Source organism: Phocoena phocoena, chromosome 15 (assembly GCF_963924675.1).
Source record: "Phocoena phocoena chromosome 15, mPhoPho1.1, whole genome shotgun sequence".
In the NCBI taxonomy this organism is placed as follows: Eukaryota; Metazoa; Chordata; class Mammalia; order Artiodactyla; family Phocoenidae; genus Phocoena; species Phocoena phocoena.
Genome location: NC_089233.1, coordinates 75458717 through 75569253, shown reverse-complemented (window position 1 = coordinate 75569253; position 110537 = coordinate 75458717). Strand labels below are relative to the sequence as shown.

General features: G+C 43.0%; 1 protein-coding gene and 1 non-coding gene across 5 annotated transcripts; both read right to left on the bottom strand.

Moving 5' to 3' along the window:
* Positions 1 to 8559: 8559 nt before the first annotated feature.
* ARFGEF2 (ADP ribosylation factor guanine nucleotide exchange factor 2) lies at positions 8560 to 108580 on the bottom strand. 4 transcript variants are annotated; one of them, XM_065892491.1, is made up of 40 exons: positions 108460 to 108580; positions 94050 to 94080; positions 93265 to 93388; positions 85985 to 86131; positions 84864 to 85043; positions 84272 to 84506; positions 77493 to 77519; positions 72776 to 72844; positions 70997 to 71148; positions 67222 to 67352; positions 65795 to 66029; positions 65066 to 65165; positions 64209 to 64348; positions 62827 to 62935; positions 61938 to 62121; positions 60062 to 60173; positions 59277 to 59482; positions 56824 to 56908; positions 56549 to 56720; positions 55424 to 55575; positions 54225 to 54353; positions 53034 to 53192; positions 49202 to 49349; positions 47966 to 48065; positions 45725 to 45765; positions 45453 to 45622; positions 42723 to 42874; positions 34464 to 34636; positions 32084 to 32244; positions 29718 to 29848; positions 29439 to 29568; positions 26215 to 26350; positions 25223 to 25361; positions 25060 to 25114; positions 23539 to 23653; positions 20515 to 20645; positions 16547 to 16715; positions 14793 to 14931; positions 12806 to 12923; positions 12074 to 12250 (listed from the first exon to the last, which is right to left on the bottom strand). In XM_065892491.1, the coding sequence occupies exons 1-40, from the start codon at positions 108578 to 108580 to the stop codon at positions 12074 to 12076; spliced, it is 5385 nt and encodes a 1794-aa protein (XP_065748563.1). The 4 variants fall into 4 exon arrangements, with proteins under 4 accessions (XP_065748565.1, XP_065748563.1, XP_065748564.1 ...); XM_065892492.1 differs by lacking the exon at positions 77493 to 77519 and adding an exon at positions 75712 to 75732; XM_065892493.1 differs by lacking the exon at positions 77493 to 77519 and having other exon boundaries at positions 8560 to 12250.
* On the bottom strand, positions 15627 to 15699 carry TRNAR-UCU (transfer RNA arginine (anticodon UCU)). The gene has a single exon. It is a non-coding gene; the product is annotated as a tRNA-Arg (tRNA).
* Positions 108581 to 110537: the final 1957 nt, after the last annotated feature.

The following is a 110537-nucleotide window of genomic DNA, read 5'->3' as shown; positions in this document are numbered from 1 at the left end:
ACACATGGTAGAAAACTCACATGGTACAAACAGCTTTTGGCCTTTCACTAATCAGGACATTAGCTGTAGATAATATATTGAATATTTAAGCCCTTTATGTTCTTATTTTTTAAATGTTCTTTATCTGATGTTCTCTGAGAGGCGTGTGAGTCTCCCATCGTGGTTCTGGCTTTGTCATTGTTAAAGGGGTACTTCAGTCAGCTTTTGATTTATAGTTTGAAGCTGTTAGGTGGATAAAGGGTTCCTGCCCTTTCTTCCTGATGAAGCCTACCATTTGATAATGTGAAATATTCCTCTTTGGCCCTTTCAGAGCTTTCCTCTTCCAATTCTTGTCTGGTATCAGTACGGTTGGACCTACTTTCTTTCTGTTAACAATTTCCTGGCTCTTCCCCTCCCCATTTTGTTGAGATATAATTTTTTTAAATAAATGTATTCATTAATTTATTTTTGGCTGTGTTGGGTCTTCGTTGCTGCGCGCGGGCTTTCTCTAGTTGCTGCGAGCAGGAGCTACTCTTCGTTGCGGTGCACAGGCTTCTCATTGCGGTGGCTTTTCTTGTTGCGGAGCACAGGCTCTAGGCATGTGGGCTCAGTAGTTGTGGCTCGCAGGCTCTAGAGCACCAGCTCAGTAGTTGTGGCGCACGGGCTTAGTTGCTCCGTGGCATGCAGGTCTTCCTGGACCAGGTCTCAAACCCGTGTCCCCTGCATTAGCAGGCGGATTCTTAACTACTGCGCCACCAGGGAAGTCCTTGAGATACAACTGACATATCTTTCAGCATCCCTTTATTGCCAGAATTCTTTCATCCTTTTGTATCATGCTAGTTAAGTACATGGATTTGAGCCAGACTACCGAGGTTAAGACCCCAATGCCATCTGTGTGACACTGGGCAAGTTACTTATAACTTGGTTGCCTAATCTCTAAAATCCGGGTAATAATACTATTTTGCCTCAGGGTGGTAGTGAGGATCAAAGAGCCAAAATATATGAAGCCCACAAAAGGGCACCGGGGAAACAGCGCCCAACAGTGTTAGCTGTTATGACCATTTGTTATGACCGGTGGGAGTGTATTCTTGATGCCCTCCCATTGTCCCCAGTCCTCTGTTTTCCCAGGTGTGCTACTTTAGAGCTGGGCAAGCCTTCGGACCTTGGCCACTGTGCCTTAGAGGACTCCACGCTGGCCCTCCTCCAGCCACTCCCTGCCCACAGGCCAGGGGTCCACAGGCCAAGTGGGTTCCCTTCCGTGCTCACCCGAACCTGTGCCACCCCCTTTCAGACCACATTCCAGTCGTGCAGGACCCGGGAAGTCCCCACCCTCAGGCCCTGAGCTCTCTTCCAGGGTCTCTGGAAATCTCTTGCCTGGGTTACTTCTGAGAGCAAATACACAGCTGGCGTGAGCGTCTCTAAGCTGGAAGTGTGACTGGGGAGCAGCGTGTTCGCAGCTTTTTTAAAAAGTAAATTTATTTATTTTTGGCTGTGTTGGGTCTTCGTTACTGCACGTGGGCTTTCTCTAGTTGCGGCGAGCGGGGGCTACTCCTCCTTGTGGAGCACGGGCTCTAGGCGCACGGGCCTAGCTGCTCCGTGGCATGTAGGATCTTCCCGGACCAGGGCTCGAACCTGTGTCCCCTGCACTGGCAGGAGGATTCTTAACCACTGTGCCACTAGGGAAGCCCCTGCAGCGGGTTTGGACAGAGCTGGATATCCACACACACATTCAAAGCCCTGTGGTGCAAGTTGAGGCTTGAGGGGGGAGGAGAAAGGGTGCAGGACAAAGGCCAATTCTCCCCCCACTGCTCTGTTCTGGCATGGGGAACTCTGGGGAGCCTGAGAATTCAACTTTTGAACCTGGACTTGCAGGTATTACAAAGGTATTTATCAAGGAAGGAGGTTAGGGTCTGTTTTATTCGAAAGCTTATACCTTGACATATAACTTTGAAATATGTAGACTTAACTGCATGAGCCCACGGTTGTATTTCTGCCCCACAGCCAGCAGATGTCAGTAGCGGGCTGTGCTCTCTGCCCTCTGGAGCCAGTGCCACAATGATCTATCAATACATCCATCTGTCTGCTCTCCAGCACATTAAATAGCCCTTCCCTTGTGGGAGATCCCTCCTTAGGGAGGGACTGAAGGGAGCATCAATGATGCAGTGGAGGGAATTCCCTGGGAGTCCAGTAGTTAGGACTCTGAGCTTTCACTGCCAAGGGCCCGGGGTTTGATCTCTGGTCAGGGAACTAGGATCCCGCAAGCCACATGGCCCCCCGCCCCCTCCCCAAAAAAAGGTGTAGTGGAGGAGAGGGATGGGGACAGGAGGTGACGGCTCTCACAAGCACTGATAAGTGGTGTGCAGCAGTGGTTAAGAGGCAGGCTCTAGAGCCAGACTGCAGGGCATCAAATCTAGCTGTGTGGCCTTAGGCAAGTTCCTTGAACTCTCTGAGCCCCATGTTAAAAAATGGGGTGTGATGGGAATTCCCTGGCGGCCCAGTGGTTTGATCCCTGGTTGGGGAACTAAGATCCCACAAGCTGCACAGCCAAAAAAAAAAAAAAAAAAATGGGGTGTGATTATGGTAGCTATCTTATGTCCTTATGGAGTGGTTGTGAGGATTAAAGGGGATAATATATGCAGAACAAATGCCTTGCACATTAAAAATCCAGTAAATGATCACTATTTGATCACTGCTCTGGTGCTATCACAGAAATGGAAAAAAAAAAAAAAGGCTGAACAATGGCTGAAATGGCAAAGAGCATATCAAATGATCAACAGGGAAGACTAACAGAAGAAATGAAGTTCTCTTTCTCACCTCCTTTGGTGGAGAGAAAGGGGGAAGTGAGGCCGGCAAGAATCCAGGGAGTGTGGAGTTTCAAACTGGAGCCCTTTGGGCACCTTTGGAGTTGAGGACTGAGCATCTTCCTGAATGCTCTCAGGGGAAGCAGGTACCTAGTGCTAATTTCCACCATGGCAGGTATAGAGGGCAAGTGGGGTCTTTGGGTGGCAGCTTCCTCTTCAAGCTGAGCAAGGCAAATGGAGAGTGGAATTGCCAGCAACTCAAGAAAGCACAGGAAATTACCAAATTCCCCTGGGTTTGTGAACTGTCCCATGATCACCCTAGAACTTCCACTTAAAAAAAAAAAAAAATCCCTGGGCTTCCCTGGTGGCGCAGTGGTTAATCTGCCTACCAATGCAGGGGACACGGGTTCAAGCTCTGGTCCGGGAAGATCCCACATGCCGCGGAGCAACTAAGCCCGTGCGCCACATCTACTGAGCCTGCACTCTAGAGCCCGTGAGCCACAACTACTGAGCCCGTGTGCCACAACTACTGAAGCCTGTGCACCTAGAGCCCATGCTCCGCAACAAGAGAAGCCACTGCAATGAGAAGCCCACGCACCACAATGAAGAGTAGCCCCCGCTCACCGCAACTAGAGAAAGCCCGTGCGCAGCAACGAAGACCCAACACAGCCAAAAATAAATAAATTAAAAATAAATAAAAGAACTAAAAAAACATTTAAAAAATCCCTACATTCTTTAACCAAAAATTCACTGAATTTTATATCTGGTACTGTGTTCTGGTTGGTGAGACTGTCACAAACAAAACAGCCCTGGTTCCTGTCCCCACTCCATTCCCCCATTTCAGTGGGGGGAGACATATCAAACAGATCATTACAGATGGAGGTGAGCTCTGAGGAGGACACCAAGAAGGCACAAGGAGTTAGTGTTCCGGTTGAACCCAGGAGGAGGAACTAGCCATGAAGCAATCTAGAGAAAGCGCATTCCAGGCAGAGGAACAGCATGGGCAAAGGCCCTGAGGCAGGAGCAAGTGTGGGACTCTAAAGAAGTCACGAATTCGTGCCTTTTTTAAAAAATTGGAGTATAGTTGATTTACAATGTTGTTAGTTTCAGGTGTATAGCAAAGTGATTCAGATATCTATACCTATAAATATCTATATAAATATCTTTTTCACGTTCTTTTCCATTATCGGTTATTACAAGATCTTGAATGTAGTCCCCTGTGTTATACAGTAGGTCCTTATTGTTTATCTGTTTTACATATAGTAGTGTATATCTGTTAATCCCAAACTCCTAAATTATCCCTTCCTCCCCACCTTTCCCCTTTGATAACCGTAAGTTTGTTTTCTATGTCTGTGAGTCTATTTCTCTATTGTAAATAAGTTCATTTGTATAATTTTTTTTAGATTCCACATACAAGCGATATCATATATTTGCCTTTTTCTGTGTGACTTACTTCACTTGGTATGATAATCTCTAAGTTCATCCATGTTGCTGCAAATGGCATTATTTCATTCCTTTTTATGGCTAATATTCCTATACACACACACACACACACACACACACACACACCCCACGTCTTCTTTATCCATTCATCTGTTGATAGACACTTAGGTTGCTTCCGTGTCTTGGCTATTGTAAATAGGGCTGCTGTGAACATTGGGGGTGCATGTATCTTTTTGAATTAGAGGTTTTGTCTTTTCTGGATATATGCCCAGGAGTGGGATTGCTGGATCACATAGTAACTCTGTTTTAAGTTTTTTAAGGAACCCCCATACTGTTCTCCATAGTGGCTGCACCAATTTACATTCCTACCAACAACATAAGAGGGTTCCCTTTTCTCCACACCCTCTTCAGCATTCACAAATTGGTGACATTTAAGGTGTGTATTAAAGTGGAAAAATGAAGGCACAAACCACAAGCGCTTACTGGCCCAACCTCGGCATCTGCTCGCTTCCTCTTACATCTTCTCTGCCAGTCACCGTTCCTTTCCTCGACTTCTGAATGTCTGTGCTAGTCTGGAAAGGCTCTGAGGGTATAGCCCTACCAAGGTAGTGTAAGAAATCGGATAATGATTGTTTCTAACTCAGGTGTTTGTAATATCCAAGCAGTTAAACTTACAAACAGAGGCCTTGGAACATCAGCTCCTCAGAGACCAGGACTGTGCTCTGCTGGACGCCCTGCTGGGTTTCCCATCTCATCCACCACATCAACCGGCGCAGTGAGATGCAGTGTGGTTGGTGTGTGTGTACTCTGAAGACAGAGTCTGGGTCAGAATCCCAGCTCTGCCACTTTCCAACGGTGTGATTTCCCCCCCTCGGTGGGCCTCTTGGGCCTCAGTGTCTTCATCTAATGCCGCGACCTTCATCATATGGTTGTGGTGAGGTTTAAAGGACTTCCTGTAGGCAAAGCACTTAGTAAGGTGTCTGGAGTGCTGTAAACATCAATAAATGTTAATGATGTTGGGATTTCCCTGGTGGCGCAGTGGTTAAGAAGAATCCACCCGCCAATGCAGGGGACACGGGTTCGAGCCCTGGTCCAGGAAGATCCCACATGCCGCGGAGCAACTATGCCCGTGCGCCACAGCTACTGAGCCTGCGCTCTAGAGCCCGTGAGCCACAACTACTGAGCCTGCGTGTCACAGCTACTGAAGCCTGTGTACCTAGAGCCCATGCTCCGCAACAAGAGAAGCCACTGCAATGAGAAGCCTGTGCACCGCAACGAAGAGCAGCCCCCGCTCGCCGCAACTAGAGAAAGCCCGCGCGCAACAACAGAGACCCAACGACCCAACGCAGCCGAAAATAAGTAAATAAATTAAAAAATGATGTTAATTAACATCATTAATGTTAATGAATGAATGACATTGATAGCCTGCTCAGTGCTAATACCCCGAAAGGGCAGAAAGTTAGCACAAATCCTTCTACACAAAGAGTTCTTCCTTTTTTGGATTTCCTTCTCACTTAGGTCACCACAGAGCACTGAGTAGAGTTCCTGTGCTATACAGCAGGTTCTCATTAGTTATCTATTTTACACATAGTATCAATAGTGTATATACGTCAATCCCAATCTCCCAATTCATCCCACCACCCCACTTTCCCCCTCGGTATCCATGTTTGTTCTCTACATCTGTGTCTCTATTTCTGCTTTGTAAATAAGATTGTCTATGCCAATTTTTTCAGATTCCACATATATGCATTAATATACGATATTTGTTTTTCTCTTTCTGACTTACTTCACACTGTATATGACAGTCTCTAGGTCCCTCCATGTCTCTACAAATGACCCAATTTCGTTCCTTTTTATGGCTGAGTAATATTCCATTGTATATATGTACCACATCTTTATCCATTCCTCTGTTGATGGGCATTTAGGTTGCTTCCACATCCTGGCTACTGTAAATAGTGCTGCAATGAACACTGGGGTGCACGTGTCTTTTTGAATTACGGTTTTCTCGGGGTATACGCCCAGGAGTGGGATTGTAGGTAGAGCTGATCCCCTTTGCTGTACAGTATAAACACAATATTGTGAAGCAACTATACTCCAAAAAAAAAAAAAAAGATATGAAAAGAACAGAACAAAAGAATTCTTCCTTCCAGCTTCCATGATCTGACCACTGGCCTCTCCTACAGCATGGTGCTTGGCTCTTCTCAGAAACCCATGCACTCTGGAGAAAGAAATCAATATGCCATTATTTAAGCTCAAATTCACTCAAGCTAAGGAGTTTATTAGAACATATGGGTATTTCTTGGACATAAATCAAGATAAATTCTTAAGGCAAATCTGAACTAGGTTAAAGGAGACGAGGCTATACAAGCTTCATGTAAAGACTGGGAGTCTCTGGGAAAGATGAAAATTGACTATTATATAAAATTATCCTCTGAGGCTCAATCGTCAGTTGAGTACCAGATAAGGTTGGCTTGTGTCTAGAAATAGGCATTTTAAAAAATACTGAAATCGTTTTTGCCGGAAGCCTTGGGGAGTCCCCGTCCCTGTCCCTCCTCCTCTCGCTGTGGGCATGCAGCTGCATTTACTGAGCTGGACGCTCCTAAGATGTGATACAAATCACTAACCCAAGGACAACTTAGATTTCTTAAACTGGACAACAGGCACGTTACACAGGTTTGCAAAAATTCCGGGGAACCACTCTGGTCCTCTGAAAAAGGAAACGTACTTTTTGCCTAAAATGTGTTCCAGTCTGTTGACAGGGTACAAATGCAGAATAATGCTAAAATTACCTTTCAAAATGCTTAGGGGGGGGTGGGATGAATTGGGAGATTGGGACTGACACACATACACTACTATGCATAAAACAGATAACTAATGAGAACCTACTGTATAGCACAGGGAACTCTACTCAATGCTCTGTGGTAACCTAAATGGGAAGGAAATCTAAAAAAGAGTGGATATATGTGTACGTATGACCGATTCACTTTGCTGTACAGTAGAAACTAACAGAACATTGTAACGCAACTATACTCCAATAAAAATTAATTTAAAAAAAGCTTAAATAAGTAGCACTTGAAGTAAGGTGGAGCTGGCCCTTCCCTAACCAGTGACCTCAGCATGCCCTCCGTAGGGGCGAGCAGAAGAGACTTTTTTTTTAAACAGGAAGGCCGAAGAAAGCTGAAAGTATCTGCCACAAAGGGACTTTTAGGTCCTGTAACACATGCTGAAGGAGCCCTGTTACTCAGAAGAAAGAAGTCACTTTAGTTCAGGGTGTTTCAACCTTGGCACTACTGACATTGGGGCTGGGTTATTCCTTGTGGAGCGGGGGGTCAGGCTGTTTGTTAGCCTCTACTCACTAGATGCCAGTAGCACAGCCACTCCCACCCCGTTGTGACAACCAAACATGTCTTCAGACCTTGCCAAGTGTCCCCCGTGTTCCCTGGGGGCAGAACTGAAAACCACTGGTTGGCAGCACGTTGAAAACCACTGCTCTAGATAAAACTCAGGCACTATCTGCTCTGAAGAGATAAAGACACTTCAGAAAACTTTTCCGAAAGAAAGCACTGTCCCTTTGTTCTTCCCTGGAAGCACCTGAAATGTGGCACCAGAGAGAGATGTTTTATACCAGTGAATTAATAAAGACGACCATGCATTAGTCAATTTCACCAGTGGATTTTTTTTTTTTTTTTTTTTCTGGCCGTGCTGTGTGGCACGTGGAATCTTAGTTCCCCTACTAGAGATCGAACGCATGCCCCCTGCAGTGGAAGCGTGGAGTCCTAAACACTGGATCGCCAGGAAATTCCCAGCAGTGGATTATTTTAAATATAATCATGATTTACAACTTTACATATTTCAGAAGGAGTGGATTCTGCGCTTGGAGGCAGGAAAGGCAAGGTTAGAGCTCACTGTCTTCCTAGGCCAGCTCCCCGTGTGAACCTCAGAATCGTGTCCGGCTCAGTGCCCACTTGGCTTACCTGTGAGTCTTCCTCTGCGATCTCGCCTTCAGTGCCAGCAGGAGGAGATGTCTGTCTTTCTTGGGAACTAACCCACTGGTCAAACTAATTAATGAGATAAAGAAGAATCTTCTCATGACCTCATAACTGGATATTCTTCCCTTTCACAGGGGGGAGGAAAGTGAATGAAGGGAATTTTACTTAAAAAAATTAAAACCCACAATTAATATTCTCCCATTAATAATTATAATAGTTAAACATAAAGACCAAATTTGACCACCAATACCTGCCACAAGAACAAAATAACCCAAAACTTGATATACGTTATCAAGTTTGATATAAATAATGGCTTGATATACATTAATTACTACATTAAAAGCAGCTTTACTTTTTAAAACTTTATTGATTTACCACCTGATTAAAGCATGGGATATTTATTTTAACAGTATTATACATAATATTTTTACATAGAAAACTTTACATAGCATTTCGTATTATATAATTCTGCTTATTCTTTCAAAAATGTATACATCCATTGGGCAAGGAATGCTTTTCATTAAATTACCAATATTAAATGCACTTAATCATCGTGTATAGATTAAACAAAAGAAGCTATTAACTAACTTTTAGGCATTTTTAAGGAGGTAAAACATACATTTGCACATAAAGAAATATTTGATGCAAATATGCAGATAAAATTTTTTAAAAATTAGAACACTGAGAAAAACTACACTTTTGATGAGTGTCTTTTTTTGAGAGCAAGGATTTCCATATATAGTCATTCTTTTAAATATTCAGCTTTGGTTTCTTTGTTTCCCAAACTACAAAGCTGCCAATAGCAAAACTCCAAGATTTCACATGAGTTCAAGCTATATCTACTTTAACACAAATACTAAAACAGAATTCAGAAAATGCAGTATTAAGGATCCAGCTTCTATTTAAATCAATACCCATTTGCATCATAACAACAAACGTCTGAATGAGATGGCCATACTTGCATTTGTCAGCAGGTTCCTTTAATAACTATAAAGACTACTAAATGTATAGCCATAATCACAAAAGAATGACGAGAAAGTTTAGGGTTTTTTTTTTTTTTTTGCATTTTGTACAAAAGTCACCTCTCAGAGGAAAATGTTGTTTCCAGATATTATTATACAATTTCCACTATGTGTGTTCTTTGCTTGCATGTGAGGAATAACAGGGAAAAGGTGTATCTGAGGTGTAAAGATGCGTATTAGAAATAAAATTTCCCATCCACCGTTTGTTGTTAAGATGCCAGAGCTGGTGATCTCCCTAAAGGACAACGAAGAGAAACAAAACTGCTCAAAGCAGCAGTACTGTAACAAACGAAAACTTCTCCAGAGACGCAGCACAAGGAACCAACACTTAGAGCCGAGAAAGAAAGCAGGCCTTGGAAGTGTGTCGCTCTTCTCCACAACCCTGCGAACGAACGGCCCCTGGCCCACTGCTGCAGGGTCACCACACCCCTTTCACTGGTGTGTGAGTGGCACAAGCCACGTTCACCGTGAGCTACAATAGATTCATCACAAAAGAGAACTTACGTTGAATGACTTACTACTGAAGTAAGGGATTTCCTCTGTACCGACAAGAAAAATCACCCTAAATGGTTTTACATCCAGTCTCTAAAAGGTCTATACTGGTACAATTCAAATGCCTTATTCAGAACATAGAATCTTTTAAAAAACACAGCTGAAAAGATATTCAAACCTGAATGTTTCGGGAAGTGACAAAACGTGCTTACACATTTCCTACTCTGCGAGAGGGGGCAAAAATGAAAGAGAAGGCAGGAACACATGGGCGAAGTCTTGCAGTCACATTCAGTGAAGGAAACGTCACATGAGAACCTCAAAAGGAAAGGAAAAATCTCCACCTAGGGACGCAGCTGGACAGAAAATGTAAGTATGAACAAACCCGCATGCTCCACATTTATACCTTTAGTGCAAATGTCAATGGAGACAGCTGACTTGCGGAGGCTGTGACCACCACAGTACCAGCGAGGACGTCTCAGCGTGTGGGGTCCATGCTTCAGGGTAAAGATGTAACGGATTCCAGGACCAGGATGTCAAACGTGCTAACCTTTTCCATTCACGGTAAAATATTTAGCAGGTCCTTTCCTGCTAAATTCCGTAGCCCCTCTTCTCTCATGTATGTAAATAATGTAAAAACCTAAACCTGCTCTTTTTTTTCTTTGGTAGAGAAATTAAAACACTTTTGAGGAAAGAAGAAAGTAGACAGAGTACTACTGCTGGCCAAAACCAAACATTGCTCAAGGCCGTTAGAACACAAAAAATGTAAGAAATCGGCCTCTTAGTAAACAAAAGCACCAGAAATCCTTCTCTCTAAAGAAAAACTATCTGATTGTTTAGATAGGTTCCCAACTTACTAACTTCTAAGGCACCAGAGATGACATCAATACAACCCAATTTACAGGACTACAGGGCGTAGGGAGCAGTCTCCACGCGTTAATAACTCTGCAACGCTTCTAACGCTGAGTGCTGCTCTCGGTGAGCAGGGGATGAGAGGGCAGAGATGAAGCCTGTGTTCTTTCTCACTGACTCAGAATAAGATTCAGCTCCCAAATCTACTGCTTGCAGGCCTCGGGCTGTACTCCTAGACCGCCAGCTTCTACACAGGCTGCACAGAGTTCAGTTCTCCTGCAGCTGAGAGTACTGCACCGTCATTACCGTGATAGGGACCCAGAATCTAACCCTTCCAAAGAACTCAGCTCCTTGGTTCAAATTAATGGAAGCACTGAACACAGGCCACCTCCTGCCAAGGTCATCAGCTGTGCTGGCCCACAACAGCACAGGTCTGCTCGGGTTCAACCCATGACACGTGGCTGGGGGAGGCTCACAGGAGCCACCCTTCTCACGCAGAGCCCCCAGCCCCTCTCTCTGGAGGGACCTTGAGTGGGGACTGTGCCCAAGCAGGGACACTAGCCACTGGTACACTCACTATCCCGAGGTACAAAGAAAAGGGTTACTTAGATATAAGTTCATTCTCTTAAATTACTACTTCACTTTTGTTACTGCTTCATATATTAGATGGACAATGTATTCTGGAAATTTTAATACCCCTCCACAAATACTTACTTCATTGAAGACTAATCATCTTCATTCAATTGTTGACTTTTTCCTATAGACTTTTTCTCCCCCAGTTACTAAAACAGGGAGAGCCAGGAGGCACTACATTTGTTTTTTAAAACTTGCAAGCTCTTAATTCTAACTTAATTACTAAACTCTGCCTTCAATCAAATCCTCAGTAATATCTTTTTTGTCAAATGCTTTAAAAATCACCCAGACGTTAACAAATGAAACAGAAAAAACCAAAAAACCCAACCCTTTTCCCCCTACCTTTCCCCAAACTAATATAACTACAGTTGACTCACAACTGACAAAAACACTCAAACTTCTCTAGCACACTCAAACAACAAAAGATCCCAGCATATTTTAGGTGGCACTTAGCCGTTACAAGAAATTTTATTAACATACTCTCTAATAATCACGAACCTATACAGCTATGCTCAGTATCTTCAAGGAGAGCGACTTCCTCTGACAGAACATCTACAGCCAATCGTGGGACTTTGCTTGAGAATGACGGCAAGTGCAATGACAGATGTGACAGGCAGTTCAATCGGTAAAGTGGAATGACAGAGATGAGACAGACTCCCCACCTACTGTGTTAACTGGGTGCGCAACTGTTTAGGGAAACACCACAACGCCTCAGTCGGGGACTCTGATGGAACCATCTTTATCCAGGCCACGCTGAGCTCCAGGATGCCGACTTTCTATGGTCTGACCCTTCCCGAGATGTGCCAGGCAGAGGCGGCGTGGTGACAGTGCTGCAGACCTGCAGCAGTGGCCCGAGGGGCCAGGGCTACCATACTGGTGATGGGGTCCCTGGTACCTGGGATGGCTCTTCTGGAATCCATATCTTATACACAACACCTATCCTTAGGAAGAACTTCCGCAGAACTGCCCGGAGCTCAGGAATCAGGTCAAACTGCATAATTTCACACAAGTAGGGGTAGTACATTGAAGCATGTGCTTTAAACTTGAGGTGGGAGAAACAGAGAGAGAGAAAATTAGACATGGAACTATTTTTTGGCACTAGTTTTTCCAAAGTATTCATCTCACCCTGGAACTTCTTGCAAATAATATTGGTGTTTTTTCTGGCTATTAGAAAGTAGGTGCAAAAAATTTGTAAATTAAAACTTCTTTTAATTATATTTAACTCCTAACACAAACTATTTGGGGACAACCTTGCTACCAAAGTCAACTTTCATTTTAGTAAATCAAGTTTCCAGTTCTAAACCAGTGTTTCACAATCTCAACCCTCCCTTCCAACAAAGCCACACTGAAAATCACGGTAGCTGTTTAACAGCAACCTGCCTGGCTTCAACTTCAGCCTTTCTCCACTGAGGCTCTTTGAGAGAAAAAGCCCCAATAACCCCAGGCGCCCATTGTTTGTAATTAATTAACTTCTCTCCGATGCATCTAGAATGGTGCTAGTTATGTAACCATCCTTGGACGAATGAGCAAAGTAGTTACTTCAAAGTCTCAATGAAAAGCCAACCCAAATCCCTGTGGAGACATTACTTGTTTATACCTTTTCATCATTTATTTTGAGGGTTTTTGTTAGAAGTAACAACAGGAGACTTGTCCACGCCTCCCGATGGCTTTCAGAGTTCACCGTGATGAAATAGGCCAGCGCCTCGCTGCACACACTAGAAGAATCAGAGGGGGGTTGCGGGGGGCGATGTCAAATAAAAGAGGAACATCTCACATTTCACTGGAGTGAAGAACTCTTTATTCTTTTATTATTCATTTATTTTTAAAAAATCTTTTGGCTGCGCTGTGCAGCATGTGGGATCTTAGTTCCCCAACCAGGGACTGATCCCATGGCCCCTGCTGGAAGCATGGAGTCTTAACCATTGGACCGTCAGGGAATTCCCAAGCACTCTTTATTCTTGCAGTGAGTATTTAGTGAGCACCTGCTCTGGCTGTGCCATCTTGAACAAATCCCTGAGCCTCAGTTTGCTCAGCTGTAAAATGGGAATAAATAACTGTACCAAACTCAAGGGGCTGCTGTGAAGATGAAACGAAGCAAGTACATTAAACGTTAGTCCAGCGCAGGCCTGGCACGTGGCTCAATCAGGGTTTGCAGCACAATCAGCACAAGAGCCTGTTACCCACAGTTAACCATGAACTGTCTTTCTTTTCCCACATCGCACACAACGGCTATTTTAAAAACATGTTGTGTTAAAAACATTTATGTATCTCCTTTAGAGAAACTTTATGAGACTATATAGGTAGTTCTCTTTTGGGCTTGATGTAAATTGAAATGAGCTGCTGATGTCCTCTTTAATTAATTCATTTTTCAGTTTATGACTTGTCATATATTCTCATTGCAAGATGACTGAAAAGTGCAAAAATTATAGGAGAAAAAAATTCCCATAATTCCGTCATCCTAAGAGACACATAACAATATTCTAGAATAGGAAATATTCCAGTTTTTTGTCTGTGATTTTTAAAAAACATTACTGAAAAACCACAAGTATATATGGTTTTACATCCTGCTTTTTTGTGGTGAAACTTGTATTATGAGCATGTTCCCACATCAAGGAAAATTATTTTTTAAAAACTTCATTTAAAAAAAAGTTTTATATTTTGGGGGCCACGCTGTGCAGCTTGTGGGATCTCAGTTCCCTGATCAGGGATTGAACCTGGGCCACGGCAGTGAAAGCCCGGAATCCTAACCACTAGGCCACCAGGCAACTCCCCAAAACTTCATTTTTAAAGGCTGCATAATATTCTATCATAGGATATACCACAATGTAGTTATCCATTCCACAGCTGAGCTGCTTTAAGTGTTTTCTCTTTATAAGTAAGCCTGCAATGAATGTTCTGTGTGGGAATCCTGATTCCCTAACAGTGGATTACTGAGTCAAAGAAAGAGACTGAACCCTTTAAGGCTCTTGATATATATATAATGCCCCCTGATTTCCAGAAATTGGAGAGTGAGTGTCTTTATCTCGTGTTTGCCAGCACTGCATGTTAATGTTTTCAAATCTTAAAGGAGCAAAAGGGGGCTTAGACACAGCATCTTGCTCACAGTTGCCCAAGAAACTGGGTGGCAAAGATCTAGTTCTTTGCAGGGGGCTCTCTCAACGCCATCCACTGCTGGCCCACTGCTGCATTTCCACACAAAGTAAGTACATCCTGGTACCCACACGATTCTTACATGTTCCTCTTGGGAAGAAGGAATAGTGGGATGTTAGAGCTGACAGTGCTCTAAAGAGGACCCAGTCAGGACTTCAATCCAGGCTGGATGACTCTGAGCTCAGAGCACTTTTCCCTGCCTATGTTTCTGTGCTTTAAATAACGTTGAATGGAAGAAATGAGGCCCTGCCCTCTTCAGGGCATTAAGAAAAGTGAAATAGAAGAACCAGATAGGATGAAAAAACAAGAAGGAAAACAGTTGGTGAGGGTGTCAGCATATAGGTATTTTTCTCCTACTCTTTCAAATCACAGTATTGTTATGAAGCATCTGTGTATTACAGGTAAGAAATTTAATCAGAAATCATTCTTCTTACGTTAAAAGTCGCTGCTGTATTTCTTCCCAGGAATCCCTGCGGTTCTCATCGACATACATTCGAAACAGGATCCTCAAACAACAGGCCAGGCTGCTGGTTTCTTGTTTTAGAAGGTTGGGTTTAGACTTGCCCTTAAAACCTGGAGATCAGATATAGTCGTATAAATAGTGCACACTTCCAGGGTAATGCTGAGAAATCACGTCGGAAACTAATTGAGTTACTTTAGGAAATACGGAAAGATCTCACATTTTTAATACGGCTCAACTGTGATACCAGACGAGGCAGCCCTGACATCTCATCCTCCCCACAAGATACACTTCGCTCAACACCCTGAGCTGTTCTCCATTTAGACCCTGCTCACTGGCTGGTGAAGCCATTCATTTCATCTTCTCAAGTGTAGCAGCTTTTAAGAATTCTAGAATGTCTCTGACTTGCTAGATTTTTTTCACAAACCACATATAAGAACATGTCTTGTTTCTGTTTTGAGAACCAACATGATAATTATTTTATTTTTCTAGCCTTCCAAATTAGACCCTCCATTAGAGCATTTTATCATTTGAAAAAAGGACCACTGCCCTCGATGAAAACTGCACAGCAGCTCCTGAAATAGCTCCTCAGTGTGTCTCTGTCATCTCTTCTCCCCCTGCCAATCCATCCCACACACATCAGCCAGAACAATCTTCCATAAGTATTCTTTCCTCTGTATCTCATCCCTGAAGAACAGTTTTCTTAAACAAAGCAATACCAATCTGCCACAGAGATGTGTAAACCACTCTTATAAGCAAAATCTTCTTTTTTTTTTTTGGCCCTGCCACGCAGCATGTGGGATCTTAGTTCCCCGACCAGGAATCGAGCCTGTGCCCCCTGCAGCAGAAGCGCAGAGCCCTAACCACTGGGCCACCAGGGATGTCCCTAAGCAAAATCTTATTATAGGCAAAGACATAAAATACCTCGTTTAAAGCTATAGAGAAAAATGACATTTAAAAATTACGGATTAAAACAGGCATTTGGGAGGAAAATTCAAGTAATTGGTAACAATACAAGAATTATATAAAGTATCACTTTTGTACACAGTTCACAAAATGAGACTCCTACCATCACCCCTGCACATACATGTGTGTCTACACGCACACACATATCACTCACTTCCAGGACTTATATATTTATTTGTACAGGTGGGAGAGAAAACCCCTAAAAGCCTCAAAAAAATGTATGAATGCTTTTGTTGCTCCTAGATGACCACACTTTTTATATCATCATACTTAACTTTACATACATTTATTTAGGCTGCGCCGGGTCTTAGTTGAGGCACGTGGAATCTTTTAGTTGTGGCATGCGGGCTTCTTAGTTGTGGCATGCAGACTCTTAGCTGCAGCATGCATGTGGGATCTAGTTGCCCAACCAGGGATTGAACCCGGGCCCCCTGCATTGGGAGTGCGGAGGCTTAGCCACTGGACCACCAGGGAAGTCCCTAACTGTACAATCTTAACCTAATGTAAAATTTCTTGCCCTTGCTAGATCAATTAAACTCTCCCAATTCATTTTTCCATCAAATACTTACTGAGAGTCTCCCGTGTGCCAGACAATATTCCTGGTACTAGGATGAAATGTCCCTTCTCTCTCCCTCAAGCATGAAATATCTGGTAAGTTATTCCAGCTGTGTGTACCATGCCAGGAATTTTCCAAAGGCTTTAATGTTTTAGGACAGTGACCAGTGTGACCACCTGTCCCATCTGCCGTGCTTCCTCCCTTACCTGCTCGCCATAGGACAGTCCGTTGCTCGTAATTGGAGTTGAAGGCCTTTGAGAATGAATGGGATTCCTGCAAGCAGTCTAAGAGCTTGAAGAGGTGCTGGGAAGACATGCACTTATACATGCCCTGGTCCTCTGTCTCTATATGGATATCTGCATCCAGCGTGTCTTGCTACAGAGGGGAGGATAAGAGAGCTAAGTAAAGAAGATGGAACGGTTTTGCACACTGTGGTATCAGACAGAGATCATCATAACTCTCCAGAAGTCCTCCTCTCTGTAAGGTACACTTCATTCCTCAATACCCGGAAATGTTTTCCATTTAGACTCTGCTCACTGGCTGGTGAAAGAATATGCCGAGCTCTTGCATGACGGCAGGCTTCGCTGGCCAGAGTTTCAGTTTTGTCAGTACTGCCTTCATTGCATGAACAGGAGTGTGTACTTCTCCAATTATTTCACTACAGGATTGCACTGTCCTCTTTTTATTTTATAAAGAAATTGGAAAATGAGAAAATCAAACTGTAGTGCACGTGATAGAAGGTGTGAGTCTCAAAACATACTCACTGAAAGAAAGAAATTGTTAAGCAAAGCCCAAGTGGCATCTTTAGCCTCATCAGGTGATTAATGAACTTTAATAAGATTGACAACTGTGTTTTCAAATGTGAAGGGAAAAACCATAGAAATAGGTATGGAATGCTAGAAATTTTTATTGAACATGTTGCCTAAAATAATTAGGGATTATTAGACATAATTAAGGATTTTTTTTTTTTTTTGTGGTACACGGGCCTCTCACTGCTGTGGCCTCTCCCGTTGCGGAAGACAGGTTTCGGACACGCAGGCTCAGCAGCCATGGCTCACGGGCCCAGCCGCTCTGCGGCGTGTGGGATCCTCCTGGACCGGGGCACGAACCCGTGTCCCCTGCATCGGCAGGCGGACTCTCAACCACTGCGCCACCAGGGAAGCCCCCATAATTAAGGATTTTAAATTTGTTGAGCCCTCTAGGAATAGACCACAACCCTCCCTAGAAGCCAGAGGTTACAAAAGGGCAGAGTTTGCAATACTCCCTAAATTGATCTATAAATTCAATGTAAGCCTTATCAAAATTCCATCTGACATCTTTGCAGGAATTGACAAGCTGATCCTAAAATTCATATGGAGATGTAAATGACATGGAATAGCCAAAACAGTCTTGAAAAAAGAAGCACAAAGTTGGAAGACTCATACTTCCCTATTTCAAAACTTACTACAAAACTACAGTAATCAAGACAGTGTGGTACTGGCATAGAGAGAGACATATATATCAGTGGAACAGTACTGAGAATCCAGAAATAAATCCTCATATTTATGGTCAAGAGATTTCCAACATGGCTATCAGAACAATTCAGTGGGGGAAAAACAGTCTTTACATCAAATGGTGCTGGGATAATTAAACATCTACATGCAAAAGAATGAAGGCAGACCCCCTATCTCCCATCATATACATAAATAAACTCAAAAATGGATCAAAGACCTAAATATAAGAGCTAAAATTATGAAACTCTTAAAAGAAAATGTAGGCCTAAATCTCTGTGACCTTGAATTAGGCAATGCTTTCTTAGAAATAACTTTAAAAGTACAAGTAACTAAAGAAAAAATAGTAACTTGGACTTTATCAACATTAAAAACTTTTGTGCTTCAAAGGACACCATCAAGAAATTGAAAAGACAATGTAGAAAATGGGAGAAAATAGGTCAAATCATATATCTATCTGATAAGAGACTAATAACTAGAATATATAAAAACTCTTGGGCTTCCCTGGTGGCGCAGTGGTTGAGTCCGCCTGCCGATGCAGGGGACGCGGGTTTGTGCCCTGGTCCAGGAGGATCCTACATGCCACAGGGCGGCTGGGCCCATGAGCCATGGCCGCTGAGCCTGCGCGTCCGGAGCCTGTGCTCCGCAACGGGAGAGGCCACAGCAGTGAGAGGCCCGCGTACCACAAAAAAAACCAAAAAACAAAAAACAAAACTCTTACAATTCAATGATAGAAAGATAAATAACCCAACTTAAAACTGGGCAAAGGATTTGAATAGACATTTCTCCAAAGATATACAAATGGCCAACAAGCACAAAAGATGCTCTACATCATTAGTCATTAGGGAAATGGGAATCAAAACCACAAAGAGATATTACTTCACACACACTGGGATGGTTATAATTAAAAAAAAAAAGACAATAACAACCATTGGTGAGGATGTGAAGAAACTGGAACCTTCATACATTGCTGATGGGAACATAAAATAGTCTAGCTGCTCTGGAAAACAGTCTGGCAATTCCTCAAAAAAGGTAAACACTGAGTTACCATATGACCCAGCAATTCCACTCCTAGGTATATACTCAAGAGAATTAAAAACTTATGTGCACATTAAAATTTGTATAAAAATGTTCACTGCAGCGTTATTCATAATAGCCAGACAATGGACACAACCTAAATGTCCATCAACTGATGAATGGATAAACAAAATGTGGTACAGCCATACAATGGAATATTATTCAGCCATATATAAAAATGAAGTACTGATACATGCCACAATACGGATGAACCTGGAAAACATTAAGCTAAGAGGTCAGGCACAAAAGCTCACATATTATATGATTCCAGTAATATGAAATATCGGAATCAGACAAGTCCATAGAGACAGAAAATAGATTAATGGTTGCTAGGGCTGGGGCAAGGAGGGAGTGGGGAGTGACACTGATGGTTAGGGCGTTCCCTTTTGCAGTGGTAAAAATATTCTGGTGCAGACATAGAGAATGGACTTGAGGACATGGGGAGCGGGAAGGGTAAGCTGAGACGAAGTGAGAGAGTGGCATGGACATATATACACTACCAAATGTAAAACAGATAGCTAGTGGGAATCAGCCGCATAGCAAAGGGAGATCAGCTCAGTGCTTTCTGACCACCTAGAGGGGTGGGATACGGAGGGTGGGAGGGAGACGCAAGAGGGAGGGGATATGGGGATATACGTATATACGTATACGTACAGCTGATTCATTTTGTTATACAGCAGCAACTAACACAACAATGTAAAGCAATTATACTCTAATAAAGATGTTAAAAAAAATTCTGGAATTAGACAGTGGGGATATTTGCACAACTCTGTGAATATATTAAAGCCACTGAGTTGTATACTTAAAAAATAAAACCAAAACCCATAAAAGGACAGCCTTTGTGCTGGATCTGGCCAACAGATGTATTTTGTTGACCAATAATTATAGTATTTAATTAACAGAAGATGCCCTATATGAGAAAAATCTTGATTTCTGACTCCTCTTGAAAAACTGGAAGACCATCCCAGCTTGACCCACCTGACAGCAACTTGCCCCTGGAGCTGGAGGTGGCTGGGCTCTGGCGGGCCTCAAGCTCGGTGGTTCCCATTGTCCCACCCAGCCTGCCGCCCGCACTCACAGCATCTCCCAGCCCCTGAAGCACTTAAGTTTGCAACCCATGGTGTAAAGTTACTGTCCAACTTCTGGACACCAAATACTGTTTCCAAGCAAACCGTATATATAAAAGGTTGCACACAGAAAACAAAAAAGTGCACTTCCTGAAGGAAAAATTGGTACCTTTATCCACATATTTTCCCTCTCAGTGATTCATGGTTACTGTATATTAATTATAAGGAATAGTCCCTGTGATTAATAACACATTTTTTTTTGAAACACCAAGGTGGGGGGTGGAGTCTGAGTGGTAGTATGCCAGTAAACTGGCTCTCCGTGAGGGTGGGGGGAGAAAATGCCTGATTTTTAGCGTTCGGTGATTTCAGTGGTGTAAATACTCCCATCGTGGCCAATTTTAAGTTGCTAGTACCCGTCACTGGATGTGGGCCTGGGAGGGATGAGCATGCTGGGCTCTTGCAAGCCAGTCTCACCAGGCTCCAGCACACCACTGCTCTGAACAACCTCCCCTCAGATGCCCTCCTTCAGGCCACTCTCACCTGGGCAGCAACCATGTGCTCTGCATCTTCCTTTTTGCTCGTTGCAGGGTAGAACACGATGTTGTCAATGGTCTGTATCAATTCCAACTGGACCACGCACTTGATGAGGAGGCTGGCAAACAGTTTCTGATCTATATTAGATGATAAAGATTAACCCTAATAATGATTCAGCCAGTACTGAATTCACTGAGCTCTGACTATGTGCCAGGCATGGTTCTTGATGCTGTGGCATAAACAGTGAATAAGCTGGACAAAAATCCCTGCTCCCATGGCAGAGACAGACAGTAAACAAGCTACTTAAGTTAAGATGTAGTACGTTAAACAATGAGGACATCAGGCAGGGATGGGGATATGGTAGGGATGGTGTCAAGGTGGGGATGCAAGTTTAAACAAGCTGGTCAGGAAAGGTTCTCTCTGAAAATGAGCTCCCTGAGCAAAGACCTGAAGACAGGGAGGGAGTCAGCGATGCAGGTCCCATGTCCTCTGGCACGTTTTTCTGCTGCCTGAAGGGTCACTCCTACAGACCAGCTCTGGACTGTGTTCTATCCACAGGAGGCTACAGGTTCCTGCGGTAGCCGGGAGCCGAATCAGTCTTGAGGGGCGGGGTTGGGGGGAGGGGAGGAGGGTGCAGCTTATTTAAGCTCTTAGTTCCTGGATCACTTTCTGTCCGCCCCGGAGGTAGTAGCCGCTTCCCACATTTTCCGCTTCCATACCCCTCAGTTTTCTCTTACTTCTTTCAGTGGCTAGCCCTCTTTGACTAGTTAACAATTCTTTTTTTTTTTTTTAATTTTTTAAAATTTATTTTTTTTAATTTTCTTTTTTTTTTCTTAACAATTCTTTATGTAGAATTTTCTCTGTTCAAATTATCAGTGTGGTTTCTGCCTACTGATTAGACTCTGACTAATGTCTCATCTTCTCAATCCCTGGGCTCAGGGATAGCCCATGTCTGCCACTTACAAAGTTGGCTGATTTGACTACAGTAAAAGTAGAGCTTCCTTTTCAACTTGTTAAAGAATCAGAATGTTGAAACTATTAAATAAACATTAAATAAAAACAAGGAGTTGGGTCATCTTCAAGCTTTTGAAAGCGACTGTGAAATTATATATATGCATATAAAAATTCTCCATGCAGAATTAGTTTGTTTTTTTTTTTGGCCACACCGTAGGGCATGTGAGATCTTAGTTCCCCGACCAGGGGCTGAACCCATGGCCCCTGCAGTGGAAAGTTAGAGTCTTAACCATTGGACCACCAGGAAGTCCCCAGAATTAGTTTTAACTGAGAAAGTATACAGTGGAATTGCAACAGATTTACATTTAACATATGCCAATTCAATGACACCATCTTGGACCAAAAAGAAAAAAAACAATACAAGTGGTGTAAGAGATTCTGCCTGCTGCTCTATTCACTGAGCTCATGCCCAGAAGGGAGGCTGAGATGGGAGCCTGGGAGAAACAAAGCACTGTTCCTTGGAGGAATGGCAGGGGTCTCAAGCCCCAGGCATCTCTTAGAGCATAAACATCTTGCTGCACTCAGTGGCTCCATTTAAAGAAATGTCCACTTGCCCCTCCCACACAAGCCAACCCCTTTATCTGGGGCTGATGAGGAAACAGCTTCTCTCCCTCGACACTGGAGAGACACTGGCTATGCTGCAGACACAGAGGAGTAGCCCGTCAGTCTCCAACATGGCACCTCCTGAATGGATTCCATATTTTTTGTGCCTTCAAAAGATAACAGTGACCACACGGGGCTTTGTCTAATGTGCTGCTTCAGAAGTTTAATGTCAGTGTGAACACCTACAAACTGGCATGTTGAGAAGAGGCTGAAACTGCTATGAAGAAAAATAATGGGGACCACAACTTTAAGAAGACCGGACTACAATACCTGAGAAGTTCCAATTTCTCAGTCAGCCAAAAGGGTCTGAATCCCGACTCTACTACATATTGGCAAGTCGTGTCATCTAAGGCCCAGTTCACTCAAATGTAAAACAGTACCGCCTCAAAGGGCAAGCATAAGGATCACGTGAGGGCACACACATGGGACACACAGTGCTGTGCCTGGCTGAGAGCAACTGTGAAACCTATTTGTTTAAATGACAGACGGGGAAACACACCATAAGCAACATTAAGAGAGAAATTAGTAAAAGTAATTTGAAACTCATATCCAGAAAAGGGATATCTAAGACATGAAGAGCCCCCCCACCCAAACCAATAAAAGACAACAATCAATACAAAATGAACAAAGATTATGGATAGCTCATAGAAATTGTTCTTAAACACATGAAAAACTGCTCAATTTCACTCATAATTAGAAAACTGCAAATTAAAACTCCTCAAAAGATACCAAATATCACCTATGCATTCCCAGAGATCACGTAAATAGGTACAACCTTAATAGGCAGCAGTGTGGAATTATCTATCAAAATAGCAAATGCACTTTCTCTTTTAACCTAGCAATCTTTTTTTCTGGGAATTTACCACACAGATAAACTCACAAATAACACATGTATTAGGTGATTCAATGCAGTACTGTTTATAACAGAAAAAGACTGGGAATAACAGAAATGTCCAGGTAGGAACCGAATTAAGCAAATAATAGCACATCTACAACCTGGGGCAATGTACACAATTGTACAAAAGAGTGTGAAAGCACTTCAGGTACTGATTTTGAATGATCTATAAGCTATATTAAGTGAAAAAAGAATAATGCACAGTATTCTATAATTTGTATAAAAGGAGTGGAGAATTCATATATAAACATAGATACATATTGTATGCTTGTGTATGTGAATATGCATTTGCTTGCATATGAGCAAAATGTCTCTAGAAAGGTATATAAGAAACTGGTGACATTGGCTGCCATGAAGAAAGGGACAGGCAGACTGAGGCCCAGGGGTGAAGAAAGGCTTATATCCTGTTTACCTTTCTGCACCTTCTGAATATTTGAATCATGTAAACATGTTACCTATTTAAAATAAATAAATAAATAAATAAATAAATACAAAAACAATAAAGAAAGTGGTCTTACTTGCATATGGTCTAGCTTTCCAGCTGTCATCGGTCGGGTTAGAGAGTTGGCTCTGGCCTCTCTCAGAGGCATTTTTATCTATGCTGCTTAAAGACTGGCGGTCCAGATCCACATCCTAGAAGTAAACCGGAGAGAAACACAACATTCATTTCTCGGTCCACAATTCAGTACCTGGGCAGAGATGAGCCTGTTTTAACACTGCTGGCCTGACTTGAATCTGTGTCTTGCTCAGCTTGAAGTATAGAAGTAGCACTTCTCAGAGGCTACATGGGAAAGATTACAAATTTCAATTACTTCTCCCTCCCTTTAAAATTTCACATTTTCTGATTCCAACTTAGACGGCATTTCTCTACATACTATGAGTTCATGATGAGTGTGACAAATTTTTAATGAGCTCAAGTTCAAAAATAAACGAGCACGGTAGCTAGGCTTTTTTTTTTTTTTTTTTTAAGTTGACAGTAGAAAGTTAAAAAGCAGAGAATGTTTATATAATGTGCTTCATTTTTAAGTTGCTACATCCCAAATGCCTTTTAAAATCTAATGGCTTTATAGGTACTTGGAAATAGAAGCTAATTAGACAAACCCCCTTGTAAACCAAAGTATTTTAAAGTGACACTTGAATTAGAACTCTTTTATGGGGCCTTACACAAAAAAATAAAAACTACTATTTCGGGCTTCCCTGGTGGCGCAGTGGTTGAGAGTCCGCCTGCCAATGCAGGGGACACGGGTTCGTGCCCCGGTCCGGGAAGATCCCACATGCCACGGAGTGGCTGGGCCCGTGAGCCATGGCCGCTGAGCGTTCGCGTCCAGAGCCTGTGCTCCGCAACGGGAGAGGCCAAAACAGTGAGAGGCCCGCGTACCACAAAAAACAAAAAAAACACTACTATTTCATTGGTGGAGAGGCAAGTGCTCCTTACGTAGGAGGGCAATAAATAAGGATAATGACACCAAAGCAATCTTTGTAACAGTGAAACACCAGAACTGACGAAAGTGTCCAACAAGGGAAAATTCGTTAAATAAATTACAATAATGTGCAGCCACTGAAGAAGCTGTTCTCAGAGAATATTTAAGAATATGGAGGGACTTCTCTGGGGGTCCAGTGGTAAAGATGCCACACTTCCAATGCAGTGGGCGTGGGTTCAAACCCTGGTCAGGGAACTAAGCTCCCACATGTCACGCAGAGAGCCCCCCAAAAACAGGAACATAGAAAAATGCCCACAGTGGTGTTAAGTAACACATTATGTACAAAGTGAGCCCAAATTGCAAGCATGTGGGTTGTGTGTGCTCAGTCACATAAATAAGAAAACTAGAAGTGTTTTGTGGTTTTTATTGAGTGAAGTGACTTATTTCCTTAATACTTTTCTGTACTTTCTAAAAAATATTTTAATGAACATACATAGTGTTTAGCTCTTATAACCTTTTCTACTCACTTCCCATCAGAAAAGCACAAACCCTTTGGGCTGCTTAATTTTTTACTATAATATGTGATCAGAGAAAAGACAACTGAAAAAAAAATCCTACCAAATGTTTTTCTGATGGATCTTCCTCCATTCCTACAGGTCTCCACGTCAGCAAACTAAAGAGAATGCAAGAGAAGGAAATCAATCAATGTGAAGGGCAACCTGGAGCTTTAAAATAACCACTGAAAGTAGAAATAAACAGCAGTAATCACATTAACACTTACACATGTGGGATGGTTGTTTTGAAAATATCCAACATACAATTACATGTTTTGTCCCAGACGTCAGAACTGAATTTCTCTCCATTGGATATTACTAAGTTTTCTAAGCAATTTGTACCTGATCGAGCCAATTGCTCATTATCTGCAAAATAAAACATCTATCATTAAACTGCAAATGCTGTTTTGATTCCAACCTGATTGCTGATACTTCCTATCGTGAGGTAGAGACAATGCAACTGTTTGGGCTGGTTGGCTTCTAATTAATGAAGCATTGGTACGGACGGTAAAATTTTAAGTAGGCTATAAAGAGGCAGAATTAGTTATCATGCTATATTGCTAGGGATGGAAAAAGGTCAACATTTTGCTACTTAACTAACTGGCTCCTTGTTCGAGAAATGGTAAAGTAAGACAGAAAATATTAGACCGGTGTTTCTGAAAACTTAGTCACTCAAACATTACGTTTCCAATTTTTGCTGTTTATCAACTGTTTTATCAGTTACTTGAAAACTGAGCACTCTTCGAAAAACTTAGCTAAATTAAACCTTGTCCTAAGCCAAATTTATCTATGGGATCCAGGTCTAATGTGCTACGTGGGTATTTTTCGTAATACATACTAAAATAAACACGTAAGTACTCAAAACCAAAAACGTCCATTGATGAAGCTGTTGATCTTGAGTCTCACAGTACAGTTAAAAAACATTTTATTTTAGAAAATTTCAAACATACACAAAAGTAGAAAGAATAGTAATATACAAAGGTACATCTTTTGAGATTTAAAATTTACTATATCCCACCTTAAAAGAAATGCTTTATAAACTGACTTGGTGGAGAGACTGTTTTTATTTTCTAATTAAATTTTAAAAATACACATTTTCACCAATTAAATTATACATTGCACTCCTTGGCATTACATCCATGCTTTTATATACTGAAAAAATTAATCTCTCGTTAAGGACTATGTCAAGAAAAATGATGCCTAACCACAAAAAGAGTACCTTGTTTTACACACCACTGCAACTGGGCAAATACATCAGAGAGAAGAACTTCATTCAGAGCTTCATAGAACTGGGTAAATACATCACAAATCGCATAAAGTGCATGATTGCAAGTTGTTGTCATCCACTCAGATTTCTGGAAAAACAATTAAAAGATAATGTTTAAAAGCCACTCTCCCTGCGGTGAGATGGGCATTCTCACATATTATTGGCAAAATGTTCTGAAAAGCAATTCAGCACTAGGTAGCAACTGTCTTAAAATGTTCACATCCACTGATGCGATAACATTACTTCCAGTAATGGACCCTGAAGAAATAATCAAAGATCTGTGGCTGAAGGTTTATGAATAAAGATGTTTACCAACACTGGTATTTATATACTGTAAACACAGACATAAACTAATGCTCAGTAATGTGGCAATTAAACTGAGTACATCCATATGACAGAATATTAAGTCATTCAGTGATACTTGCAAAAAATTTTTATTATGCTATATATTCACACCTTACACCAAAAATTTAAATACTAAAAATGATGTTAGATAGACATTTTTCCACAGAAGACATACAAATGGCCAACAGACAAGGTGCTCAAAATCATTAATTATCAGAGAAATACAAATCAAAACCACAATGAGATATCACCTCATGCCTATTAGAATGGTCATCATCAAAAAGACAAGAGATAACAAATGCTGGGGAGAATGTGGAGAAAAGGGAACCCTTGTGCACTGTTGGTGGGAATGTAATTTGGTGTAGCCACTGTGGAAAACAATATGGAGGTCCCTCAAAAAATTAAAAATAGAACTACCATATGATCCAGCAAATTCTACTTCTGGGTATATGCCTAAAGGAAACAAAAACACTATGTTGAAGAAATATATGCAACCCCCTGTTTGCAGCATCATTATTTACAATAGCTGAGACATGGCAACAACCTAAGTGTCCATCAACAGATGAACGGATATAGAAAATGTGATATATATATATATATACACACACACACACACACATAATGGAATACTATTCAGCCATAAAAAAGAAAGTCCTGCCATTTGCAATAACATGGATGGAACGTGAGGGCATTACACTAAGTGAGATAAGTCAAAGACAAAGACTGTATGATCTCACTTATATGTGGAATCTAAAAATAACCCCCAAAACCCAAAGAACAAAAAATAAAAAACACCCAAAACCAAACTCAGAAAAAGAGATCAGATTTGTGGTTCGGGATGGGGATGGGGAACTGGATGAAGGGGGTTAAAAGGTCCAACTTCCAGTAATAAGATAAATAAGTCCTGGGGATGTAATGTATAACATGATGACTATAGTTAACACTGCCGGATGGTATACCTGAGAGTTGCTAGGAGAGTAGATCCTAAACATTCTTATCACAAGGAAAAAGAAGTTTTTTTCTCTTTTCCTTTCTATCTACATGATAATGGATGTTAACTCAACTGACTGTGGTAATCATTTCACAATACGTGTCAATTGAGCCATTTTGCTGTATCCCTCAAACTTATACAGTGCTTTATGCCAATTATATCTCAGAAAGCTGAAAATAAAAAAAAATAAAAATGTCATGAAATTACCAAAGGAAATATATAGAGATATTTATAAATTAAGGAAAAGGGAAAGGTTGCTAAGCATGATTTCTAAAGTGGAAACTATAAAGTAAAAAACTAATAGATTGTGTTACTTAAAAGCTAAAATTTTCCAAAACAAAAAAGAAAACCAAGTGGGCAAAATCATCTGCAATTTATGTAAGGATATGCTATATTATTTTTATACTAAAAAACTCATAAATCAATAGGAAAAAAGAGAGTAAGTCAATAGATGGGCTAAGGATATGAAAAGGCAATTTGTGAAAGAAGAAATGTGATGATCAGTGACATGAAGGAAAACAGAACCTCGCTAGCAGTTAAAAAACTTTTAAATGTTTTACTCTTGGTCTATCAAGTTGATGATTAAATAAACTAAAATATGAAGAGCTGGAGTGGGTGTGGAGTAACACGAACTCTCCTGCATTGCTGACAGCAGTGTAAACGACTACATATGTATTTGGTCAACTCAGAAGTATGTATCAAAAGCCTCAGTAACATGTATGCCCCAAATCTGACAGTCAGCCACTTGCCCTAAACAAATAAAGAAATAAGTACAAATGTAGCTGGAAAAAATATTCATTTTAGTGCCATTTAAAGACAGAAAAACGGCAAAGAATTTTCCATGGACTATGGAACATCCACAACTAGGAATGTTTTGCAGTCCTTAAAAACATTGTAGAAGAAAAGTTACAGCTGTGGAAAAAATACTTATGTATTAAGTTAAAAAGTATGTGAGGTGGGATTCCATTTTTGTCAAAAGAAAAAAGGTATGAGATATACAAACACACAAGAACTATCTGACGGGGTAACAGTGGATACCAGTGGAAGACTGAAACTGTGGGTGTTTAAATTTTTTTCTTTGTTTTCCTGTTTTATAAGAAAGAAAACTTTACTTTAAAGTAAGATTAGAAAACTGTACGTATACTATAACCTCAACCACATCTGAACCATGTAGAAGACTGAGGGAAGTTTGCCATAGCATTAAGTCTAATTTCGGAATGGTAAAATTATGAATTTTCTGTATATTCCTAATATTCTTTATTAAGCATATGGTACTTTTATACCAGGGGGAGGGAGGAAACATTGTTCCTAAAAGAATGTAAAAATGTTGCATTCCCATCTAAAAATCTTGGGATAGAACATCCTTTCCTGACCCCCTTGTCCCTAGGGGAGAAATAACAAAGACTCCCAGATGTATCAAACATTCTTTAAAAAAAAGGCCTAATATTTGCCAGCTGTAACCTCATTAAAAATCCTTTTAATGGATTTTTAAAGGGACAAGAGATGTTCCACATTTTACCAACTGTTCAGAAGTCGACATGAAGCAAGTAAGTAAGAGGACCAGTGGGGTGCCTGCGTGTCCAACGCCTGAGGGCCAAGTAGGCAGATGGTGGTGACTTATTTCCCCTCACTCTTCCCCAGATGGGGAGAGTTTCTTAGCACTACTCGATACTGGTAGAAGAAGGCCAGGAAGGATGTTTCCATTTTCAAAACAGACCCGAAATGGCTCAGTATTTAAGACTTCCGTGTGCCGTGGATGACGATGCAACACCAGACGCAGACAAAGGCCGGAGGGGCTCTTCTCCCATCTCCCCAGGGCAGTGCTTTAGTCATCACCCACCTCCGACTGCTGCTCGGGGAGTTTCATATTGTCAAAAATCCTGAACACGATTCTGAACAGGTCCTGCCACCAGTGCTTTTCAAAGGTATGGCCATAGCTCTTCATGATCTCGAACATGACCGTGAGCCCTCTGGAGGAAAGAAAGCCAGCATGGAAGAGGGAACGGGTGGGGTAAGAGGACAGCAGAGAAGACAGTGGGAGAGCCTGGGGCCGGGGGAGCAGGGGCTGGAGGCTCATTCCGTGACGGAAGGAAGGGGCACCACCCTAGGTCACGGTTACCTTGTCCGTACATCTAGCTTGCATCTGTTAATGATGCAGGAGAGCTCGAAGAGGATGGGGAACCAGCCTCGGACCCAGACTCTGTCGCCAGTAGCCACGTTCATGTCGTCGCTTGTGTATTCTTGCAGCACCTACAGTGAGAATCACCTCTCAGAGACAGACTAAGCAAGTGAAAGGAAGGGACTGAAACAGAACTACACGAAGATTAAAGCCCTGCACATTTTCCTCTCCTGAAAATACCCATTCAGCAAGGGTCTGATGGGCAATCCTGAGGAGACAGAGACAAGCCCGTTCCAAGGGCACATGAGCAGTTTTCCCCCTATGAACCTTTGGAACTTAGTGGGCTTTAGAATAAGTTGAGTGGGGCTGACCACAAGAGTCCTGGGGGCAGGAGGTGGTACATTAAGAAAAGCAATAAAGGTCAAATGGTGATAGCAAAGTGTCCAGGATGATTCAATATCTTAGGTCTTTCTGGAAAGTTAGTGTAACACGTATTACTTAAAATAATAGTGGGGGCTTCCCTGGTGGCGCAGTGGTTGAGAGTCCGCCTGCCGATGCAGGAGACACGGGTTCGTGCGCCGGTCCGGGAAGATCCCACATGCCGCGGAGCGGCTAAGCCCGTGTGCCACGACTACTGAGCCTGCGCGCCTGGAGCCCGCGTGCCACGATCGCTGAGGCCCGTGTGCCTAGAGCCTGTGCTCGGGAACGAGAGGGGCCACAGCAATGAGAGGCCCGCGCACCTCAACGAAGAGTAGCCCCCCCCACCCCGCTCACTGCAACTAGAGAAAGCCCGTGCGCGGCATAGAAGACCCAGTGCAGCCAAAAAAAAATAATAGTGGCAGCAGCTACTATTTACTAAATGCTTGCTATGGGTCAGGGACTGTGACGGTGCATTACATGGATTAACAATTCTCACAACAATTCCATGAAGCAGGAAGAAATAATGGTCCCATTATACAGATGAGTTAACTGAGGCACTAAGAGATTAAGTAAGCCGCCCAAGGTCATGCAGCTGGGAGCTGGCAATCTAGCTAAGTAGGAAGCCCTACTTTCTGCCCTATCTCTGGGATCTTGAGCCCTCTGTTCCTTAACCACTCTTGAAGTAGTATTGTCTGTGGTAACGGAATTTCTTTAACCTACCCTGGTTATTTAACATTAGGCAATTTCTCTCTCTGCTTTGGTTAACTCCCCTGTACAACGGGGATATAATTACCCATCTCGTAGGCCTGATGTGGGATTAAACAAATCTACACACACAAAATGCCTAGAATGTTGCCTGACATGTAGTGAGTACTCAATCAACAGCAGCTCTCATTATCATCACATCTTAATGAACCATTGTAGGGACCAGACATTATCATCTGAGGGGTTTACACTTCTGTAAAGAATGCTTAAGAAGAGATCTATACAGGCCATCAGTTTAGTTGTATTCATTTCCACCCAATTTCAGTGTTTTGAGACAGTCAGCTGAACCAAACAGGACTCTATTTTTTAAAGGTTTTTTTTTTTTTTTTGATGTGGACCATTTTTAAAGTCTTTATTGCATTTGTCACAATATTGCTTCCGTTTTATGTTTTGGATTTTTGACCGCGAGGCATGTGGGATCTTAGCTCCCCGACCAGGGACTGAACCTGCACACCCTGTACTAGAAGGTGAAGTGTCAACCACTGGACCGCCAGGGAAGTCCCAAGCAGGCCTCTTCAGAAAGGTGAGACGTAACAGAAAAACACTAAACATTTTTGGAAGTAAACAAAAGGTCATCTTTTTTTTTTTTTCTTTTTTTTTGTGGTACACAGGCCTCTCACTGTTGCGCCCTCTCCCGTTTCAGAGCACAGGCTCCGGACGTGCAGGCTCAGCGGCCATGGCTCACGGGCCCAGCTGCTCCGCGGCATGTGGGATCTTCCCGGACCGGGGCACGAACCCATGTCCCCTGCATCGGCAGGCGGACTCTCAACCACTGCGCCACCAGGGAAGCCCAAAAGGTCATCTTTAAACGTGATTTCTCAACCACATCACAGTGGTATAATGTCATTTCTTAAAAGAGAGGTTTGTTTTCTTTCAAATAGAAATGTCTTGCTTCTTCAGCTTTGCCAAAATTCATAGCTAAACTACTATTATCATCTACTAAAACAATCTGTAGAATACCATATAAAAGTTCAGTGTGAATAAAGTAACTTCATACGTACAAAATAACATAAAAGGTATAACCCCTGTAATGGCAGCATTCTGAAATAAACATCTAGTTTAGGGGAAACATGCGTTTCTAAAAGAGTAGCTGGAAAGGTCTTTGCCAGGAGCAAGGGGTTTTTGCCTACAACTCCTTTCCCCCCTCACAGGCCAAATGAGTGAAGAGAGGAAAACCGTACCCGTGGCCTCTCAGAGACATATTTCCCACAGAAGCGGATGAGCCGGATGGCTTCCATGCTAGTGTCCGGGAAAGCAGCATTGCAGGCAAACTCTGATAAGCACTTCACAGCATCCTGAAAGGAATCGATGGCTGCAGGGAAATGATGCTGGAAAATGGTTGCTGGGGAAACAAAGGCACATTTTTTATAAGCCCGGGTTTCAGAAATGGGGATTAAACACACACACACATACATATACCAGAGATGATTACTTTTGTGAAAATCTAAGGAAAGCATGTCAGTGTCTCTGGAAGACAGGGTTTCCTATTAAATTATTCAGGAATGAATGCATTGAGTACAGCTTGGGCTAAACTACACTGGTTCCTGAGCTCACGCAATGATGTAAAGGCCTAAACAGTCACTGATTCAACAAACATTTGTTGAGTGCTGACTACATGCAAAGCGTGGTTGTGGGCCCTGGGCACACAGAGGTAACCAAATTTCCTGCCTTTGCTCCAATGGGCAATAATCACCTAAATCTGTAGGTATGTAAAATCATCTCAGCTGGGGTAAGTGCTGAGTAAGGGGACAGAAGATAGAAAAGGCTGGTGGTGAGGGAAGGGGGACTCTGTGAAGAGGTCCTTTCTGAGAAGCGGCCCTAAGGAAGTGAGAGGACAGCCAAGAGAAAACCAAGTTTCACCAGGATGCCAAGGTGTCCGTTTTAGGATGGAGCTTGCATAACCATATAAGATATAAACGTGGATGTGTGTGTGAGGTTGGCCCAGAGGGTCTGCCTGACAGAAGCTAAGCACTGAGCAAAGCTCTGGCCCCAGTTCTGGGATTCTGAGCATGTCCCTTAATTCCCCAGCTGTCTCTACCCTAAGACCACACTTCATGCTACCTCACTGGAGCCTTATGAAGACAAAGTGAGATAAAGAAAGTCAGTGAGCTAAAGGTGACAGGCAATTCAGAAACGGAAGGTTTTCAAAACCCTACAAACACCACCTAAGAGAAGAATACGAGGGGCGAGAAGTTTACAAAAAGTCAAACGACCTCAAAAAATCAAAGCTGACCCACTGCTTTACAATTTCCACAAAAACCAAGACAAGTAAACATCTTGTGACGTGATGACAGGCAGGACCAGGGACCTGTGGTCAGTGCACAGTGGAGGGACACTGCACCAGCTCCGGGCTGGACTGCCAGGTGTCAATCTTCCACCACCTCCCAGCTGCATGACCTCAGACAAGTCGTCCTACTTTACTTTTCTGTGCCTGTTTTCCTCTTCAGTAAAATAGGGGGAAATAATGGTATCCACATCAGTGGGTTCAACCAACCCCAGATCGAAAATATTCGGGAAAAAAAAACTGCAGCAAGTTCCAAAAAGCAAAGCTTGAATTTGCTGTGCACCGGCAACTATTTACATAGCCTTACGTTGTGTTTATGAGTAATCTAGACGTGATTTAAAGTATACAGGAGGATGTGTGTAGATTATATCCATTTCATCTTAGGGACTTGAGCATCTGTGGATTTTGGTACCCGAGGTGTGTCCTGGAACCAGTCTCTCACAGATATGAAGGGATGACTGTAGTCAGTTCTTGTTACTCATGGTACCTGTGCTCTACAAAGTCGCTGTGAACAATGAATTAGCAAATACTGAACCATCTCCTAGGGGAAAAAGGGGTTAGGTTCCTGCAAGGCTCTGGTTACAATACTTTCATCAACCTATTAACACACAACCTTGTTTTACGTGTGTTTCTGTTTAACTTATTTAATATATTTTGTTGATTCATTAACATTACACTCATGGCCAACAGCTCTATAACTCATGCCTGAACGGAGCTAACCTAAAACATGTTATTTTTCTCCATAAAGTACACCACAGTCTCCCTTAGGAACACCGGCCAGCACTTCAGCACTGGGCTATGGACTGGTTTAAATGGCAAAGTTTAACTAAGACAAAGATGCCAAAAACGTGGCAGTAAGTTTTTACCACAGAAAGGCTACCTGTTTATTTACAGTAAGAGACCTGAAACACGAAGGCCTTGTTCAACCTCAGCTGGGAATGTGTGCCTTGGGTGACAAGCGTTTTGCTGCTCTGCATGCACATGTCAGCAAATGACCACAAAAGGGCCAGGAATGTTGGTTTGGGGATTACATATAAACTTTAGCAAGTAGGTGAACTCACAAATGTGCAACCTGCAAATAATGAGGGTCGACTGTGTTTCCTTCCTAGGGTTGTTGAGCACATGTCAAGAGCCCAGCACACCACCAGGCACGTTAGCACATCACAGTGTAGCTAAACAAGCAAGCCACTCTTGGGAGTAAAACAGATGGGAAAGAAATGATCACCCTTCTAGACTTGCATGTGGGACATTAGTCAGGAGGGAACAGAGACACTTACTGACGATGTGGCCTGTGGTCTGGAAGGCCAGCTCCACGATGTTCCCGTCGTGATCTGAGGCGGCCTGGTGGAACACGGCGAAGATGTTCTTCCAGCCTGAGCGGATGTTGGCCGCCTGGGAGTTCACCATCTGGGTGATGCAGCGGATCACCATGTCCCGGATGGTTGGAGACCTGAGGAAAGAATGGGGCAGCCCATGTCATCTGTACTTTGGACGGTGGGAAGATAAATGAATACAGCTCATTGTTTAGAAGCAGCACTTTAAAAAAACATTTTTTAAAGCATGTCATAATCTACATTCATTAAAAAAAATTAGAGGCAACAAAAAGAAAAAATAGTAAGACAGTCAACATGTCAGTTAGTTGCCTACCCAGCAGTCATCTTCCCACCTCCTTAATAAGTCTGATTTCATCTGGGCAGCAACATGCCAGACCTCAGGGAACTGCTCATAAATAAGACAATATGACAATCTTATGTGCCAGGACCTCAATCTCCCAGCCTCCCTTGCAGCTAGGGGAGGTACATGACCTGTTCTAACTAATCAGATGTAAGAGAAAATCTATGGGTATGGGAGGGGAGGGATTCCTAGGAAGGTTCTGCTTTTGTCTTAAAAGGAATACACTTGGGGGCTTCCCTGGTGGCGCAGTGGTTGAGAGTCCGCCTGCCGAAGCAGGGGACACGGGTTCATGCCCTGGTCCGGGAAGATCCCACATGCCGCGGAGCGGCTGGGCCTGTGAGCCATGGCCGCTGAGCCCGCGCGTCCGGAGCCTGTGCTCTGCAACGGGAGAGGCCATGACAGTGAGAGGCCCGCGTACTGCAAAAAAAAAAAAAAAAAGGAACACACTTGGTAGGCTCTGCCCCTTTTCCTCTTGTTCCCATTCTGATGGTGGGCTCTGCCTCTTTTAATCACTCCCACTGTGAACACGGCATGATGCCTGGAGCTAAAGTCTCTGTCCAGCAATCATGAAACAGTAAGCTCAAGGAAGAAAAGCACCCTGTTTATGGCCAAACAAAGGGACAGAAAGAACCTGGGTCCTTGGTTACAATTTGGGCTATGGAACCAAAGTTGGGACTGCCTGCTTCTGACTTGTTAAGTAAACAATACATAGACTTGTGGTTTAAGCCACTGTTGGTCAATTTTTCTGGCCCCAAACATTTAGACTAATATACTCATAATTTTGCCACCCAGAGATAACGATTCCTAAATTCTTAATGCATATCTTCTTAGGTTTTTCGGCAGAGATATTTGTGGATGGCAAACACATACACTTGGATGGGAGCATACATATATAACTTAAGATGAATAAATTTAATTATTACAAAATAGAACATGAAGACAGAAAAAATGGTCCATTTTCTGAAGCAGCTGCAAGGTTCAACATGGTGTGACCTGGATATTTACAACAGATTAGCACATATGTCCTTCAGACATATATGATTATGGGGTGAACACTATTATCTCACAAATAGCAAGAAGCAAGGCAACACAAACCTAATGCTTCTATCGCACTAGCTCTGAAAGTCATTAGAGTGGTTTTAGGAGAAGAGACTTGTCTTGCAAATTTCATCTGGCTTAGGATAACATTCATGCTTGTCTGCTGGACCTATACTAACTGATAATAGGAAAGGTTGCTTAGAGAAGACAAGGAGAAAGTTAAAAATTAGCTGAAAGTCCACGAAGAAAATTTGCCACCTGCAGATAATGGAGGACTGACTACATACCTAGGTGACTTTAACACATAATACCAATGAATTCACAGTTTTCTCTCCCGGGATAAAAAAACAACTTGTTGGCAAGAACTATACATATTTATTAAAATCTTTTTTGCTTGACTGTTAAAAGTAATAAATGATGACAATAAATGTTCTAGAAGATGTAGGGAAAAACATAAAGAAAAAGATTCTTTTATATGATGCTATGGCATTTCATATGGAGAGATATACTATATCACAACCTTTATTATTACACTGACTGCCCAATTCTATAACCTGCTCTTTTCACTAAGCGACTAAGCATTTCTCATAAACTTTCTTTTTTTAACTGAATTTTATAATTTTATTTATTTTTTTTACAGCAAGTTCTTATTAGTTATCCATTTTATACATATTAGTGTATATATGTCAATCCCAATCTCCCAATTCATCCCACCACCACCACCACTTTAGCCCCTTGGTGTCCATACGTTTGTTCTCTACATCTGTGTCTCTATTTCTGCCCTGCAAACCAGTTCATCTGTACCATTTTTCTAGGTTCCACATGTATGTGTTAATATATGATATCTTTCTCTTTCTGACTTACTTCACTCTGTCTGACAGTCTCTAGATCCATCCACATCTCTACAAATGACCCAAATTGGTTCCTTTTTATGGCTGAGTAATATTCCATTGTATATATGTACCACATCTTTATCCATTCGTCTATCAATGGGCATTGAGGTTGCTTCCATGACCTGGCTATTGTAAATAGTGCTGCAAAGAACACCGGAGTGCATGTGTCTTTTTGAATTATGGTTTTCTCTGGGTATATTGCCCAACAGTGGGATTGCTGGATCATATGGTAATTCTATTTTTAGTTTTTTAAGGAACCTCCATACTGTTCTCCATAGTGTATCAATTTATATTCCCACCAACAGTGGGAATATATGTAACATGTAACAGTGCAAGAGGGTTCCCTTTTCTCCACACCCTCTCCAGCATTTGTTGTTCGCAGATTTTCTGATGATGCCCATTCTAACTGGTGTGAGGTGATACCTCATTGTAGTTTTGATTTGCACTTCTCTAATAATTAGCGATGTTGAGCAGCTTTTCATGTGCTTCTTGACCATCTGTATGTCTTCTTTGGAGAAATGTCTATTTAGGTCTTCTGCCCATTTTTGGATTGGGTTGTTTGTTTTTTAATATTGACCTGCATGAGCTGTTTATGTATTTTGGAGATTAATCCTTTGTCCATTAGTTCATTTGCAAATATCTTCTCCCATTCTGAGGTCTGTCTTTTCGTCTTGCTTGTAGTTTCCTTTGCTTTGCAAAACCTTTTAAATTTCGTTAGGTCCCACTTGTTCACTTTTCTTTTTATTTCCATTACTCTAGGAGGTGGATCAAAAAAGACCTTGCTGTGATTTATGTCAAAGAGTGTTCTTCCTATGTTTTCCTCTAAGAGTTATATAGTGTCTGGTCTTACATTTAGGTCTCTAATCCACTTTGAGTTTATTTTTGTGTATGGTGCTAGGGAGTGTTCTAATTTCATTCTTTTACATGTAGCTGTCCAGTTTTCCCAGCACCATTTATTGAGGAGACTGTCTTTTCTCCATTGTATATCCTTGCTTCCTGTGTCATAGATTAGTTGGCCATAGGTGTGTGGGTTTATCTCTGGGCTTTCTATCCTGTCCCATGGATCTATATTTCTGTTTTTGTGCCAGTACCATATTGTCTTGATTGCTGTAGCTTTGTAGTATAGTCTGAAGTCAGGGAGTCTGATTCCTCCAGCTTCCTTTTTCTCCCTCAAGACTGCTTTGGCGATTTGGGACCTTTTGTGTCTCCATACAAACTTTAAGATCTTTTGTTATAGTTCTGTAAAAAATGCCATCGGTAACTTGATAGGGATTGCATTGAATCTGTAGATTGCTTTGGGTAGTATAGTCATCTTCACAATATTGATTCTTCCAGTCTAAGAATATGGTATATCTCTCCATCTGTTAGTATCATTTTTAATTTCTTTCATCAGTGTCTTATAGTTTTTTTCATACAGGTCTTTTGTTTCCCTAGGTAGGTTTATTTCTAGGTGTTTTATTCTTTTTGTTGCAATGGTAAATGGGAGCGTTTCCCTAATTTCTCTTTCAGATTTTTCATCATTAGTGTAGAGGAATGCAAGAGATTTCTGTGCATTAATTTTGTATCCTGCTACTTTACCAAATTCATTGATTAGCTCTAGTAGTTTTCTGGTGGCATCTTTAGGATTCTCTATGTATAGTATCATATCATCTCAAATAGTGACAGTTTTACTTCTACTTTTCCAATCTGTATTATTTTTCTTTCTTTTTCTTCTCTGATTGCCGTGGCTAGGACTTCCAAAACTATGTTGAGTAATAGTGGCAAGAGTGGACATCCTTGTCTTGCTCCTGATGTTAGAGGAAATACTTTCAGTTTTTCACCATTGAGAATGATGTTTGCTGTGGGTTTGTCATATATGGCCTTTATTATGTTGAGGTAGGTTCCCTCTATGCCTACTTTCTGGAGAGTTTTTATCATAAATGGGTGTTGAATTTTGTCAAAAGCTTTTTCTGAATCTATTGAGATGATCATATGGCTTTTCTTCTTCAGTTTGTTAATATGGTGTATCACATTGATTGATTTGCGTACGTTGAAGAATCCTTGCATCCCTGGGATAAATCCCACTGGATCGTGGTGTATGATCCTTTTAATGTGTTGTTGGATTCTGTTTGCTAGTATTTTGTTGAGGATTTTTGCATCTATATTCATTAGTGATATTGGTCTGTAATTTTCTTTTTTTTTGAAGTATCTTTGTCTGGTTTTGGTATCAGGGTGATGGTGGCCTCACAGAATGAGTTTGGGAGTGTTCCTTCCTCTGCCAATTTTTTGGCAGAGTTTGAGAAGGATGGGTGTTAGCTCTTCTCTAAATGTTTGATAGAATTCACCTGTGAAGCCATCCGGTCCTGGACTTTTGTTTGTTGGAAGACTTTTAATCACAGTTTCAATTTCATTACTTGTGATTGGTCTGTTCATGTTTTCTATTTCTTCCTGGTTCAGTCTTGGAAGGTTATACCTTTCTAAGAATTTGTCCATTTCTTCCAGGTTGTCCATTTTATTGGCATAGAGTTGCTTGTAGTAGTCTCTTAGTCTCTTAGAAATACAAATGCTTTGTATTTCTGCAGTGTCTGTTGTAACTTCTCCGTTTTCATTTCTAATTTTACTGATTTGAGTCCTCTCCCTCTTTTTCTTGATGAGTCTAGCTAATGGTTTATCAATTTTATCTTCTCAAAGAACCAGCCTTTAGTTTTATTGATCTTTGCTAATGTTTTCTTTGTTTCTATTTATTTCTGCTCTGATCTTTATGATTTCTTTCCTTCTACTAACTTTGGGTTTTGTTTGTTCTTCTTTCTCTAATTGCTTTAGGTGTAAGGTTAGATTGTTTGAGATTTTTCTTGTTTCTTGAGGTAGGCTTGTATGGCTATAAACTTCCCTCTTGAAACTGCTTTTGCTGCATCCCATAGGTTTTGGATCGTCGTGTTTACATTGTAATTTGTCTCTAGGTATTTTTTGATTTCCTCTTTGATTTCTTCAGTGATCTCTTGGTTATTTAGTAACGTATTGTTTAGCCTCCATGTGTTTGTGTTCTTTACATTTCTTTCCCTGTAATTGACTTCTAATCTCATAGTGTTGTGGTCAGAAAAGATGCTTGATGTGATTTCAATTTTCTTAAATTTCCTGAGGCTTGATTTGTGACCCAAGATGTGATCTATCCAGGAGAAAGTTCCGTGAGCACTTGAGAAGAATGTGTAACCTGCTGTTTTTGGATGAGATGTCCTATAAATATCAATTAAATCTATCTGGTCTATTGTGTCATTTAAACCTTCTATTTCCTTATTAATTTTCTGTTTGGATGATCTGTCCATTGGTGTGAGGTGTTAAAAGTCCCCCACTATTATTGTGTTACTGTTGATTTCCTCTTTTATAGCTATTAGCCATTGCCTTATGTATTGAGGTGATCCTAGGTTGGGTGCATATATAATTGTTATATCTTCTTCTTGGATTGATCCCTTGATCATCATGTAGTGTCCTTCCTTGTCTCTTGTAACATTCTTTATTTTAAAGTCTATTTTATCTGATATGAGTATTGCTACTCCAGCTTTCTTCTGATTTCCATTTGCATGGGATATCTTTTTCCATCCCCTCACTGTGAGTCTGTATGTGTCCCTAGGTCTGAAGTGGGTCTCTTGTAGACAGCATATATATGGGTCTTGTTTTTGTATCCATTCAGCAAGCCTGTGTCTTTTGGTTGGAGCACTTAATCAATTCACGTTTAAGATAATTATCAATAGGTATGTTCCTATGACCATTTTCTTAATTGTTTTGGGTTTGTTTTTGTAAGTTCTTTTCTTCTCTTGTGTTTCCCATTTAGAGAAGTTCCTTTAGCATTTGTTGTAGAGCTGGTTTGGTGGTGCTGAATTCTCTTAGCTTTTGCTTGTCTGTAAAGCTTTTGATTTCTCCATCAAATCTGAATGAGATCCTTGCCAGGTAGAGTAATCTTGGTTATAGGTTCTTTCCTTTCATCACTTTAAATATGTCATGCCACTCCCTTCTGGCTTGTAGAGTTTCTGCTGAGAAATCAGCTGTTAACCTTATGGGAGCTCCCTTGTATGTTATTTGTCACTTTTCCCTTGCTGCTTTCAATAATTTTTGTCTTTAATTTTTGCCATTTTGATTACTGCGTGTCTCGGTGTGTTTCTCCTTGGGTTTATCCTGTATGGGACTCTCTGTGCTTCCTGGACTTGGGTAGCTATTTCCTTTCCCATGTTACGAAAGTTTTCGACTATAATCTCTTCAAATATTTTCTCGGGTCCTTTCTCTCTCTCTTCTCCTTCTGGGACCCCTATAATGCGAATGTTGTTGCATTTAATGTTGTCCCAGAGGTCTCTTAGGCTGTCTTCGTTTCTTTTCATTCTTTTTACTTTATTCTGTTCCACAGCAGTGAATTCCACCATTCTGTCTTCTGGGTCACTTATCCGTTCTTCTGCCTCAGTTACTCTGCTATTGATTCCTTCTAGTGTATTTTTCATTTCAGTTATTGTATTGTTCATTTCTGTTTGTTTGTTCTTTAATTCTTCTAGGTCTTTGTTAAACATTTCTTGCATCTTCTCAAATCTTTGCCTCCATTCGTTTTCCAAAGCCCTGGATCATCTTCACTATCATTATTCTGCATTCTTTTTCTGGAACGTTTCTTATCTCCACTTCATTTAGTTGCTTTTCTGTGGTTTTATCTTGTTCCTTCATCTGGTACATAGCCCTCTGACTTTTCATCATGTCTATCTTTCTGTGAATGTGGCTTTTGTTCCACAGGCTGCAGGGTTGTAGTTCTTGCTTCTGCTGTCTGCCCCCTGGTGGATGAGGCTATCCAAGAGGCTTGTGCAAGTTTCCTGATGGGAGGGACTGGTGGTGGGTAGAGCTGGCTGTTGCTCTGGTGGGCAGAGCTCAGTAAAACTTTAATCCGCTTGTCTGCTGATGGGTGGGGCTGGGTCCCCTCCCTGTTGGTTGTTTGGCCTGAGGCGACCCAACACTGGAGCCTACCAGGGCTCTTTGGTGGGGCTGGTAGTGGACTCTGGGATGGCTCATGCCAAGGATTACTTCCCAGAACTTCTGCTACCAGTGTCCTTGTCCTCACGGTGAGACACAGCCACCTCCTGCCTCTGCAGGAGACCCTCCAACACCAGCAGGTAGGTCTGGTTCAGTCTCTTATGGGGTCACTGCTCCTTGCCCTGGGTCCTGATGTGCACACTACTTTGTGTGTGCCCTCCAAGAGTGGAGTCTCTGTTTCCCCCAGTCCTGTCCAAGTCCTGCAATGAAATCCCGCTAGCCTTCAAAGTCTGATTCTCTAGGAATTCCTCCTCCTGCTGCCAGACCCCCAGGTTGGGAAGCCTGACGTGGCGCTCAGAACCTTCACTCCAGTGGGTGGACTTCTGTGGTGTAAGTGTTCTCCAGTTTGTGAGTCACGCACCCAGCAGTTATGGGATTTGATTTTATTGTGATAGCGCCCCTTCTACTGTCTCGTTGTGGCTTCTCCTTTGTCTTTGGATGTGGGGTATCTTTTTTGGTGAGTTCCAGTGTCTTCCTGTCGATGACTGTTTAGCAGTTAGTTGTGATTCCGGTGCTCTCGCAAGAGGGAGTGACAGCATGTCCTTCTACTCCGCCACCTTGAACCAATCTGGGTCACACAGTTCTTGACCCTGTGTGAGGCTGCTTTGGCAGTGGCTCTTTCTCTGAACTCCCTCAGCACCCAGACCCCCGGTAAGGATGCCTGACGTACTTCTACTAGCTGCAGTTGTATGATCTGCCCTTCTGGGAAAGGTTACACACAGATCTTAGTGTGATTTACTTAGAGATAATAGGTGTGAATCAAAGTCCGCTCATTTTATTTGCTTCCGCCAAACAAGACAGGAAAAAACGAATCGTGTGGTTAGTGCTAAGAGACCTTTTTAGACCCCCAGCAGAGATTTGACTAAGGGTCTTCCAGAATAATGTACATACCTGTTTTTCTTCATGATATGCTCAAAGGGCCTCAGAAAATCTTTCTGGAAACGGAAGTTGGCTAATTCTCCCTTCTCAAGAAACTTCATGGAGAGCTGCCTTAACGAGTCAACAGCAAAGATAGCCACATCCTCATTGGGGTTACAGCCAACCTGAGCAGGAACACGAGGTGAGGTGAAATAGGCACAGTGGAACAACTGTGGATATGGGGTTCTGAACCTCAAACATGGACAGCCTGCCTTCAAAACAAATGCTCTGGGAAAACACACCTCAGGAGGAAGAAAAGGTATTTCTTGGCATGAGCTGGACAGTTTTAAGGTTAATGATGAAACACATTTAATTAAACATGCTTTCAAAATATGCTCACTTTGTGTCTCTGTGTCACATTTTGATAATTCTTGCGATATTTCAAACTTTTTCATTATTATTATATCTGCTATGGTGATCTGTGATCAGTGTTCTTTGATGTTACTATTTGCAAAAAGATTACAACCTACTGAAAGCTCAGGTGATGGTTCACGTTTTTTAGCAATAAACTATTTTAAAATTAAGGTATGTATATCTTTTTTTGGTTGTTGCACACTTAATAGACTACAGTATGGTGTAAACATAACTTTTTTATGCACTGCGAAACCAAAAAAATTGTGAGACTTGCTTTACTGCAATATTTGCTTTATTGCTTTGGTCTGGAACTGAACCCGCCATATCTCTGAGGTTGGCCTGTATACTGAATGGATAAAAAATAATTAGCTTTGGGGAGGGTCTGGTTGAGGGGTGCTGATGGCCAAAGGTGTTTTTAGCTGTAATTTTTTTTAAGTGTTCGTGTAATGTTGATGTAATTAGAGACTAATAAGAATATTATTCCCTGGCTCAAAATCCATGGCTGCTTCAGGAATACACACCACGCTTACTATGCAGCTTTGTACACCCCAGGACATATTTGTGCCCTAGTTTAGAAGAAGAGAAACATGTGACTGTCCCAATGACTGTCCTAGAATCCTGAGAGCTCTACTCGGCCATTTACTTCTTCAAATCCACAGGATTTTCATGTGCTCTGGCTCCCAGGGGGAAGCAGAACATCCTCCTGATGTGGTGGAAAGAATGATGAGTCCCAGAGTGAGCAACTGAGTTTTCCACAACTTTGTGCTTAACGGCACTGATGAGATGGAGTGGACCTCATTTGTAATGAGGTTGACAACCACGACGTGTCTAATTACTACCCGCCAGCCTAGATCCGAAGCTTGTCATAGGCTTGGACAAGAACACAAGGTGCAGTCATGGTAATGGTTCACATTTTTTCTCTCAAACAAGTTCATATCAGTGATGTCCACTAAGAATCTATTTACCCACAATAATGGGAAAGATGGTTGCTGAGCTGACTGCTTACTTTAGACGACAGTGTTACCACTCACTCAACAAACAGTTGCTCTGGGGCATCTGCAGGCTCTCATGGCCACCTCCTCACTGAGGGTTCAGAAAGGTCACCTCCGGAGAGGCCTGACACACTGCACTGCCTGACCCTTTACCATCAGTTATTTCATCATAAGATCCAAGTGAGCCCCAGGAGGGCAGGGACCTCATCTGTCTACTACCTGGTACAAGGCACTCGGACAGTTTGTTAAACAGATGGTGTGCTGAGAGGTACCTTACTTAGAGCTGATAAGAAAGCAAAGTAAACAAAAAACTCTGATTAGCTGATGGACCAAGTTAGAAGCAAGACTACATGTGACAACCCCACTTTCAGTGGGGTTCCCCAGCTGCCCAGAAAAGCCAACACTACCCAACTCTTCCCAGTTCACATTTAGTGACATCACACTGCTAACCTTCCATCGATCATGGGGTGGTGTTCCCACCACAGAAATCAGCAGACGCTACAAATCATTTACCAGCACTCTACTGCTTGTTCTATATCCCAACGACAGATTACTTCTTCTTATGGTTTTCTCCTATTCAATGTAGAGAGGGCATTTCTCTTTTGGAGAAACTGTCTTTTATTAACACTATTTTTAAGCATCTCTATTACAACTCTTTATCTCCAGGCCTGAGAAAATTTTTTTGAAATCATGAAATGTGTTTTGGTAGCAAACAGTGTTGTTAAGCTGTTAGTTTTCCCCTAAAAAGCAAATGACATTACAGATACAGACATTCATATACATAAAATATATTCTGATTTCATTTGTTCAATTTACACGTGCATGTGCCTATGTGTATATAACGAAACCTCGAGCGGAGAAAAATCTGGTTTTCTCGCCACAGTTTTCAGTTTTAGAACACAGAAGTCTCTGGCTTGTTTCTGATTTAAATAAATGTTAGTTTCCTCAACAAAGGTTTTAGAAGAGTGGTGGCAAAGGAAGCCAGAATACAAGAAGTGGTGACATTTAGAGTGAAACTATTGATATAAAGAACATAACTTAATCTTTGGTCATTCAGAAGGTGTTCAGGATTTCACAATGCTTTCAAACACCAATGTCTGTCCAGTGACTATAATGATTTTTGTGGTGTGAGCCTACCTCCTAAATATGGGATATTAAAGTATTTTAGATACAAATGGATTTTTAATTCATTCTCCATGAGCTCTATCAATATGTAGGTATGCTACGAGCCGTTCTCCACTCCACAGGGAATGCGAATTATACGCATCTACACACTCAATCATTTCTGTTTTGAAGTTAGTTGCCTGCCTTTTATTTGGGCATTGATGGAGTGGGGTTTTTGAATTTGAAGAGTTACCTTATTGAAGTGATCTCCAATCACATGCCATATTCGGGACCACTGTAGTCGGATCCGATTCATGTTGTAGTAAGATATCTCCACAATCTTCTGCAAGCTGAACATGCGGGGGTGATGGGGGGAAGCCAGCTCATCCATGGACACGGCACACAGCCAGCGGACAAAGTCAACTACAGGCCAGACCCAACAACACACGCGAGGCATCATTAGTAATGGCCAGACAGTTATGATAGGAGGCTTCTGTAGTTGTCACAGGTGAGTCAAATACATACCTATTGCATTTCCATCCAGTCTGGTAGAGCCAGTAAAAATTCTAGGAAGAAAATTCCAGACATAATAAAATAAAAATTAGACTTGGAAGCTGCAGCTTCAATTTCAAACACTCAGGAAAGACAGAAAGGAAACATTTCAGGTGTGGCACTTCCACTAACATAAACAATGAGGCATCAGAGGAACAGAACTGGTCAGTGAGCTGAGCTGAGAGCTGAAATGCTTATACTGATAGGAAGAGAAGGTGACACAACAAAAGGATGGGGGAGAGTCAAGATATGATAGCATGGAATGTCACGACAGTGGGAATGGCAGACTGAGGACCTTTAAAAAGCTGCTCCTCCATAAGAGCAACCAAAAAAACTGGCAAAAATTTAACAAAATCAACTTTTTCAGACCTGAACTCTGGAAACTACCAAAGGCTTGTAAAAATGTTCCTTCAAGAAAAATGGCTGAATCTTTAGACAGCATAGAATTGGATCATGTTTGTTTTAATTCATCCTGCCAATCTCACTTTAGAGTCAAAGACACAAATAGGTTGAAAGTAAAAGTATGAAAGAAGACACAGCATGCAAACAATAACCAAAAGAGAACAAGAGTAGCTGCACTGATATCAGACGATGTAGACTTAAGACTAAAATCAGTAGTAAAGACAAAGAACATTTTATAATGATAAAAAGTTTAATCTGTCAAGAAAACCTAACTATTATAAACATATATGCATCTAACAACAGAGCCCCAAAATCATGAGGCAAAAAACACAGAATTAAACAGGAGAAATAGACAATTCAACAATGTCCAGAATCGGCAAACCTACACAAGCAGAAAGTATATCAAGTATATCAGTGGTTACAGGAACGGCGGGAGAGGAAATGGGGAGCGACTGTGATAAACGCAGGGCTTCGTTATGGGGGTGATGAAAATGCTCTGAAATTAGGTAGTGGTAATGGTTGCACAACTCTGAATATACTAAAAACCACTGAATTGTACATTTTAAAAAGAGTAAATCTTACGGTGTACAAATTGTATCTCAACTTAAAACAATTTAACAGCACACAAAAAGGTGCTGGGCAAGTTACTATTTGCACTATCTGGCTAAGGCAGAAAAACAGGAAAGAAATGTGCGGTTAATGGCACAACAAACATTTTGTTGTATTAGCCTAAACCTAAGGGGAAAAGTAGGGAAAACTCATCAAAAGTACATTACAGACAATATCCCTGTTGGAGAGAAGCAGAAAAGCAACAAGAGCAAGGTGATCAAAATATGCTGATGAAGAGTTTAAAATACTAGGGGGCTTCCCTGGTGGCGCAGTGGTTGAGAATCTGCCTGCCAATGCAGGGGACACGGGTTCGAGCCCTGGTCTGGGAAGATTCCCACATGCCGCGGAGCAACTAGGCCCGTGAGCCACAACTACTGAGCCTGCGCGTCTGGAGCCTGTGCTCCGCAACGGGAGAGGCCGCGACAGTGAGAGGCCCGCGCACCGTGATGAAGAGTGGCCCCCGCTCGCTGCAACTGGAGAGAGCCCTCACACAGAAACGAAGACCCAACACAGCCAAAAATAAATTAATTAATTTAAAAAAAAAAAAAAAAAAACTAGGAAAACTGTTCTGAGAGCAATATAAATTATGTCATAAATTCTATACTGCTATCATTTCAGAATTATCTATATTTAATGTACATGATTAATCAATGGTAATTTTCAGAGGTTTGTTGATTTTAAGAAAATTCCTATTTTAAGCCCTCATATAGAATGAATATCTTCAAATGGGAATACCTGTATTTCTCCTGGATGTTTAGGTCAAGTTTTAAGTGAACAGAAATAGTGGGAAGGTTTTGAGGAAAAAGAAATGGAAATGTCAACTTGGCCAACTCTCACTCATGGGTAGGCTTTAAATCCGAAACTCTTCTTGAAATTTTTTAAAAAGTAATTTCTACACTAAGGAAACAAGGTGATTTAAAACACTAGCACAAGGAAAAACTCTTGTTTTTGACATAATTTGGTCACAGTTATAATTTTAAAAAAGGTTATGATACAACTCAAGATCAAAATCCAAACGAATGTGAAGGTAATCAGTAGTTGTGGATCACGTGTGCCACTTTTAATCTCTCCTAGTTTGAGTAATCTAGAACTGACAATACTTAACAACAGTCAAACAAATTAGTGGTCATTCATACCCAGTAAATATACAGAAGATGCCAAGCCACTGGGTAGTCCAGCTTCACTGGAGAAGAAAATCATTACCTGTCTACAGCTACGACCACACTCTGTGAGCTGGTCTCACCGACCGATTCCTGGAAGCTGGCCATCTGTCTTTTGTCCACTCCACCACTCACCAAATTACCTGAAACACAATGCACAAAATCAACGGTGTTTCCAAAACAGTGAAGTATTTAGAACAAAGAATCCTGTGATATCCAATATGCACAGACAAGGAACATAAGTGAGAATGGTTTGCAGGCAAAACAAACAAACAACCCCCCAATGATGACAGAATAAAATTAAACTCAGGTTATGGCATCTGGCATTCAGAATACATTCTTATTAGAGGCTCCCTGGCTTGTACCATTCATCTCCCTTTCTTAAGCGTCTTTTACATTTTTATAATATTAAATGTCTCTTTTTATGAAAACAAATTCAAATTGATCAGTACTAACTCAGAGCTCCTAGAACATGTAATGGTTTCCACATGCAGAAGGTCTGGAGAGCTCTCTAGGATTTCACTCCAGTCACCCTCATATACACCCCAAGGAGTAGGTGCTATTACCCCTCCCCCATTTTCAGAGTCTGTGCTTTTATACTGTACTACTGTATGTGGGACCTAGGAAGCTTGCTCTCCGCATCAAATGGCCTGGGTTTGAAACCTACCTCTGCCACTTCCTCATAATGTCACCTTGTTCAAGTCACTTCACCCTTTGTACCTCACTTGCCTCATTTACAAAATGGGGATGATAACAGCCCCAATTTCACTGAGTTGTTACAAGGTTTAAATGAATTAAAATATATAAACTGAGTGCTTAGAATGTGGCCTGGCACGTTTGTTTACCCTTTTTACTATTAGTATTGTTATATCACGGACAAGAGAGTCTCTCAGTTCAATGTATCGCCAGAAATAATTCTACTTTGATAAGAACATCAGTTAACAAAAGATGAACATGGAAGAGAGGTTGAATCTACCTTTGAAAATCTAGAGATACACACACCCACTCCTCGAATACCAGATGGCTTTCCCTCCAACATACTTATATGTATAGAAAAACGTAATGCACCCTGCTGATGCTGATAAAATAGGCATTTACTCGACAGTTTAATCACAATTTAGAGAGCTGAGGCAGCACTTCCGCTTCCATCAACAAACATACTGTCAGCTGGCACGTAAGGAAGAGACGATCTACGGGACAGTCCTGATGAGACAAGAAGGGTTTCGTGCCGGTTAACTGGTGAGTCCGTGACGGCTCGCCGGGGGGCCTGGTATCTTACCGAGGCCAAGGCCCATGAACTCTTCTCCCGACAACGTGTGGCCCTTCAGGCTCCCTTCTCTTTCACGCCCGGACCCAGACAGGTAGCGTGTCTTGACACCGGTTCCTATCAGCTGAGCGAGCTCCAGCTGGCTGATGCATTTCAAGATCTGATGAAAAGAAGGTGTGAAAAGATGAGTTCCCATTTCATTGGCTGTAAAGGGCACTATCATCTTAAATTAGCCATTAGAGAGTTCTCTGAAACAAGCAGCTTATCAGGTGAGAATAAAATCTGAGGGTCTCAGACTGGCTTCCCTAGTTCCAGCTAGGCAACCCTCTGAGTGTGGGTCTGGAAGACAGACTTCACTATTTTTTTTCTTATCTTTTTTTTTTTTTTTTTTTTTTTTTGCAGTATGTGGGCCTCTCACTGATGTGGCCTCTCCCGTTGCGGAGCACAGGCTCTGGACACGCAGGCCTAGCGGCCATGGCTCATGGGCCCAGCCGCTCCGTGGCATGTGGGATCTTCCTGGACCGGGGCACGAACTCGTGTCCCCTGCATCGGCAGGCGGACTCTCAGCTACTGTGCCACCAGGGAAGCCCTTTTTTTCTTTTTTTAACTATTAAAAAGGGAAAGAGAAAAAAAAAAAGGGAAAGAGAAAACAAGTAAAAGAAAAACTGGTACAGTAGAGTTATGCTACACAGATGTTTAGTTATGCAAATTTAATAAATGCTCAATAAAGGAAGAAAAAGCATTTGACTGGAGCAGGGGATTTCATCCACCATGCCACTCAGTAAGTGCACCATGTAGTCTGACTCAGCCACCCCCCATCTCCCTCCCACTCGACCCCTCAGATACACAACACACCAGCCTCCCCAGCCTCCCTGCTGCTCCTTTACCTCGACACGTCTGGCCCTACCCCAAAGCCTTTGCACTCTCTGTTCCTTATGCTTGAACGTGTTCCTTACACTCCTCCCCATGGCTCACCCTTTAGATTCCCAGCTCGGACATGTGTTCCTCAGACAGACCTCCCTCGACCGCCCTGAGATCACACACCCTCCCCTGGCCACGCATATTTTTTTTCCTTAGCACTTACTACTTTTTGGCATTATGCCAGATATTTGTTTGTTCTCTGTCTTAAGAGCCAACAGGGCATTAACTCTGTCTTGTTCACTGCTGAATCCCCAGCACTTAAAATAGTTGGTGATTATTATTTGGTTTATCAAATAGATGAGAATGTGCCCTGGAATGGTCTCCCAGCCCTAAGGGGTGGTGCAGGTGCTTGACAACGCGTCCCTGCGCACGGGCCGTCTCTCACCTGGAGCTTACCCGAAGAAACAGAGATTTGTTTCAACTTCTACTGGAGCAAAAACCAGCTACTTAAAACTTACTGAGGGACGACGGCACGTAGACCTCTAGGTAAACCCTTCCTAAGGAATTTCCATGGGGACTTCTGACTAAAGCTGAGTTTTGCTTTTCATGGTAACCTTACAATCCAATCCCAGAGTATGGGACTCCATTATACCACTGAGCACTGCTGAGTATTTTCACTTATAAACGGCCTTCCCCTTGACTGAGAAAGGTACTTAATTTGGCCAGAGCGCGCCAAGCCCTGACTGTTCCACATGGCATAATACTGTTAAATTTTTACTAGTAAACTGCTAGTGTCCTCCCTTTTCCAGAAGCTGGAATCTCAAGTATGTCAATAACACTTGTGGCCGAGGACTTACTGATTCCAACCTGATTTCTCAAGGTTTCTGCATATCGAGTAGGTGGCTGATTCATTTTTAACATTTCCAGATGCTGCTATATACTTGGCAACTGGCAGGAACCCCACCTTCACCATATCTCTCAGGTTAAAAAAAAAGAAAGTTCTAAGAGAGAAAGCAGCTATTTATTGATTCACTAGGTATCATGACTCCTCAGAAAACAGGAAGTTATTTCTTAAAAAAGCACACAACTCAAAACAACACCACTGCCCCCCCCATCTTTTCTCATATGGAATGCTCCAGAGTGGTGACCGAGAAAGCAAACATTCGGTGAAAAGGGACTGAGGTATGTGCCATGATGATGATGACCATGACAGCTAATATCTACTGAGTTCTTACTACTTGCCAAATGCAGTTGTAAGCCCTTTTCCACGTTAACCCCCTTTTTTTCTCAGAACAACCCTATGAAGGTTGTAGAGAGGAGGAAGATGAGGCTCAAAGACTAAGCAACTTGCTATGTCATACAGGCAGGAAAAGGATGATACCCAGACTGGATGCCAGCGTCTGGCTCTAGGCCTTCCCCCTGAACCGCATGATCCCCATGGCAGGAGGAGGCTGACAGCAATTTTCTTTCTAGGTCATCGCAGTCCCCACCACTCTCCATGCCCTCACCTCTACTCTTTCACAGTTTTCTCTCTAAAACAAAAAGTAATACGTACAGACAGTAGAGAAATTAGAAAACTTCAGGAAAATAAATCGCCTCTATAATGCTATCACACAGATAGGATGTTAACATTCCTGTTTATCTTTTCAAATCCATTTTCTGTGTACGTCTGGCATGAAGGACGAAGCCTCACAAAGTTTATAACGATTTCTCAATTTAATATACTGTGATCACCTTCCCACAGTATTAGACAGTGTTTAATAACATCTTTACCTTTTTCTCTGAAGTCTCTTTCAATCCACAGGCCTGCCCCCGCCTCACCCCCCAACCATCTACTATTTTCCATGCAATGTATTTGTTGAAGAACGTGGTCACTGGCTCTGAGGCTCTGTCATATCCTAGAGTTTGCATGCTGCATTCTCATGATACCATTTATTGTGTTCCTCTGTCCCCTACATTTCCTTTAAACTGACAGTGGAGGCTTGAATTGACTCAGGTTGAAGTTTTGGGCAAAAACATTTCTTAGGAGGTATTGTGTGCTTCCATCAGGGAGCATGTCATGCCCGGCTGTCTCTCCCTTCAGCAACGTTATTTTATTTTGTTTCGTTTGGTTTTATTTTTTTTTTAAGATGTTTTTGATGTGGACCATTTTTAAAGTCTTTCTTGAATTTGTTACAATATTACTTCTGTTTTATGTTCTGGATTTTTGGCCACAAGGCACGTGGGATCTTAGCTCCCTGACCAGGGATCGAACCTGCACCCCCTGCATTGGAAGGCGCAGTCTTAACCACTGGGCCGCCATGGAAGTCCCTCAGCAACATTATTTTAAATGGCCACACAGCATTCTAAGGAGTGGTGCAGCACACTTTTTAAAAAAAAGAGCAATCTCTCATTGTTGGGACACCTAGGCTGTTTCTAACTTAATTTTTCCCTTGAATGACTAAAATTTCGATGAACAACCTTTCAAACACCTGTTTGTGCACATGGATAATTATATCCTTACGTGAAACTCTTAGAATACGGTTTAGTTAAACAAAAACGTGAAACCACTGGCAATTTCCCTAATGGCTCACTGTAGATGCTGACCATCTCTTTTCTCATACACTTAGGAGAAATCGGGCTCCTTGGCTTTGTCTTAAATCTACTCCCTGGTGGTAAGAGCTCTCAGGAGGTACCTAAGGACTTGGGAAAAGTGGGAAGGAAGCTGCCACACCAGAGGTGCTCTCCGCGTGGACACCGGCCACCGGGGACAGGAGCACCTTGTGAGGTGGCGCATCTGAGGCATCTCACCCACCACGCCCCAGGGAGTCTGACTTTTCTGATACATGATGTATTTGAGGAATGAGACCAAACCCAGTTAAAGTTAGGCTTGACTTCAAGAAAAATGGAATCGACCAAAGAGAGACTGGCTCTGAATCAAAGGACAGCTGGGATTCATCCTCACTAAGAAAAGGCAACCCCAGGCTTTCAAAGAAACACACACCTCGTGCCAGGAATTCCCGAGGTAGTTGCCGTCCGTGTGAGCCACCGTGATGAGCGTCTTTATGGTGTCGATGTTCTTCTGCTTCATCTCTGTGATGCTGGAGCTGGCCGTCAGCAGGGAGAAGCGCGCAAGAGCCTGAACGTAGGCATCTCGTTCCAGCTGTAAGGGAAGCCGAGAGGGAACGCTGAGATCCCGCCCTGAGCAACACCGTTTTCACACTGAAGGGACTGAGCACTGGATCCTCTGCCCCTTCCGTACACACGTCGACAGGCTTTACATACATTAACACACCACTTACTCCACACTGCTATCCTCCCGCTACCTGAACAGCCCATCTCATGTTTGAGAACTAGTCTCTCCTTTGCAGCCAACCTCAAACTGATGTTCACGTTCCATTCCCTTCGGAGGGAGTAGGGGAGGAATCTGCTGAATGCTAAGATTGTTACATAAATTCTAATTTCTACAACAATCCTGCAAGGTAGGTCTATTTTCTCAAGTTTACAAATGAGGAAATAAAGGGTGTCTTAGGGAGAAGTTAGCTAGACCAATGCTAGAGAAGCAGCAGAGCTGAGGTTTGAAACCCAGATTGTCTGGTGTCAAAGCCCGGGGTCTTGGTACAAAAGAAAATGTCTAACTGTAAGATAAATGGGAACAGACGACTGAGTTTTTCAACATAAATGGGTGCCAATTCTTAGTGATTTAGCAAATGATACATGGGACTGACAACTTTCTGGTTTCCTAACATTCTGAGAACTGTATTTTGCTTATTTGAGTTTTTCAAGATTCAAAAGATTTACAGACATATTCATTGTGCTTTGAACTATTTATTTCCCTCAGAGAAGACCTGGAAATAAGGGAAATTAAAATAATAAGCTGATTTTAAAAGGAAAAACAATATTTTAAGCACCAGGGCAGGCAGTTAGCCAGATGGATAGAAAGGCTGTTTTGTCAAATCCAATTAAGTAGCTTGGACCCCACCTATCTTCAAAGAAGGTTTTAGTCCAAATCTCCAATTTTTTCCCCTAATGAGGCTGTTGCCAGCACAAATCTGTGGGCTTCCTCTTGGTGGGCATGAGCACAGAGTTTGTTGAGATGTTTTTGGCTAATTGGAAATGTCTGATAGTTTCTAAATTTTTCCAAATCTGAAAGAAAATGGCCCACCAGTATCTCTGGAGCTGTGTTTATACCCACCTGCATTCCAAAGATGCAGGCAATCCGGATCGCACATCGGATGCCTTCCAAACACAGAGAGGCCACTTCAGTGTCATCACAGTTCTGCAGTCCGATGCTGTAGGCTGCCAACAGTGGCGTCCACACCAGCTACCAAGGAAGGAAGTTTTCAATAACGTCTAGAATCTCAGTGTGGAAGAGCACTTAGAGGCCACACTGTTAGTTATGAGCACAGCCAGGATGCCGAGTTCACTGCTACTTTGATTCATTCACAAAGTAAAATAATTTTTCCTAAACTGTGGTCAAAGCTGTCACTACAGATATGCCATTTACTAAACGTACAGTTCTAAAGGAAGGATGGCAAACATGCGGCTAGTGTGCCACCACCATATCTATCTGTGCTCATGACAGACATCACTGATCAATCAGAGATCCCACTCCCTGCTGAGTCTAATCAGGGCTCGAGAATCCTTTACACAGTGCAGGAGGCATCCATCACTAATCAGAGGCCGGCATGCAAGGTGAAATCTATAAGCAACTTGTGTTCTACAAACTTTGTTTATTGAAAGCTTCCTAATTCAAATTATTTAGACCTTACTTTTCCTCCAAGTTTCTTGTGAATTCCCTGAAAATAAAAGCTCACAAAAATCTAGAACTGGTCAACTAACAAGATATTAACAGTTACTATAAAAACATCTTAGAGAAAAACATGAGTGCTATGTATTTAGAAAGTGTACCTTTTCTAGACATTTAAAAAAGAGACCTTAGAATATTGTCTTTTACTTCTACATAATTTCATCTGATAAACTAACCCTGAGGCCACTGAGATGAGATGTCACAATAAAACTGTCTCTTATGCCTGAATAATTATTAATTCATTCAATCCCCCCGGCAGCCCTGTAGCACTCTGCATTTGTCTCCATTTCACAGACGATCAACAGACAGAGGCTGAATAACCTCACCATGGTCACAGAGCGACGAAGTGGCAAAAGCAGGGTTTAAACCACACGTTCTGATGGCAGAGCCCATGCTGACGTAACCCTAGCATCATCACAGGGCTTCTAGGAAGGACTTGCTTTAGTTGCTGTCCAGAAAGACACACCCAGGCTTGGCCTTTTCCTCTCCCCAATCTCTCCACCATCATAAACTCGCTGGTGAGCTTCTGGCTGGTCAGCTCTAGAATCAGGCTTAGCTGTGTCCTAACTTCTCAGGCTACTCACTTTGAACATTGGCCGGACGTGGTCCAGGTGAGTGGCACTCGTAAATGGGGCTTTGGCGTGGCTCACAGCCTCCATCAGGGCTTTGGCTGTTTTAGCCATTTGCTCCATCTCCAAATTGTATAGTAGCCGTCGCTGCTTTTCACTAGCGACACCTACGAAGAAATAAGAGAATAATAGCAGCTAACATTCACTAAGCGCTTGCTATGCGCCAGGCTCTGTTTCAAAAGATTTACAACAATTAACTCACAAACACTCATGAGGACCACTACATGAGCCTGTTACAAGTATTATCGCCATTTTACTGATAGGAAATGAGGCACAAAGACATTAAGTGACTTGCCCAGGGTCACACAACTAATAAGCAGTAGAGCTGGGACTTGAATCCAGGCAGCATGGCTCTAGAGCCCGTGCTCTAAACCAGCGGTCCCCAACCTTTTTGGCACCAGGGCGGGTTTCGTGGAAGACAATTTTTCTACGGACCTGGGGGGAGGGGATGATTTCGGGATGACTCAAGTGCATTACATTATTGTGCACTTTATTATTATTATATTGTAATATATAATGAAATAATTATACAACTCACCACAATGCTGACAGGAGGTGGAGCTCAGGCGGTAATGCGAGCGACGGGGAGCAGCTGTAAATGCAGATGGAGCTTCACTCGCTCGCCCGCCGTTCACCTCCTGCTGTGCGGCCTAGTTCCTACCAGGCTGCGGACTGCTACCAGTCTGTGGCCCGGGGGCTGGGGACCCCTGCTCTAAACCATACACACTGCTGCCTCTCAAATAAAGAAACCGGTAGCTTCACAGGGGTGTTAACTCAGAGAATTCTAATCAAGGTTGGCACAATCACCACTGGTATTACAGCAGAGTTTTAAGGAACATTTTGGGGGAATAATTTAGCTCTCAGATTATTTTAAATTCCCTCTTGTAACTAATTACAAATCTAGCAAGAAGATAAGTGATATTATGAAAGCGCCAACATAATCATAATAACTAATTTAATCATATTTCTTATTTAGATAGCTAGATATGCAAATTAAATCTATCACCAGGGAACTTAATCATGCATTCTGATACACTCGAAAATTGGAATTAATAGAAATAATTTGCCATTAGACCTTACTCTGCTTAGTAGATTTGGTTGCAATCGTGTGTTCTTTTGTTTCTTTCATTGCAATTTTCTTGCCTTCTATTTCTTCATAGATGCTTGAGAGATATTCTTCAGGCAGATCTTTACTATCATTGATACCCCGATTCATTTTAATATACTGCTCTTTTGTCATTTTATTTTTTACCTGAAATTTAAAAAAATTAAGAACCCATTTAGAAGACAGCCAATGGCCCAAATAAAGCTCCTTATTTAGCCACTATAGTATATGTATCATTAAAATATTTTACCTGAGGGCTGTGCAGGTCTGTAGTTAGCATAATAATTGAATATGCTAGGACATATGCAGTGTCAGCACTAGCAAATAGAGTCTGCCTGAAAAAAAAAACGATTCCAGATGTGAGAACATACACAGAGACGACGCTGGAAGGGTACAGTGCTCAAGGAGATGTGCTTCTCTCAGAGCAGGCCAACTGCTCTTCAGGATGCTTTCATCATCACTGAATGATAACTAATGATCCAGAGTGTAGAAAAAGCTAGTTAAGAATACGTGTCAGATTTAGACTTCTTTGAATAGAGCAGTTTCAAGTCGATTTCTTAAAAAGATCCTTAAGGAGCCTCCAGGGCCAGGGACGAGGGTGAGGCAAGCGAGGCCCTCCCCTACTCCCAGGTGCCGACCCGACAGCACATGACTCTGAGCGAGGCCCTTTACAGTCTGCCCCTTTAGTGCTTCGCTTGCCTCACCTTGGTCCTGTTCCTGAGAATATCTACTGTGTGCTAGGCACTAGGTGGAAAGATAACTAAAACTCCTGTCCAGTTATTAGCCATTTAAAGTTTACATTATGCGGGCTTCCCTGGTGGCACAGTGGTTGAGAGTCCGCCTGCCGATGCAGGGGACACGGGTTCGTGCCCTGGTCCGGGAAGATCCCACATGCCGTGGAGCGGCTGGGCCCATGAGCCATGGCCGCTGAGCCTGCACTCCGCAACGGGAGAGGCCACAACACTGAGAGGCCCACGTACCGCAAAAAAAAAACAAAAAAAAAACAAGGTTTACATTATGCACTATAATATTTAACAGCAGAAATACGAAGAAAAATATTTGTTTCTTTAATAAACAATATGCTGGTGAAGTCTGACTTTTTTCGCCTTAGGCAAGAGAAGAAAGACAAATACTTGGGGATGTACAGCCTTGTAATATGTGAGGCTAAAGAAAAACTTGTCTATCCAAACTGCGCCCAACAGGAGAAGGAGAAGTTCTGAAGAACACAGTAAAAGGTCTACATTCTAACGTGACATTTAATTGGGTCACATATTTACCGACTAGGGGACAGAGACCAAGGTCTCTAGGTCCACATAAGAGATATGTTTAAAGTAAATAACATCTAATTGTGTCTTCACAGAAAATTCTAATACCTATTTGGTTAAAACGACCAGAGGCTGCCTTTTCTGACCAGGTCATCTCATGGGGACAGCCTGGAGGATTGGGACCAATTAATATGAAAACCAAGCTGACTTAAGAGGCAAAACTGTTCTCAAAATGTTTCCACTGAAAATTTTCCACTTCATGTTCACAGTATATTCAGACATTCTTAACTTCATGTTCAGAGGAAAGAGCATGAGCTTTCTTGAGTCAGACAAATTCATATTCAATCTGCTACTTTCTAGCTGATTAATTTTTGGACAGGTTGCTATCTCAGAGCCTGTTTCCTCACTTATAAAACAAGGATACTACCTCCCAGGCTTACCGTTAATTAAGATGAAATGCATGTAAAACTCACGGCATGGCTGGCACACAGGAGGTGTTTAATAAAGGTTAGCTCTCCTTTCAATTTCCATTTCCTATGCAAAAATGAACTACCTATCAAAAAAGGCCCCAAGGGACTTCCCTGGTGGTGCAGTGGTTAAGAATCCGCCTGCCAATGCAGGGGACAGAGGTTCAAGCCCTGGTCTGGGAAAGATCCTACATGCCACGGAGCAAATAAGCCTGTGCACCACAACTACTGAGCCTGTGTTCTAGAGCCTGTGAGCCACAACTAGTGAGCCCACATGCCACAACTAATGAAGCCCACGTGCCTAGAGTCCGTGCTCCGCAACCAGAGAAGCCTCTGCAATGAGAAGCCTGCGCACCACAACGAATAGTAGCCCTCGCTCGCCGCAACTAGAGAAAGCCCGCGCGCAGCAACGAAGACCCAACACAGTCAAAAATAAATAAAATAATAATTTAAAAAATTGAACTGTAGGGAAAATAAACTCTTTTAAAAATAAAAGAATTTAAAAAATGTTTTTAAATTAAAAAAAAAATAGTTAAAAAAAAAGGCCCCAAGATGAAATCATGTACTTAGGTGGGGTCTTATTAGTTACGGAGCCATTTCAGTAACCTGCTCATCAGTATGTAATCAAAGAAAAACTAAAATTCTTCAGATCTACCCCATATATTAAGTCAGGGAGCTGTTCCTGATTAGGAAAGAGATGCCTGAGTGCCTCTTCTCAACCCACAGAACTGCTCTTTTGTCATAATTAAGAGTGTGGGCTCTAGCTGTGTAGTCTTGGGCAAGTTACTTAGCCTCTCTGGTCCTCAACCTCCTGTAGAGGGGACATGAACAGTCGAGGTGAGGTCTTAACGTGAGACACAGTGAACAGAAACTTTAATAGCTTGGCGCAGATTAAACCCCAACCACGCTAAGACTGGTGCTCTGAGGAAGGCAAAAAGAGAGCGCAGAAGGGACTTAAACATGGTGCTCACCCCTGGTTGCACTCTATGTATCTTGCAGCAAACTTCTCCATTAACCGATCAATCTTCTGAGCTTCCCCAGGTAGGCGGAAACCTTCTAGAAACGTCCGCAGGGCTGAGACAAACTCCTTTTCACAGAAGTCAAGTTGGTCCACATAGGCATACATCACCTCCTTGTTGAACTTCATGCTTTCTCCCAGAAAATCACCTACTTGGGTCTGAAACATACACACTCACTCATACCTACAAATTGTCAATTATGAACACCCAGTGAAAGACACTTCAGTCAAAGGCGGGGGTGGGGGTGGGGGTGGGGCCCGAATGCCCCAGCTCTGAACACCCAGAATGGGTTGAACTGCTAGAAAAGTTAGGCGACTCCCTGAGCCTGCCCACCCACCCAACCATTCCAGGTTCAGACTGTCCCGCCACGAAGGAAGAGGGGGAAGCACAGGAGACTGAAAAGTGGAGGAATGATGGGGCACACTCAGGAGGGAGGTGAGCTGCCAACGAGCACCCAGAACAATTTCTAGCAGCCAAGTGACACTTTTAGCTCTGACACTGTCCCACCAAATACACAACCACCTGTCAGGATGCTGGTTTATTCCCTTTAAAGAACTTTTTGCAACACTGCCCAAAGGGATAAATAGAACTTTTTGCAACACTGGCCAACCCTGCTGTAAGCAGGGGCGTGGACAGTAGCACTGCACTCAGGGTCGGCCAGTCTCTAGGTTAAAGCCAGAAAGGTCTCAGAATCACCCGAAAGAACCCACATGCACGTACCCAGCCCCCAGTCTTACAGAATCGAGGCGCTCCTCCTGGTGCAGGAATTGGGCAATGTCTTCAACTGATGTTCCCAGCATGCCCTGCTCCTGGAGATACTGGATCCCTCTCTTGGGTTTCTTGTTGAACCTTTTTCAAGAGATGGGACACAGGCTGCTTATTTCAAACTCTGGAGGATAGAAAAAAGCTAGCATTTGAGGCAAATTACAGTAACACCACGAACTGTGTGTGTCCTGGTAGTTTTTCTCAATTCCACTTTTAATTTTTGACCAGGCTTTAACAGAATCTGCTGGTTGTCACTCAATATCCATTGTCCTCTTCTCCAACAATAATAAAACCTAGATGTTTAGCTGGGCACACAACTATCTGGGATAAGAACTACATTCCCCTGCCTCGCTTAGACAAAGTACGGCCATGTGATAAAGTTCTGGCCAGTGAGAGGGGAGCAGAAGTGGTGTGGATACTTCTAGGAAGGATCCTTAAACAAAGCTGACTTGGCAGGGAGGTGTACATTTTTTGCTCTTTCCCCTTCTTCCCCAGAATATATGAGTGATGACTGGAGCTCCAGCAGTCCTCTTAAACCACGAGGCAACACTGAAGATGAAAACTGTATTCAAGATGGTGAAGCAGAAAGATAAAAGGAGCCTGGGTCTCTGACGTCCATAAGAGCCACTGCAACTGTCCTAGCCTGTCCCCTTTGGGATTTTCTTTAATGGTGCTTAAGCACTGTTACTTCTGGATTTTCTGTTAAAGGCAGGTAAACTTAACTGACGTATAAATTCAACTTGTTATTTACCAGGCCATGCATTGGGGAATGATCTTCATGTATAAGCACAAACTGTGGCAAGGACTGTGAGGACAGGCTATGACTATGGCGCAGGGACAGAGACTACCTCCGGACTGTTCAGAGAGTGTGGCTACAGGGGGCCTCTTTCAGGAAGAGATGCTTTGCCAAGCCCGAAGAATGAAAAAGATCCAAGAATATTCTAAGCAGAAGGTGCAATAGTGCAAAAAGCTTGAGGTGTTCAAGGGACTGAAACGCCCCTTGTGACCCAGGAGTACTGAACGGGGATGAGGTCAGTGAGGGAGGCTGGAGGCTGGATCGCGCTGTGGGGAGGAAATGGGAAACCTGCAATGACTGTAGGCAGGGAGTGACAAGACCTGATTTAAGTTTTTAAAAGATTCCTTTAGCTGCTGTGGGAGAACAGACTGGGGGGGATGCAGGGATGGTGAGAGTGGAAATGAGGAGATCAACATTTTAATTAATAAATGAGTATTATAACATCAACTTTTAAAATAAATTGAGTTTACAAAACTAATCATTCAAAAGTTGGATAGGATGTGAGATTGTGTGTATATGTACTTTTGTGTATAAAAAACTGAAAAGAAACATTATGATTTACCAGTGATTGTATTAATGATGATGTGGTTATATGGAAGAATGTCCTTATTTTTCAACTATGTACAGCTGAAATATTATGATGGCTACAAAGTACTTTCAAATGGTTCAGGAAAAAAATACACAGATAACACTAATATGGCAAAAGTTAATTTTTCTGTATCTTGAAACTTTCCACAATACACAGTTAGAAAAAAGTGTTACCAATGGTGATTTCCTCTAGGTAGTAATTGTATGAGTGATTTTAACATTCTTGCTTTATGCTTTTCTGTATTTTCTAAACTGGTTTGACTTTTTTAATTAGGGGGGTAAAAAAGACCAGGCATCAACCACACAAAGCTATTAAATTTCTCTCTCACACACACTCACTCTCAGCCCAGCCTGATCGGGCCTGGGCACAGGTGCCAGCACTGGTCTCTGGAAACAGGCATTTTGTCTTGAGGAGTCAGTGCCAGGTTCCCAAGAGATTCAGCTAGAGCGACAGCCACACTCACAGGTCAATGCCGTGTTCAATCATCTCCTTTTGTTGCTTGATGACCTCAAACTGTTCCGGATCATCCTGGACGGCCGTCTGAGTCCCCGAGGACACCGTGGACTCCATGGATGTCACGCTGCTCCGTCTCGCCATGTCAAGGCCTTTCCCGTCCCCCATTTCCTGATCCGTGGGCCTCTCCTGACCTGCGATGACATAAAAGCAAAGGAAACCAAATAAACAGATGGGACAGAGACACGGCTGAGGTGAGGTCTGCCTCTGCAGTTCCCTTTCCCAGACCTGTAACAATAAAGTTTGTACTGTAAGGGTCATGAGCACCTTGATATCACTCAGTTACTTTACTTAACAACTTGTTTGTGGAACTTGATAAGCTAATGCTAAAATTCACATGAAAGAATAGAAGTACAAAACCAGTCAAGACACTTAAGGAACAACGAACAGAAAGACCTGTCCTAGCAGGTATCAAAACTCACTGCTAAGAACTCTAGGCATTTGAAAGGTGTGGTACTGGTGCAAGAACAGGCAAATCAATAGAACAGAATATTCAGAAACAGACTTACGCACACAGGAGAATTTGGTATATCAGAAACCAAATCAGTGGTGCTTCAAATCAGTGAGGGAAGAAGAGACCACTAAAAAAATGTTGGAATAACTGGCTCCCCTTTTGGAAAAATGGAGTTCGAGCACAACTCACACTATTCCCCCCCAAATTCCAGATGGATGAGAAAACAGAACATTTAAAATACTTCACCTAGTTTGCAAATGAAAGTGTTTTGCTAACTCTAAGACACCTATATCAGGATAGCTTCTCCCGATGACGTGAGCAGCCTATTGTGCGTGGTGGGGGTGAGGGCTGGATGGGGAGGTTGTTTGCAGCAAGGGTCTCTCACCGAGGCTGGCCTGGTGGTTGGGATTCACATACAGGTCTTTGCTCCACTCCACCATGCACTTGAGGATGGACACGAGGCACTCCAGGCCTTTCTTCCTCAGACTGAGCTCCTAAAGGACGAAAGTGACACGACACAGAGACTCAGCAGATAAATTAAGTGCCGACATCTAGAGGGCTCCGGGAATCCTGAGACGACACGAGATAAGCACTGACATTCGGTGCTATGAACCCAAGGAAAAGCTAACAGGTGACATAAATATTGACGGCTCATTGCAAAAACCATGAACATCTTTAAAGGTGTTCATTACAAACTCCCCAGCAGCAAAAATATGGGATGTGTGCATTCCTAAAACAGAGTATTATCTGGATTTTTTAAAAGAAAGTTCTCATTCATTGCTTGTTTAAATTAAACAAAACACTTAAAAATAGCATTTAAAAAAATAAATAAATAAGAGGGTCTTAACTATTGACCCTGAAAAAAGAGAAAAGAATCTTTTCCAGCAGATGAATGATTGTGGACATACCATTATCCCCTAAACACCCACAAAAGCATTCCATTTTAAGGCTTATTCTGCAAGTAAATAAAAATACCGTTTTTTTTTCTTTTAAGTAGCATTTCTTAAAAGTTGAATGCAAGATGTAAATGTCTTAAAAAATGTTGCAGTTCCCTGGTGGTCTAGTGGTTAGGACTCTGGGCTTTCACTGCCAGGGCCCAGGTTTAATCCCTGATCGGGGGAACATCCCACAAGACACGCAGCCAAAAAAAAAGCAAATATTTTAGACTCAAAACAGCATCTAAAATAGTATGGATCTCTCTCTGTGAATTTAATGACAACTATGGACCTTCATCTAGGAAAAATGCCCATACACCAAAATTCTATCTATAATTCCAGGTGGCTCACAGACCTTCTGACCAGTTTCTTCAGAGACTTCAGGTTAAGAATACTATTCTCTTTGTAGGCACTCTAATAATGAGGGAATCTAATATGAAGAAATCTCCTTTGCCTTTACTGGAGTCTGGGATCCTGTTTTCACGTGATCTATGGAAAGGTGACAGAGTGAACTCGCCTCTACAGGTCTCAGCTCAAGTGTCACCTTCTCAGGGAGACTACCCTGAAGCCCCATTAAAAATGGCACCACCCTCACCTCCAACATCCCTTCTCTATCGTCCCTGCTTTATTTTTCTCTGCGGCTTACTTCTTCATTGTTTGCTTTCAAGTGTTGGGACCACAGCAATCGTGCACATGGATGTGCGTGTCTGTGCTTTTTTCACTGCTGTATCCCCAGCACCAAGGACAGTGCCTGGCACACAGTGACTCTCGAAAAATGTTTACTGAAATGAATGAACTTTAAATTATAAACGAGTGTTCTCAGTGTTTGTACCTGCAGAGGTGTCATTCCCAGCTCGTGTCCACTTCTTCCCTGAGCGATTTTGGATAAATCGTTTACGAGGCGCTCAAAAATGTTAGCAGCATTTAAATCACAGTCGTAGTTGACATAAATATCTACAACACACTGGGCATCTTGGAAAATAACACATGGATATTAGAAATTCTGACTGAACACAGACAGCAGTTACGTTATCTTATTAAATGAGATCCCTTGGTCAAAAACTTTTCCCAGTGAATTACTAACTCAGGCTGGACACACCTCACTCTGGAAATGCATGTTGGAAGGACCAGGAGCATGGAAGGCCCTCTTTCTAGGCCTGCCCTGGTACTAACTGAAATCTTAGGCAGCTGCTTCCACCTCTCTACAGCTCACTTTCCTCATCAAAAAAAGGGACAACTGCCCGATCCAATTCTTAAAGTTGTGTAACTTTTATGCAGTTACTCAGATAACAAATAGATGCTCGGTTTATAGCTACACAATTGTACAGTGTAAGGGAAATCCACATTTACCTTAGCATCCAATCAAGGGTTGGCAGCACCAAGACCCAGGACCCTGTGACTTACAAACCACGTTCAGCTTGTAGGTAGGGTGACAAGTGTCCTGGTTTTCCAGGATTACGGGGTTTCCCAGGACGTGGGACTTTCCATGCTAGAAGCAGAAAGTCCTGGGCAAACCAGTCTGAGTTGGCCATTAGGCTAGCAGTAGCCTTTAAGGTAATGATTTCCTCAGCACTTCATTAAAACTCTAAAAGGAGGAGTTAAAGGTCTTAATCTGGACTTTGGAGAATGAAAGCATCAGAAGTGTTTCTGGGCAAGTCAAATAGATGAGCACCCTCAGGGTGAAAATACCTGCACAGATCCTTGTCAGGGTCTGAATGACCATCCACCTGTGCTCAAAAGAACTTGTTGATGTTTCTAAAATGTTCAGGAAAATCTCTTTGAAAAAGACCTATACGACAAGAAGAAGATAAAGGAGGATACCAATTAATAATTTAAATTAGGGCTCAAAACCCCCAAAGCCTTTGAAGAACAGGCAGAGCCTATGAGTGAAGCAGCCCAGGCAGGAGAAGAGGTGAGGCACACACACTGCTGACCAGCACCGGAACCCTGGGTGGGAAGAGCTAATAGGGTAGGACCACAGTGAACCGAGAACATGGCCCCATCAGAGGGAGCAGCTGCTCCTGAGACACCACCAAGAGCTGCTACGTGGAAATGCAGGACCGGGGCTGTGGTTTTCTGAGAGAAATCACAAATCTGGATGTTCATGGAGAATCTGATTTCTCAATTTGGAAACTAATTCAAGTTATCCCAAACAACTTATAGGCACATGTTTGGGGACTGAGCCCAACACACAGACCATATGATTTAAACCTTCGGTTAAAATGAAAGGTATACAAGATTTGGGGGCAGTAACTTTTTATGAAAAGGTGTTCTCTTGCTCAAAAAATTCTTCTTTGGGGTACTAGCAAGTAGACTGTGTAACTCTAGCTCCTGGTGACTATGCGGCCAGCAGTTAACGCATTATGCAAAAGTGTCATCAAACTTAAAAAAAAAGAAAAGTCAATTTGGAGTCCTTACCTCTATCTGCATCTTCAAGTGCATTTTAAAGTTTGAAAGAAGAGTAAGAAAAATGGCAAGAGAGAGCTCAAAGACATCAGGCACTGAGGAGACGCCGTTTTTGGACAACGCCACGCAGAGATACTGCTTGATTGCATTGATGAACATCTCGTGAGTCCTGAAGACCGGGCCAGCGTTCTGCAACACGGAGAGGAGGAGCTGCAGGGAAACCACCTTGGAGCGCAGCTCGTGGGATCTGGCGAAGGAAATGGAAAACAAGGACAGAGCTGAAAGGTGAAATTTTAGAAAGCATGTTTCTTGAGAAGGTCTCACTCCTCTACCAGTGGAGCAGGATTTTCTGAGAAGCCAGGGAGTTGAGAATTGGCAACAGCACCTAAATGTCAAGAGAATGAGGGCAGATGGCATGAGGTGAGTTCTCACAGAACCTGCAGGCCCTGGGAGAACGAGAGCTGCCAACTCTCTGTCATAAAGCACAGAACCGAGCAGGAGCAAAATAAGTGCACACTGACTCTGGAAAGGTGGTTCTGCAACTAATCTAATAGAACCAATTACTTCACATCCAGCATGTGAGACGAAAACGTCTGTCCCGCTCTACCTTTAGAGACAAGGAGAACAGTGCTCTTCATCCATCTGCCTCATGCTCCCCATCCCGGCCCACAAGGGATGGAAAGAATGGGAAACTTTCATGAGTCTTTTCCCTAACAGTCACCACATTCTTAACAGAAGAGTGAGGATTATTATTAGTGACTAATAATAATGATAATAATAATAGTAACTATAAAACTCTCATCAAGTACTAGGCCCTATGCTTGGGATGTCATTCTATCATTTCACATCATTGATCCTGCGAGGTGATTTTCCGTGTTCCCATTTCTCAGATGAGGTTTAGTAGCTCATACGGCCATGAAGTTGGACTCAAGTAAGCCAGGGCTGAACACAGCTCCCCGTGGCTCCAAAATTTCTGCTTTGACACTCCACAGCACTACCATCCTTGTGGTACATCCTTGACTCTAAAGGTTTGGCTTCTCTGAGTTGAATCTGGGGCTTAAATCTGTATCCACAAAGAAGAAGTTTCCAATCAGGGTAAGAAATTAAGGTTTGTATGCATCCTGATGGTGGACCCCCAGATCAGCAGATTAATTCATTAGTCAGTAAAAAGAAGATGAATGTTCAATACAATGATTATTTTTAGCATGTAAACCAAGGAAAGGAAAATTGGGCACAATAATCATGGTTGGTGGGAACACAGAGACAATTCATGATGAAAGGACAAGGGGACCTGCATGAGCCTGAAAAAGTTGTAAAACCATCCCGTAAATTCCTGAATTTACACCAACCAGGGGACAAGGCCCTGGGGTTTCTTGGAGCCCCCAAGATCCTTCTGGGTCATTTGGGTTATAGACGGCCAAGAACTGCTGTCTGCTCACTTTGGATCTGGGGGACCTTCGCCCAGGGGTTTCATGGACAGCTTGCAAAGGGAGCGAAACACCAGGAAGGCGTCCTTCTGCAGAATGTGCGAGAACCTGGCGGCCACTGGATGTCCTTGTGCATCTGATTCCTAAGATTAGAACAAAGATGAGAAAAATCAAAGGGTCCAAACCAAAGGGTAACTCTTCAAAAATAAGAAATGTAATTATCTCATGAAAATTTAAATTATTGGGTGGGCCAAAAAGTGCCTTCGGTTTTTTTAAGTAAAAATAAAAGACACATTTTTCATTTTCACCAAGAACTTTATTGAACAACGTATCCACTCTTTTGTTCCACTACCTTCTGCCATTTTTCAGGCAACTTCATGATTCCATCTTCCCAAAACTTTTTATCTTTTTGAGCAAAGAACTGTTCCAGGTGCCTTTCACAGTCTTCCAGGGAATTGAAATTTTTTCCATTAAGAGAATTTTGTAAAGACCGAAATAAATGGAAATCCAAAGGAGCAATGTCTAGTGAATACAGTGGATGAATCAGAACTTCCCAGCCAAGCTGTAACAGTTTTTGCCTGGTCATCAAAGAAACATGCGGTCTTCGGTTATCCTGATGGAAGATTACGTTTTCTGTTGACTAATTCTGGATGCTTTTTCTTGACAGCCGCTTTCAGTTGGTCTAATTGGGAGCAGTACTTGTTGGAATTAATCATCTGGTTTTCCGGAAGAAGCTCATAATAGAGGACTCCCTTCCAATCCCACCATATACACAACATCACCTTCCTTGGATGAAGACTGGCCTTTGGTGTGGTTGGTGGTGGTTCATTTCGTTTGCCCCACAATCTCTTCTGTTCCACATTGTTATACAGTATCCACTTTTCATTGCCCGTCACAATTTGTTTTAAAATAGGAACGTTTTCATTACGTTTCAGTAGAGAATCACACGCGGAAATACGGTCAAAACATTTTTTTTCCCTTAACTTATGTGGAACCCAAACATCAAAGCAATGAACATAATCAAGCTAGTGCAAATCATTTTCAACGCTTGATTTGGATATTTTGAGTATGTCAGCTATCTCTTGCGTGGTATAACGTTGATTGTTGTCAATTATTGTTTCGATTTGATCACTATCAACTTCAACTGGTCTACCCAAACTTGGAGCATCGTCCAGCGAGCAATCTCCAGCACAAAACTTCGCAAACCACCTTTGACACATTCGATCGGTCACAGCACCTTCTCCATACACTGCACAAATCTTTTCATGCGTTTCAGCTGCGTTTTTACCTTTCTTGAAATAATAAAGCATGAAAATGTTGCTTTTTTCTTCCATCTTCAATATTAAAATGGCTACACAAAAATTCACCAATTTTGATGTCTTTTTTTTAAATGTCTGCTGATATGACAGCTGTCACATACAATTTAACAAACCTGTTTCAAATGAAGTTAAAGACGACTAAGTGCTACTAGAGCCATCTTATGGAAAAAACTGAACGAACCTTTTCGCCCACCCAGTATTTATTCAATGGGGAAGTGAGGGATGTGGAGGAGGAAACAATATGTCAAAACAGGAGCTTATGGGGGAGTCATTACAGCAATTCTAAAACTTGTTCCTTGTCCTTCAAAAAGTGGGTGTGGGTGGTTTAAAATGATAAACAAGCAAAGGTTAAACCATAAAAAAACCCAAAACAAATATAGGTAATTATTTAGATTAGCTTGGGTAAAAAAGGTATTTCTAAGAATATTATTACAGGATAAATGGGGAAAAAAATGACAGGTGTTTGTTTTAAAATAAACTTCTTTAACTAAAAAAGTAAGCTACATTAAAATTTTTTTTAAATAAATATTTGCAATATATGACAAGGATTAAATCCTCAACATACAAAAAGTTCTCATAATTCTTTCAGGAAATATGGAAACCCTACTCCCAAATGAAAAACAGGCAGAAAGCATGAGTAAACAATTTACCAAGAAATGCAAATAACAGATAAACCAAAATAACCTTACTACTAATTATTAAGGCAGGCTCTTTCTTCCATCAGACCAGCAAAGATGTGAATGAATGCTGCTGCTCAGTTTTAATGAGGGAATGGGAAAATGAGCGCTGAGAGCCTCCAAGTGGGCAGAAATTCGACCACTGCCCTCCTGGCCGCCTAATTTGATGTTAAGGAACAAAAGCCTTAAAGCTCCCAACTCTTGACCCAACGATACCACTTGTATGAATTTATCATAAAGAATTAAGGATGGGCATAAGATCTATCTACAAGGATGTTCATTGTAGAACTGTCTCCTGTGATTAAACTGAAAATAACCCAAAAACCTAATAGGGAACTGTTACATTATGGTAATCCATGATAGAATTTTACATGGCCATTAAAAACATTAGTTAGACATATATGTACTACTGATGTAAAAAGATGTCCATAAAACAGTGTTGAGTGAACAAAGTTGCAGCCTAGTACATAACACCAAATACCTTGTGTGGATTTAAGTACATCCTTATATAAGTGCATTCTTAATGGGGATGATATAACCCCAAGGGGACTGCTACAGACTGGATGTCTGTGCCCCCTACTCCACCCCAAAATTCACATGTTGAAACCTAATCCTAATGTGACAGTATTTGGAGGTGGGGCCTTTGAGAGGTGATTAGGTCATGAGGGTGGAGCTCTCATGGATAGGATTAGTATCCTTATTAAAGAGGCCCAAGAGAGCTCCCTTGCCCCTTCTGCCAGAAGGACAGAGTAAGAAGACAGTTATCTGTGAGCCAGGAAACAGACTCTCACCAGACACTGAAACTGCTGGTACCTTGATCTTGGACTTCCCAGTTTCCAGAACTGTGAGAAACACATTTCTGTTGTTTACAAATCACCCAGTAAATAGTATTCTGTTACAGCAGCCTATACAGACTAAGAAAGGGGCAAAAACTGGTTGGGGGCGGGGGCAATGGGTGTGGAAAAAAATTATTCTTTATATGTATAAAGCACAGATATACATACAGTACATAAACAGGTATCTAGTTTACCAATAGCTTTAAAATTTCATGAAACAGGGTGATGAATGGGCAAAATACATAAAAAGGCTCCCGTGTGTGTGCGTGTGTGTGAGTGTGTGTGAGAGAGAAATCATTTAAAAGGCTGAGAAACATTGGTGAAAAGGTACAGCGAGAGAGTGGGTTCAGGTGGGATGTTAATATCATTTCTTCCTGTTTTGTATGTTTATATATACTGTTTTCAAGAGAACAACAAAGCTACCTAAAAAATAATAATGTAGCAGACACACTTAGGGGGGCCCTGAAAGGATGTTCATAATATACCTCAAATTTAAAAAGCAGGTTACAAAACAGCATGTACGTTGTGTTACTACATTTAAGTGGTAAAAAACATGGGAGGGAGAGAAAAATCGAGAGTATAAGTAGAATGTTAACAAATGTTATCTCTGGGTTAGAAGATTATGGATAACTTCTATTTCCTTATTTTCCTTCTCTGTATTTTATTTTTCTATAATGAATATACACCATTTTGAGAGAAAAGAAAAAGGGCAGGAAATATAAGTTTTTAAAAGTCTGAATAAATACAGTTTAACAACCCTATTATATACCACCAACATTAGCATGTTTCAAGAATGGAACCTGTTAACACAAAGACTATCAGGCCAGGATGGTGTGGCTAAAGAATTGAACAGGGCTTGTTGGTTTTCACTCGCTTCTTCTGATAGAGATTTAATTCTGCATCTTCTAAAAAAGTAAAAACCAAAACAAGCCTGATAGGAAGATCACCAACGTACCAGATTATCTGCCGATGACAAGGACTGTCTGTCGTCCGCTATCCCATTGGTCTGTGAGTTTTCGTCAGCTGCTGGGGGCGCGGCATGTTCCTGGCACTCCAGTTCACCCAGGACCCTCTCAGGCTCCGTCAGACTGTGCTTTTGTGCTGCTTCTTAAAATACAATGCAAAAGTCATTACCAAGTTAGTACTTACCCTACAAGGTAGCCTCACACCAAGAAGAAGTTATTCACATAACCTTCCAGCTACTGCTTTTTCCCTTTCCCTGAGCCACTGCCCTGCTCTGGCTATATGTCTATTACCCACAGCCCCACTCCCAGGTGGCTTCCTTCATATTGTGGCCCAGGTCAGTGGTGCCTCCAGAATTGTGCAATACAGCAGTCCTGCCCACCCCTACCTACCTCCAAAGAAGATTAGAACCAGCTAAACATAAAAAGCACAGATTTTTTTTTAAAAAAGGGCTACTAATAAAGGGGTTAGAGAACAAGAGTTATGTAAATGAAAAGAGTTTGATAGTTATGATAGAAAACCTCAGTCACATGAAAAAAAGAAATGTAGACCTGAGCTTCCTGGCAGCCATGTGGAAAAGGAAAAGACAAAGAATTAAATAGATTCCATCATTTAATGAAAGAAAGCATATCTGATGATTAGCAGAACATCTGAACTCTATGAGGAATTTACCATGTGGATCATTATGTATTTAAGGGACACCCAACAACTTAATAAGTGTTAACTGTCCATAATGGTTTTTGAAGCATATATTCATTCAACAAATATTTATCAGGCACCTATTATGTGCCAAGCTCTGTGCTAGGGGCTGAGGGATATAGCAGTGAACAAAACAGATAAGCGTTTATTACGTGAGGACTTCTTGCACTGGCCCCAGAAAAAAAAAAAATCTAAAGGTATTATTTTAAAGACATTTCTATAAAAAGTTAAATAATGAAATCTATGAATATAGTTTGGTGGTACCCTAAACTAATAAAAGGATAGGGCTTAGAGCAGTGGGTCAAACTTCTTTGACCATGACCCTCACTAAGAAATACATTTTAACAGTCATGACCCAGTTATACACGTGTGCACATAAATAAATCACTGAAACATGTTTCATGAAACAATGCTTAACATTACTATATGAGTCAAATTCAGCTTGCATCTATTTTCATTTTATTCTCTTCCATTTAGAAAACGCTGATTGCAACACACTAATTTATTGACTTTTCAATCCATTAGTGGTTTATTGGCACTGGAGCTGAGTGTTCAGCACATAACCACTGACCTGAAATTTTGGGTAAAAACAAAGGAAAAATCATCTGATAGTCATTCTGAGCTATACAAGGTTAATTCCACTGAAACTACACCAAAAACTGAGGGAGTTAAGAATGAAGTCTAACAAAACGAACAAAGCCTCCCTGTGCATCTGATACCTGATGACGTGGGGATGGTCCCCTGGATACATCAATGGCTGGCCAGGAAAATTCACCACCTCAGGGCTCCCCGCCCACTTCTGGAAAAACCTGGCTGTATACAGGAGTGGCCCTCTGCATCTCCATGTGGAGCACCCAACTCTTAACATTGTCAGACTGTGCTTCTTGAACCCAACACGAGTGAGAATAACGCAATCACTAACGACAAGTAATTTCTGAATTCCATATGAAAGGTGAGCAGACAGGGGCAGACTCAGTTTCCATGAGTTTACCGGGGGTGGGCACTAAAATACCTGGCTGAGGACTTCTATGAAGGAACGAGTAGGAGGAAAGGCTGGGGTCTTGGTTCTTACCTTTAACTGCAGACGTGACCACATCTTCTAAGATCTCCTTCACCACTTCCTGAGCTCCATCTTCGGTCCCTACACATACACCAAATACACAAACACAAACACATACGTGTGGGCATTTCCAGGGAAAACTAAGGAAGGTGGAGAAGGAGATTAAGGGTCGCAGTCGGAAGGCAAGGGTACAAATAAGCCCTCTCCAAAGCCAAATCTGATTGTGTCCCAGGAAATCTGGAAACTCAGAGGCAGCATCTGCTATGACTCGGTTTTCCCTCTGTGGAACACTTAGACCTCGCTGTCTTATACATTCTTCCTTCCTGAGTCACAGCTGCTGGCCCAGGGCCCTCTCTACCACCCCGGCTTGGAGGCAGGAGCTGGACTGTATCCAGCTATAGTTCCTGGCAGAACAGAAGAAGCAGCTTCATCTTGTCCCTTCACCTCGTGTACCACAGAGCCCTGGTAAATGACATGCCTTCTGCTGCTTTGTTTTCCCACACTGTAAGCCCAGAACTTAGCATGAGATTTCTAATGTGACAGTTGAGAATTTACTAAATTTTAAATTGAATTATTCTATAAAATGTTAACTGTTTAAGTGGAAGAGGTTTGGTACCAGTTGTTTTTGTAGAAAACTAGTTCTGGGAGAACTAGTAAACAGCACTTGACTAGACCTTTGGAAGTAAATATTACTGATTTATAAAACATCACTGACAAAAAGACCATCATGCTAAATAAACAAAACCAAAATAACCCTTTAAATTCTTCCTTCATGAGGATTTTCAATCAGGCCACTATTTTTATGAGTTCTGGGCTTGGTCCACTAGATCCTGCAGAAGCAGCACCAAGTATTTTCATTGAGCACTTAACTCGTGAAAGACAAATGTTGCCCCACATATCAAATCAGTAAACAAAGGATGTTGCAGCCAACAAGCCACCAGAGTCGCCCCCTACGCTAAGCCCCGGGGGAACTCAGGATGGAGACAAATGACACCACGCCCTCAGCCACTGCAGCCACCTCCACAGGGTGCACCCTGAGGGGACTCAGGATGGGAAAGCACAGGATGCTGGCCCCAGATAGTTAAGGTGCACATCAAAGGAATGACTTCAATGAGCCCAGACTCTTGCATCTTCCCATACAGAGAAAAGTACTCAATTCATTAACTTGAGGTATCTGGTTTTCTTTAATTAACAGTAATATTTTGAAGTTCCGATACCTGGTCTTTGTTGCAAAAACTCCTCTATACCCTGGCTCCTCCCTGACCTCTTCGGAGCAGGCCTGCAGAGAGGCTGTGTCCTGGCTTAAGTCCTCAGGTTTGTCCGCCAATAAAACATAATCCTCAACTTTTATTCTCAACTGTGCATTTTTTTTTCAGTCGATACTCACCATAACTATTTATTTATTCTCCACCACCCAGCTTTACTGAGGGCTAATTGACAAATAAAACCATCATAATTATTTAAATGCGTAAGTAAATTTATGTGGAAAATACTGATGTTATATGCTTTTCTTAAGAGGGCAAAAAAGAACTTGGAATGGAAGTTAGAAAAGTCCGCAGCCACAGGCAAAATCTTCTAAACCTGTTTTTTCATCTAAATAAGATGATTTAGTCTACATCAGTGTTACTCATACTTCAGTCATTCTCACATAACCTTCACAATTTTTGCCATTTTCGTGCACCACTTATTAGATTTATTACACACATATTTACATACACTTTTTTTGGGGGGGTACCAAATTACTTTATTTGAAGGAATGGTACTAAGGAAAGGACTTGTAGATATTTTGGTACATACATACATATTTAACAGTGCTCTTTAACTCACCTTAAACAGTAACTAACATTCACAAAATCACAGGCTTCATACGCTAATCATACTTTCTGAATGCGTGTTAAAATAAACATACAACTATTAAAATAAAAACCATTCACCTATGAGCCGTCTAAGATCTCATCTATGCCATGATTTGGTAAACAAGTGGCTAGATATTTCCAAGTTCCCTTCTAGTTCCAACATTCTCTTATGCTATGATTTAATCGAATTATGATGACAGTTTCTAATCTGTTAGTCCCTTGTACACATTCAACACCCAAGAAATATCAGCCTGATGCATACATTTCATCAGAGGAGCTGCAGGCTTGATGAGTTAAATCAGAGGCTGCGAAGTGGTGGCTGCCGGGTACATCTGGTCTGCAGATACGCACTGTTTAGCCTATACCCTGCTTCCCCCCGCCCCCAAACTTTAGTGAGCTATAAGTGACAAGAATTATATATATCTAAGGTGTATGACTTGATGATTTGATATATGCATACACCGTGAAATAAACACTACAAACAAGACAATTAACATATTCATCACCTCACATAGTTACCTTATTTTTTTCCTTTTTTTTTTTTTTTCTGACGAAAACACGTAAGATCTACACTCAGCAAATTTCAAGTGTATAGCACAGTATTGTTAACTCTGGTCACACAGTTGTACATTAGATCTCCAGAACTTATCCATCTTGCATAACTGAAACTTCGTACCCCTGACAAACATCTCCCCGTTTCCCCAGCCACCTTTCTACACTATCTCTATGAATCTGACTACTCTAGGTACACCTCATATAAATGGAATCATGCAGTATTCATCTTTTTTGTGACTGGCTTCTTTCACTTAGCATAATGCCCTCCAGGTCCATCCATGTTGTTACAACTGGCGGGATATCCTTTTTTAAGGCTGAATAATATTTCACTGTATGTATATAACCACATCTTTTTCCATTCATCTGTTGATGGGCACTTACGTTGTTTCCATATCTCGGTTATCGTGAATAATGCTGCAATGAACATGGGAGTGTAGATTATCTCTTCAAGATCCTGATTTCATTTCCTTTGGCTACATACTCAGAAACAGAATTGCTGGATCATAAAATATTTCTATTTTTAATTTTTTGAGGAACCTCCATACTGTTCTTTTTTTCCTCCATACTGTTTTTTGTAACAGCTGTACCAACTTACATTCCTACCAACAGGGTACAAGGGTTCCCTTTTCTCTACATCCCCTCCAACTCTTTCTGATGAAAGTCATTCTAACAGACATGAGGTGGTATCTCATTGCGCTTTGGATTTCTATTTTCCTGGTTATTAGTGAAGTTGAGCACCTTTTTAAATGTCTGCTGACCATTTGTATGTCGTCTTCTGAGAAATGTCTATTCAGGTCCTTTACCCATTTTTCAGTGGGGTTATTTGTGGTTTTTTACTCTTGTATGAGTTTCTTAGACATTTTGGATGTTAACCCCTTATCAGATATATAGTTTGCAAATATTTTCTCCCAATCCATAGGTTGCATTTTCACTCTGTTGATTGTTTCCTTTGCTGTGCCTATGCACTGCTTTCTAAAACTTTTGAATTAGCTGTGAACATTTAAAAACTGGGAGACATGTCATAAAAATCCAGATCTCGCTTCTATTTAAAGAAAAAAAAAAAAAAAAAGAATATCTGGTAACACTGGCCCCAACCGGCTAGAACCAGGAGCAGCTGTCCCTTTTAGCCAGGGCATGAACTCTGTAGATGTCCTGCTGCCTCATTCCATGCCGCTCCCAACTGTCTATCCTCCTTGAGGTCAAGCACAGAGAGTAGGAAAGGAACACATGCCCAGTAGCATGTCTCTGACAAGAGTGGTAAAAATGGAAGACTGACAGGGTAGGGCGCTTTAGAACCTCAGAGAGAAAATGTTCCTCAACACAGTGATTGAGAGTGAGGGCTCTGGAGCCAATATGCCTGGTTCAGATCCCGCTCTACCACTTCCCAATGTGGGATCTTAAGTAACTGCCCCGAGCCTTGGTTTCCTCAGCAGTAAACAAGGATGATTACAACAGCACCTACCTCACAGGGTTTGTGAGAACTGGATAAGATAAAACACGTAAAGCGTTTAAGATGATGCCTGAAAAGAAGAGCACTAAAACGTTAATTTTTCTTAGGCCTGCGTGTTTTATATGTAGAGCGTAATTGCGTTAAGACATTCACGATGCCCTGGTGATAGAAGCTTTCTCGTTTCTGCCATCTGCCTGGCCCTGGAGACTAAGTCCATATTGAAATTCCCCAACTAGCCATGTTGAAAGCACTTTCAGTTAGCTAAAGCCTTCACTATCTTTCACTCCTACAGAGAAAAGTAAAATTTCCATTTCAACGTGGATCTCCCCTTTCCTTCACTGCTGTTTTTCCATTTAAACAGCATCAGGATCACTATTTTTTTGAGGGATAAGAGTGTTTAACCTATCTTCCTTGACAGGCTGGATCCGTACCAGCACCCATTCAAAATTAAAATAGTCTCAGGCTAGGAAGGGGTGGGGAGTCAGGAAGTCCAGACTCTCGCGGAAGTTTCCTGCAGAGGGCACTGTTGCTGGGGAATCCCACCAGCGGGCCAGAAGCAGCAGGACTCCACACAGGAACCCTGGGCCGCTTCCCCTGCTGACATGACCGCCTGCAGGGCTCAGAAGAGGCTTTCCTGGATGGTGTAATGACCACCAAGAAGGCTGCTGTGTTTAAGTTTCAAGTCTGCTGTGAAAATGTGGGACAACCAAATCAAATCAAATCCTTGCAAAGTTCAGAGTACACTTAAAAAACACTGGTTTTGCTGGTTTGCGGGGAAGTCCAGCGGCCACCACCTGGCCATTACTGATTAGGTAACAGACCCTACCTGTTTCACAGACTCTGTCCCCAAGTAAAATAAGATAGACACCTTGACTAGGTTCTGATTGGAGAAAACCTTGCTGCCACCCCCTCCCTAGCCAGCTAGACAACAACCCCTGAGGCAGGCACTGCCAGTTACCTAACTCAGATCCTCCTTCCTCAGAGAGCTCTATTTCTGTTTCGGAAGGGGCTGTGCCTACATTTCCTGGCCTTCCTAGTAGAAAGGGTGGCCACGTGACCCAGTTTTAGCCAATGAGGGGCAAGCCTAAGTAACGGGGATGGCACAGGCTTCCAGGAAGGCTCCTTAGAAGGGGCGTGACTCGGCTAGGAGTCCTTTAGTCCATAAAAAAGTCCATAAAAAATCTTGCCATTTGTGAAAACATGGATGGACCTAGAGGGTATTATGCTAAGTGAAATAAGTCAGAAAAAGACAAATCCTCTATGTTTTCACTTATATGTGGAATATAAAAAACAAAACAAATGGACAAATATAACAAAACAGAAATAGACTTACAGATACAGAGAACAGACTAGTGGTTGCTAGAGGGGAGGGGGGTGGGGTATGGGGTAAAATAGGTGAAGGAGATTAAGAGGCACAAACTACCACTTATACGATAAATAAGTCACAGGGATGTAATGCACATCACAGGATACACAGTCAATAATATTGTGATAACTGTGTACAGTTTGTCGCCTCTAAAGATATCAAATCACTATGGTGTACACCTGAAACTAGTATCAGGTGGTAAGTCAGTTATACTTCAATTAAAAAAATAAAAATTAGTCAAAGATCCTTACTCTCATGGTACTTACATCTTAGCTAGGATAATAAATAAGTAAATTATACTTTCTGCTACATGCTAGGGAAAAAGTAGAGTGGGAGAAGGGAGACCAGGAGTTAGAAGGGGCAAGTGTGTGCATGTGGTGACAATGAAATATGACATACACCTGTTTCCTAGAAACAAGGCTTTGGTGATGTCCAGCATCTAAGCATCTGGTAACGCGAAGAAAACTCAAGGGAAAAACCAAGGCATAAAGCTGTTTGCTGTCACATTCTGGCCACACACCAATACGGTTCCTCAAATGTATGAAACACATGGGACAACTTATTGTCCCAAAATAAATGTCCATTACACAGCTAATAAAAATGCTATAAACCAATGAGCTGCAAAACCTCCCTGTAAAGCAGGCTGTGTCAAAAACAAGTCAGAAAGAAGGGGGACCTGTGGGTACATTTTGTTGTTTTGATAAAGAGTTAGCCTGAGAACTTTTGTTTGTTTGTCTGTTTAAAGCTATTTTAGTTTTTTTTTTTTTTTGGCCAGGCAGCACCGTGCAGCATGCGGGATCTTAATTCCCCGACCAGGGATTGAACCCACGCCCCCTGTAGTGGAAGCGTGGAGTCATAACCATTGGACTGCCAGGGAATTCCCCAGACCCTTTTTTTTTCTGGTCAACAAAAATAATAAAATTCCTAAAGCAGAGGATCTGGTATCATTAACATGGAAAACAGACTCACGTTATCCTACTGCACTGTTCCCATTAACTTCAAGTCTGATTACCATTTGAAATATTTGTAATTTTTTTCTCTAAACTAACTCATTTTTTAAGCTGAAACTTATATGAAAGATAATAACAACAAACACTTATAGAGCCCTAAGTGCCAGACACTGTTCTCATTAATTCTCACAAACCTATAAGTACCAGTTGTATTCTCATTTTAAAGATGAGGAAACTGAGGCTCAGAGAGGTTAAAGATTTTGCTCAAGGTCACAGAGCTACTAAGTGGTCAGTTATGATCTGAACCCAGGCTGTCTGATCAGAACCTCTACACTAGCTGAGGGAGGATACATTTTCTCTATTTTGTAGTACCTAAGAGTTGGGTTGTTTTTCCCTTAAAGAATGGGTTGCAAGATGAAAAAAGTGAGCTAAGAAATCTGTGAACACACAGGTAACTCTGTACCTACAACAGCTACATATTAGCTGTATACATGTAAAAATGCTAAAGTCTAATGCTGGGAGTTAAATAGTCAGAATCTTAAAAATAAACTTAGAAGAAAAGGGGAAGTGACTGCTCATGGGTACAGGGCTGGGTGTGATAAAAATGCTCTAAAACTGATTGCGGTGATTGTTGCAAACTCTGTGACCATACTAAAAAGAACTGAACTGTACATTTTAAACGGGTGAACTTATGGAATGTGAACTGTATTTCAATCAAGCAGTTTTTCAAAACATTGACGAGAATAGCTGGGCCATTGGAGGGGTGTGAATGGACAAATGGGGTGAGGTCCCAAGGGAAGGCTGCTGGCCATGCCCTAAAATTCACATAAGCTAGCATGTCACAGGCTCAAAAATCTCATTTTGTGAATTTACAAAGAGCTATCTGATCCACTTCTTGCTCAGGCCGATAAGACTGACAAATTGTCGATTTATCAACTTGGGATGAAAAACTGCTGAGGGGAAAAAGATGCTCTGGTCTGTCGGTGAATTGTTACCCACACACATTTCACTGGGAGGCACATTATCCCAAGAAGGCCCAGGAAGGGTTCCCAGTAAAGCAGGACAACGTATGTGGAGCACCCAGGTAGCAAGCACCACTCCTGGCACAGTGACTGCCTAGCCAGGGGTGGCTACGTGACGGCCATTCCACAGGATGGAACCCACAGGAGAGCTGGATGTGTCCTCTGTCACAGAGGCACTGGAGCCTGGGGGCCTCAGCAGCCTGGACTGTACCCTGGGGCGCAGTGTCCCCCAGGCCGGCACCTCCACCATCTGCCTTGCAGGCTGCCCTTCCTCCCAGGCCTCCCAGGCTCCTCAACCGGTTCTCCTGAAGGACTTGTTCTTTCTTTAGAGCCACATCTGGAGAAGTGGAAGCCAGTCACTCTTTGTAAGGGTGACGGTGCACCTCCATTCTGACCTACCATTGGCAGGTTTGCGGTCTGATTTCTACAGGCAATCTGATGCCCACGTTCTTGGGAGAAGCCTCACGGGGTACATCATACTGGCAACAAAATCCACAGCAATATACTAAGTGTAAAGCATACTTTGTTAGAACAGAATTTTAAGTTAAAAAAATGTATTTACTGAATGTGTGTGCTGGGCACCAGACCAGGTGTTGGGAATATTGTGGTAAACAGGGTGGCCAAGGTCTTAGACCAGGAGCAAGTGAACAAAAACTCTTCAGTGATTTGGGGTAGTAATAAGTGCTATGAGGGGGACTTCCTTGGTGGGGCAGTGGTTGAGAATCCGCCTGTCAATACAGAGGACACGGGTTCGAGCCCTGGTCCAGGAAGATTCCACATGCTGTGGAGCAACTAAGCCCGTGTGCCACAACTACTGAGCCGGTGCTCTAGAGCCCACGAGCCACAACTACTGAAGCCTGCGCACCTAGAGCCTGTGCTCCGCAACAAGAGAAGCCACAATGAGAAGCCCAAGCACCACAATGAAGAGTAGCCCTCCCCGCGTACAGCAACGAAGACCCAATGCAGTACAGCAAAGGAAACCATAAACAAGATGAAAAGACAGTCCTCAGAATGGGAGAAAATATTTGCAAATGAAGCAACTGACAAAGGATTAATCTCCAAAATTACAAGCAGCTCATGCAGCTCAATATCAAAAAAACAAACAACCCAATCCAAAAATGGGCAGAAGACCTAAATAGACATTTCTCCAAAGAAGATGTACAGATTGCCAACAAACACATGAAAGAATGCTCAACATCATTAATCATTACAGAAATGCAAATCAAAACTACAATGAGATATCATCTCACACCAGTCAGAATGGCATCATCAGAAAATCTGCAAACAACAAATGCTGGAGAGGGTGTGGAGAAAAGGGAACCCTCTTGCACTGTTGGTGGGAATGTAAATTGATACAGCCACTATGGAGAACAGTATGGAGGTTCCTTAAAAAACTAAAAATAGAATTACCATACGACCCAGCAATCCCACTACTAGGCACATACCTTGAGAAAACCATAATTCGAAAAGAGTCATGTACCAAAATGTTCACTGCAGCTCTATTTACAACAGCCAGGACATGGAAGCAACCTAAGTGTCCATCAACAGATGAATGGATAAAGGTGTGGTACATATATACAATGGAATATTACTCAGCCATAAAAAGAAACGAAATTGAGTTATTTGTAGTGAGGTGGATGGACCTAGGGTCTGTCATATAGAGTGAAGTACGTCAGAAAGAGAAAAATAAATACCGTATGCTAACACATATATATGGAATCTAAAAAAAAAAAATGTTCATGAAGAACCTAGAGGCAAGATGGTAATAAAGACACAGACCTACTAGAGAATGGACTTGAGGATACGGGGAGGGGGAAGGGTAAGCTGGGAGAAAGTGAGACAGTGGCATGGACATCTATACACTACCAAACGTAAAATAGATAGCTAGTGGGAAGCAGCCGCATAGCACAGGGAGATCAGCTCGGTGCTTTGTGACCATCTAGAGGGGTGGGATAGGGAGGGTGGGAGGGAGGGAGATGCAAGAGGGAAGAGATATGGGGACATATGTATATGTATAACGGATTCACTTTGTTATAAAGCAGAAACTAACGCACCACTGTAAAGCAATTATACTCCAATAAAGATGTTAAAAAAAAAGACCTAATGCATCCAATAAATAAATAAAATTATATATATTTAAAAAATCTGCCGCTGGACTAAAAGCAAAATAAAGCAACCTTACAAAGGATGAAAAAAAATGCTATGAGGAAAATAAAAGAGGATGATGCGACAGAGTGCTGGGGAGCTTCAGAGAGAGGGATCAGTTAGAACTGAGAGACCTGAAGACAAAGGGGGGGACAAGGAAGGGACAGTAAGTGCAAAGGCACCAAGAGCAAGCACCGCACTTTCAAGAACCAGAACCACTATCGCAAACAAGGGGAAAGGAAGTAAAAGAAGGGTATAGGGAGGTGGGCGGGGCCAGGCCACACAGGGCCTTGGAAGCTGTGGGGATGGGGCAGGCATAGACTTCACTCTGAATGGGACGGGATGGGAAATTATCAGAGGGCTTTAAGCAGAGGGGTGGTGGTGATCTAATTCATGCTTTTAAGAGATCACTTTGGCTGCCATGTGGAAAATGGGCTGTAGTGGAAGGACGTTCTTACAGCTCAGAGAGACTTGCTTTTACATCTGCACAGCTATGCTTACTACAGTCTGTTTAAATATTAATATTGATTGACTGAGCACAGTCTGATAAAGGTTACAGTAAAAACCTGCCTGGTCCTTGCCCTGAGAGTTAATAAGGCAAAGACGATGACACATACAGAGGGTGGGCCAGGACTTCCTGAGCACCTTCCAAGACACATGACAGTGGGACTGAGTAGCCTGCAACAGTGTTCACACGAGACACACATGCAGCTCTTTGTGGCAACTTTTTCTTTGATCCTTGCCTTGGGTAAACTGATACAGAACAACATGCCAGCAACAACACTTGGTCTGTTCCTACCTGTGCCAAGCACTGGTAAATTACAGATGAACAAAAACTGCTCAAGTATGGTCTCTCTGGTAGCGAACATACCACCAACAGACGTCATTACCAATAATGGGGCAGAAGAAGATATGAGACCAATTATAAAGGCAGGTCAGACATATATACGCTACTATGTATAAACCAGATAACTAATGAGAACCTACTGTATAGCACGGGGAGAAAAAAAACACAATCTGTTTGTAGACATATATTAAGTTAACCTTAAAAATGCGTTCCAATATACAGTAGGTGCAAAAAAATACTGTTTGATTCCACTTATACGAAATACCTAGAATAGTCAAATTCATAGTCAGAAAGTACACTGATGGATGCCAGGGGCCGGGGGTGGGGAGGGGAAATGGGGAGTCAGTGTTTAATGGGGACAGAGTTTCAGTTCAGGAAGCTGAAAATTTCGGGAGACGGATGATGGTGAGAGTGGCGCAACAATGTGAAATGTACTTAGTGTCACTGAATTGTACAGTTAAATATGGTTGAAATAGTATGTTTTATATTATGTGAATTTTACCACAATAAAAAAACATTTAAAAAAAAAAGGTGGGTCAGATACTTCACTGTAGAGCTGTCAGCTAGAGCGAAGAATTATTTGGCAGAATCACTTGGGAAGAAGGTACATTCTTGAAAAATATATGAACTTAGGATCTGGTTTGTACAAATTGCCCAGAGAGAGATGCAAACATTCAGAAATATATGACAACCCAGTCCAAAATTTCATGCCTAATGTTTTACTTACTTTAAGACTATCACCAGGTGTGGAATATCTCTTTCAATTAAAAAAGCAAACACAACCAAATAGTGTACTTGGTCTCAGAAGAAGAAAACAAAGCTACCTGTTTATCTGTTTCTCTATGAATCCACCCAGCCACCCACCCACCTTCTGGCTCCCTTCACAGATGTCCATAAATAGCAACTAACTGTCTGGCAGTGGGCAAAGCACGGAGATCCTGTGGATACGTGACACAGGAGGTCCTTGTCCTCCTCTGGGAGATAAAACAGACACTGAACAATCAACTACCCAAACGATTAACTCCTGGGAGACAAATGCTCCAAAGTGAACCCACGACACTGAAGCTGACATCAAGTGGCAGTGGCTAGATATCAATACATTCCAGGAACTATCCAAAGAAAAGTGCACAACTGACAACGTGATCTGAGACACCAATGCCTCACTGGCTGTGTTTCGTAAGAGAAAAGCGAAAGGGAAGTCAAGGGGGAGACCCAGAAATAGAAGAGCTGCTATCAGAGGTTTCCTGCGATGACACCAGACAACTCTTTCACCTGCCCCTCGGATACAGGATGGACAGGGAAGCGCATGGGCCGTACCTGATAGCGACGGGTCTCTCTCTCTGGGCACATCTCCATTCTCTGCGCTCACTTTTCCAGAACCACTCCTGCCATGTTCACCATTGGTTAAATCTGTCTTCTCAGGAGTTGTTGGTTTGCTGTGTGCCTGGCTCTGTTTCAAACGATTGAACTTTGGGGACACTGCTGCAGCTTGGATCACAGGGGACTGGGGTTTCGAATGGATTGGTTTTTCCAATTCTCTGGCCTCCTGCAACTGAAAGGCAACGAAAAAGGGATTCAATCTAAATGGATCCAGCATTTTGATAAGGAACAGAAAATACGCCAGCCTGTTGCATAAAAATTTCCAAACAGAAGGATAGAATTTTAAAAAGGAAATAAACTCCTGCAGCTAACTCAAAGCAAATTCTGAATGCAAATTTTAAAACCCATGCTAGATTCTCTCTCTGCTTTTTAAAGCAAGGATAAAAACAGAGTGCAGAGAACTCAGAGGAGGAAGGGATTGATTTTAAAATGCTATGAATCTTCACCAAGCACCGAGGCCACACATGAAACAGTTCACAGCATGGGATGGTGTCCCGTCCCCCAGCAGCTGATAACTGCTACCGCTCACCACTTGGTTTTCCATGCGGGTGAAAATGACGTTCAGCATCTGAGTAAGAGTAGCCTTGGCAGTGGTCTGATTGATGAGATTTTTGCTGGCCAAATAGATATTGTAACATGTCCTGACCGTCTGTAGGATAGTACCCTCGTGAATTTCAATGTGCGGGGACGTCACTGCAGTCAGAAGAGCCTAAAACAGAAATCCGCAACCTTCACCTTCACGAGCACCCACCTCCCATCCTCTCACAGCCAAACTTTTCTACACGGTTTGGCTTTGTTTTTAATTTGGTTTGGTTTAAGAAGATGGCTCTGCAAACTAAACTGGATGATTAGTACCAAAAACCAACCCCCTACTGCTTTGAGTTTAAACACAATTATTAACTCCATAGAATACAAGTCATTTAAAGTACATAAGTTGCGTTGAAGTGGGCTTTCTATCAGCTTACTTTTTAAAAAGCCAAAAATACAGACTTGTCTCAGGAGGGAAAGTGCTCCAACTTGATCTCACCTACGCCAATCACAAAATATACATGTTTTGATGGGGGGGGAGGGTCAGTTTCGGAGTTCCCTGGTGGGTTTTCAAGGGAGCTTCAGGAAAGGTGTGGCTAACAGGGAGCTCCCTCACAAAGCTAATACATCCAGGATTTAAGATTTGAAACACTGACCGCACCCATCCTGATCGGTTCTCTGACAAGCAGATGGGACCACCCCATGCCAAACCATTCCTGGCAGCAGAAATGGAACAGGGCGAAGGAAAGGGAGGGTAAGAGGACAGGGGCAAATTGGTGATAAAAGTATCAACACGAGGACCTGCTGAGAAATGGCAGTCTGGGAATCCAGAATTTCGAGGGGAAAGAGCAGAGGATTTGAAGTCAATTTAATTCACAAGCAATTTATGTAGTTATCAGCGGAACTGTTTACTTTGAAAACACACCTGGTTCCACTCTTCTTGTCTCAGTCCATGCTAATCAGTTCTGACACTTAACAAAAGATCTAAGTGATGCTTACATTTTTCTGTTCCAGCTCAGCACCTCCTGAGACAACTAACACACGGTAACTTAGAAAGCCAAATTCCCAAGGGCAATGAGCTTTCTCATTTAAAATCCAGACCAGGCAGACAGACAGAAATACCTTAATTATTTGTAACTGAACTCCTTCATCGGTCTGAGGGCCTTGAAAACAATTGCAAATGGTTTCAACAATCCTGTCAATCAGCCGCTTCCCGGGGGCTCCACTGTCGGGGGCATTGCCGGTGATGTGCCCATATGCGATGAGTTTCTAAACACAGAAATCATAGACATGAGAAGTTTCTGCCAGGCCAGGGCTGAGGCCGCCCACAGCAGTAAGAGGCAGGCAGTGGGCTCAGCCTTTAACTTCCGGTTCCCACACAGATCTCTCTGCTCTCCTGGGTGCAGGGGGCACAGCCACCCTGAGAGCGTAGCATCCAGCCTGACTCCCGATGGCAGAAGAGCCCACAGTGGTGGAAAAGGCACGTGTAGAACAGACCCCAGCGCAAAATCACTTGTGTAAAAAATGGAGCGATTAAAAACTATACATAATAGAGACAGAAAGTAGTCAGCGGCTGCCTAGACCTGGGGGGATCCCAGGGAAACAGGGAGTGACTGCTGATGAGCAAAAACGGGGCTTCTTTCTGAGGATAAAGATGGTCTCTAATTAGATTGTGGTGAGGGCTCCACAACTCTGTCAATATACGAAAGTCACTGAACTGTATACCTCAGATGGGTGAATTGTACGCATGTGAATTATATCTCAAGCTGCTAAAAAACTTTTTTTTTTTCTAACAGTAAGATACATAAAAAACTAATGATAACATGGTTTGCTTGAGCGCAGGGAGAACTAAGCAGCTGTAGGCAGGGGCGGGACGAACACATTTTGTAGAGCAGGCTTTCATTCTTTTTGAATGTTGAATAAAACCATGTTGGTGTATTTTCTATTCCAAAAATTAAAGTAAAAAAACTAACTGACTTCTGCACCTACGTTATCAAACTGCATGTCACCCGTGCGGCAGCCTCTTCAGATGAGGCTGCTTGAGCTGTGCCCTCTCGGTCAGGTGACAGATCAGTTTGGACAGGGCCACCTGCCTGCCTGGGCCACCTCACACCTGACCTGGATTTCATCAGGGACAATCTGAGAGCTGGAAGGGAACTCAAAGGTCAGGATGGTTTCAAAGCCTGGCTGAGATTCATGGTCACCTGAGGGAGTTCGTTACAAATACAGATTCCTGGACCTCAACACAAACTTCCTCTAACAGAACTTGTTGGGTGGAGCCCAGGAATCGGTTTTTCTCCAAGTCTTCCAGGTTATCCTGATGGCTGACCACATAAAAAGAACCACTCATCTGCTACAAGCCCTCTGGGATCCGTGAATTCTAAGGCACCCTCTGCTTCCAGTGACTTAGTAAAGACTCTGACAAATGCTGTTCTGTTCTTTATCTTTTTGTTTTCTGGCGTGTCACATTCTTGATCTACCTGCCCAGAGAGACACAGCTCCTGAGGCGATCCACAGTGCCGCCACCACTGCAACAGGAAGATGCGCCGCCCTGCGGAGGCCAGATGCCGTTTCTCAATGGCTCTTCCCCATCATTAGCCTCGAAAGCGCCGCCATTCAATAAGCAGGAAGAAAAACAGATGGAAAGAGAGTGACTGAGAGCACAAATACGACACTGCTGAATCAAGTGACCGAGTGAGCAAAAGAGAGGCCTGCACACACTCTGCTGTTCAAGACCAGCCCCAGAGAGCTCCAGACGGAGGCGGGGAGGTGCTCAAGTGTGTTTTTGAAGAACAAGTCCAGATGCCTTTTACCTCATCTGCTCTCATCGCTGTTCCCCATGCGGGCTTCCAGTGAGGGCAGCACCGGCCGTCTGGTAAATAAGCTCTGCTTTTGGACACTGCTGACTCCTTACTCCTAACGGACTCAAGTCCGTTTTGAGTACTGGGTTATGAGTGGGATGGTCTATGAGCTCCTAAAATGTGAATGCTGAAAAGCAGGCCCCACAGAACCCAACACTGATGGTGCAAAGCAAAGATGGAGGTGAATTACAGATGTTTAATTCAAATATAAAAAAAGATTGGAAGTATTCGCCCCTCTATGCCCTCCTTAAAGGGCACGTTACCATTCCAATGGAAAAGGGTTTTAAGTATAATTTTACTCCCTTGTGAGGCAGGGCCGGAAGAAAGCAGAGTTCCTGCAACCTGTGCGTCTTTCTAGTTCTGCCTTCTCACCCTTCCTTGTACCAGATGTTGTTTTGGCACTGGGGTACAACAGTGATAAGACAGTCCTTTTTCTCACAGGGGCAGAAGCGTGCTTGGCAGGCTCACTTGAGGAAGGTGCTCTGCACAGTGAGTGAGGTAGAAAGCACTAGCAGGTGTGAGCAAAGGATGGACACGATGGGATACATTTCTAAAGGCTCCGCCCGGCTCCTGAGTACAGAACAGGCTGGAGGGCAACAGCAGTGGAAGCTGGGCGCCCATGATGAGGCCACCTCAGCTGTCTAGGGGGGAGATGCTGGTGGCTTGGACCATGAGGGACTGACAGAGATGGAGAGTAGAAGTTCCTGTCTTATTCTTTGCTGATGCGAAGCAGGGATGGGAAGAAGGGCAGAGGAGGGAGGCCTCTGGGCAGCTGGCTCACTGATACTTGTGTCCAAGGAGGCTGCTTGCACAGGGATGCTACTTGTCAATGCCCCTCTAGACGGGGAGGGATAAGTAAGATGGTTGCATAACACATCATTTATCAGTCCACAGGAATGCCCTCAATTTGCATGTAGTGTTCTGGCATTAAAAACACTGGTGTAAAAAGCAAGCCACAGAAAAATCTGTACAAGTATAAATGATATATGATATAATTTCCAGCTACTACAGCTCAGTTGAAGAGTTGAAATGGAGACCATACGACCTACAAAGCCTAAATATTTAGCATGTGGTCCTCCACAGAAAAATGATATCATAAATGATACCATTTATGTTTTAAAAAAAGAAAGAAAGAAAAAGAAAAAAAGAAAGAAAAGAAAAGAGAGAGAAAATTATACACCTAAATAGGCAACTGGGTTTGGGGTTAGCAGTCCAAGGGCCTTCAGCCTTAATCTGTAAAGTTCTAAAAGAAATTTCTAACAGAGAATATAGTCAGGTACAATTTATATTATTACAATAGGTTTTAAAATGTGCATTAAAAAATCCAAAGTCTTTTAGAAATAAGAGATAAAGGATAATGCTTGTGGACTTCCCTGGTGGTGCAGTGGTTAAGAATCTGCCTGCCAATGCAGGGGACACGGGTTCGAGCCCTGGTCCGGGAAGATCCCATATGCCGCGGAGCAACTACTAAGCCCGTGCACCAAAACTACTGAGCCTGCGCTCTAGAGCCCGCGAGCCACAACTACTGAAACCTGCACGGCTACAGCCCGTGCTCCGCAACAAGAGAAGCCACTGCAATGAGAAGCCCATGCACCGCAACAAAGAGTAGCCCCCGCTCACCGCAACTAGAGAAAGCCTGTGCACAGCAATGATGGCCCAACACAGCCAAAAATAAATAAATTTATTTAAAAAAAAAAAAGATAATGCTTGTGGTACGAACCAGATGGCTCAGACCAGTGGTTTCCTACAGCCTTACGTAGAAAGAAAATATTAGAAGTCTGTTTCTATCTACTTTTTTGTCCTACCCTTTTAAAAGGTCTGTTTTTGTATTGTTTATAATGTACATAATTTAATAACAGTAGTACCTGTATATAATCTTATAATTGAAGAAATACGAATATTCTGAGAGAATATTCTCAAAAATAATTTCTGTGGTTGGTATGTGCCCAGAAAAACTTGAAGATCACTCACTAGTTTAGGCAAGCCTGAACTAACCCTCCTTCCTCCAGTCCTGGCCTTGGGGGAGCGTGTGGTGACCAGGTGCTGGAGAAAAGGAATAAGGAGAATCTTTGTCACTTGGGAGAAGTGAGAAGGGAAGGCTCTGGGCTTCTCCCTGTGGGGGAGGGAATGCTGAGCTCTGTACTCACAGCAAACCAAACCCAGAAGCACCTTTGCTACCCCATCATCTCTCCATGCTCAAAAAGGGACTCCTTAAAATGCCCAGGGCACAGCCTCTGCAGCTGGCTTCAACCCTGCCAAAACCAAGCTTTACTCCTAGACACTGGCCCTCCATTTCCAAGGCAGAAGTCACATCACCCACACTGGGAAAAGCCAGTCAAACAGGTTTGCAAGGACAAACCCCAAGAGGAAATGAATTTTTTCATTCAGTATTCCAGGGAGCACCCAGCCACTTTCTAATGTCATAAAAAGGACGATACATTTTGCATTTTGTATACTAACCAAAGAAATCTTAGTGTACCTATCAAATTACAGAGAACTTCCATTCTGAAAAAGAGAGTGAACCACATGCCAAAAGCCTCAAGACAGGTACTGCACTCAAGTCGCTGAAGTATAGCAGAACGTCAATGTTTCCATCAGAAACCATACTCACACATACACAGAGTTCCAGAAACAGACTATTTCCAGGAAAACACAGCATATTTTTAATTAAAGAGGCCAGACTACAGGGTAGTAGTTAAGAGCAGAGGTCAGCAGCCTTTTTCTGTAGAGGACCACATGCTAAATATTTAGGCTGTGAAGTCACATGGTCTCCGTTCCAACTCTTCAACTCAGCTGTAGTAGCTGGAAAGCAGCCATATAGATAATACATCAACGAAAGGGCATGGCTGGTGTTATGGACTGAATGTTTCTGTTTCTGCAATTCCTATGTTGAAGTCCTAACCCTCAATATGATGGTATTAGGAGGTGGGGCCTTTGGGAGGTGATTAAGTTTACATGAGGCCATGAGGGTGGGGTCCTCATGATGGGATTAATGCCCTATAGGAAGAGACCAGACACCTAGCTTGCTCTGTCTGCCACGTGAGGACACAGTGAGAACTTGGCCATTTACAAATCAGGGAGACGGCTCACCAGGAACTTAATCAGCTGGTACTTTATCTTGGACTCCCCAGCCTCCAGAACTGTAGGAAATAAATGTCCCTTGTTTAAGCCACCCAGTCTGTGGTATTCTGCTATATCGGTCTGAACAGATTAAGGCAGCTATGCTCCAATAAAACTTTATTTACCAAAGCAGGCTGCAGGCCAGATTTGGCTCATGGCGTAGTTTAAGGACCCCTGATTAAACATAGGCTTGGGGTAAACAAGTCCTAGACACCCACCCAATCCCATCACTGCCTGGCCAGGGGAACTTGGCAGGGCTGGTCATTTTATTCTCCAAGCCTCAGTTTCATTGATTCTAAAATGAGGATGAGAGTAGGAACCTCAGGTGGTTGTCGGGAAGATTAAACACGATGATGGGGATAAAGCACTTAGCACAGGGCCCAGCTCAGGCTGAGTGCTTAATACACTGGCATTGTTTAGGACACCAATAATGTTAACTATCAGCACCAGCTTCCAAACTAAACCTTAACATGAGGACAAAACAGCTAATTATGCCAAATTTCCTCTGAAAATGTTCACAGCAACAAATATTTTCGGAGAGAAGTAGGATTCGAGCCTGCCACTTGAAAATTCTTGGCTCATTACATGTTCCACATAGGACAATCTGTACAGAATTAAACTGAATGAGAACATGGCTTTTCATTTAGAAGAGCTGCTTCTGTGAAGAAACTCTCATCAATTTTCAAGTAGAGATATATCAAACAAGAGAAATTAATAGAGTAAATATTAGACTAGAGATGCCAAAGATGTGGCATGCCCACCGCCACTTGGCAGTCCTGTTCCTCAGCAGACGTAACCAATCAATCATGGCAGTTTCTCAAGAAACCCAGATGAGGTTCCAGGTATTTTTTCAACACAGCTTCCAAGCAATAAAATATAGAACCTATTCACTATTCCTGTTCTAGAAAGTACTGATAAATTGTGGCTCTCTCCACTGTATTTTTTAAAATTTATCAAGCTCTTTTCACTGCTGTAGGTTGCCCACTGGGGTTAAAAACAAATGTTTCTGAGGTAACCGGAAGCTTCATGAGTAGATCTTATGAAAAATACAAGAATGCTGGACTGGGAATTAAGAAGCCCAAGTTGCAGTCCTGTTTCTGTCCCTCACTATCTGCACGTCATTGGACAAGTCACCCTAATTTCTCCACTGCTGCTTTTTCACCAGTAAAAAGTAACTTATAACAAGGTTACTTATGGCCCTAAGTACAGTCGATCCTCATTATTCACAGGTTTGTACTTGTGAGTGCCCGCTCACTAAAATTTGTAAGTCCCCAGTCAATATTTGGGACGCTTTTGTGGTCACTTGCGGACACCTGCAGCGCAGTGAAAAATTTGAATCACTTGATGCACAAGTTCCTGGCTAAGGTCAAACAAGGAGACGCTCTGCCTTCTTGTTTCACCTCTCATACCGTAAACAGTGTCTTTCTTGTGATCTATTTATTGCCATGGTTTTCATATTTTTGTCCTTTTCGTTGGTGTTTTCGCCATTTAAAATGGCCCCCATGCACAGTGCTAAGTGCTGTCTAGTGCTGTCTCTGTAGGATGTGCCCTACAGAGAAATGACGTGTGATCAGCTTTGTTCAGGCATGTGTCATAGTGCTGTTGACCATAAGTTCAATGCTAACAAATCAACAATATATATTAAATAAGGTGTCTTTAAACAGAAACACACAAAGAATAAAGTTATGTACTGATCAGCTGATGAACACGTGACCAGAGAGGCTCACAGGAACCTAGCCCTGTATTCCCTCCAGGAACAATGCTTCAGGGTTTGCTAATTCCGTGTTCACAGCAACTTTATAGACCATCACCACAAATAATGAGAGTCGATGATATCTATTTCTCTACTTCGCATTATGAATATTAATGCCATCAATAAAGAAGTAGCATTAAATATCTTATGTACCCGCATATGTACCAAATATTCCAATCAATGCTAAAGGTTTCATTTAGGAAAACATACATAAGAGAGATCAACAAAATACTTCGAGAGAAACAAATTCTTTTTTAGGTAAAAAGGTCAGACCTCTCATTCTTCCCTCCCTCACAAGACCTCCATAAAGAATGAGCTGAAGGGCTTCCCTGGTGGTGCAGTGGTTGAGAGTCCGCCTGCCGATGCAGGGGACACGGGTTCATGCCCCGATCCGGGAAGATCCCACATGCCGTGGAGCGGCTGGGCCCGTGAGCCATGGCCGCTGAGCCTGCACGTCTGGAGCCTGTGCTCCGCGACGGGAGAGGCCACAACAGTGAGAGGCCCGCATGCCGAAAAAAAAAAAAAAAAAGAATGAGCTGAAATGCTCCTTTCTCCATCACCTCTGGAAGCATTCTGAGTACCAGGGGGTTACGGGCACAGCTCCTGTGCAAAGGACTACCTGTGGCTTGAGAGAACATCCTTTATACCACCAAGGTGAAACATGGTACCTGCAAGCAGTCGAGGGATGTGCTGACCACCCGTGGGGACTTGGACTGGCAAGCCAGCTCAAATGGAAGGAAATACTTGTCAGCTTCAATGAAGTTTGCCTTTGGTGGTGCGGTAGCACCAAGCCTAGGAAAAAAGCAGGAGAGGGCCGGAGAGGGGAAATGAAAAAAAAAAAAAGAGCCTGCTTTTCCTACCCCCCACTCTAACTTCCCATCCCACTTGCAATCATTTAATTAAAAGTGCCTGCAAACTGCATCTGTGGGGCTAGACAATGAAAAGTTTAAATACATGCATTAGGAAAAAACACCAAGGGGCCACAGGCAGAGAAAAAGGTCTCTGATGAGCAAGCTGTATCGACAGCGGCCTGGACTGAATCCTGGCACCTGCCACGTCAGAGCTGTATTTCTGAAATGGGACTCACTGGCTTCATTACTATGAAGATGAGGAGCAGCCCCTTAACAGAACAAGCTGCCCTCCTGCCTGAGGAAGCATGACATACAAGAGACAAGGGCTTTGCCTCTCCTGTCAAGAGAAGGTACAACAGCATTAACTTGACCTTCCTTATCCTTTCCTCCAAATATGCAGCTGTTGAGCCAGTAACCTGTTAACTCGGTATCAGTTCAAACACATACAAAGTCCTGCCACGTGCCCAGCGCTGTGCTAGGAGAGTGTGTGCCACCCGAGGATCAGAAATATGGGAAAACATGCAGAGAAAGGGGTTCCCAGGGCCACCACCTACTACTCCCTTCATACTGCACTTCAGCAAGGAGAACATGCCCAGGCTTACCTTTGCTTTTCTATTTCTGCTTTAATTTCATCTGGTGGGGAAGAAAGAAAGGCATGTTAGGAGTATGCAATATGTATATTAAAAAAAACAAATATAACAAAATACTAAAAGCTATCTAAGTAGGGGGATGATGATCTTTTTCTCTTTCCCACATTTTCTGTAAGTATATATACTTTTTCTTTAGCACTTAAAAAAATTGTGGTAAATATGTGTAACACAAAATTTACCACATTAACTATTTTTAAGTGTACAGTTCAGTGGCATTAAGTACATTTATATTGTGCTAAGTCATATATAATTTTTATGAATTAAAGTTAATTTATAAACCTTTACCATGGAGGGTACAACAACTACATGGTTACAGTTATGGAATAGTGCCAACACTCAGAAGTCACAGTCTCAAAGAGAGATCATCTTATTTCCAGGAGAACAAGATTTTGTGCCATTGAGACAAGAACATCCTATATCTAAACACGCCGGACTCCCCCACAGCCACTTAGTCAGTCGAATGCATTCCTACATGTCAGGCTTGGCAGGCTCGCGGTATTATCAAAGCAGGCCAGTGAAACATGTCTACCTGAATGCCATGTATTCAGATAACCTCCAAAAGGCCAGCCTTCTTCACACAATCTCTTGAGAGCCAGTGGTTTGGATATGGCATTAGTTATCCTAGCAACCCCAGAACACAGTTCTGGAAGTGACAAGTTTCCTTTTCCTGGACAACTCTATTCTAGACTGACCTTTAGGAAGTGAAAACCGAGTAACTGGACTCACTAGAGGTGGCAATTTTAACCTTCAAGCCACTCTTTCAATGTCCTCTTACTACACACATAAGAAAACAGAAGAGGAACACCAGATGACTAATATCAAACATTTCGCTCATGGACCACAAGGCCTGTGACACACAGGTTCTGCTAAAGAGAGCTCTGTGGCATGGTTCCTGCTCCTCTGGGACAAGAATCCACTCAGGAAGTAGCTCTGGCCTCCTCTAGCTGAGGCCCCAGGCTGTGGGAGTGGCCCGGGAAATCCAGCCCAGGAGGCTGGTGGCCAAGCTTTCAGCTTGCAGAAATCAACATGGATAATGTCAAGACTCTGCTTGGTGGTAATATTATCTGTCACTGTGTGACGTGTCAGAGGGGCACTGATGCCGGAACTCAAATGCAAGGGTTCCTTCCAGTCATGGTTACCTTATTAGAGTTAAGTTTAGCTGTTAAGTGTATCTGAAGCAATCAGGCATTTGTTAGAGTCTGTGCTGACCTCTGAGCTCTAAAATAGTCTGTTCTAGAATGCCACTGGTGTCAACCCACCAGTTGACAAATCAATCACCAGGATTGCTACTTACTCACTGAGGCACTAAGGGTAATCAAATCAAAGACCTATGGAGGCCAGGCAGGAAACCTCCTGGAGAGACACAGGTGGGTAGAAGACATCAGCGGCAGGGAGGACCCCCTCCCCACCCAACAGGGCATGGAGTACAGCAGAGTCTCAGTCCCAGCTGATTGAGCCCAGAAGTGCCCATTGTTCTGATTTTTTCCAGAAGTCAAAATCTGGATTTTAAGCGAAAACTCCAACTGTAATTGGAAGTAATTTCAACTGTTTAAAAAAATTATGCTCAGGGACTTCCCTGGCAATCCAGTGGTTAAGACACCACACTTCCACTGCAGGGGGTGCTGGTTCCATTCCTGGCCAGGGAACTAAGATCCTGCAAGCCGCGAGGCATGGCCAAAAAAAAAAAAAAAAAAAAATTATTCTCAAATGAAACTCGTTTGCAGGCTGTCCTGACCTTACACTACCAGTTTGCAACCTTTGTCTTAAGGGAGAGGGAAGAATCAAGGAGAAAGAAATTCACTGGCAGCGGAAAACTAACTGCAGGGGATAAAGGACTATGACCAGCACAAGGAAAACAAAACATCCCCGTTTTATACAAGCAAAACGTTGCCAAAGAACAAAGAGCAACTAAGGAGCCAGAGGACCAGGGTTCGAGGCCAAACTCTGCTATATCTTACAGATGAAGAGACAAGATCCAGAAAGGTTACAAGTCAGTGAGAGGTGGAGCTGCGACTTGAACCCAGAAAATTAGGCTCCCAAGCCTGTGTTCGTAACCTCTTGGGTAACTTGGCTCTCAAATAAGCATGTCGAATTACTCCGTAACCTGTAAGTGCGAAACAATATAAACACTGGTTTTGCATCATTAATTCAAAGCGTGAATGCTGTGATGTTCGTACTGCTCTGTAGTACGAACATCCCTCATCCAGCCTCGGGGAGCCTATTTACAACCCAGGCTCTGGAATCTCCCCACCTCTTTTTCTGGCCTGATGGGACAGGACCACAGGAAGGTGCACCCTGGTTTTCCGATGGGAATGAACAAGGGCCAGTGTGACTTGAGCAGGGCAGGGCATAGCCCTCCACAGTGAGCAGTACCTACTGCAGAAGACCAAGAAACTGCGATCTTCACAAAACACGTGATCACAGATTTCCTTTAGTCTTCTTAATCTATACTTAAGTATTCCCACAAGTATGAGGAATTGTTGCACTCTCTAGAACATTCTTTGTTAAAGAAAAAAAATGTGAAAAATCCTCTCCACAAGGCCCAGTAGGGGTCCAGATAAGGAGAAGCCCCTGGAGGGCAGTGGAGGAGGGGCCTGAGCAGACCTATGTTTGGACAGATCCCTCTGGCTGCAGTTTTGAGTATAAAGAGGAGGGTGGACAGCACAGAAGCAGGGAAGCCAATCAAGAGGCTGCTGCTAATAACCCAGGCAAGCATTAGTGGGGGCTGGGGCCAGGGCAGGGGCAGAGACGATGAGCAGGAGCCACAGGAAAGCTGGAAATGGCTTGAGGGTAGTAGTTCCATACAGTCTGACCCAACAGGTGGCTTCTAGATATATTTGGATAATACAATATTTTTTTCCATTGAAAAGAGGCAGGGGACTTCCCTGGCGGTCCAGTGGTTGAGACTCCGTGCTTCCACTGCGGGGGGCACAGGCTCGATCCCTGGTTAGGGAATTATGATCCCATATCCCACATGCTGCATGCAGCGTGGCCAAAAAAAAAAAAAAAAGAGGCAGGGAAAAAACAAACAAACAGGGAAAAGGTGTGTGGCATGGGGTCCCACAGAACACTTGACATAGCCTGGTGTGGTGAAAGACAAGAAATGGGTTGGAAGTTCCGAAAGAAAATGGACATCTATTAGCTGAATGATGCCAGGTAGTTTATTAAACCTCCCTGAATCTTGATGTCTTACTCTAAAAAAAATGAGGATGATAAAAAGCAGCCCCATATGCTCCAGAGACTGTAACTAGGCAGTTGGGTGTAGGTAATTCTTTTAACAAACCCGAAGTATTGATGGCTAAGGCAGTGTCAGGCATACACAGGTGGTCAATAAATGTCCGTTCTCTTGCTCTTATCTTAAAACAGGAGTCAGTAATAGTGCAAAATCTCTAGTGCCATCGGTGGAACGACGGAAAGCCAAGGGAAAGAAGAAAATCAGTGGAACACAAATCATCATAATAACTGCTGACATTCGCTAGGGGCAGGTGCCCATTTGGTCCTCCTTACAACTCAGGAAGACAAGAGACTCATCTCCTAACCATATACAGTGAGGAATCTGGACACAGAGAGGTGAAGTCACCTGCCCACAGTCACAGTAGGAAGTGCCACTACAGGATTCACACCCAGGCTGTCTGCTCCAGAGCCAAAGAGGAGGATGGGTGAGGGAGGAGGAGTGGGCACACTTGCTCCAGTTTATTGCCCTGCCTTTTAACATGCACTGCTCTCCCAACAGCCAACTGGGCAATTAGCAGCAATAAATAAGCAGGCTGGAAAGGAGCCAGACCTGAGTGGGGTGGGGCAGCTGCACCTGAAAAGCCATGCTGTCTTCCTGGGAAATCCTTCCTGGCCATCGCTATCAGTTAGGAACCTCGGTTCACACCTCCCCATTCATCAATGACTTTGGCACCAGCTCACATTCTCTGCTCCACTCCCAAGCTAAGTCCAACAATGACCACGACCAAGCTCAACAATGCCATCCCTGGTCAACCCCCCAAAGCCCCACGACATCCCGTGGAACCTTCACCTCCCCTCACACATCTGATCTGCATATCCCTCTCTACTATGCAAACCAACACTACCCTCAGTTCCTCCTCCACCCCAAGTCAGCCTGGCGTGGCTGGCCACACTCTGAATCTTGTCCCTGTTTGGAACTGTGCTACTTCTAGCTGCTGCCTGTTCTCCGCCCACAACCTCCTTTCCTTCCAGATGACCCACTAACTGCTCCCAGTAGGACCCTTCTTTGGCCTGTCAGACCTGACAAGGCCAAGAACTTGTCAGCTTTCCCCTCTTTTCATTTTCCAGGATGGGTCCCATTACAGGATTGTTATCTGAATGACAGCCAAACAATAGGCTTGACTCTCTCTGACTTTTAGTCTTAACTTCTGGCAAAATCCAAAACTTAGATTACATGACCCTCTCCTCTGACCTGTCTCCACCTAACGACTAGACCTCTGACTACAGGGCAAGTTGGTAGGTCTATAAAGGCCCTAATCACCAACCACAATGGAACCCTAAATACTGCCAGTTAAGCTCACCACCTCCAACTCTCCACAAAGACTACTGCACATTTCTCTACTCTCTTCAAATACCCCATCTCTCCCTCCTAGTCATCACCATTCATCTTTACTCACAACCGATGGAGCAGCTTATTTCATGCAGAAATTAGAAGCAACACGAGGAGATTCCCTCAACTTCCTGTTGGCCAATCTACAAACTCACCTACTTCTGTACCCAGCCTGCACTCTCTCCTGCTAGAAAACAGTGTCGAGCCCCTCCAACTCTGCAGTCTCCCATCCCTACTGCCTCCTGAGGAACTACCTAGAATCTGATCACTTCTCATATGCTGGACCACCCCCATTACCCCATACCAAGCCACCATCATCTCCCACCTCGACTACGAGCCTCTTTCTTAACTGGTCTCACAGCTTCAGCTCTCACCCTTCCTCCCGGCCCACATCTTTGTCTACACAGCAGCCAGAGGGATTCCCTTAAAATGTAAATCAGATTACATCTGCTCAAAATAGATTATCCATAACCATCATAATGTAAATCTGATTAACATCTGCTCCTTTGCAAAAAATGTCACTGGCTTCTCATCTCACAGAGTAAAAACTCACAATCTTGAACTTGGCCTCCAAGCCTCTAAAACATCTGGCCCCCTGCTATCCCTCTGATCTCACCTCCTACCACCCCACCCCCAGCTTACTTGTTGCCTGTCCTGTTCAGGGCCTTTGCACTTGCTCTTCCTGCCACCTGGAATGCCCTCCCTTCCCCAGATATCCACAAGACTCACTCTTCCCTTCCTTCAGATGGCTGTTCAAATGTCACCTCTTCAGAGAGGCCTTCCTTCACCACCTAAAACTGCCCTCCTTGTGATTCTGGACCACCTTACCTGCTTTATTTTTTCACTTTACACCGATTTTTCCTAGTTTTTCATCACAGTATTTATCACCCTTGACATACTTTGTATCAATTCACTTATTCTCCATCTTCCCCAGTAGAATATAAACTCTGTGACAACAGAGACTTCCGTCTGTTTTGTTCACTGCTGAATCCCCATTATCTAGGAATTCCTAGACAGAGCAGGCACTCAGTATTTGCTGAATGAATAAACTGTCCTTTCTCTTTCTTGCATTATTTAACCTCTCCCTTAACTGGCTCCCTTCCCAATGACATTTAAACAAGTTCAAGCCTCTTCTACCTTTAAACAAAGAAAAATATAAAACCAAAAACTCCCACGATCCACATCTCCATCTTCTCCTTCACACCCCAGGCAAAGCCCTGGAAAGAGCTGTGTCTGTTTCCTCACCTCCCATGCATGCCCCAACCCATTCCAGTCTGATTTTCACCTTCACTGCATCAGCAAAACAGCTCAAGCTAAGGTCACCCATGACCCGCATGTCTCTAAATCTGATGGGCAATTTTCCAGTTGCCATCTGACCGCCTTGCAGCATTTGACCTGACTGACCTCCCCCTCCTTGAAATTTTCTCGACTTCCGGCTTCATAAGCACCCGTTTTCATCCGCCCTCTGCTTCTTGTCCCATCTCTTCTCCATTTCCTTGGTAGACTCAGCCTCCTCTGCCCAGCCAGGTAGGCCAGGGTTCCTCGGGCCCAGGCTCTCCTGCCTCTTCTTTTCTGTACACTCTCCCCCACAGGCCTTCGCAGCCTCAACTGCATCTTCAATTCCCACCTGGGCTCGGATGACCCCCAAATCTTGATTTCCGGTGCCGGCCTGACTTATGAACACAAGGCTCGTACACCCATCCACTTCCTATTCCACCTGTCCAACTGGATGCTCAAAGGCAGGTGAAACTCAACACATCCAAGTCCCAACTCAGATCAAGCTCCTCCACCCACCTCTCCCTAGATGGTCTTCCCACTCCCATCTAAAAGAACTGCACCACTATCCATCCAGTTGCGTGAGTCAGAAACTTAAGAGTCAGCTTTACTGATCCACTTTCTCGTGTTCTTACCCAATCCATCACCAGGTTTTCTTAGTTTTACCTTCTGAACAAGTGGGGATACATTCACTTTACTCTGTTACTACTGTCACTACTTAAGTCCAGGCCACCAGCGTCTCTCCCTTGGATGATGGTAACTGCCTTCTCACTGGTCCCTGGGCAGTCCCTCTGGTTTTCCTCGAAGATGTTCTGAACATAATGGCTAAAGTGATCTTTCCAAAATACAAACCTGTTTATCCCATCACCTTCTTCCCTGTTTAGAACTCTGCAGTGTTATCTCACTGCTTTTGGTCTAAAAGTCAAACTCCTCAACATAACCTCCAAGATCTTGCATGGTAGGACCCTGGACTACCTCTCCCACCTTATCCCCAAAACCTCTCCCCCTTCATTTGCCATGCTGCAACCACACAGTGGCCTCTTTTAGTTTCTTTTTAAAAAATTATTATTAAAGCTTTTTAAAAATTTTGAGGTAACTACAGATTCACAGGCTGTTGTACCTTTTAGTTTCCGTAACCGTCATATTCCTCTCTGACACAGGGCCTTTGCATATGCTGTTCCCCCTCCTGCTGCCATAATGCCTCTCACTCTAACCTATTTAATTTTTATTTATCATTCAGCTCTCAAGACTTCCTCAGGGAAGCTTTCCTTCATCCCTTTGTCCACTCCCCTTGTGGGACCAGGTTCCTCTCCTTCATAGGAGTTGTCAGGTTGTTAGTATGACTCAGAGGACATGATCATCTGAATAGTCCCCTTCTTCCCCATTAACTGCAAACACCATGAGAACAGGGTCTTTGTTTGTTTTGTTTTCCTTGCATCATGACACCTGGTATGACACCCAAATAAATATCTTCTGAATGAATGTCACCCTGGTTTAGTCAGAAGGACTATATAGAGAACAAGTATGCACTGACTACTCCTTAGGACAGAGGGAAAATTTAAGAATTCTAGGTCCTAGCACAAGAAGGCTGTTCTCCCCACAAGTCTATAAAACCTAATGAAATACCTAATAAAAAAGCTAAAAGACTCATTTACAACCAAGACAGTAAACCCAAAGAAGCTTCTTATAGGAAGGCTCCAGGAATGAATTCGCAAACAGTTAAGTATTTTCTAAGATAACCTTGCTGGAAAGAAAGTCAAGTATTTTCCAGGCAGGCCCCCTCAGCCTGGTGAGAAAGAACTCACTACAGCTCTGAGCTATTTATATGGGAGACTCCATGTACTTGCTGATTAAGCACACGTTTTCACAAGTTTGCTCTTTTCCGTAAAGAATGGTCTCACTGTTTTCCCCAGCACTGCTTACGGTTTCCCCTGAGATTTACAAGTACAGGACAGAGCTCTAAATTTTTCCAACCACTTGCCTCACCAGTGTCGAAATGTCAGAGACCAGCAAAGATGTCCATAAACCAAACAATAAGGGAGGCAGGAAGAACAAGTATTCAGTTCCTTCTCCTTTAAATATGGTAACACCAATGCCTCTGAATTTTAGTAGGTCATTTGTTAGGTGCCAGATACGGTGTCAGTTATTTGTTGCGTTAGTTCATACAACCTTTACAACAATCCTGTGGCACAGGCATTATCACCTTTCTCATCCCAGGAAACCAAGGCTCCGAGAAGCTAAATGATTAGTCCAGGATCACAAGACCAATCAATAAGCAAAGTTTCAAACACAGCTCCCAATGAATTTTCTGCCAATCCAACAAATAAATGCTTTTCAATAATCAAAATTCAATTTTTAGTGCTGCTTCTAGACAGAGAACCTCCTCCTGCAGAATCACTATAAAGCTTTTCAACAAAAAGTAATGTCAGGGTCCCAAGTCCTATTATTTCTCAAAATTTTTATAATCTACAGCACATATAAACAAGATGTCTAATCAAAACACCCGACTTTGCTAACATTAAAGGTTTTACTTTGTGTTTCAATTGAAAGCCTTACTTTATGACAATTTAGGGATATTTTTGGTATTTTTCAAATTTTGCACTTACGTTCCTCCTAATAATGAGAACAGTTATTTCAAACACATGAGTTAGAAGAACAACAACATCGTATGCAGGGAAAAGCCATTTACCATATATTATATGGACATGTGAATGCTGAATGTTTTTTGTATATTAACATGCAACTAAAATTTATGAATATACTCCCTTAATTGGCTTCATCCTAATGACATTTAAACAAGTTTGAGTCTTTTCTACCTTTAAAAAAAGAAAAAGAAAAAACCAAAGAACCCCCATGAGCCACATCTCCCTCCTCCCCTTAACAGCATAGCCAAACCTTGGTAAAGAGTTGCGTGCGCTCACAGTCTATTTCCTCACCTCCCACTCACACCTCAACCCACTCCAGACTGGTTTTCACCTTCAGCGTGCCACCAAAACAGCTCAAGCTAAGATCACCAATGACCCACATGTCTCTAAATCCCGTATATTAAACAGAGTAGCAAATCTAAAAGTGGATTTTATGATTTATATGTCAGCTACCCGTTGCAGTTGTTGCCCACCTGGATGTGCAGATGTGGGCAAGTTGCCCTCTGAGCTTTGGTTTCCCTTTGCCTGCTGTACCCAAAGACGGACATCAATCACACGTCACAACTCCAGAATGAATAGAAGAGTTTACTGCTGATGTAGAGAGAGGTCATAAATCAGCAAGATTTAATACCTCAAATGAAACTCATGGGAAGCCAGCTCTTTAACTTCATTTCTTTCTTCCTGTTAGTCCGTAAATTAAACCAAAGACATAAGCAGTAAAAAGCTGCAGAGAAAAAGCTGTGATCTTTTTGATTAGAGGCTTTCAAATACTACATCTCAAAATTCAACTACAAAAAATACGGTCTCTTTACTTATTGAATGCTCTACTTACTGAAACATCACCAAAAGTTCACTGCATAGAAACTTCACTGCCAATACAATGATTGTTTAAGACTCCAATGAGTATTTTATACAACATAAGAACTTTTGTATGGAGGAGCAATGGTAGTAATAGTTAAGATCTTGGGCTCTGGAGCCAGACTGCCAGTGTTCACAGCCTGGCTCCACTGCTTCTGGTTAAGTCACGTCAGCCAAGTTCTTAAGGCCTTCGATGAGGATAATAATAGTAAGAACTAAACTGCATGTGAAGCGTATGGCACGGTGCCTGGAACACAGAAGTGCTCAGTACATGGTTGATATCATATAGCTATTATATAACGTGATTTAAAAAAGTCACTCACTTGGGCTTCCCTGGTGGCGCAGTGGTTAAGAATCCACCTGCCAATGCAGGGGACACGGGTTCAAGTCCTGGTCCGGGAAGATCCCACATGCCGCAGAGCAACTATGCCCATGGGCCACAACTACTGAGCCTACGCTCTAGAGACCACGAGCCACAACTACTGAAACCTGTGCGCCTGGAGCCCGTGCTCCATAACAAGAGAAGCCGCTGCAATGCGAAGCCCATGCACCGCAAGGAAGAGTAGCCCCCGCTCGCCACAACTAGAGAAAGCCCGCACACAGCAACGAAGACCCAATGCAGCCAAAGATAAATAAATAAAATAAATAAATTTATTTAAAAAAAAAAGTCACTCACTCAATTGGGTGATAATGATGCGTCAGAGTTAGGTTCATCACTATATAATCACCCCACTCTGGTGAGGGATGTTGGTAATGCGGAGACCATGCACGAGGGCAGGCAGGGAGGGGAATATGGGAAGTCTCTGCACCTCCCAGGCAATTTTGCTGTGAACCTAAAACTGCTCTAAAAATTAAAGTCACTCAATTTCGTATGAAAAACATAGGTATGTTTAATGACAATTGGCAATTACAGAGCACTCAGCCCCTACTTGGCACTTTGTGGGTCTTAAATTATTAAATAAGATACCGAATCTCCTACCATATATGAAGACTACTGTGAAAACAATTCAGTTAAAGTTTTCAAGATTTCCAGATTTTTCCACACCATTCGAAACCACTCAGCTTATTTTCTCAAGTCTCTAAACTTGATAGAGTTTAAGGACAGAAATATAATTTAAAGAGACCATGTGAGAGAATGGCTCTTAAATAAGACCGCTGTGAAAGGGAGGTTTAAAAATGTAATTATGTACCCCAACTGGAGGGCTGAAAGGTTCAAGACTATTAATATATATAAAAACTTCATTAAGAAAGTAAAGAGCAACAACGTCCTTGGGGTGATGAATACTTTCACAGGCGCTTCTGATTTCTCAGTAAAGGCTGGAAGGCCATGATCCTCTAATTGGGCAGAGACCCTATCTACGCATCTGGCATTTAGTGAAGATGAATCCCTGAGATTACTCCAAACCTATTCCATCCTGATAATCACTGTTTTTACAAGGAACAACCCTTGTCTTCATTGAGCTTAGTGAGTTAACACTCTAATAAACACAGCCTTTCAGTCGTGTAATTACATTCCTATTTATTGCATCTACAAACCAAATAGAGCAATAAGTCATTCTTGAACGAGGAACCAACCTAAGTTAACATCAAGCCAGGGTGCTTAGAGTGTCTTGTGGTTTCTCACAGCTTAAAATAATAAATAACAGAGCAAGCCTTTACAGAGCACCTACTACATGTCAAGTTTTTTGCACACGTCAACTATCTTTTTTTTAAAATAAATTTATTTATTTTATTTATTTATTCATTGCTGTGCGCAAGCTTTCTGTAGTTGCAGCAAGCAGGGGCTACTCTTTACTGCGGTGAGTGGGCTTCTCATTGCGGTGGCTTCTCTTGCTGCGGAGCACAGGCTCTAGGCGCACGGGCTTCAGTAGCTCTGGCTCACGGGCTTAGTTGCTCTGCGGCATGTGGGATCTTCCCGGACCAGGGCTCGAACCCGTGTCCCCTGCATTGGCAGGCAGATTCTTAGCCACCGCGTCACCAGGGAAGCCCCCTAACTTTACCTTTATAATAACCCCATCAGGAAGCTATAAGATCTGTCCAAGTTCACAAAGATAGCAAGTAGAAGGCAAGGGATCTGAACCCGGGCAGTCTTGAGTCCACAGAACACACTCCAAATCCCTACACTACACAGCCCCTGCATCCCTGATCCCCTCCCTCTAATATGCTACAACTGGTGGAAGGTCACAGAAGCTGTTTCCTGGAAGTGTTCCTATCGTTCAAACATTTCAACTTTGAGCAGTCACTTACAGCTCCTCTTTTCAAAATGAGTAATAATCTATACATGGCAATCTCTAAAATGCTCACCACATTGCAATGTTTCGTACACAGGCTTGTTTCAGCTACTTTTACTGGACACAAAACTGGGCCTTGAGATGCAGAGTGAAATATCACCAGATACTTTGCTATATGCTTTCTTCTGCAGTCATTTTTATTTAACAGCAATGACACACAAGTACTGTCTTAAAAAAAAAAAAAGATGGCCAGTCTAACACTTTACATAGGTTCCCTTGTAATAATTAATTTGATGATGATGAGCCACCATAACAGTTTGCTATTCAATTAACCTGTGGTCAGATTACTTCCTTTATAGGCTATTTCTTTTTTTTCTTAAATAACATCATATGGGATATTTTATTTAACTCGTCTATATTGTTTGACAAGAAAATATTTTTAATGGAGAATTTATATTTTCAGTATAGGCTATTCCTTACAATTCACTACCAAAACACTGAATGTGCATTCCACAATTTGGGTTGGAAAAATCTGAATTTCTCAACAAGGCATGATCCAAAAAATATAAAAAGCTCTCAATGTTAAGGCCCTCTATGACCCATGTGACGATTTTATACGTAGGTTCCAACAAAGTGATATACAATTTGCTGAAAATCTGATGTTAAGTGTTCTGAAGGGGGAATGAAAACTTCTCTGCCAAGTAACTATTTTGAAACTTCTGCAACAATTCACTTAAAGTAACACTAAGAGGATAGAATGCAGGCAGATTTCCAAGCAGAGTTGTAAGTACCAGGCTTTTGCCTAACTACTGCTTTGTAGTGCTTATCCTGCATTCCTGATAAAACAATATCCAACAGTTAGCCTTGGTTTCCTGAATAAAAAAGCTTTACAAATCTAAATTTCAGTAAATTCCTCTAATTGATCCTGAATTTCACAGGACTAGTATGTTTCCAGATTTTCTCAGCAGCAACAACCTTTGTATCAATAGTTCTTGATCCTTGAGGGAGTCTCAGACCCTTCTGAGAAGCTGATGAGAGCCACCGCCTTCTTCCCAGAGAAATAAATGCAAAGTTCACAAACCCATTCCTAGGCCCCAAGAGAAGACTCCCAGAATACCCTGCACCAAATGAAAGGAGAAAGGTGATGGTAACCTCAAACTCTGTGACAGAAAATCAAACTTTCCACTTACGTGGTCACTTGTTAGGGAAAACAGGTCTTTTTACAGATTCCAAACCAAAGGCATTGGGGTGATGAATTAACTTGATGCCAACTCTGGTCAAATGTATTGATCCTCACGGCCTAGAACTCTCTTCTCCTGAAATTCCACGTGATGGATACTTCCTGCCTTTCAGTACTCGGCTCAAATGTCACCTCCTCAGAAAGGATTACTTTCTTGACCACTCTATGGAAAGCAGCCCTCAGGCCCTTTTTATCACATCTACTTTTACAAAAAATTTTACAGAAGTAAGGTAATTATGAAAAAATTACTTTTAGGGCTCCCCTGGTGGCGCAGTGGTTAAGAATCCACCTGCCAATGAAGGGGACACAGGTTCAAGCCCTAGTCTGGGAAGATCCCACATGCCGCAGAGCAACTAAGCCCGTGTGTCACAACTACTGAGCCTGCCCTCTAGAGCCCGCCAGCCACAACTACTGAGCCTGCGTGCCACAACTACTGAAGCCTGCAAGCCTAGAGCCCGTGCTCCACAACAAGAAGCCACCACGATGAGAAGCCTGCGCACCGCAACGAAGAGTAGCTCCCGCTCACTGCAATTAGAGAAAGCCCGTGCGCAGAAAGGAAAACCCAACACAGCCAAAAATAAATAAACAAAATAAATAAATTTTTTAAAACTGCTTTTACAAAAGTATTTATTACCATTCAAAAAAATGTCTCATTCATTTTAAAATTTACTTATTCTGCCTCCCCTATTAGAGTAGAAGCTCTGTAAGGGCAAATACCTTGTCTGTCTCATTCCCCATTGCATCCTCAGTGCCTGCCACCCAGTGGGCATTTGATAAATATTTGTTGAGTGGCAAACTAAAAGATAGGATGTTGATGATGGAATCAACGACCAAGGTTTTAACTAGAGATGAATCAGACTTCTCCCCTCTTTCAATCATCTGTGGGTCCATTCAGTCAGCATCTACTGCGTGTTAGGCCCTGTTGCAGATGCAGGGGATCCAGCGGTGAATAAAACAAACAAGTGTCTCTGCCCTCACAGACCCTCTATTTGAGTGGACCGCAAGGAAAGAGCAGATCTCTTTAACACTACAATACCTGAAGGTGCAGGATAGCCCTCTACATTCCCTCCTGGAGGGAGTTATGGGCGATCCCCAAATGAAAGGAAAACATACACCAGTTGGACACTTCCAAAGCAGGCCTCAGGAGTTTCCCTACACCAGCTGGGCAGCTCTTCTCACAGGCTCTGCTCACATGGGGTAACTCCAACCAGCAGCAGAACCCAGGTAAAGAAAAAACTCAGAGCAAGGGCTGCTGCTTCTGAAGGTGACAAGAGAAGGAACCAGGAAATAGGACGGCAAGGAGCCGTGGCAAGAGCCCTGGGCTGGGAGGCTGGAGAGCCAGCCCTGGCTGTCACCAACTTGCTAGGTGACCTTGGGCCAGTCCCGAGCTGGCAGGGCATCAGTTTCTCCCGGGGTATAATAAGGAGGGCGGTAGGGTGGGACTCGGGGTCGTGGGGAAGTGGCGCCCTGGAGGCCGGGCTGAGGCCCCGTGGGGTAACAGCAGGCGTGGGGAGGCCGGCGCGGGGCCGGGCCGGGGCGGCTCACCCACCGAGCGCCACCTGGCAGGCCCTGCGCAGCTGGGAGTGCTGGGGCCGCTTCACCTCCTTGTCGGCTAGGATCTTCTCCAGGGCCCGGGACACGAACATGCTCTTGGTCTGGCTCTCCTGCATGGCCCCGGCCCAACGGGGGCTAAAAGCCCCGCGGGCGGATGGCGCTAGCAGGCGGGCGAGCGAAGCTGAGGGCCCGGCGTCCACGCCGGCAGCAGCCGCGTCCGTCCGCGCCGCCCAGTCAGGAAGCGACGCCGCGGACCCACGGCGCCGCCATGTTGGAGCGCGTCACGTGACCACGTGACTGGAGGGGGCGCTACGGCGTCCGTCGACTCCGTGACCCTGGGGGGCGTGGCCTAGGCTTGGGGCGGGGCGGGGCCAGGTGGACGAGGAGGGGAGGGGCGAGGGTGGAGGAAGGAAGGGGCAAAGTTGGGAGGTGAGTAGAAGTGGGTGGAGGCAGGAGGGCATGTGAAGGACGGAAGAAAGGTGGTGGCAGGCAGGAGGGGTGGTGATGGGGGTGTGAGGAGAGAAAGTGAGGAGAAAGGCCATGAGGAACGTGAGAGTGGGGATGACAGGGTCTGAGAAGAGATGAAGAAGGAGAGATAGAGGTGGAGGAGATCGGAGGAGAGGAAGAAAGGAAAGGGAACAAGAGGACTGGAAAAAAAGAGAGAGTGAGAGATGCTAAAGGAGTAAGAGGAGGAAAGAGAGGAGGTGAGGGAGAGAGAGAAGATGGAAAGAAAGTTGGTGAGTGAGAGAGAGGTGATTAGGGAGTCAGGGGAGGTGAGGAGAAAAGAGAGGAAGCTAGAGGATTGGAGGGGGGGCGGGCGTGAGAGGAGGGGAGGCGGGAAGGTAAGAGGAGAAGTGAGGGAAAAGGGAGGGGGAGATAGGGAGAGAGCAGGGAGGAAGAGGAGAGTTGGGGAGCAGAGCAGAGGAGAGGGGGAACAAAGAGGAGGAGAGGGAGGGAAAGAAAGAGAAGGGGGGGAATTAGGAGGAGAGAGAGGCAGAATGGAAAAAGAAATGGTGCGGGAGGGAGGTGAAGGGGGAGGAGGCGAGAAAGGCAAGGAAACAGGCTGGGAGAGGGAGAGAGCAAAGGAGGGGGGCGTGGAGGGTGGAGGGAAAGGGCGGAGGAGAGAGGGATGGTAAGGAGGTGTATTCACGCACACTCTCCAGAAATGGGATTTCACCACCCCTGTGGCAAGACACACACCTTCCACACAACCCTCCTGTCCCTGGAGTAGACCCGACTCCTGGCATCCAGTCCAGTGAACTTCTGTGTGTCCAGTGCCACATCTGTGCGTGGTGCTGCCAGAAAGGACCATCCCGAGTGCACCTCCCTCTGGAGTGTATCCATCTATTTTCATAAACCTGTGGTTCCTCCCAGTGCAGTGTGTGAGGTGGGGCCACTTGGGGGCATCAGACAGGGGGAAGAAACAGAGATGGCCAGTGTCACACAGCCTGCCAATGAGGGTAAGGAGACAGATTCTGGCCCACTCTGTGCTGTCCACTGGAGCCCTTCCTTTCACGCTGCCCACCTCCCCCAAGGGAGCCATGGTGCTGCTGGGCGTGCAAGGGCAGTGTCTTTTTGGAATCTCCGGAAACTTCTGACACAGACATGCTCAGATGCTCAGGTCTCAGCTCAAACATCTCAGGGAGGCCCTCCCTGATCACTGTGTTTAAATTAGCCCCTCTCTCCCTACAGCACTTTCTGACCTTTTTCACTTGTTGACTTGTTTGTCATCTGACTAGGGTTTAGGCCACAGAGAAGCAGGCTGCATCCCCAGGGCCTGTTCTGGAGCTAGGTAGAAGGTTTCATGGCCATAAATTCCATTGCTGTCTGGAGACTTTGCAGCTCCTCCTGCTAAGAAGTGAAGTCTGCATAGGATGGATAAACAGCAAGGTCCTACCATATAGTACAGGGAACTATATTCAATAACCTGTGATAAACCAAAATGGAAAGAATATGAAAAAGAATATATATATATATAACTGAATCATTTTGCTGTACAGCAGAAATTAACACAACATTGTAAATCAACTGTACTTCAATGAATAAATGTTATCTCAAAAGAAAAAAGAAAGA

Bases quoted from the DNA above. Each gene is read 5' to 3' on its own strand.
- ARFGEF2 (XM_065892491.1), bottom strand. From the start codon at position 108,580: ATGCAGGAGAGCCAGACCAAGAGCATGTTCGTGTCCCGGGCCCTGGAG. The intron at 64,349-65,065 runs GTATTTTCACCC...TTATTTTCCAAG, and splicing joins CCTGACAAGGATCTGTGCAG to ATGCCCAGTGTGTTGTAGAT. The intron at 56,909-59,276 runs GTGAGCACCATG...TTTTTTTTTCAG, and splicing joins TACATAGAGTGCAACCAGGG to GCAGACTCTATTTGCTAGTG.